The 144,179-nt window shown below is 38.9% G+C and overlaps 1 protein-coding gene across 1 annotated transcript; it reads right to left on the bottom strand.

The window, feature by feature from the left end:
- Positions 1–27,146: 27,146 nt before the first annotated feature.
- LOC136864059 (solute carrier family 25 member 35) lies at positions 27,147–128,115 on the bottom strand. The gene is made up of 4 exons (XM_068226147.1): positions 127,414–128,115; positions 57,012–57,230; positions 51,408–51,522; positions 27,147–28,651 (listed from the first exon to the last, which is right to left on the bottom strand). The coding sequence occupies exons 1-4, from the start codon at positions 127,789–127,791 to the stop codon at positions 28,428–28,430; spliced, it is 936 nt and encodes a 311-aa protein (XP_068082248.1). The 5' UTR covers positions 127,792–128,115; the 3' UTR covers positions 27,147–28,427.
- Between the last annotated feature and the right edge of the window lie 16,064 nt (positions 128,116–144,179).

The following is a 144,179-nucleotide window of genomic DNA, read 5'->3' as shown; positions in this document are numbered from 1 at the left end:
ACAACATTGTCAATGTCTTTTGTAGTCACTCACAATAATGTAATTTATTTTTACTGTATACAGTATAACATCATCTGAAAAAAGCCTTATCTCTGATTCCAATTCTTTACTCATATAATTTATATACATATATATATCTGAAAGTCTAATGATAATGACTTGAGGAATTCTCCTCTTAATGATTACAGGATCAGATAATGTAATGCTTTACCTACCCTAATTTTCGGAGTTCTACTTTCTAGAAATATAGCCACCCATTTGGTCACTCTTTTGTCTAGACCAATTGCACTGATATTTGCCAGAAGTCTCTCCATGATCTACCCTATCAAAGGCCTTAAGATAGGTCAAATATGAAACAGTCCATTGGACCTCCTGAAATTAAGGTATCTGCTATATCTTGCTGGAATCCTACAAGTTGAGCTTCAGTGGAATAACCTTTCCCAAACCCAAACTCTCTTCTATCGAACCAGCTATTAATTTCACAAGCATGTGTTATATAATTGACAGAATGCTTTCACAAATCTTTCAAGCAACATGTCAAACAGACTGGCCTGTAAATTTTGCTTTATATTTACCACCATTTCCTTTATACGCATGGGCTACTATAGCAACTCTCCATTTATTTGGTATAGCTCTTTCGTGCAAATTACAGCAGGTTTATCTCACTGGTTGGCCAGCAGGTGCGTCCAGCAGCTTATCTGCCTCCCATTGACTTATCACTCCTTGCTCCGCGGCATAACAACCAGGGCAGCACTTTCTTCACTTTATCCGTGCATGACGAGATAACAATTAAAATTAAGAAAGTAGGAATTAAGAAAATGACAAATTAAGAAAATACACTCCTACCTTATGACAGGAGATGTTGGAAATATTCTCCTCCTGCACCCACACGTTTCTGGCATCGTCTTAGGAAACTCGATTCACATGCATAAGTTCATCTTCCGTAATTGAGGCTATTTCTCTCTGGATATGTCCTTTCAGGTCGTCCATGTTAGGGCTTCTTGCATACACTTTATTTTTCTTGCATACACTTTATTTTTAAGCTCACCTATAAATAAAAGTCACAAACAGTTAAACATAGTATGGTTTCAATTTTAACATTCATGAAGCCCGAAGCTCTTCAGAACCGTGGCTTCTTATCCAAGTCGTCCAAGGGATTTTGACACGTATGTTCTAATCTTTCTGCAATTTCATTCACTTTTTTCCTCATTAAGTACATTTTTTTAACACTTCACTTCTTATCGAGTAAAGAACCAGTTCCTCTCAATTTGTTTAGATGTTTCCACACTGTCTCTCTATGTGGAGGGTGTACACCTGGAAACTGTGTTATAAATCACCCAACGACTTCCCTGCTAGACTCTGTTTTCACATAATTATTGTACATAAATACCCTTTCCTTTACAATGTACAAATGTGGAAGTATCATGAGAATTATATCCCGAAGTAACACTTTGCAACTTGAGAACATGAATACACATTTTAAACACGGACCTGAACTGTGAAGTGCGGGCATTCCCGTGCTGTCATTGCGCTGTGTAATGGGAAGTAATGAGTCAATGGGAGGCAGATAAGCTGGGCACGCCTGCCAGCCAACTAATGAGAGAAACTCACTGTATATCCCAACTATACCTTTAGTATATCCCCAGAAATCTTATCAATTATGGCTGCTTTTCTAATTTTCAAACTTTGTGTCTTATTGTAGATGTCTTTCTTATCATAGGTAAATTTCAATACTTCGTTAGTATGTCATCTCCTCTATCTTGACATTATCCTTGCAACCAACAATCTTTACATACTGTACTGCTGACTGAATTATTCTGCCTTCTGTAGATTTTCACATACACACTACACATGTTCATTAATGATTCTTGGAAGGCCCTCTTTGAACCTGTTTCTGCCTTAGAGAGGACTCGCTCTCTAGACACATACCTCAACAGAGGGGAGTCCTCTTCCTCGCATCAGGGCCAATAACAAGGAAACTGAACATTATTGAATTCTACAAATAACTTTACTGCTTCTGCCCATCTTGACTTGGAATCCTGAAGCATTCACTTTAAAATGCAATTTAAAGGAATGTCTATCACAGATCTTAAGGATCCTTTATCAAGAAATATTTTAAATTAAAGTTTTTTTATTCACATCAATGTTCATATTATGATTTTACGAATACAACTGTTCGTTTCCACGAACATCGTCATCAAGAATTTTAATGAACAATTCACATCTATTTTTTTTTTGTCTATATGACTTGAAACTTTAACAAAGTTTGCTAATAATTTATTTTAAGTATCCTTGTGTATAAAAGTGTTTTTAATTTGTCTTACCAATCTCGTAATGTAATTTTTGTATCTGATATATTGTGTGATATATTCTAGCTGACGATGTCCCATCGGGGAAGAAACATGTACTAGATTTAATAAATTTAATAGGCGGACCACTTAAATATAATATTTAAGTTATTCTTAAATATTCGCTTCTTGATTTTATAGTCAGTACAGCTTTTTATCAAAAATGAAGCTGTTAATGCTTGTTACATGTAATAATGTCTAAGTGAATTATTAAACACTTGTAGTACAAAAAGTGAAGTATCTGAATATCTTAGTATTCTGTTATTCACATCCTAATATTAAATTTTAAGTTGAGTTCACCTGGGAACTATTCTGTTTTCTAACACAAACGTAAATGTTAGTTATACAAGTCTTAGAAGTACACTCTTCAATGTTTATATGTTCCTCAACGAGGTTCAACTTACTAAAAGTTTACAAGTACCGTAATGCCAGAATTATTCAATGTTCCACAACTTGCACGTCACTTGGACATAATCTCGACCTACAGGCTGACTGCGTACCAAGCAGCGAACCAACATTGTCGTGTTGTCGGTGGGAACTGAAATAACAGGGTATGGAGCTATGGACTTTCATTCAAATCTAGCTTTGACGTACCGTTTTATATAATCTTCAATATCTCCGGAATCCCTCGATTGATTGTGGAGAAATTAGCAAGAGAAGATGTTCAAAATGTGTTCTATAAGGTGCCATTGTTTCTGAATTGATACCTCAACTGGTTTAGAAGATAGCAAATTTCTTGCATGCAAGTTTCCAGAGCATATGACGCAACCTGTCCTTGACTACGTGCTGGCTGTGCGATGGACAAGGTAGTATTGTGGCGGGTTGACTACTTGCTTCTGTGAGACTTTGTCTTAGCACTGAAAATATACTCACTAATATTTTATAAATTATTTATGACGTGTCTGATTTGAGCCTGACACAAGGAAGTGAAATTAATGCCAGACTAAGCTAGGGGAACTGTGGTCACCAACCCATGCTCCCAACTTCAGAACCTCCAGTCCTCCTTTTATTCAGAGGATACTGTGGATGTTATTCTACTGCCCCCACCCACAGGGGGAACAGTGAACTGGAAAAATTACAGTACATTAATTAAAAAATATATTCTATCCAATGCATTCCTTTTTCTAAGATGGAGAATAAAAGAAAAAAAGAACATTTAGAGGTAGAATATTTTATTTTTGGTTGTCCCTGGAATATTTGATTTACAAATCATTATAAAATAGAACAGTAACGTGCAAACAACTCTTGAATAACACACAATAATATCATTAAGTGGCATTCTAACAATATTCTTAATGAGCCTGTAGAAACAACTACAGGACAGTCTTATCAGGGAAAATCTTGATGTATCATATAATATACACAATCTTGAATTTTAAAGCCTTTCAGTCAAAGCTGTTATCTATAAATTCTACATAATGGATTTGGCAGGCACAACAAATACATCATAAAAAGCAACTAGACATCTATTATGAGCCACAATACAGTCAAAGCCATACAACAAAACAGATAGGCTACTCAGGTACTACAAAAAGCATTCTAAATATTACAAACAAATATTTTCATTCAGTCATCTAAATAACATTGTTGCAAGAGATATCTTATGGCTATGGAATAGTACCATTCTTTCAGCATTACAGCATTCCAGCACCTATTTATTACTAATGCCCACTAAGGGATTAAAATGAAGATCCATAATGACACTTTAGGTCAAGGAGAAAACTGGTAAAGTTGGCCTCATATGGGCACAAAATATTACCATACAATATAAATATTAAATTCATATGGGAATCACTTTAAACTAGTATCTATCATGATCATATATCCTGCATGCATTTCCTGTCTCATCAACCTCGCATCCATAAAACTCCACCCAATAAATAATTTTTATTTTAGACATGATAGTATTTTGGGTTAATGTCATGTGACATAATGCAAATGTTAAATCTAGAATTCCAGGCTGTGAAAGCATAAACCAAAATAAGAATGGTTTGAATCCCACTGTCAGTAGCCCTGAAGATGGTTTTCCATGGTTTCCCATTTTCACACCAGGCAAATGCTGAGGCTGTACCTTCAGTAAGGCCATGGCCACTTCCTTAACACTCCTAACCCTTTCCTATCTCATCGTCACCATAAGACCTATCTGTGTCGGTACGACGTAAAGCCACTAGCAAAAAAAAAGAAAAAATTAGAATCACACAGAAAAATTTGTATTGTACAGAACAGCATTGCCAAATATTCTGAGCACAAGTCAAATCTGCACATTCATTCTTGCTGACATGTTACTGTAACTTTCTATATCAAAAAAATTTTAAGTGTGTTACTTAATCATTAATAAGCAAAGAATCATGTTCATCATCAATCTGTCAGCTGGAATAAATATTTGCTATGAAAATATTCATTAATCTTTCTGAGATTCAGTATGGCTCACTAGTGTGTGTCGACATCAACAAGAACAGCATGCTTAGTTCTTAAACTGCAATATGATACTTCAAAATCAATCGGTAAATGTATCATACCCATATATGACCCTGTCCAGAAAATGGGCCCTTCATTTGAAAACAAAATCAATTTCCTGCTTCTTACTCTGATTAGGAACTAAATTTTGAACATTTAAAAAAATGTTCATTGTTTCATGTAATAAACTGATCATTTTATATCATTTAAAGTTAACATTACAAAACTGGTGGTTTTAGAGAAAGTAAGTTAAGCTGCATTAATCATTAAATATCTTACAAATTATTAGATTTTTGTTGGAGTTTTCAGTAAATTCAATTGATGCTACAAATTTTATACAAAACATATTTAGTACTTTCTAAAGATTTATCATTTAACAATAATAAAAACTGCCTGCTGTCATTTCTTGATGGATACAGTACTTTTGCATCCATCTCTTGGCACAGGCCAGAGTAAAGTTAGCTTCCACTGAAGTCCCAGTCAACATCCATGGCTGTGACAATATGGAAGTTGCTGGGGTATGGGTAGTGCTGAGTAATGACATTCAGAGCATGACTAGTGCATCTGAGTGTTATGAAAGGTGCTGCTCATAGGGTCATTCGTGCTGCAATAATACTTTCTGACCCAGTGAGGAAAGCAATGGCAAACTACCTCACTCCTCATCTTGCCTAGTACGCCTCATTTTGGTGCTGTCATTGGTTTTTGGGGTTTCCTTATAACCGCATAACCTTTGGTGGTGCTATTTGAGGATCCAACCAGCCTCTGGGCTGATGACCTAACAGACAGACAATAATAAAAATTAGTTCTTCACCACAATGAACTGATACTATCTCTTTCCCTTACAAATGTCTGTTGTCTTTTATTTCCTTTTGTTTTTTCTTGTTCTACAACTTGGCCCTGGAACATCTGGGTTGGCAATGCCAGATTCTGGTTCTTCATTGACCAGATATCTTGTTGTTTCCTTCTTTCCTGGCAGTTTCCTACAGTGATGAAAAGTTCACCCTGCTGATTATCAATCAGGTTGTGATGAGCAAGATTCTGGTAATTTCGAGTACGGGGACACAGAAGATCTTTGGCTTTGTCGGAGTAATATCGTCAAATATTTTCATACAAACACTTCTTCCACACTTCCGTAAAGCCTCCTGGTATGAGGCTTCTTAGCATAGCTTCAGGAATATGTCCATCATTACAAACTTTGATTCCAGGATGTTCCTTAGATGTTGAGAAATGGGAGTAATGGGCGACATGAGAATTTTTCTGCAATGGTTCTCTGTGAAATACATCTGCCAATTTCTGATATCTACCAGTGTATGTCCGTCCTCCCTCTGTGCCAGTCAGTATAGCATGATTTAAATGTGACTCTGATGTACTCACTTCAACTGTGCCTGCCAACCCTGCTAACGAAGAAGCAGCAGTCATACACAACTTCTTTTTGAACAGTCCAAAGGCCCAGTCACAAGAGAATATTGCGTGATAATTGGCAGAAAATATATTTTAATCTCCTGCTGAAAACATGACATCACTCTCTGGACCAGGTAGCACATTATCGCATTATTCTTATTCTGTGCAACACAGTTGTCAGCATAAAGATACAAGCGAGTTTCTCCATACCCACAGTTCTGCATATAGTAATGAAGCATACTTGTGCTGGCATTGTCTTTTTTTTTTTTTGTCATGATCATCTAGAATGAAGAAGTTATGCTGTCTGGGAGGAAAGTCGCACATAATTCCAAAAACTGCCACGCCATTTTAGCAATATTAAATCTCCATTGCCAATTGGCAGTCTTTTCTTAAATCATGCATTTCTTTATGAAAATAACATTTTCAATGTACAGCCAGTTGTTTCCACAGAGTTGCATTTTCCTTGGGTATTTAAAGTTTGATCCGATAGATGGAGCAAAGATCCAGAAATCGATACTTTTCACTCGGATTGAGTTTTTTTTGTTCTACTGTAAAAGTAAGAATTCCAAATTGGCATCATTTTTCCTGGCCGGGTCATATGTAATTCAAGAGGCAACATTTCTAAACGAATATACAGTATTAGACAAAAATAGTCAAATGTTTATTATAGCAAGAAATATGTTGATAACTCACCCTCATTTTAGGTCCACACCATATGCAAAAAGTTTGTAGCACAAATTAGAGTAGTGGCAGGTTTTTCCCAACCAACCTAGTAGCAAAGGGATAAAACTTTCTTTTTGCTAGTGATTTAATTTTGCACTAACCCATAGAAGGTATTCAGTGACATAAGGAGGGGAAAGGTAGTGGTCATGGCCTCAATTAAGGTACAGCCCCAGCATTTTCCTGGTGTGAAAGTAGGAAACCATGGAGAACCATCTCCATAGCTGTCAACAATGGAATTTGAACCCACCATTTCCCGAATATAAGCTCACAGCTACAATACCTTAACCATACAGCGAACTTGCTCGGTCATGGCTAAAACTGTCTAGTATGAGATTCTAACCATGCAATATACTGTTTATCAATCAATACTGATCTGTATTTAGGACAGTCACCCAGGTGGCAGATTCCCTATCTGTTGTTTTCCTAGCCTTTTCTTAAATGATTTCAAGGAAAATGGAAAGTTATTGAACATCTCCCTTGGTAAGTTATTCCAATCCCTAACTCCCCTTCCTATAAATGAATAATTGCCAAAATTTGTCCTCTTGATTTCTAACTTTATCTTCATATTGTGATCTTTCCTACTTTTAAAGACACCACTCAAACTTATTCGTCTACTAATGTCAATCCATGCCATCTCTCCACTGACAGCTCGGAACATACCACTTAGTCGAGCAGCTCATCTTCTTTCTCTCAGTTCTTCCCAGCCCAAACTTTGCAACATTTCTGTAACGCTACTCTTTTGTCGGAAATCACCCAGAACAAATCGAGCTGCTTTTCTTTGGACTTTTTCCAGTTCTGGAATCAGGTAATCCTGGTGATGGAACCATACTCTAGTTGGGGTCTTATCAGAGACTTATATACCCTCTCCTGTACATACTTACTACAACCCCTAAACACCCTCACAACCATGTGCAGAGATCTGTACCCTTTATTTACAATCCCATTTATGTAATTACCCCAATGAAGATCTTTCCTTATATTAACACCTACGTACTTACAATGATCCCCAAAAGGAACTTTCACCCTAGCAATGCAGTAATTAAAAGTGAGAGGACTTTTCTTATTTGTAAAACTTAAAACCTGACTTTTAGTCCCGTTTATCAACATACCATTGATGCTGTCCATCTCACAACATTATCAAGGTCACACTGCAGTTGCTCACAATCTTGTAACTTATTTATTACTCTATACAGAATAACATCTGCAAAAGGCCTTACCTCTGATTCCACTTCTTTACTCATATCATTCATATATATAAGAAAACATAAAGGTCCAATAATACTGCCTTGAGGAATTCCCTTCTTAATTATTACAGGGTCAGATAAAGCTTCACCTACTCTAATTCTCTGAGATCTATTTTCTAGAAATATAGCAACCCATTCAGTCACTCTTTTGTCTAGTCCAATTGCACTCATTTTTGCCAGTAGTCTCCCATGATCCACCCTATGCTTTAGACAGGTCAATCGTGATACAGTCCATTTGACCTCCTGCATACAAGATATCTGCTATATCTTGCTGGAATCCTACAAGTTGAGCTTCAGTGGAATAACCTTTCCTAAAACTGAATTGCCTTCTATCGAACCAGTTATTAATTTTGCAAACATGTCTAATATAATCAGAAAGAATGCCTTCCCAAAGCTTACATGCAACACATGTCAAACATACTGGCCTGTAATTTTTAGCTTTATGTCTATCACCCTTTCCTTTATACACAGGGGCTACTATAGCAACTCTCCATTCATTTGGTATAGCTCCTTCACCCAAACAATAATCAAATAAGTACTTCAAATATGGTACTATATCACAACCCATTGTCTTTAGTGTATCCCCAGAAATCTTATCAATTCCAGCCGCTTTTGGAGTTTTCAACTTTTGTATCTTATTGTAAATGTCATTGTTATCATATGTAAATTTTAATACTTCTTTAGCATTAGTCTCCTCCTATATCTGGACATTATCCTTGTAACCAACAATCTTTACATACTGCTGACTGAATATTTCTGCCTTTTGAAGATCCTCACATACACACTCCCCTTGTTCATTAATTATTCCTGGAATGTCCTTCTTGAAACCTGTTTCTGCCTTTAAATACCTACACATACCCTTTCATTTTTCACTAATATTTGTATGACTGCCAATTATGCTTGCCATCATGTTATCCTTAGCTGCCTTCTTTGCTAAATTCAATTTCCTAGTAAGTTCCTTTAATATCTCCTTACTTCCACAGCCATTTCTAACTCTATTTCTTTCCAATCTGCACTTCCTTCTTAGTCTCTATCACTGTATCATGATATCCATTAGTCAAAAGTCTGAGGAATACATCGAAAAATTACTTTCATACGAAATTAATATTAGGAATCAAATATGATTTATCTTTTAAGCTTGTATGTCAGAAAAGTTCCAACCTCACGATTTTCTGTTGTGCTTGTATGTCAGAAATGTACTGACATAATGTTTACTGCAAGAAAAACATGTTTTAATGGAAAAATTTAAGTAGCAAGCGATTCTTGGGAAATACCTAGACTTTAGAGAATCCATGGCCTTCTGAATATACCGTAATTCTTAAATGATGTGAACCCAAACGAAGATGACTGTCTTTCAGACTTTAATTCGGGAAACGAGTATCAAGGTGCTTGAGAAATACTTGGTGAATCTGAAATTGAAGAAGGCTCCATTTTGTTAGTAGATGATGACTGATCTGACTGGGTAACCTACAACCTACAAGTGAATACACAGAGGGACATTTGTAAATTCTGCATATTTGTTTTTGTAAGCATATCAAGACATTTATTCCTGCTTGAGTTTCAGAAAATAAATTGTTTTAGCCTTAAGAACAGATAGCAGTATAGTCATGCATTTCCAGAAAAATAAATATGAGTCGAGATATATAACCAGCTAAACAAATTTGAGTGCTAAGTGTTAAAAGTTAGTAACATCACAAGATCTTTATAAGATCAAGCAAACTGACTACATGGTACAGACTGTGGAGCTGTAAGCTTGGATTCACAAAATGGTGGATTAGACCTCGCTGTCAGGAGCCTTGAATATAGTTTTCAGTGATTTTCTATGTACTTTCATACTGGGAAAATCCTTAATGAACCTTAATTAAGGCTGCAGACCTTACTGTTTAACTAAAAAATAATTCCTTAGGGTAAGTGAATATTTGTTCTCATGAATCTGTATAAATTTTGGTTGTCATATCCTTTTATATTCTTCTTCACTCATTTCTTAAGTTTCCTTTAAGTTAAAACACAGGTGATTTTGTCAAGGACAGGCTGTTGAAAACAAATTTACATTCACAAATGTAAACAACAACAAATGTTACCATACTCATTGTTCCCTAACACTGTTTATTTGTACCTTGTTTCAAGCTTTGGTGTGAAAATAACCTACATAAACAACATGTTTTCTACATTTTTACTGGAATTACCAAATAAAGCTTGTAGCTGTGGAGAGAGTTTACAATTTTAAGTTAAACATTGTGCAACCATAATAAAAATTTAGATTATTTACCAAGTGAAAAGTATAAAATCATTGGGGAAAGAGAGTGAGAAAATGTTAGCCAAGTTTGAGTCATGTGAGCCTGTTGAAAGAAATATGGAACGATTATCAAAGATTGTTCATTTATTTCAGTTTGGCTGCAAATCTGTCATTAGGTCATTCTGCTAAAACACAGCTCCCATGGGATTTAAAAGATAAAATTAAAACAAAATAAATATCATCATACATTTTTTTAACTGTACAGTATGGGCAAAAAATTCCAGTACATCTACAATATACCTGTTATGCTATATTTATGAAATGGGAATAGATATATACCTGTTATACATCTAGGACATCAGTGTGAATTCAGTCATGATCTCTGCAGACACTAATACTTTTTTTTTGCTAGTTGCTTCACTAGCCTACACAAATAGGTCCTATGGCGACGATGGGACAGGAAGGGGCTAGGAGTGGGAAGGAAGTGACCATGGCCTTTATTAAGGTACAGCCCCAGCATTTGCCTGGTGTGAAAATGGGAAACCACGGAAAACCATCCTCAGGGCTGCCGACAGTGGGATTCGAACCCACTATCTCCCGAATACACACTAATACTATGACACCATGTTCTCTTGTTCATTTTAATGAGCATTTCCGGTCCCACTGTTTGGAAGGTGGACAGCAGCTTTTAAAATATTGTAAGAAACATATCAGTACTGTTGCACATTTCTCTTTAATGAAACGTGATGAAATCAGGATTGCATGTGGCCAATGCATCAGTGCAGGTGCCTGTTCATTTCCTCTTTCAATCAAATGATTTGGAAACATGTAGTCAAACCAGTCACGGACAACAGCAGTAAAGTGTGCCGCTGCACCACCTTGTTGGAACCAGATAGTCTTTATGATGGCTGTTACCTGCAGCTGCTGACATAACCAGGTATTTAACAAGCAAAGATATGACACATGATTTACGGATCCTTCAAAAAAATGAGGACCCAAGAGGATCTGCATCACATCCGCCCATATCATATGTGGTGGATTCTGTTGAATTTGACAGAAATGAGGATTCTCCTTAGCCCAGAAGATGATGTTCCAATTGCTCTAACTTCAATAAATGGCACATTCATCTGTAAAAAGGCTTTCTTCTGCCTCAAACGTATTGGAAATATTTGCAGGAACATAGCGCATGCAGTTTGGCTCTGGTGAAGATCCCACCTGTTAAATTTATCGACAGTTACAATGTGGAAAGATTTAATTCTCAAGCCTTTCTTCATGTGATCACACATGGCACTTGCAACTCGGTGACCTGCTTTCTTGTCGATTTGATAGGTCCTTGAGTCGCTAACATGGTGATAGCAGCACAAGTTTCTGCCTGAGAAGAGGGTCTTATAATTCTTGTTGCATTGTAGCCTTACTGAGATTTTTCGCCCATACGGTACAAGTAAATAACGGGTCAAGCATCAAAATACTGAAAATCAAGTTAATGGTAAAATAATGCTAAATGCATACAACATAATTATATTCTGGTCCAAGTGCCAGATGCAGGTGCATCAACCACCAAGCCCAATGGTGAAATAACGAGCCAAGCACCAGAACAATGGAATATACCCCTCCCATCCCACCAAAAGATTTGTATATTTCAGGGATTGGTTAGCCTGCTTAGGCTAAAAAGTTTGACTGTTGAAACAAGCGATTCTTTTTGTTAAAAGCATTCATAACATATTCTAGCTTGTGTAATTTGTAAACCAATAAATAAACCCAGGAGGAGAGGAGACGGTAGCACTGAAAGTAAAAGAAAGAGACTAAGAAGTGAAGGCAAAGAATATAGTCGAAAAGACAATATATTAGTTCCAGCAAAACAGCCACTAATTGCCAGGTAAACTAGGGTTTTCCCATACAGTATTAATCAGGTAGTTTAATGGTAGGTTAGCCTCTTAAATCTTTGTGGGCAGGGATTATTCATGGCTGTAGGCTGTGAACAAACTGAAAAATAAGAAATGCGTGCAAAAATTTGGAAAATTTACTAAAATTATGAAAATACACCCAAATTAACCTCATACCTTGTTTAAGAATGAAAACCCAACTTTGAAGTAGTCTGAAGACAAAATAAATATCATCTCATAACTTTTTCACGGGAAGAATGGCTCAAGGGACACTTCATGATATGATCTGACAATAGTTAACTTTAAGTACACATTAGTCCTCTGTATGTCTACCCGTGTCTTGTTTCCTGATATGGGGTGGGGAATGTTGTGAGATGAATTTATATGGCATGTTTGTACGGCCAGATGTCCTTCCCGACGTCAACCTCAGCTGAGGAGTTAGTGAAGATGAAATGAATGACTGTGAAGGAAAATGGGTAAGTAGGTGGAAGGAAATGGCTGTGGTCTCTGAATAGGAACTGTTCCAGTCTTTGCCCAAAAGTGAAAATGGGAAATCGCAGCAAACCATTCTCAGGACAGCCGACGGTGGGGATTGAACTTGCACATCTCCCGAATGCAGAGCTTGACTCCATTGCCGTAGCACGTCTACTCCACTCGGTACACATCAGTCCACTATTATGAAATATAAGTACTAAATGCTACTTTCAGTGATGTTTTGGTTTCATTTTATGACTTTGTTTGTCAGAAAGTGGAAACATTAGTTAACGTATAGTCAGAGCAGTTGAACCCATGCTCCACACAAATAACATAAATAAAAGTTCATATTCTACATGGTGTGTTTACCACAGTTTGATGGCAACATTGATCCTTGATCAATATCATGAATGGGAATAATAGTCGTAGTTCCAGGACTGTTATTACTTACGTCCCATCCACTATGTCGCTACCAGAGTCATTCGTGTGGTTGTTGCTCTCAGATGAGCTGGAGAAGGAATTTTCGTCTTCAGAGTCACATAAACTAAAATCCGACACTTCTTTGTCTGTATAATCCAATATTAACACTATATCAGCATCACTAATATGGTTTTGCAACACTATTTCACCCAAAAACCGTGAAGATACGTAATAAGTACGTGTACAGAGAAACTGTGTCACGCAACATGTGTATTACGCAGTGCCCACTATCAGGAGAAAAACCTTTACAAGATACTGAGGGGATTTTCCACATCAGTAGAATTACAGGAATAGCTTCTGCGATTTATGAGCATATTCGAGTACCTCCTCAGCTAGCAAAGCCACTGAATTTGAACAGAACATATATATATATATCTGAAGTTTGAAGTGATCCTGCTGACAAGGAGAAGAAAGGGAGACTTGAGCTGCACCGCTGAAAAGCACAGAAAGCCATGAACAGAATGAAATGCTGTAGGTCTTATGGCAACTATGGGATAGGAAAGGGCCAGGTGTGGGAAGGAATCGACCGTGGTCTTAGTTAAGGTACAGCCCCAGCATTTGCCTTGTGTGAAAATGGGACACCATAGAAAACCTTCTTCAGGGCTGTCGAGAGTGGGGTCCAAATCCACTATCTCCTGAATCCATATATATCCATCTATCCATATATGTTTCCACCTGGAGAGAAAGAAAAGTAGAGCATATATATATATTCTGACCGCGAAAAGTTAATAGACTGTTTTTCTCTTTCAGGTGTCCTGTAAATGTCAGTTTCAGTGCAAGCAGCTGACATATAAATAAAAGCTTGCTCTGTTTAATGACTTATCTCGGCTTAGATATATATTTATGGAAAATTCTTATACTTTGTCTTTAATACATGTCTGCTAGGTGTATAGACCAAAAGTGATTAAATGAGAGTAACAAAACTATTCAACTGGATTTGGTAGAAGATGATGATCCACAGGTGTTAAAAATGTTATACACTGCCTGATGTAGAGGGCAAAGTGCTACAGGTCTGAAAGGAAACCTTCTGCAAAAGCCCTTGGGTTAAAATATAGAAGAGTTCAGACATTGATGCAGTTCAAGAACTCTGGTTTAATCACCTATGAAAAAAAAAAGTCGAGGAAACAAGAAAAAGCATAGGAAATTTTCAGTAGAGAACAAAAATTTGGTTGTTGACCATATTAACACAATACCAAGGCAAGAAAGCCACTACTTCAGACAGAAATAATTAGAATGTGAATATTTATGTGAAGACCCGAGCGTTCACCGTCTGTTTAAAGAATTTTGAATCCTTCATGAAAATACTAAATTTTGGTATTGTTTTACGCTCAGGTGATCAGGCTGAGATTCCCCAAACTAAAATTCCACCATCTGAGGACTGACATGTGTTCATCTTGTGATCTTCTCAAATCTGAAATTTGAAGTGATCCTGCTGACAAGGAGAAGAAAGAGGGACTTGAGCTGCACCGCTGAAAAGCACAGAAAGCCATGAACAGAATGAAAAGCTTTAGGTCTTAAGGCAACTATGGGATAGGAAAGGGCTAGGTGTGGGAAGGAATCGACTGTGGCCTTAATTAAGGTACATCCCCAGCATTTGCCTTGTGTGAAAATGGGACACCATGGAAAACCTTCTTCAGGGCTGTCGAGAGTGGGGTCCAAATCCACTATCTCCTGAATCCAAAGAAATGAAAGAATTCACGATCAAGTTGCAAGAGCCAGAATCTGAAATCTGGATGGCAGCAATGGATTTGTAGAAAGTGATTTTCTCGTCTGTCTTTCAAACCTGGAGAAATGCACTATTTGCACCAACTATCTAACTTCAACTTCTGTATACATATCAGGGACAATCAAACCAGCTATATTTTTCTTTGAGATGGGGCATTAAGTGGTAGAGGTGGAAATGAAATTGCTTCATGTGTGTACAAAGCATTCACAGGTAAACTCACCAGAAAGAAGCAGCTTATAATGTCAAGTGACAGCAACTGCTGGCAAAACAAAAATAAGATGATCTTCCTGTTGGTTTACCTTATCGCAAAGGGTTATTTTTCTGAATCTGAATACAGGTTCTTAGTGAAAGGTCATTCATTCATTCATTCATTCATTATCATGTCATGTGACCACAATTTTGCCCTAATTGAGAAACAATGGTTCATGGTGTGGGTTACTGTAGTCACGTCCTAGTTCATGAACCATGGGCAACGGCTGAGTGGCCAAGTAAGTGGTCCTGAGAGTCAGGATACCAGTTGCTATGGAATGGGAATGGGCATCTCGGACATATTCTGAGCCATGGCCCTCCTTGTGTTCAGGCTGCTAGGACTATACAATCCACCGGTGGTCCATAACCCGTTAGAGGAGAGATCCTCACTTGGACTATGTGTAAGTAGGGTAGTATCCTGCTTAATGAATTTACCGAGCTCAGAACATTTTGAGCAAGCCTCAGACCTATGGGAGTAACAGAGTCCCACTCCCATTTGACAGGCGAGGGACTCCTTGGAAACAACTTGGCGAACGAAATGGAATTCGATGGGGAGCTATCAATACTAATGGGGCTTATGGAAGAAAGAAAGTAGAACTGGCTGAGTCAGCAAAGTGGATGCATCTGGCTGTGCTAGGAGTAAGTGATATACGGGTCAGGGGACATAACGAGGAAGAAATAGGAGATTATAAAGTGTACTTGACGGGTACCATTTATATTGGTATTATAAATTTACTCATTCGGGACAAATATTTCAGATTCCCTATGGGAATCAACATCTATATCATCTGATGGCCAAGCAGGCATCAATTTTTGGTAAAGAGACAAAGTCTCTCATAGTGCATTGGCACTGCCGGTGGCTTCAAGTAGCCTATGCAGTGGCCTCCACAGTATGCACTAGCCATGCGTCTTGGTAGGTGTGCTAGGTACCAACTGATGAGCCCAACCTAGCACACGGAGGTGAAACACTGGCAACCAGGAATGAGTTAGCTGGAAAATTTATAATGTCCAATAACGGACCATTTATATTGGTATTATAAATTTATTCATTCGTGACAAATATTTCAGATTCCCTATGGAAATCAACATCTATATCGACTAAATTGATGTCAGTAGGTAAGAAATTCAACAGAATTGAATGTCAGATTGGTGATACAAAGCTAGAACAGGTCAATAATTTCAAGTATTTAGGTTGTGTGTTCTCCCAGGATGGTAATATAGTAAGTGAGATTGAATCAAGGTGTAGTAAAGCTAATGCAGTGAGCTTGCAGTTACGATCAACAGTATTCTGTAAGAAGGAAGTCAGCTCCCAGACGAAACTATCTTTACATCGGTCTGTTTTCAGACCAACTCTGCTTTACAGGAGCGAAAGCTGGGTTGACTCAGGATATCTTATTCAGAAGCTAGAATGTTTGCTGGTACAAACAGGTGGGAGCAATGGCAGGAGGGTACTTGGAATGAAGAGATAAAAGCTAAGTTAGGAATGAACTCGATGGATGAAGCTGTACGCATAAACCGGCTTCGGTGGTGGGGTCATGTGAGGCGAATGGAGGAGGACAGGTTACCTGGGAGAATAATGGACTCTGTTATGGAGGGTAAGAGAAGTAGAGGGAGAACAACATGACTACTATGGTTAGACTCAGTTTCTAAGATTTAAAGATAAGAGGTATAGAACTAAATGAGGCCACAGCACTAGTTGCAAATAGAGGATTGTGGCGACATGTAGTAAATTCACAGAGGCTTGCAGACTGAACGCTGAAAGGCATAACAGTCTTTAATGACAATGAAAAACACAAAAAAGTAACAATGTGTGAAGTTCCAAATGATTTAATGCATCCCATTGTGGAAACCAAATAGTTGCACCCTTTTGTAGTGACTCTTAAGCAAGAAGAGGACGACTCAAATTTCAAATTAGTTCTGACAGATACATAGATACATCCAACACGCCTATTTTAAAAGCACAGTGCATCAGACCGACAGCTGAACATCCGGGAGTGCTGCAAGTTTGATCAACACTAAACAAAATGAAAGAGTTCAAAGAAATTTTGAAAAACAGAAGAAAAAGAGTGAAGCCTTCTGATCTTATACAACTGTCTAAAATTATGTCTTAGTTAACCCTAGAATTGGCAATGTTAAATCATGTGGTGGCAGCCATATTTGGCAACTTTTACTTGTCTAAATAAAATACAACATACAACATACAACATGAAATAAATCTATGAAGTTTTATATATCTACATAAAGTTAATATTTTGAGGATAGCAACTGCTTCGCATAGACAGCGACCTTTTGAGGTCCACAATGAACTGGGAACGTTGTTCTTGATAACACCTCAAAGGACTTAGTTGATCGTTTCCACCTCATTAGGATTGCTCCATTAAAGGGACACTGTAGTTTTTATTGAATTATTTCTACTACGATACTACGAGGAGTTTTAAAAAGTGTCAAAAATTAAGCACATAGTGTTTCAAGACTATTTTATTTTATAATTGGTTCTTTTTTAAATCCACTTTATATCATAAGTGAGCAAACCGGTTTGCATATGTTTTTATCAGTTTATGGCATAAGACTCACAAGTCTTTGACTTGTTGAAAATATGAACTTAGAGAGACAGTTCTTTTTAACACACACCGGGCGAGCTGGCCGTGCGCGTAGAGGCATGCGGCTGTGAGCTTGCATTCGGGAGATAGTAGGTTCGAATCCCACTATCGGCAGCCCTGAAGATGGTTTTCCGTGGTTTCCCATTTTCACAACAGGCAAATGCTGGGGCTGTACCTTAATTAAGGCCACGGCCGCTTCCTTCCAACTCCTAGGCCTTTCCTATCCCATCGTCGCCATAAGACCTATCTGTGTCGGTGCGACGTAAAGCCCCTAGCAAAAAAAAAAAAATTTTAACACAGTTTCATGTTGTTAATATGGTTTTAAATTGTGATGAATTTGACGTTGATTAACTTATATGATTGTCAATTTTTCTACAAAATGCTATCAGCTGATGATGACGCAGTGGGGCATCGAAACTAGTACTGATTGAAAAGTATGTGTTGTAATTACATCTATGCAACAATTTTTATGTACTGAACGAGGTGGACCCAAAATTATAATAAAAAGTTAATGAGGAATGCACTAACGAGGTTTCACTGTACATGCTTTTATTGATTTTATCTTTCTATTCTACTACTGCATTTATATTTCATTTAATTACACAACAAAAGTGTCTGGGCACTTCAATTAATACACTGTCTTAACTGCAAAGCTTAAGTTATTTGGAACTCAAGCCAGGCATCAGAGGAAAATATGAACCATAAATAACCTCTAACAATAATATTTCTTGAACAAGAGAACAACGCTGGAAATGGACATTCACTTACAGTGGCAACTCTTCATATTACAGAAGCACGACATAAAATCCCTCTTACAAACAAAACTCTTGCAAAAATAACACTACTTTCCAAGAAAAATTTTTTTTTTTTTTTTTTTTTTTTTGCATGATACCTAATATTTGTAACTAGCAAGATAGCTGTGCTTCGCTACGGTTTTAAACTAAAAATTATTAACCAAAGTTTTACATTTTGGAGAGTCCACTGTCAGCTAATCCCGTAAAATATGCTCTCAGTTCGTATGTCAAACATTTTTCGGGGAATGATTATTTATTTTCTGATCTAACACTCATTTGAACCCCATATGGAAGAATTTGAATGCTTGAACCCTATCTTATTTAAAATCTAGGATGTAAAAGTGAGCAACCTGTGAAATTTTGATTTTGTACGTCGAATAGTAATGGGGGAATGAATACTTTTTAAGGGGTGAATGTTTTTAAATATTTATTAACATCTACAGTATAGAAAACCAACCTTCATAAAACAAAATAAATAAATAAATAAATAAATAAATAAAAAATACGTTAGTGCCTGAAAGGGTTTTGGGAGAATGGATATTGTGTTTTTGAGGATCAACCACCATCTAAACCCCTTAGGGAATAAATATTTTGAAGTATACGATATTTTACACCCTTCTCATAAAATTACAACTTTGTACGTCAAACCATTTTGGAGGAAGGAATGAATATATTTGTTTTACAGACCTTAACCCCCATTTAACTCTCTGAGCAGTTAAATTTGTTTCAAATCTTCTGTTATTTAATGCCTAGGATATCATTTGAAATTTTAACTTCATAATTCAAACGGTTTCATATAAATGCATATTTTTGTCATCATTCCTCACCCCCCAGACAAAACCCCCTCAGGGGTGTATTGTTTTAAGTCCACTTCTTATTTGTAACCCCATAAACATAATTCAACTCCTTTTACACCCCCTTAAGTTGATTCCAAACCCCCTCCCCTGCCACAAAATGTGTCTCTTTATTTTTAAAGGAGATTCCAAATACCTATTTTCATGTCTGTAATATGTTCAGGTTTGGAGATACCACCATCCTAATAAAAATAATTCAACACTTTTTCAGTAATTTTACACACACACACACACACACACACACACACACACACACACACACACACACACACACCCTACCTTTAATTATTTTTCCAAAAACAAAAAATACGTGTTACTTTATTTTTAAAAGAGAAAAAAATACCAATTTTCATGTGTGTAATATATTTTAGAAATCCACCCCTTTAACACTTCCCCTTTAGTGGATTTTCAGAAAACAAATTATGCATGTTCCTTTACTTTTAAAGGAAATCCAAATACCAATTTTGACGTCTGTAACATCTTCAGTAGTTGACATATAAAAGTATCCTCATAAAAATAATCAACTTTTTTTTCAGTTCTTTTCACCCACCCCACCCCATAAGTGGATTTTCCAAAAACAAAAGAATACTTTTTTCTTTATTTTAAAAGAAGATTTCAAATACAAATTATCATGTCTGTAACATCTTCAATTTTGGAGATACCAGCATCCTAATCAAAATAATTCAACCACTTTTCAGTCATTTACCCCCACGCCCAAACACTTAAACAAAAAATACGTGTTACTTTATTTTTAAAAGAAATTAAAAATACTAATTTTCACTTCTGTAATATGTTACGTTTTTGAGATATACTGCAGATTGCTCACTTTAAAAATTCACCCCTTTAACACTTCCCCTTGAGCAGATTTTCAGAAAACAAATTATGCATGTTTCTTTACTTTTACAGGAGATTCCAAATACCAATTTTCACATCTGTAACATGTTACATTTTTGATACTCATTTTAAAAATTCACTCCCTGTGTGACTCCTGTTTACCCCCTATTAAGAAGATTTTCTGAAAACAAAAAAATACGTATTTATTTTTAAAGATTTCGAATACCAATTTTCAAGACTGTAACATCTTTAGTTTTTGATGTATAAGTATCCTCATAAAAGGTACTCAACCCCTTTTTCACCTTTTCACACCCCTTAAGAGGATTTTCTGAAAACAAAAAATACGTGTTTCCTTATTTTTAAAGAAGATTTTAAACACCAATTTTCACGTCTTTAAACTGTTAAGTTTTTGAGATATAGATACACTCATTTTAAAATTTCACCTACCAAGCTCGATATCTGCAGTCGCTTAATTGCGGCCAGTATCCAGTATTCGGGAGATAGTAGGTTCGAATCCCACTGTCGGCAGCCCTGAAGATGGTTTTCCGTGGTTTCCCATTTTCACACAAGGCAAATGCTCGGGCTGTTCCTTAATTAAGGCCACGGCCGCTTCCTTCCGACTCCTAGCCCTTTCCTGTCCCATTGTCGCCATAAGACCTATCTGAGTCGGTGCGACGTAAAGCCAATAGCAAAAAAAAAAAAAAAAAAAAAAAAATTACCCCCCTTTTCAACCCCTGAACGATGGTATATCGGAAAATCCTTCCTTAGCGAGCACCTACATTGTAAACTAAATGTATCCTCAAAATTTCATTTCTTTATGTTTGGTAGTTTTGGCTCGGCGATGATGAGTCAGTCAGTCAGTCAGTCAGTCCGTCAGTCAGTCAGTCAGGACATGTTATTTTACATATATACATAGATTTAGATGTAGCATTTGTTACATTTGTTCCCTACAACTCACCTATTAATACTACATTTACCCGTCCTATCAGCAGGAAATGCTTCACTGTGACTAGATTGAAATGGCAGTTTTGTTGTAATAGTGAACATATTGAAAGTAAAAGTTTCACTGCTTTGAAAAACCATGCTGCTATGAATATTAATACTACATCGAGATAACACCAGAAAAACATGCAAACAATAACGGCAACTTAAAGTACAGAGTGTACTAAAAAATTAAGCCAAATCTGATACGGCATTTTGCAAGTGTGAAATGTAATATGGGAAAAAAAAAAAGCAAAGTAAAAATTAAATTCAACACATAGGTACTGTAACTTAATTTCTACAACTGTTGAAATTCTATGTCAGTTTCAAGAATGTACTAACTGCTATAAAGGTCAAACATTAAAAATAAGCACTTTGGCACCTAAAAAATACTAAGCTTAAGTAACAGGAAACATTAACAGTTGATTCTTCTTCTTACTGAATAGAAAAATAGAACAAAGCATTTACACAAAGGGTACATATGGAATGTTCAATAGAGTTCATGAACATGAGTAACACAACTTTGTAATATATCCTCTAAATTAAAAATGTACAACATTTCAACAGTCAAAAACATTTCCTGACCAGACACTACATACATCAAAATATGAAAAATAGATAACATCCATAACTGTGTTTATGCACACTGGAATCTTATTAATACTAGTGAAACAATCGTATTTTCCTGCTTAGAACAATGATCTTTTCTAAGTTTCTGTCCAAATCTCACTAAATATATAGGGAGTTCCCAAACATGTGGAAAGTAATTGCAAGATGGATAGTACATCCCAAAACAACACAATAAGTGCCCATGAACAAGTACTGTACAGTCGATCATTTACAAGCTAAGCTCGTTTATGTTCTTAGCTAGAATGGGGAGACAGTTTTTTTTTAAATTTTGTTTGGCTATTTCTAGCCGAGTGCAGCCCTTGTAAGGCAGACCCTCCGATGAGGGTGGGCAGCATCTGCCATGTGTAGGTAACTGCGTGTTATTGTGGTGGAGGATAGTGTTATGTGTGGTGTGTGAGTTGCAGGGATGTTGGGGACAGCACAAACACCCAGCCCCCGGGCTATTGGAATTAACCAATTAAGGTTAAAATCCCCGACCTGGCAGGGAATCGAACCCGGGACCCTCTGAACCGAAGGCCAGTACGCTGACCATTCAGCCAACGAGTCGGACGGGAGACAGTTATTTAGTATTAAGTATGGAGCGAGGCATGCTGTTACAGACATTGCAGTACTTTGCCAGCATGTAGAAAGAGGTGACCATTGAATATGTGCAATGCCTGGAGTGTTCAGACGTGTCCATCAATCTATGTGGTGGCATGTTTAGGTGTGTATTCAGGTACATGCAGTATCCCACCTGGTACACCAACATGGTGACAGCTGCTCAACATGGGATGTGCCAGGTAAGGCCACTGCCAATACTTCCTGTACAAAGTTGGAAAGTCTATAACTGATAAATAGGGACCTGAAAAATATTGCATTTGCGATAAATGCAAATGTTTGAATCTTGTACTGAATCCAAGCCTACGGTAATTCTAATGTGGAATAAAATCATTTTTACACATAAATAGAAGTGCGACAAAATGCGAATTGTGACCCAAAATGTGAAAATAGTATGAATATACGATTTTGGTGCGAATGCAAAAATGTGCTATTTTGCTGGCAAAAACAACATATTTCGGCAAAATCGGCAAAAATACTCAAAATATGACGCATAAATCTTTCGACCGTTCCGATCGATGAAGAAAAGTAGCCGATCAATTGCTGCTTGCTGTCTTTAATTGATATTTACAATGGGAATAGCAAGGGGAATAAGATCTGTATCGATTATTATTGAAACGTAAATCGAGTGTCAGGGAAATAATGAGATAGATGCAGCGTTGTTTTCCTGTTGTTCAAAATTGAAACTAGTGAAGAGTAGAAAGTTGAGCAATCGTTTAGGTTATGGGGCGCACGACAAAAACTGCACACGAAAGGGCTCAGCAATATGCAAAGGATGGTTTATATGCTACAGATTCAGCGACAGTGTTTTGCAAGTATTGTAAATGCCGAGTTGGGTGGGGAAAAAGGATAGCATTGTGAAACATGTTAAATCTGAAAAACACGTGGGTAAGCAACGCGATAACGAAAGTTCAACCCCTGCTGCTAGTACGTCTCAAAGAAAGCAATCTTGTGTGCTTACACAGTTAGATCGTTGTAAACAAAGAAAAATTTCCAGAGATAACTTCTCAAAACGCACAGTTGAAGTATTTGCCAAAGCAAATATACCTCTGGAAAAGCTGGAAAGCAAAGAGCTAAGAGCTTTGATTACTGAGTTTTCAAATGAAGAGCTGCCATGTGTGAGAACTCTACATGAAGTATATTTACTGAGTAAGTTTCGATTTCGTTGATCGGTACGGTTTATGTATTACAACATCAAAACCACGCGCAGAATTGAAGGATACCGAATTTGAGTGCGATTTCCATATCGAACTATCTTACCCGTACTCAGTTGATCCAGTAATTTTAAATTATTTTGTTATAATTTGAGGTCTTTCTTCCTTTCTAGAAGTTGCATCTGACCACCAGAAAAGAACAGCAGAGACTCTAGTGGGGAAGAACATCAACATGCTCTGTGATGAAACTACAGATAGAATGGGCCGTTGTGTTTTTATCATCATATTCCAAGTCCCAGCCGGATCGAAAAGAGAGCTGCATGCTGTTTCTGTGAACTATCTTGATGCAGGAAATGCTACAAACTGTTCTCATGCTGTTTTAGATGCTCTGGGCAGTTATAGTGTACCATATGCTGCAGTTGAAGTGTTTGTTAGTGACAGTGCCCCGTACATGACCAAGTGTTATGAAACATTAAGTGTGGTCATAGGGGATCATTTAATGCATGTACAGTGCTGGGCACATAAGATCAGCTTGGTTGGCAATAACTGGGTTGCAGTAATGACAGATTTAAATCACGTGGTTGCAATGGTAAAGTCTGCATTTTTAAACACAAGAAAGCGAAAATATAATTATTTACAATTCTTAACATCAAAGTATAGTGCTTCAAGGGAAGCAAAGCTTTCTCCCGCACCTGTCATAACTCGATGGAATAGCTGGTTTCAGGCTGTCTTCTATTTGAGTGCTTACTTTACTGATGTTATATTTTTCAAGATGTCTGACATGAAAGACATCAACAACTGTGGTATTAAGTACCTGACTGATCTGAGTGACCAAGAAGTGAATAGGCTTCACTCCCACATGTTTTTTGTCACAGATCATGCAGCTGGATTGGTTGACCTCCTTACTGAACTTGAAGGGTCTCTGTATTCTAACTTTCATCTCCTTAACCCCGAACTGCATAACCTTGATGCCAGTTTTACCTTCATTTGTGAGGGGAATTTTTCTGTGGCAACTAATGATGCTTTGATTAAGCTCACTCCTCTACAGCAGGCTGCATGTAGAGACACATTTGTCAAAGCTGCTCATTCTTCACAGTGGAAGCTAGCCACATTGAAAGCTAAAGACTCCAACCATAAGCATTTTGTGTCAATTTCTCAAGCTTTGTATCCAAAAAATATAATTTTGAATAACACTGATAAATTAGATGAGCTTGAGAAATTGTTTGGAGTAACAGATCTCTTACGAAACGATATCTCGTCTGGTTATTGTTCTCTGAAACATGAGTAATTCAAACCCAGATGAAAGAAAGTGAAAAATGTGATGTCATGCTTGCATTAACTGCAGTTCAGAGTTCAGCATATTTACTAAATACTGTCTTGAGTTGTTGTGGACCCCAACGAACAATGTAGATAGCGAGCGCGTGTTGTCTCATTACAACACAGTGGTTACAGACAGACGGTACAATTTGAAAAAAAAAAAAAGCAATGCCGAAGTACTGACAATGCTTTCGTTTGAACAATGAATTTGTATTGTGTGTAAACCAAGGACAATAATTGCACTTCATAAACTTGGAATCGTTAAAATTAATACCATGCAATTATTTTAACTTTGTAAACAGATGCTAATTTTGGAAAAAAAGATGCTAATTTTGGAAAAAAATAGATGCTAATTTTGAAACAAATAGATGCTAATTTTTCTGGTCCCTACTAATAAACCATCTACCATAGGTGATCATAGGGACTATATGTGCTTTTCTGGGGTGTACAGTACTATCCACCTCCCAATTACCTCCTACGTGTTTAGGAACACCCTGCGTATTAATATACCATATTTACTTGTGTATTAGACCCCCCAGCATTTTGGGACAAAGAAAATTTTTTAAAAAATGTATCGCATACAAGACTCCCCAACGTAATACATCAGAGAAGAACAACGATTCCGCTTCGAAGTGAGCACAAGCCTTACTGCAGCTCTGATGACATCACACAAATTTTTGAATAGATTTGTCCGTACAACCATCGCAATGAAAATGCGTAAAAGTCATGCGGTACATCTGTGTTTCATAGGTAAGAAATGTCGCCTCCGTAGCGTAGGCCTACTGCAGCTCTGATGACGTCGTACAAATAGGTGAATAGTTTCGTGTCCGACCTACGCAATTAAAGTATGCATCAGTCATGCTATACGTCTGTTGTTTTTTTTTTTTGTAGTTAAGAATGTCCACCAGCATAATGGTTAGCACAGTTAGCTGCCATTCTCGGGGACCTGAGTTCGATTCCCGGTACCGTACTGCCAGAGATTTAAGAATGGCAGGAAAGTTGATGTGCGGTAAAAATGGTACATTCAGCTCCCCTCAACTGGGGGCTGCACCACCTCGGGATGAGGAAACGAGTTTACTTTAGTTAAGAAATATTCACGGTTGTTGCTATTAATACAGCAGGTGAGATCATTAACAAAGTGATCATTTAATATCTCGTAACTCGGGCCAATATAGCCTACGTAATCTTTGGAGAGAAGTAGGTTTAAAACGTGATAAAAACAATCCAATCATAACAATTGTTTTACTCGCCAATGTACCTAAATAATAATAATAATAATAATAATAATAATAATAATAAAACTATTGATTTTACGTCCCCACTAAGTACTTTTACGATTTTTGGAGATGCCAAACAGAACATACTATGAGTTTTTAAAAAATGGAGGCAAAATGAGGTGCGAAATTAAACTTTATGATGATAAAATTCATTACCACCATACCTGGAGATATGCATAAATGTGACAAGCTTTCCTGTTATTTATTTTTATTCTTTCCGTCGTGGAACTTCGACACAAGCCGGGCACTTAGTAGCATATCATACCTAAACAATGGGGTCTCTCTTACCTCAATTACAGCTATTTAGGTAAATCCTGATGTGACAAATGTAGAGAAAAAGCATGAAATATACTTAGAAATAAAGGTCTGGCTTTCAATAGCCGCAGTTATCCAAAGAATGCTTCCAGTCACTACGTATTACGTTCAGAATACAACTCGTAACATACGCTAGTTATCAGCTGGTGGATTGGCACGCTTTTTACAGCACGGCTTTATTCAGAAGGGGTGGCTTCTGCTACACATACACCAACTGGGAATAACAGAGACCATCACCAGAAACCATTTGCGAACAGATTCTCACTGTTTGGACTCTATATAGTCGGGAATGAAACTATTTTTTAAGTTGCCAAAAGACGGGATCTCGAATACCCGTGATTGCCGTGAAGACGACGTCATTTGGAATGATGGCATGCCGGTAGCAGAGAAGTTGGCGGCACAAGACGACGATTATTCAAATGAAAGCAATGATCAGGTTTACTGTGTGGTAGGCCTACTGCTTAACTGACAGACACAAATGACTGCCATTACGTTCTTTTGTATTAATATTGCATTTACGATACCCTTATCCCTTTTCTCTACGGGGTCGAGTATGAAGTGAGACGAATCTTTGTAGCAAGATTTTATGACCGTATGCCCTTTCCGACGTCAACCTCATCAGAGGAGTTAATGAGATGAAACGAATGACGTGATATAAGAGTAACTAAAACGGACTATATTTACTTTATATGTAGGCCTAAAAGTCATGTGTTCACCATTTATTCTTTCTAAAATTTAAAAATACTGCCTTCCAACAAAAATAGCCAGTGAAACTCAGAATACATTTGTAAGTTTATTAAAGAGTGTCGAATGTTAACATGTACAATTTATAGCTCTTTATAGCCTAGAAGTCATGTGTTCACTGCACAAAATTTGAGGTTATTGCATATTGGACCCCCTCCTTACTTTTCTTGGCTGTAAATGTGAAAGGAAAAAAAGGGGGGCTCTAATACACAAGTAAATACAGTAGCTCCTGTGACACTTGTTCTTTCCTGCTACCTACAATTAAATTTTATTGGAATTATTGTACAGGCATTTTCTTAGCCACTTTCTACTGCACAAGATACAATATTCAGAAATTCAGGCATACAATGCATCAATTTCATTCATAGCTTTAGATGGTGCATGAAATGGATGAAGTTCTATCTACCCCTGTTAGGTAGTGAACAATGAACATGCACTACCGAAAAGATATGGTTGCTTTGTGCACATGTCTATTTGCAAGTCCAATGCTTTCTAAGTGAGTCTGAAAAGTGTCAATACCATTCTGAACCAAACAAAGTGTGACAGAAAAAAAATTGTGAAAAATGATGCTCAAGAAATGGACTGTAATCCTAATGTGAAGTGTGTGAATACTGTATGAAATAGTGAATAATATCATATCAATGGCTACCATTTCCACCAAGTAAGAGCAGAGAAATAAAGTCCATGTAAAACCAAAGCAACTGGAAGAAATAAACTAGAGTGTTGTTATACCAAATAAAATAAAACCTGACTAAGAGTTCTCATGAATTAGAATAAAGTAGAAGGAAAGCAAATACTTCACAATGTTTTAAAAATGTGCTTGATATTTCAAGTATCCAATGTCAAAGCCCAGGAATCAGCTGAAGTATTTAAACAATTCTTACATTTGTTGGAATACTGTCCTGTTTATTAACTATTGTGCAGCAGATCTTACATCTACAGAATGCAGATGTCACATTATTCCAATAAAAATTTACAAATCACACAAAGCCACCAAAAAATTACCATCAGGATGCCCTATCACATGTAACATCTAATTTTTTATAGTCTCCCACAAAACTGTATTAACAAGAATCTACTAAATATATAAAACCTACTGTGCCAAACCATCAACTATCCTTTCTATTTTGTTTATTTCTTTTCTGATGGTAATCATGTTCAATACTTTTTAATGCATCCCAGAATACAAAACATAACACAGTATGTGGACCCAATCGAGCATAACTTGGGACAAATCCTTTGTAGAAACCATGCAAACCTTCTTTCTTCCATATTTTGATAAAACAATCTGGAACTCCTTTGTAGAGTAGACCTCTGCCTTCAGCATCAACTCCTAAAAAAATATATAAAATAAATAAATAAATAAATAAATAAATAAAATAATGTGCTGAAAGATCTTCAATGGAAGCAACAATGGTTCACAAATTTAACATAAGAACTCCAAAGAATGCCTATGTGGTTAACCAGTAGAACCAACAGAGACCTAACACTTAATCATATTAAAATTCAGTCTCTAAGTTTGCAGAATCTTAAGTGGTTAGGTTTAACACTTCCAAACAGAAGAAATACACTAAATGACAAAAATATTGAAGCACCCAAGAGAAATGGTTGGATATCAATGTAACTTCATACACATACACAACATTGGCGAGTATGTAAATGATTATAGAGTTGCAATTCTTTGTGACAGGTAGAAAGGCCACCAGAGAGCATTGGTGTTTTTTGTGTTTGGTGTTGTTACCAGGCCTGGTAGGGTACACAAGAGGTATGAACAGTGACAGATACTGAGTAATCATTCTGAAAGACATGGAGATACCGCGTACTCGTGTGAGACAGAATTATCAGTACCTGACAGAGTTTGAAAGGGGCCTCCTTGTGCGTCTCCATTTGGCCAGCTGGTCAAACTGTGCCATATCCAGATTTGTGGGGCATTCGGATATGACAGTTGCCTGATGTTGGAATGCATGGAAACATGAGGGCAAGCATACTTGCCGTCAAGGTTCTGGTTGACCACGTCTGACCAACACAAGGGAGGATCGCCGTTTTGTGCACCAAGTACATAGTAACTCCTTCACATCTACGCCTGCCATCCAAGAACAAGCAATGGACTCCCTGCAACATTCTGTGTCATCCCACACCATTGGTCACAGACTAGCAGCAGCCGGAGTAAGGAATTAGCGGTCCCATGCATAGGCTGCCATTAACGCCACAACACAAACAGCTGCATTTGGAGTGGTGCTGTGACAGGAAATATGGACTGCTGATGAATGGTGTCACAGTGTCTTCAGCGATGAATAGTGGTAATGCACTATCCGGGATGACCAATGTCTGCAAGTATGGCAGCGACCTGGGGGGAGGTCCTTTCTTCCAGTGTTTGGAGAGGCACAGCGGTGTTACTCCTGGCATCATGGTGAGGGGAGCCATCGGGTATTACTTCAGGTCACAGCTGGTAGTGATTGAGAGTATTATGACGGAAAGAGGGTACATCACGGACATCCTGCATCGTCATGTGTTACCTTTCATGTGACAGTATCGTGGTACCATTTTTCAACAGGACAATGCTCGTCCACACATGGCACGTGTCTCTATGAACTGTCTGCGTGATGCTGAGGTATTCCCCTGGCCAGCAAGATTCCCAGATCTGACTCTGATAGAACACATGTGGGACCAGCTCAGATGTCAACTCCATCCCAGTGCCAGCATCCAGGATATAAATGATCAGTTACAACTGTTGTGAGGCAACTTGCCTCAGGAGAGAATACAACAGATTTTTGACACCCTTCCCAACCAAATCAATGCATGCATTCAGGCCAGAAGGAGAGTAACATCATACTGATAAGTGGGCTCATACTGCCAAGTTCTTTGTAAATTTGACTCAATTTTGTAATCACTAACATTACATACCCTCCCAACCCATGAAGTTTCATTTTGTTTCCTCCTCCCCTTCTGGGTGTTTCCATTTTTTTGTCAGGCAGTTTAAGACACTGTACTCCCCAAATCATTCTGAACTAAAGCAAGTCATCATTTGAACAGAAGTAAGACATCATTAGTTTTCTGTCTGCCTCCGTAATGTAACGGTTAGTGTTATTAGTTGCCATCCTCGGGGGGTCTGGATTCGATTCGCAGTACTGCCAGAAATTCATGAATGGCAGGAGGGCTGGTATGTGGTTGAAATGGTACTTTCAGCTCACCTCCATTGGGGGTGTGCCTGAAAAGAGCTGCACCACCTCGGGATGAGGACATGAGTTTGGTCCGCCTCCATGGCTAAATGGTTATCATGCTGGCCTTCGGTCACAGGGGTCCCGGGTTCAATTTCTGACAGGGTCGGGAATTTTAACCATAATTGGTTAACTCCCCTGGGGCAGGGGTCTGGGTTTATGTGTCGTCTTCATCATCATTTCATCCTCATCACAACGCAGGTTGCCTACGGGAGTCAAATCAAAAGACCTGCACCTGGCCTCTCTGGAGGCCATACGCTATTATAATTATTAGTTTTCTACAAATGCTGTACGAGGTTTTCCCAGCATTCTGTAACTGCCATCATTTACATAACCATTTGGAAATGATACATACCACTGGCAATGACATAGAGGGTAATTACATAACTTGCACTGGATAGCTGAAAGTCTACATAGATCACATAGAAAAACATCAAACATCACAAGCCCAGTAGTGTTTACTGCAGTGTCAGTTTCTTAACAGTGTTAGTATATGTGTGTCAGCATGTATAACAGTAGTAGTTCCATTTCTGTATTTTATAACAGTTTTTGTTATTCACAAACAGTTTCTCGAAAGATGTGTGCATATGTATAATAAAATAGGTCATATTGCAGTTATAGCTGTATAGTTCATGAGGATCCCGCTGGGTAAAGGTGGCAGAATTATTCTTTTACACAAAGGGACATCCAGGAGCTTCATGCTGGACTGCTGCCTCCTCTTCAAGCCCAAGAAAACCAGTGATTACCATGAGGAAATGAACCATGAAATGTTTTTCAAATGGTTCACAGAGTCCCTTTTAAGATATCTACAGAAGCCATCCGTGATCGTTATGAATAATGCAAAATATAATTCCTTAACTTTAGACAAGGCTCCAACAGTGGCACCCCATAAAAGCAAAATTATAGATTGGTTCAATTGCACAGAAGTACAGGTAGCGGATGATCTGAAGAAAGTAGAAAAAATGGAACTCCAGCTTCCATCCTGCATAGCTGCAAAGAAAGGACATAAAATACTAAAGGTTGCCACCCAACCATTGTCATTTTGATCCTAACTGAGCTGATATGGACTTGAATAAAAGCCAAATTATAGGTTGGTTAAATTGCAGAAAACTACAGGTAGGAGAATATCTGAAGAAAATAGAAAAAATGGAACTTGATAAGAAACTCAAGCCTCAGCTTCCATTCCATGGAACAAATGATGTAGCTGCAGAAATGGACATAAGATATGAAAGGTTGCCACTCTACCATTGTCATTTTAACCCTATTAAGCTGATATGGGCTCAAGGGAAGGGTTATGTCCCTCCCACACAACAGACTTCACTGTGTTATTTATTTGTTATAAAGTTGACGGAAGAAGTACTGGGTATGTTAACGAGTGAGGAGCAGAAAGATCCTGTGCTTAACACAAAAAGAGTAAATGAATCTGCATGGGAGAATGAAGCTTTTGTGGAGGACAACATAGTGAATGAATAATGAATGCTAGGGGCTTTACGTCGCACCGACACAGATAGGTCTTATGGCGACGATGGGATAGGAAAGGCCTAGGAGTTGGAAGGAAGCGGCCGTGGCCTTAATTAAGGTACAGCCCCAGCATTTGCCTGGTGTGAAAATGGGAAACCACGGAAAACCATCTTCAGGGCTGCCGATAGTGGGATTCGAACGGACAACATAGCGAAACATTGTTTCTCTGCAGAGTTCCAGTAATTCTTCTGATGGTGACGGCAACAGTTCTGATACTGGAAGTGATAGTGACTTGCAGATGAATGGTGTATTCCCAGTATAGGATTATTATTTCAGATATGATATATTAAATACTGTAATTGTATTTGCATGAATCCTGTTTTGTGTGTGTGTGTTTTTGATTACTGTAAAGAAAAAGGCAATTGATGTACAGGAATTATATATGCTGCAAATACTAATCTTAAATGTGCATTACGTATGTATTTTTATATTTTACTTGGAATATCTGGCTGAATTCTATAAAATATTTCTCCTCTAATGTACACGGCCACAAGGAAGCCTTCACTGAGTAACACAGAAGTGGCAACACTGAGCATCTCTCTCTGTTAAAATGTCAATCCCATTCTAGTTTTGTGCAGACAATAGAAATTAATTGCATCTTCATAAGCAAGCAGTAAAACAAATAATGATACGAATAATAATAATATTTGTTTTATGCCCCACTAACTACTCTAACGGTTTCTGGAGATGCTGAGCTGTCAGAATTTTGTCACACAGGAGTCCTTTTATATTGAGAGAAATTTACTGACACGAGGTTGGCATATTTGAGCACCTTCAAATATCACTGGACTGAGCTATGATTGAACCCATCAATGCAGTAAGTCAAATAAACAGGTTTCAAACTTAGTCATAATTTTTATAGGAAGCAGCTTGTAGATATCAAAAATTAGCATCTTTTGCTTACCAATAATGATTTATAGAAAAGACATGAATATTTACTTTATTATATTAGTTATCCATTTATCTCAGTGAAGTGTGCTACGAGAGAAAGGGCATTAATGTGAAAATCATTGCATATTGTGCAAAGAATATGATGTTTGCTTTAGTGGCGCCACTCGTCGTCCCAGTCGACTGATGGCGGCTGGCCCGTATCTCCTTGCTCGTCGTCGTTGTGTAAAAAAATTATTGAGATGTTGCTCAATGTTGTGCCGTCCCATGAGGAGGTCCTGGATGGCTTGAACAAGCTGCTCGACGTTAGTCTCCGACATCCCTTGGGCTGGATCGATGGCAGATAAGTCAAAGAAGTTAAGTTAGTCTAGGCGCTTTGTGAACCACGTGAGAGATAGCTGACAGGAGTGATAGCAGTAGCCTTATCCTGAGTAGACTTAGCTGCAGCGCAACTCTATTTGGAACTGCGAGTGCGTGGAGTAGTAGCTCTACTCAAAGGTATACGTCACTCGGGCGGGTCTGCTGTGATATACTCCGATGCCAGGTGTGTGTCGGGGGGTACGTTCCCAGGTCCCGACTGACTATATTATTGCTGACTCCTCCTTTGACTAACAGACGCCCCCTCCCCCCTTCCACCTCACTGACTCCTTCTGCGGCTAGTGCCTGTGCTGCCATCCCGGTATACGCAGTACCGCCTGCCTATAAAACGCTGGCTGGGAGGCAGCTCGGGGTCTGTTAGTCACAGGAGGAGCCAGCAATATCCCACGGTGCCGAGCGTACACGTAGGTCTTGGATAGGGCAGATGCTGGTCACATCCGGAGCCTGTTCCCAGTCAGCGGTGTGTTCTGGATTACAAGAGGCCCAATATTCTCGTAGAGTTGCCCCGAGGGTAGGGGCGGGTGTGTAGGCGACGAACTGCCTGGTCGGAGATGAGTAAGACCGCTCGTTCAGATGCTGCACTGGTCCCCCCTCCGACCAGGGGACCGTACGCATCTAATGGTGTCGCCAAGGCATGGTCTAGCTGTCCATACAATTATTGTGGCCACCCGTGGCCACCGCAGCTTGCAGACTGACAGACCATCTCGGGGCTAGCCTCCTTATATAGTATTGAGGCTCGCGTGTATGGAAACATGGCAAGTAGGTGCAGAAAAATTCTCTCTCTTTCTTCTTTTGTCCTACAACCTTTATTATGCTTTTTGGTTCTGTAGTGACTTGAACATACATATTGGTCCCATCAAGCAGTAGAATAATGATGCATCCATCCTGGGCCCAGAATGTACTGTAGTTGGACTAAAGTGATCCGTAGAAACATTGAAAATTGTTTTCAGAGTCTTTTTAAGTGACTTGGTAATTAGGAATTTCGTGGCTTTCAGGATTCACTATGCCTTGCACACACAATCTCACTCATAGCAGAGGTGGAATGTGTAAGTAATGAACTTCATTGTTAGGCCCGTATGGATGGATATGACTTACTTTTCTTACTCAAAGCCTTTATTTAACCACCTAATAAATACACAATTTCTCACTGAATAGTATTTGTTTCGGCTGATATGATAGCCATCCTCACCTATTCACAAAAAGACATTGTAAGGACGTAATAACATTCCAAATATCTTAATGAAATAAGTCGAATGGGGTTAAATCCAAGAAGCTAGGACCATAGATTATTGCAAAATATATTCAAAATGTTAATTTCAGTCTGTATCTAATACTTAACACTTCATCAGATAAAATGACAGTCTAATGGAGTTGGATCCCAATAAGTTAGGAACTAAAAATGATCATAAAAAAACACACTCATAACTTATATAAACAGCTCTTAAAAATATACTTATGTGTTTTTGCAATAATCTATGGTCCTAGCTTCTTGGGATTTAACCCCGTTTGACTTGTCTTATTAAGATATTTGGAATGTTACTATGTCCTTATCTAAATATTGTACCCGCTCAAAGCCTGAGTCCCAACCAGCATTTATCTCAGGGGGTGTTACGGTCCGAATCTATCGCAACTACTAAACAAAAATTTTTTTTTATGAAGATATAAGATCTCCAATTAAATGTATGGGCGCCATCTAATCAGTACTACGGGGCTGAACGGGCCACTCTAATCATTAACTTTAAGGCTCATCATCAAAACACACAAAAATATATTAAATCAGATAAAGGGAAAAATTGGAAAGCTCCGTCCTAGGAACGGGGACGGATATTTTTTAAATGGTCACCAAGGGTTTACTATTCTACAAGAACAAGAACCTGGAACCGTTTCCTTGCAAATGCTAAAGGAGCATTTTATTTAAGATAAAAATTTAACACACAACAAAATTCGTTGACCCTTATTTTGCCGGTAATTTGGCAAATCATTCCTGAAAATTTCACATAATATTTTAAACTTTTGACCACCCATCCACTTGGGTGGTGGAACCGTTGATTTCTGAGGGTTGCAATCCGACCCTCGTAAACACTATGACCAATTACCTGACCAATCGCATGAATCATGTCATCGCCTCCACTTTTTTTGAGATGAGACCAACCCAGGATAATACAAAACTCTCCCCAGGTTCCTAACCAAGATATGCTATCGTTAACTGAAGGAAACGACAAAGGGACTCTAACCTAATGGTCCAGATGTAGATATTTGCCATCACATTACAAATAACAAATTTAACTCATTATTTAAAACAACTTGACATTATTACGTTATTTTGCCAGCTGACTTCCCTAGTATCAGTCAACATCATCATCCAAAATAATAAAAAAATATTTTAAACTTTATTATTATTATTATTATTATTATTATTATTATTATTATTATTATTATTATTATTATTATTATTATCAGTGGAGATCATGATTACTGAAACATGTAATCAACATTGATTTAATATTTCAATTTCATTTTTCACCATTATTATTATTCTCAGAGATAATATAATAAATTCTTCTTCTTATACTTCAAATAATTTTTATTATAAATTAATTTCATGTGTTACATGGCAGTTAACTATTATTATGTTTAATGCATAACCCTTTAAAATTGCGGTCTAGTTTGGCACTAATCAATCAATTAAGACACGATTTACTTGGATTATTATTATTATTATTATTATTATTATTATTATTATTATTATTATTATTATTATTATTATTTTGAAATTTTATATTTTAATTTCCAATCTTTAGAATTTAGTCACATACGTTAAATCGCAATATGAACCATCAAGCTCCGAATTCACATCGGTCGGGACATAATAATGGTATTCAAACCCGCAACCTTATTTTCGTACTGCCGTTAATTTATGGGAACACCATGTCCTCCCAAGACAAATCTCAAATCCCATAGCACCTCGCAGTTGGGCAAATACATCCAATCCCTGCAAGTGCTAAATTATTCCTTCCTTTTCGTTTTAAGTCCATTTATTCCACTAGAACTCTTCAAAACATTTAATTCACTAATTAATCCTCGGTGCATGGACTCTCCTGCCACTCATGACACTGGAATCGGCATATTATATCAACGTAGGCCCCAAGATCCATCTATTTCTTAATCAACATCAGTACAATTCAATTTCATCTCATGCCGTATTTTTGTCCCACACAAATTCCAACATCAAAATTTGGCTCAAATCACTCTGGGCTTTCAACATAGCGTGACCTACATTTACAAGTGCCCCTATCATTTTTAAACAAATATTTATGATTATTATGGAGTCCAAAACCGTTAAATCAACCATTAATGTTAAATTCAAATTTACTGCCCAAATTAAAGTCTTCCATGCCACATGTTATCTCCACATTTAAATTACTTTAACTTGCAATCATTCTATCAAACTAAGCCTGTGCCATTATTCACAAAGCATTATTTTTTAATACGCATTTACACATTACCCATGTTCATTTATCACTTCAATACTTCTACTGATTATTATATTTCTGTCCACTGGAGAAACTTCGCGGCACAAATAATCATTGATATTTACAGACAACTCAATGGACTTCATTCCGTCCCACAACAATTAAATTCACTTGGCAACCCTCTACCTCTGGATAATCTTACAACATGCCTTAATATCTATAAAGTTTCTGATAACTGAAAAAAAAAAAAAAATTTGAGCACTTCTAAAATGAATATTAATCTTATCTTTATGTGAAACGTGCTCCTGTATAATTACTAACACTTCAAGCACTTGAACAAACAAATCAACCTAATTTACTCTATTAAATAATCAAAATTATGATGAGTGCTTGATCTAATTATGTAGATATTAATTTGTCCCTTTGTCTACGTATCTCTGAATTTACATGAGCCCGGAGGTGGCTCGTTTCATAATCAAGTTACCATAACGAAAGAATATGATTTCCTCCCGCTAACGTTAGCAATCTACAAATTTATATTAATGGGTACTCATCTCAGCCTTGTACTTTGCTAAACTGGATGAGGAGCATTGGCCCCATCCAGTTTTAGCACAGCATCCTACTGGTATTCATGCCAGATTGAAGAAGTAATCCTTGACACTTTTTAACATTACACATTTTTAAATCTAAGAAAAACAAATAACCTTTTACACTTGGAATAATTTTCCACTCTAAATTTAACACATAAATTTTACACTCTTGGCTTATTATCTAGCCCACTTAATGTAAATATACATTCTTCATTCCTTCCCCGGACACTAGGAACATGGGATACATTGGTATCACCTTCAACGGCCCGACGCGCACTCGAAATTCCAACCCAGCACTTCTGTGTCTGTTCGCGTTTCACCCATGTCACGTTCGCGTGGCTGACTAGGTATCAGTAACTGACCGTTCACTTGGTAAAATTACGTTGAACACCCGTGACCATTCTCACGTAACATTAATCCTATTTTTGATATAGAATCTCACACTCCTATCCCTAGGTTTTGATTTAATGAGTTCCGTAAATGTTTGAACTCCTGCTAGTAGACTGTTCAAATCTGTAACACGTACTAAATCACATCCTGGCTCACTGTGCTATGTAACATAATAATACCTCAAACAATCCTCCATGAGTGAATACACACACGTACTTGCGTAGTAACGGCTCCGACAATTCTCCACGAGTAAGTACACACCCTGGTGTAGTGACGGCTCGAACAATTCTTCACAAGTCAGTTACTTCCATCGCCACAACCATGTATTTATATTCATCTTACCCCTCCTCCGAGTTCACGAGAGGTCACCTTAGGACGCGCAGTTCCAATATCCTCATACGACTATTTGCGGCCCTGCCAGTGGCTTAAAGTTGGGATCCACTGATGTAATTATGTTATTATAGCCTCTATGCCAATTCTCAAATAATATCGCTCGCTGGTAATTAATATAATCATGAATTTAGCTCCCGTATCCCGGGCGGGGGATTTCGTGCAATTTGTAGCGTCTCTTGCCTGCAGCCAATCATCGAATAGCGTCCATGAATTCTCAGAATTATGCCAGTGCCCATGAATTCTCAGAATTACACCAGTCAATCTCCCTCAATTAATAACTTTTAATAATTTTTATTATATGGTTAGGCTTCTAAATTTCACCATATCTTGAATTTATAATCCATTTCCTTCTATAAATTTAATCCATGGAGTTTCCTTTTTTAGTGCTTCTTACAATACGAAGTTGTTGTGACTGCGTCTCCCTGGCGAATTTTACGATTGGTCCAAGCTTACGCGGGACTGAGAAGTTTCATATTTTTTTCTTTAAGTACCAACTGTGCGCCCAGTCCTCGGCTGGTACACTGGAGTTACCCTGACGTCATTTCTAGGAATTCTGCTCTCGGCTCGTACGTTGTTCCAACTATAACATCGCCCGCGGCCGTGAAACTTTCCACTGACTCGGAAATAACTCTGCCTTTCTCCTTTCCCCCTCGTCACAATTTCTGAGAAAACTAATTCTGCTGGCCATTGTATTACTTAATCTTAGAGGAGACATCAGTCTGTGGTAGGTTTCACCTTACCATTCGAACTGGCCCATACTTACAATATATAAAGTAAGATATTCTTGCTTCTGAAAATGAAATATATATTCCTCAATAATTAATTGCAATTGAATGACTCCTCTAGCACCCCCACCAGGGTGCAATATGTCCTCTTGTGAATAGCTAAGAATGGCTGTCATATCGGCCGAAACTAGTACTATTCAACAAAAAACTGTTTTTTTTTTTTTTTTTGCTAGGGGCTTTACGTCGCACCGACACAGATAGGTCTTATGGCGACGATGGGATAGGAAAGGCCTAGGAGTTGGAAGGAAGCGGCCGTGGCCTTAATTAAGGTACAGCCCCAGCATTTGCCTGGTGTGAAAATGGGAAACCACGGAAAACCATTTTCAGGGCTGCCGATAGTGGGATTCGAACAAAACTGTTTATTGATAAAGTGGTTAAATAAAGGCTTTTAGTAAGAAAAGTAAGTGGTGGAATGTAACAATTATTACTGTCATTTCCGAGACGTAACGGCATCAGCTGCTGTTCTCTGTGACTACCCATTTCAGTGACAGTGGTTGAAACTCCTTACCACAAAAAGTAACAGTCCCTAAATACAAGTACAATTGAAAGGAGGGAGCACATTTTCATGGAGATTTATGGGCTAGTTATTGTTTTCACTAGCATTTTAATGTCACACCAACTCAGGTCTTTTGGCAACGACGGGATAAGAAAGTGCTAGGACCAGGAAGGAAGCATCCATAGTCTTGATTGAGGTATAGCCCCAGCATTTGCTTGGTGTGAAAATGGAAAACCATGAAAAACCATCTTCAGGGCTGCCAATGGTGGGGTTTAGACCCACTATCTCTCAAAATCACAGCTACTTGACCCAAACAGCTTAGCCAACTCACACAGTATATTGGCTAGTTAAAACAGAGGTGAATCTACTTTTTGCCAATACAAGAGTGGACTTTTATGCTAGAACAAGTTTAGATGATAACATTTGCAAGAAATTGCCCTAAATGTTGCTAGTCATGCTCAAAACAACATAAAACTTCACAGGTTTATTATACTGGACAACTGTGCCTATACTGAAGAGTGACAAGAAATATTTTATTACAAAAACATACAAAGGTAGATGCAGATTTTTCTGTACAAGAATGGCTCAGTTCTCGTATCAGGAACTGCACAGCAGATCAAAATTAAAATTCTTCTTACAAGTGTCCATGACTTTACTGTACACATCATTGTTGAGGTCCACAAAGATTCCACACATTAGGAGGCAGTTTTTACAGCTATATTGCTCCACTTGACCTAGTATATCATATGCTGATGAAGCCACCATTCTAACCTGAAGATTCTTCCTCAATATGCTTCATATTCTGAATTGCAGGTAATCTCTGCTGAGAGTGTCTACAGACATAATGGTTGGGTTGACAGAACTAGAAAGCAATAGTGACTAAGTTTGAAATTTGTTCTTCATTGCCTTAAATGCATTTGTTCTTCGATATGGAAGGTCATGTGGCCCAGTGGATATGGCAGTAAGAATCAAGATGAAGTAATAAGTGTTGATTTTTCACTTCTTTTTTTTTTTTTGCCATAGGAACCAGCTGATAATAGGAAAGAAATGGCTTCAGGAAGAAATGTAGTCATAAAATTACCAGGTACGAAAAGAGAGGTGTAACAACTAAAATCTTCATCAACTACCATATTTACCCGCATAATTTTTGCACTTTTTTGACCAAATTTTTTGTTCTAAAATCAAGCTGCGTAAATTATACCAGACTTTTTCTCGAAGAGATGAAGGTACACTAAAATTTAAAATAAAATCAATTAAATCACTAAGAAGCAGTGAAAATACCATTTTGTATCAACTACGAAAACTTACTTACAGATTAGATAAACATTAATAAAATCATTTTTATCGCGACATTGCGTGCCATTTGTACATATTTACGGTAGGCTCTCCATTTTCCATTGCTGCAATATTATACCATATGCAAGGGAAATATCAACAAGCAAGTTCTCAAATTTATATGACTTTAGTTTAGAGGCAGGTCTACAGCTTTTTAACACCTGCTTCAAGTAGGTGACCAGGTGAAAAAATTAGCGTAGTTTGCTTCACACTATTGTACGCTGAAACGGAACGGCCTACAAATCTGTAATGATAATGTAGGTAATATGGTAGTACATGCATTAGCGTTAACGTTACAAAATGCAAGTCATATGCTGGTAATAAAAAGAGCGCTGATCAAACTTACTGGTAAACTTCGACAATTCATCTTTGCTGTCAGCTAATGAGGAGTTGTCACATACAGAGTAGTGTGATTCTCTGTTGTTCCATAAGTCGTCATCTTTGAGACCATCCAGCGAGTTGGATATTCTCATTTTCCTGAAGCTTTTTGTAACCATTTCACATGGAATTAAATTCCAGCTTCCTATTATCCACTGGCACATTAATTCTAAAGAAGGACGCCGAATCTCACATGGAGTGAATGTGTACCTGCCTGCTGCCATCCATTCTGTATGAAAATACCAGGTATGATACTTAAAAGATTTGTTAATTGACACATCTAGAGGTTATAGAATGGATGTCAGTCCACCCAGAATTACTACTATGTCTTCTAACTTCAAGAAGAGTGTCCTTGACTTCTTGCCTGAGATGTCTCCTAAAGCTGTCAACTACTAACATGGATGGTAGGTGAAGTAGAGTACCAGGGCAGCTTTTCCAGGCAGTTTTTACCCAGTCTTTCATTAGACCGCTGTCCATCCAGCCCTTTTCTTGCACATGTACATGTATCCCATGTGGAAAATTATATTTTGGCATTGTCTTTTTCTTAAAGACAACATATGGTGGAAGTATTCTTCCATCTGCGGTCATTGCAAGCATGACAGTGCAGTGTTGTTTTTCCATGCTTGATGTCTTTATTAATACACTTCTCTTGCAATGTTATATTCCTTAGCATTCTAAAAAACATCAGCTTTTGGTCTGCAATGCCAGTTTGTGACAATAAATACAAATTGTGTTCCTGCAGTCTAATTAAATAGCGATGAAATTCAGTCATTTTTCCCATGTGAGCACTAGGCAGCTTTCGACACAGAGATGTTCTTCTTCATAGTACAATATTATTTCGCCTCATCCATCTGTGTAGCCAGCCATGACTTGCTTTGAAATCCACTCTGGGTATATTTCTCTGTGCTGCAATTTCACGTGCATGAAATTGAAGCAGTTCATTCGCTACCCCAATTCAATTATTTCTTAATTCTTCGAAGTACATTAAGAGCTCACTATCTATCTCAGGATATTTTCCATGATTTGGACCTCTGAAGGATCACGTACTGTTCTTAGCATTACGTAGAGCCTCCTCCTTCTTTCTCCAGTAGCGAACATGTGCCTCCGAGATGGAAAATTTTCGCTCTGCAGCATGGTTGCTATTCTCCTCGGCATATTTTATTACTTTTAGTTTAAATTCGGCTGTATAGTTGTTATATTACCCCATGTTAACTGATGAGCTGTAACACCGGCACTTAACACACTAAAAAAGACACTTTCCTGTCTGCTACCTACTTATGGAAACTTGTGATGCTGTTTTTTAACACACTACTACACAGAATAAATTACAGCATGTATCTGCGGTAGCTACCCGCAAGCCTTTCACAAGCTTAATGTACTCTAAAAACAGAACTACTTATCACAAAGCGCAGGCTAAGGTATAACTCCAGGCACAGGGATTGGAACACAGTTTCACTCAAGGTCAGACTAGAGTACAGCAGGCGGTGACATCAAACGGTAACTTCATTGCCTTCAGCGCTCGAGCTAAGATGCAGAGTAGTCTACGGTTTGCGACAACAAAAATAATGTGGGCAAAATTAAAATCCTAATCATCATTCATCAAAACTGGAGGTGCAAAAACTATGCGAACGCAAAATTACGTGGGTAAATATGATATACATTGATACAAAAAATCAAATTTCAAAGAACTTATGAATGTTACAAGCAAGTATTTTTTCAGTAGCATTTATAGCATAATACCAATGCTAAAAAAAGAAGAAGACTGATTAGCCTTACAGATCCGAGATCTGTCCCAGGTCATATTCAATAAATCCAAGACAGACATAAATTGCAACACTCATCCTTAGATAGTAATCAAACTGCTAAGAGAAGCAAATCAAATATGGTAACCAGGTCAACATAATTTCCACAACGATTAATCCTAATACAGTGTGTTGCATATTGATAAGACCACAATTTTTTTGTGTTGTACTGGTGTAGTAAACCATCCTAGCATGAAACTGGTTATACAATGTAAACAGGAACACACAACATTTATAAGACATGTCACATTATTTGTTAAACTCCAATAACAGAATATATTTACATAAAACAAAAAAATTGTAAAATACTGTGTCTTATGACAAACCCAGTGAGGGTCATTTTCCTAAATAAAGGATTATATATATGCCAACAACTGCAGCAACATGGTAGGATCATCTTAATGTCCTATAAATGATGGTGTGTTTTTTTTTTTTTTCCCCCACAGCTCCAGTGAAACTCGGTTAAGAAGTTCCCGCATAAGAAGTTTTCCCGCCTAAGAAGTGTGATATTCTTGGTCCCTTGATCAGTTGCATTAAGATATATGTATATTTTTCCCTTTTAAAGTGTTCTGTTGTAAATATATTTCCCGGTTAAACAGTTCAGATTTTAGAGCCCCTCGAGATAGAAAATGTCCGCTCAAAGCAGCCCATGGTTAGAACCCTCCAGTCTCCGCGCAAGTTGCACCCTGTGTTAGACCGTTCGCGCACTCGCGGTATGTGTCTGGTGTCATGGAACATGTGCGGGTCTGCCAAGGCCATATGATGTCATACTATGACAACACAGACAGCAGATGCTCACTCTCTTGCTCTCACCTTGTGGAATCGAATCGAACCCTTCAGTCGAAATTTCCACTCCACCGTTCCATCTAGCGGAATAGAATCGAACGGGATTCTACATGGGAAACATAAAGCATGCAATGGATGGTTTGATAAAACTAATGCAGTAATTTGCAGGCCGCAACAGGGTGAAGTAATTAATCGAGGTGGCCTAAACATTAATTAAAAACGGTAAAGTGTATTTGTCCACAACATTACTGTTAATCTACCACAAAATTGAATATTCTAACCTGTTTGATTTTTCATTCCCTTGCTTATTTCCTTCCAGGCATTCTCTCTTACACTGTTGTTGCAATAATACTTATGGGTCTTGCTGTAGAGGAAATTATGTTTTTGAACTAAACTGATAAGATTTTCTGTGTCCATTATTAGTGAGGTGAATAAAAACAACTTCCCGACTCTACGCAGGAAACAGCCTACTTGCCAGCAGCCAGCTGATACACATGCCGCCACAGCCAGCCGAAAGATCCCAATCGTTTACGAAGTTGATAGCCAACTGAGTGTTGGTGGGAGGCACACAGAGGCATTGCAATACCACATGTTGGTATAAAATTGAAAATTATTTTTAATTTTACCTTTATACGAGCTAAACATTGTATTATCGTGTCACTTGTAATTATTACATCGCATTATTAGAACGTAGTACAAGGATGAGGAGACATGAAATAAAATTCTCTCAGGGAAAGAAACTGTTTAAGTTTAGATGTGCTAGCGTTGGTACTGCGCCTTTATCGCTCCCACGTAATATCCCAGATACTTTTCCATGCACTCATTTCTGCAACTTCGAACCTGTGTTTCTTTTTTTCATTACCTATAGCATGAAGAGGATTGAAGCGGGAAAATAAACTCAATACTGGCTTGGCCATGCGGTACTTGTGAAACAGCCAGAAACTACGCCCATTGCCGTGACAACCAGTAGGAATGCAGGGGCGATTTAGGCCTAGGTTCTAAGAATCTCTAAGAATAAGTTGCTAGATTTCCCATTTGCTGCCGTTATCCTTGAAGCAGGTGTCAGGGGTGTGAGGAAGATAGAAAGCACATGCTAACAAACTGCAGTACACGTCTTGTCTTTGCGTCTTGTAAGCCTAAGCTACGGATTGCCAAGCATAGTGTAGCATCGTAATTAGTATGAATAGGAGTCGGTGAAGTTAGTTATACTTGTAATATCAACGTACAAACGTTTTAAGTGAAAATGAGCGGAACTCAGAGGAAAGAGATCAAGCGAAAGGCACTAACAATAAAAGACAAAGTGGAGATTATAAGTAAAGTGGAGTCATCTACACTTTCCCGTGTTGCTTTGGCAAAGGAGCTGGGGATGCCGCCGTCTACTTTGAACGGTATTATAGTGAAGAAAGAAGAGATCTCTGCTTCTGCTGGGAATACTTCAGCAAATTGTAAGGAAGTTAAATCTGAAAAGTACGATGAAATAGAACAAGCTCTGCTAATATGGTTTAAAGAGCAGCGAAGTTTAAACATACCTTTCAGTGGGATTATTGTGCAGGAGAAAGCCGCATGCAAATTAAGGGTACCTTTTACCGCGTCGAACAGGTGGCTGGACCACTTTAAAAATCGAGCCGGCATCGTTTACAAAACAATTTGTTGCAAAGCAGAGAGTGTAAGTGCGGAAGAAAGGGAAGCGTGGAAGGAAATGGTTCTGCCTGCTAAAATAAGCAAACCTTGCAATGTTTTTATATAACTTAATATGTTCCCTTCTTTTATCAAATATATTTATAATAGGGTATGTTCAATTATTTTACTTTATCTATAAAAATATTGTCATGATAATTGAATTTTTATATTGTGGCTTTCTGTTAGCAGCTCTTATATATCGGCCTATATCGGTATTGTTCACAAACAAGGAAATCTGTTGGCTGTGCGTTTCACATGTTTTTCAAAGTACAGAATAAGTTTTTGGGCATTACCCCTTTTAAGAAGTTTCCTGCTTAAGAAGTTTTTATTTTTTTTTGCCGTCCCTTGAAAAACTTCTTAACAGAGTTTCACTATTTGAAACACATGGTCAGTCATACCCTCCACAATGTTCTGTAACACAGCAATGTTAATCTTTCTTCATGCAGAAATTACAGATGTCTTCAGTTCTTTTACATTATCATAGTGCTTCCCTCCTTTATATACAGTCCTGCAAAGGATTCCCTACATGTTTTCAATAGGGTTAAAGCTTGGAGAAATGACAAACCACACCATTACATTAACACCTTTGCACTGAAATAATTTCTTGGAGAACTTGACATCAAGGATTGATGCTTTGTTCTTGTAGGATTACCAAGGACTCTGTGCCAATATCATCTGTATCTTGCAAAAGATAGCCTTCAAGCAGTTTCTGATAGTCTGTGGCTTTCATCCAGACTGAGGGGAAGAAAGATTTGATTTTCCTTGATAATCGAAACCACTCTATACCATTAGAGATCCCCCCCCCCAATTGTCGTCCCTTAGAAAATATCTGCTCTTCTTTCTTAAGGTCACGCCAGTAGTATGACCAACCATCAGGACTATCAAAACTGAATTTCTTTTCCTCACAAAAGATCACCCAGTTCCATTCTTTCTTCCAAGTCACATGCTCTCTAGCCAACTTATCTCTGTTCTCCTTACTTTTTACCAGTGGCGGCGCGTGACTTTCACCACTGGGGGTTCAAAAGAAGAAAAAATTGCCCCCCCACAACCTCTCTTCTCCTCCTCTCTCCCAGCACCTCATCCATCGTGGGCCGTAACCTCCTAAAATAAGATGACAGAAGTTTTAGAAATGTGATCAAATACAAGAGAAGCAGACAATACGGTAGGCCTACATGCCGAAATTTACCACATGCAAAATAAGAAATGTTTCACAATCAGCTTACCCTACACAGACAGCTTATACAAAATATCCATCCTGCGCTCCTCGAAAGACGCAAATTTATCTATAACTGCTTCATTGAAGTCCTCAGAGTCTAGAACAAAGTCCTTTTCAATTGACAACATATCAATAGCATTAAGTCTATCCTCGGTCATTGTGCTGCGCTAGAAAGTCTTTATTCTCTTCAGGGTAGAGAAGCACCTTTCTGCTTCCGATGTCGCCATGGGAATAGTAATAATTATATTAACAAGTTTTCATTGGTATAACCTTGCCGCTATTCTTTGCCTCAATGATTTTTAAGTTATGTTTCTCTCCAAAAAGTAATTATTCCAAAGAAGGCAAATGAATAGATGTTTAGTAAGTATTGATATACCCTGACTGACAGAGCAAATGCAACACCAAGAAGGAGTGGTCAGAACTTTATGCCAATTGCAGGGTAGACTGACGTCACTGAGGTATGCGCATGATGTGAAATGCGCCGCTGTGCTGCGCGCGTAGCGAACGATAAATGGGACACGGCGTTGGCGAATGGCCCACTTCGTACCGTGATTTCTCAGCCGACAGTCATTGTAGAACGTGTTGTCGTGTGCCACAGGACACGTGTATAGCTAAGAATGCCAGGCCGCCGTCAACGGAGGCATTTCCAGCAGACAGACGACTTTACGAGGGGTATGGTGATCGGGCTGAGAAGGGCAGGTTGGTCGCTTCGTCAAATCGCAGCCGATACCCATAGGGATGTGTCCACGGTGCAGCGCCTGTGGCGAAGATGGTTGGCGCAGGGACATGTGGCACGTGCGAGGGGTCCAGGCGCAGCCCGAGTGACGTCAGCACGCGAGGATCGGCGCATCCGCTGCCAAGCGGTGGCAGCCCCGCACGCCACGTCAACCACCATTCTTCAGCATGTGCAAGACACCCTGGCTGTTCCAATATCGACCAGAACAATTTCCCGTCGATTGGTTGAAGGAGGCCTGCACTCCCGGTGTCCACTCAGAAGACTACCATTGACTCCACAGCATAGACGTGCACGCCTGGCATGGTGCCGGGCTAGAGCGACTTGGATGAGGGAATGGCGGAACGTCGTGTTCTCCGATGAGTCACGCTTCTGTTCTGTCAGTGATAGTCACCGCAGACGAGTGTGGCGTCGGCGTGGAGAAAGGTCAAATCCGGCAGTAACTGTGGAGCGCCCTACCGCTAGACAACGCGGCATCATGGTTTGGGGCGCTATTGCGTATGATTCCACGTCACCTCTAGTGCGTATTCAAGGCACGTTAAGTGCCCACCGCTATGTGCAGCATGTGCTGCGGCCGGTGGCACTCCCGTACCTTCAGGGGCTGCCCAATGCTCTGTTTCAGCAGGATAATGCCCGCCCACACACTGCTTGCATCTCCCAACAGGCTCTACGAGGTGTACAGATGCTTCCGTGGCCAGCGTACTCTCCGGATCTCTCACCAATCGAACACGTGTGGGATCTCATTGGACGCCGTTTGCAAACTCTGCCCCAGCCTCGTACGGACGACCAACTGTGGCAAATGGTTGACAGAGAATGGAGAACCATCCCTCAGGACACCATCCGCACTCTTATTGACTCTGTACCTTGACGTGTTTCTGCGTGCATCGCCGCTCGCGGTGGTCCTACATCCTACTGAGTCGATGCCGTGCGCATTGTGTAACCTGCATATCGGTTTGAAATAAACATCAATTATTCGTCCGTGCCGTCTCTGTTTTTTCCCCAACTTTCATCCCTTTCGAACCACTCCTCCTTGGTGTTGCATTTGCTCTGTCAGTCAGTGTATTTGGGACAAGCTATCAATTGGAATTTGGCAGTTTAATGTGACTTTTGGTAGTAATGATGCTTTTCAACACTAGCACTAGTTACGTGAACTATTCTCTGTTGCCTAGTTAAATTCTCGTGAGGGCAACAGATAGCAGGCACACAACCCAACAAAACGACTTGCGAGACACTTGAAAGAGTGGCATATTGCGCATGCATAAAGTACAGATATCCGTTTCTGCGATATCCTGGTCTTGCCTTAGTGCTGGCCGATATCCCCCCCACACTTCGCCACTCGCTTCGCCTAAGTACGGACGGAGAGATCGCCTCTCAAGGGAGTTCATTCCAGACGAGTATCCAGCCACATACCTTGCGCAGCTCACATGCATTAAAAGCCAGTAAGAGTATATTACGGATAGAGCTTCGAGATTGACAAGGGAGTTATGAAAATTACGTAGTGGAGTACCGCCACTGCTTTTTAGTCATACGAGACTGCTTTTTTCTCCTTGTATTTCAAAAGGTTGCTAATGTAGACTTGTGTAAACCAACAGTGGGACCTTGCAAGAGTCTTCCCAGTGTTGTTCCACCAACATTAAGCTTCCTAATAACTTTGTTATTTTTTTTTTGTCAGATTTTGTGGTCTTCTAAGTGACCTCTGTTTTCCCCATCCTTTTCCTTAACTTCAGGAAACTGTTTAACACAGTAGGTGATTTCACACTTCTCCTCGCTATTTCCTGGCAAGATAAACTCTCTTCTTTATAACTTGTACTGAGTCCTTTCACAAAGGAGAACAACTGTGACTTCCAACTCGCTTAACTTTTGCTTATAACTTCCACACAAAAATTGCACTAGGTTCTTCATGCTGTAACTGTAGCCAACACGGAAATGAAATAGAAACAGTATTCCTAAGAAGGAAAGGGGGTGATCCCATAATTTTTCAACAGTAGTTGGCAATGTAAGTACATTATTTTGTTACTGAAGTTTATCAATAACAAATAATGAAGCAATACTATGTGTCAGCAGTGTACAGACTCCAGTGGAAAGACTGAATGGTTTAGAGATGAAACTGGACTAAGACAGGGGAGTGTGCTGTCAATTATTTTGTTTCTAACAGTTACGGACAAAATTAAAAGGAGATAAAGCAAATATATGGGAATAGGGAGATAAAGTTATCACTATTTTTGCAGAAGATATTGTGGTTTGGGGAATGAACAGCAAAGAAGAAGGAGAAGAACTTGATGTGATGAATGAGAAAATTTAAAAGTATGGAATGAAAATCAGCGCAGAGAAAAGAAAGACCTTGGTGATATCAAGAGGAGAAAGACCAGGGAAAATTGGTGGTCAAAGCCTTGCAATTGTTGAGAGTCCCGAATACCTACGGAGTGAATTAATGCAGAATACAAGGCTGGACATGGAGATTAGCAAGAGGGTGCAACAGGGTAATACAGTCTACCAGTGTGTTAGAAACTCTGTATGGAAAAAGGAAGTACCAAGGAAATGTAAAGTGATAATGAACAAAAGGTATTATGCACCCATCTTGACTAACACAACTGAGACCTGGAAAATGACAAGTAGGAAGGAGAGTAGAATTCAAGCCAGCGAAATGAATTATTACCTAAGAAGTATGATAGGAAAGACAAGGAAAGAGACAGAGAATGAAGATGTGAGAAAGAAGTTCGGAATGAAAAGCTTAAATGAGAGAATTGACAGGAGCAAACGAAGATGGTTTGGACATTTGAAGAGAAGGGAGGAGAAATGAATACCAAAACAAATGATGGGGATGAAGTTTGAGGGAAAGAGAGGGAGAGGGATACCCAGAACAAGGTGGATCGATTCATTAGAGTGCAACAATGAGTGACTGAATGGGTGGTTATATAAAAATGATACCAGTAAAGAAGTAGAATCAGAGGTTAGGCTTTTTGTGGATGATGTTATTCTGTATAGAGTAATAAATAAGTTACAAGATTGTGAGCAACTGCAACGTGACCTTGATAATGTTGTGAGATGGACAGTAGGCAATGGTATGATAATAAACGGGGTTGAAAATCAGGTTGCGAGTTTCACAAATAGGAAAAACCCTCTCAGTTTTAATTACTGCATTGATGGGGTGAAAGTTCCTTTTGGGATCATTGTAAGTATCTAGGTGTTAATATAAGGAAAGATCTTCATTGGGGAAATCACATAAATGGGATAGTAAATAAAGGGTACAGATCTCTGCACATGGTTATGAGGATGTTCAGGGGTTGTAGTAAGGATGTAAAGGAGAGGGCATATAAGTCTCTGGTAAGACCCCAACTAGAGTATGGTTCCAGTGTATGGGACTCTCACCAGGATTACCTGATTCAAGAACTGGAAAAAATCCAAAGAAAAGCAGCTCGATTTGTTCTGGGTGATTTCCGACAAAAGAGTAGTGTTATAAAAATGTTGCAAAGTTTGGGCTGGGAAGAACTGGGAGAAAGAAGATGAGCTGCTCGACTAAGTGGTATGTTTAGAGCTGTCAGCAGAGAGATTGCATGGAATGACATTAGTAGACGAATAAGTTTGAGTGGTGTCTTTAAAAGTAGGAAAGATCACAATATGAAGATAAAGTTGGAATTCAAATATTAATTTATAGGAAGGGGAGTTATGGATTGGAATAACTTACCAATGGAGATGTTCAATAAATTTCCAACTTCCTTGAAATCATTTAAGAAAAGGCTAGGTAGGAAAACAACAGATAGGGAATCTGCCACCTGGGCGACTGCCCTAAATGCAGATCAGGACTGACTGACTGATTGACTGGCTAGCTGACCGACTGACTGACTGACTGAAACCTGGACTTGGACAAAATGATGGAAGAGGAATCACGGAAGGAGAGAGGAAGGTGGAGAAGTGCCATTAATGCCCAACCCAGCAGGAGCTGGATAAGGGGAAAGGAGGATGATGATATTGCTAATATATGGTAATGTAAATCTAGAGAAAATACTATGAAATAATTTCATCATACCTTGGTTATAGAGTCTAGTCATGACAACATCAAATGGTGTCATACATACTGATATGACTATGCCTCCTACCATGCTGGACACAAATGTATTCAACAAAGGTTTCTCTTGAAAGACCTGAAAAACATGAAGAAATGGAGTGAGTTTCTTGTTAAATAGGAAATACATTCAAGAAATATTTCTTACAATAAGATACTGCAAAAATACCTGTAAAGTAAATGATCAATGAGATGCAAAAGGTATCCACTAATGAGAAACACTGTTAAATAAATAATTCTGCCTTGTCAATACTATTAAAATTTGTTTATTTACATCACTAAATGCCGTACATGTTTCAAGGACCTTAATCGTTCTCTTCTTCAGCGGCCAATCAAACCACCAAACACTTATGGGACTTGATATATCACTACTGGTACCTCGAGCTGCATCAAACCAGTCTATGGACTGATGACTCAAACAACACAACAACCTCAAAATATTTATTATTGAATTTTTAAAAAATAATCTATATAAAATATTTGAAAATTCCTTATACTAATTAATTTAAAATGAAAATATTAGATTTGCCAAACAAATAAATTATAAATATTCAATCTTCTACATAAACTACAATTAAAATATCAGATTTGTCAAACAACTAAAACACTTAAAATTATTTAAAAACCAAATTATCATAAAATAAGCATCTCTTTAAAACACCAATAATATCACTAACGCTAAAGTCTGCATCTACAATATAAATAAAGCCAAAGGAGTTTTTGCACAGTTACGAACAATATGGAGATCCCCTCACATTCACATAATAATGAAGCTAAGAATAATCAATTCAAATGTTAAATTTGTTTTAATGCATGGAAGTGAGACCTGGAAAATGACCAGAGTCATTACCACAAGGTTACAGAATTTTATAAATTGTTGCTTGAGGTACAATATGAGAATATGGTAGCCAAGGACCATCTCAAACAAAGACCTTTGGGAGGCCACAAGTCGAAGTCCCATATAGCAATAGATAATGAGAAGAAAATGGAGGTGGATTTGGCTGCACTCTGAGAAGACCACAAGACTGTACCACAAGGCAGACATTAAGCTGGAATCTGCAAGGTAGTCACAGGTAAGGCAGACCGAGGATTATCTGGAAGAAAACCATCGACAGGGAGATAGCTGGAGTCAAAAAGACATACAGAGAGGTGAAAGCATTGGCAGTAGATAGAACAAGCTGGAGAAATTTCATCGAGGCCCTATGTTCCATCTAGGAATTAAAGGAAATAAGTCAAATAAGTCAAGTCCTTGAGGCTGAAGAAATTTATGTAATGAAAATTACATTTTTTATCTATGTTCTCTTCTTCCTATACTGAATGCCTGGAAGGCATTTCCTACTGTTAGAGGTCACAAGCGTTTAAATTTACATTCTTACTACTTCTGTTTCTACCACTTCTAATTGCATCGCACAGGTGGATTTGGCCCTGTTTTATGGCCAGAAGCCCTTCCCTTCCTGATGCCAACCCTATATGGAGGGATATAATCACTACTGCGTGTTTCTGTGGTGGTCAGTAGTGTGTTATGTTTTCTGAATATGGAGAGGAGAATGTTGGGATATACACAAACATCCAATCCCCAAGTGAGAAGAATTAATCAGAAGCGATTAAAACCTCCAACCCGGCCGGGAATCGAACCTGGAACCCTCTGAACCGAAGGGCAGTATGCTGACCATTCAGCCAAGGAGTCAGACATTTATATTTACATTCATAATATAGCCTAATGAAAACATATCAAGCCACAATCAGAAAGCACTTTCACAAAATTAACCACCAATCGCTGGATATTACAGGCTGAAAGTACACGTGAGTGGTTAAGTGTAAGAGAGAACTGTGAGCCCTAACTTCGAAATAAATAAATAAATAAATAAATTAATTAATTAATTAATTAATTAATTAATTAATAATTCTTATGTATAACTGACTTAACATGATAAAAGTACCAATAATTTCTTTAGTATCGTAACTTCATAACTCACGCAATCTATAAAGACATTTGAGTGACAAGATACCAAATAACTCACATAACTTCCAGCAAAGTAAACTAGGAAGTTCACATCACTGTAGGTACAGTGTGGCCGGATTTTCTATTGCACTACAATTCAAAGAAGCAAGAAATATCACTACATCAAAAATCTAATCAACAAAGACACAGGAAATTCCAGTTCCAAATGTACTTGCCAAATAAATGTGTATGTTAAGTATTCAGCCTGAATGACGGTGCATATTAAATTGCTCCTGATCTAAAAGTATTTATTCAGATATGTATTTAATAATAAAGCAAAACCAGTTCTTAAAAAACATATAAAACATAACTCTAAAATAAAACCTTCTGAAGTGACTGTAATGCTGTCTTGGTCTCCCTCTACTTCTCTTACCCTCCATAACACAGTCCATTATTCTCCTAGGTAAACTACCCTCCTCCATTTGCCTCAAATAACCGCATCAACAAAGCCAGTTTATGTGTTCAGCTTCATCCATCGAGTTCATTCCTAACTTATCCTTTATCTCCTCATTCTGAGTACCCTCCTGTCATTGTTCCCACCTGTTTGTACCAGCAAACATTTGTGCTACTTTCATGTCTGTTACTTCTAACTTATGAATATCACCCAGCTTTCGCTCCCGTAAAGCAAAGTTGGCCTGAAACAAGCCGATGTAAAGATAATTTCATCCGGAAGCTGACTTCCTTCTTACAGAATATTGTTGATCAGGACTGTGAGCTCACTGCATTAGCTTTACTGCACCTTGATTCAATCTCTCTTACTATATTGCCATCCTGGGAGAACACACACCCTAAGCACTTAAAATTATCTACCTGTTCCAGCTTTGTATCACCAATCTGACATTCAGTTCTGTTGGATTTATTACCTACTGACATCAATTTAGTCTTCGAAAGGCTAATTTTCATATCATACTCATTGCAACCATTTTCAAGTTCCAAGACGGCATTACAGTCACTTCAGACTGCAGGCTTTTGGCACAATATGCCATTAAGACCAAGTCGTCAGCATAGACCAGACTGCTTACTACATTTCCATCTAACTGAATCCCTCCCTGCCACTTTATACCTTTCAGCAGATAATTCATGTAAACTACGAACAACAACGGTGAAAGATTATAGCCTTGTCTAACTCCTGTAAGTACCCTGAACCAAGAACTCATTCCAACATCAATTCTCACTGCAGCCAATTGTCAACATAAATGCCTTTGATTAATTTTAGCAATCTACCCTTGATCCCATAGTCCCCCAGTATGGTGAACATCTTTTCCCTCGGTACGCTGTAATATGCGTTCTCTCTATAAAACATTCCTCTCGTAGCATTTTCCAATTACCTGGCGCATACTGAAAATCTGATCCTGACAGCCCCTCTGTGGTCTGAAACCACACTGGATTTCATCTTCCTCTCAACCACTGATCGCACCCTCCCTTCCAAGATGCCAGTGAATACTTTGCCTGGTATACTAATCAATGAGACACCTCGATAGTTGTTGCAATCCCTCCTGTTCCCTTGCTTATAGATAGGTGCAATTACTGCTTTTGTCCAATCTAAAGGTACCTTACCAACACTTCATGCTAATCTTACTACTCTATGAAGCCATTTCATCCCTGCCTTCACGCTATACTTCAACATTTCAGGTCTATTTTCATCTATTCCTGCTGCTTTATGACAACGGAGCTTATTTACCATCCTTCCACAAAAAAAAAAAAATCCGTAATCAGTAAAAAAAATCTTGGCATAGCCAGTTTGCTGGGCAACCTCACTCGTACAAGAAGGACAAGTAAACAGCAAATTATTACTTATGATGGAGAAGTTGGCAGCACTGTCAAATCCATGTGTCCCCCATGAGGCTCCTTACAATTCTATCGAATTTTACATATCTACATCATACAAAACTTCAGCTGTCAGGTTTAATTCATCCATGAAAAATCATGTATTTATTGTTCACGTGAAGATTTTGTCACTCCTAAAACCTGCTACCCAGGGTGCTGGCACCCTAACCCCCTCGAGCTGGCCCTGTGTTAAATGAAAATCATAGTTTAGTGGAATATCAACCATGAGGAAATTACATGTATATATGTTTGGGAGATGAAACATACCTGCGCTTGATTTTGAAGAGCAGAACCTGGTGATGACTATGCAAAAATTGAAGAATCTATATTTTATCATTCTGCCACTTTTGCAAATAATATTAACTCTTTCGCTACTGGGAGCTTTTTACTGAAAATTGGAGTAAAATATAAGTAACACAGTCTGTGGTATTTCACCGTAGTATAACCATAAGTTCTTCATATAAGATAAAAGTATCTAAGCTAAAGTTTCATCAAGGTGCCCAGGACTCTGAAGAAAGTAAGAGTAGTAGGCCTACATAAAAGACACAATCACAATAACATGGTTTGTTAAATAAACTGCAGGTACATAAGAAATCTGCTGGCAGCGCGACCTAGACGTAGTGTGCCTGCCTCTTATCCAGAGGCTCTGGGTTTGATTCCTGGCCAGATCAGCGGTTTTGCCCGGATCTGAGGGCTGGTTCAAAGTGCATTCAGAATACGTGAGAGTAATTGAGGAGCTATCTGATGGTGTGATAGCGGCCCCAGTCTAGAAAGCCTAGAATAACAGCAAAGGGGATTTGTCACGCTGACTCCATGTTACCCCGTAACCTGCAGGCTTTCGGGCTGAGTAGCGGCTGCTTGATAGGCCATGGCCCACCATGGCTGTAGCACAATGTGGTTTGGATTTTACATAAGAATCAATCACAAACTTGCAGACCAACAACGATGTCTATGAAGCTACAACTGTGTTATGGTTTTAAGGATCCACCTGTCAATTAGAAGTCTATCCTCTCAGAATAGTATTATATGTATAAAATTGTACCATAATATAATTTAACTCAGGAATATACCAATCAAAATGTAAAAAGAGATTTACATTCATTCTTAAATAAAAAACAATGTATGAGTCAATATTATAAACAAAGGAAATCCTAAATTAAAATGTACTTCTAAAACCATTCTGAAACAACGGCTATAATTAGTTAGCATAAGATAGTATACATATAAAACTGAGGATACTTTTGATCAAGGTAATGTATATCTTATATTTGACATCCAAAATATAGGTACCAGGAGATTGAATTATTAAAATTGTTGAAAATCCAAATTTCAATTAATTCTGTTGCAAAGAAAAGTAATATTTATAGTTGACTTTACCACACCAGGACACCAGAACTCCCTAAAATAAAGGTATGACAAGCGGTGAACTGCCATTACTAATCCATAAACACAAGACAAATAGGAGACCAGCTTGATGGCTACTACAGAAAGCAGTGAACACAAGCGAGTACTAAAGCCTGTAAGTACCAAGCAGTAGTCTCTTCCATTCCATGCTACCAGTATAATGAGTTTGATCATTTGTTCAATTTCCATCCTCACTTTTCCTCAGGGGGCTGACAATTTTTTATTCTAATATTTTACAGCATCCATGACTCTATACAAAACTTTTGCATTAAATCAAATAGCTGTCAACAAAACTGATTTTAAAATTTACATTTGAAAACACTTTCTTAAATTACCTTGTACTGTACGAGATATTCTTTACAAGTTGAGAAGCTGATTAGTTGGGTGGCAGAACCAATTGCTGCTCGTGGCATTGCACCCAGAACTCCCCGCCAAAGTCCTAAAACGCCATGCTGGCGGTAAATACTTATCAATCCTTTGGTCATGCTTGTGTGACCATGTTGGTGACCCACAGCGACGCCGGTGGCAGCTTGCGACTGGAGATGTGTTTTAACCTAAAAATTATAATGAAAACAATATAGTGAATATACACCCATCAAAAAAAGAAGCATATACCAGATTCTGCTGTATTGAGCTGGAACCAATACAACATTATTTAATGTGAATCTCAAAATAGCAAACACAAAAAAATTTAAACTTCTTGGTATCTTTGGACACGATATGAAAAGAAAATGCTCAGTATACGACTAAACCAAAAAAATTAAGAAACATCCTCAGTTAGAACATCACAAATTAAAGCTAGCTTGCAATGCAGTCACAGTAGTTGTTTTACGTCACACCGACACAGATAAGTCTTAAGGCATCGATGGGACAGGAAAGGGCCAGGAGTGGGAAGGAAGCAGCCATGGCCTTAACTAAGGTACAGCCCCAACATTTGCCTGGTGTGAAAATGGTAAACCATGGAAAATCATATTCAGGGCTACTGACAGAGGGGTTCAAATCCACTAACGTATCTCCTGAATACTGAATACTCACCGCACTTAAGCGATTGCAGCTATCCAGCTCAGTGCAATGCAGTCACATGAGTCAATAACATACTGGTCGCCCACGAACCCTGAGACACTCTTGAATACCAAATCAGTGAGCATTTTTTGAAGCAAACAGTCCCACTCTTCATTATCAGCATCTTTTAGGGCCTGAATCATTAGTGGTGTAACCTCCAATCTGTTGGTGATGTTCTACTGAGAATTATTTATTGTAGCATTCTCCTCTTGCCCTCCATATGCAGCATATGGAGTTGTCTTCATGGTAAACCAATTTGCACTTCACCAGTGAACAACATTCTGGTCCTCTTATTTCGTGTCCAAGTCTGATGAGCTCCACCCCTTCGAACGTGAACCACCCAGTGATGCCATTGAAATGAAGGAGTTTTGAGGGTTCTTCTTGAACCAAAGTGATTATTTTGATGTAATATGCCATAGGCACCATACAACAAAGCATTTTAGGGCACAGTGCATAAAAGCAAGGCACACTGACAAACTTGCTTGGACGTCACCTTAGCTGATTTGTTTACCAGTTGTGAGTCAAATGCCCCTAGCTGTGAGGAAGGAAGGGTTGACATGATTTAAACAATGCACATATTATCTAACTATAAACGAAACAAATATTAAACATTGGTGGGTGAACTGCACATACGCTCATCTTTTTGGATGAGTGTATCATACACAATTGTGCAGTTCCTGAAAGAAGGGTATAAATGAATTTTACATAAATTCATAAAGATAATGGGAGGTATAAATGAGATATATGATTTTTAATGTGAAGAGACAGAATGGGAAGTAGATGATGGGGTCCCTACAAATATAGCAGAATGATTGATAGGAATGTATGTGTTAATCATTTTTTATCACAGGCACCAGTAAACTGATGGATACAAAATAAACCATTAAAAAAAAATATGGAGCAAGTGGCCACACTGTTTGGGTCTTGTAGCAATCAGCTTGCATTCGGAAGATAGCGGGTTCAGCCCTGAATATGGTTTTCTGTGGCTTCCCATTTTCATACCAGGCAAAAGCAGGGCTGCACCTTAATAAACGCAACGGCCGCCTCCTTCCCACTCCTAACTCCTTCCCCTACCATTGTCATCATAAGACCTATCCATGTCGGTGCGACGTAAAGCAGATTTAATGTCAAAAATTTCATTTTTGGTCCATATTGAATCGAGATTTTCATTAAGAACAGCCATGGGTTCACCAGCATTCGGCATTTTAGCTAATATATACTTAGATTTCCTAGAATACACAAAAATAGAGAAAGACAAGAAATTGAACAATATACTCCTATGAGGCAGATTAAAAAACAACTAAAACAGATATTCAAAAACACAACCTTTTTGCTAACTGAGAGTGAAAAAAAAAAAAAAGCTTATCAATATGAACCCAGGACTACAGACCGTCAAAGCGCAACCCAAAATCCATAAAGATGGAGTTCCTATACATCCTACAGTAAATTTTAGATGGAGCCCCCTCTATAAAACAGCGCAATTCATCCAACAATTCCTTACTAAACACTACACTTTTCAAGCAAACCAATCCGTTAAAAATACCTTAGAATGAATTAAACAATTAGACAACTTTAAACTGTAACCACATCATGCAATGCATTCATTCAATATTACCGATATGTATACAAATATTAAACCAGAAAAAGTTTTACCAATCATTCTAAAAAAACCTATGTACTCATAGCCAACTTAGCCAACTTGAAATAGCTGACTTCATGACCCTTCTGAAACTTCTAACCAACAGTAACTACTTTAGGTTCGACAAGGTAACATACAAACAAGACAGCCTAGCTATGGGTTCACCAGCATCTGTCATTTTAGCTAATATACACTTAGATTTCCTAGAATATACAAAATTAGAGAAAGACAAGAAATTTAACAATATTTTCCTATGGGCCAGATTTGTAGATGATTTATTATTATGGACCAACGTACTACTGGCGCATCTACTACCCTAGCACACCTTAATAATATCGATCCAGACATCAAGTTCACAATAAAATCTGAGGTTAATAAGGCCCTTAATTTTTTAGATTTTTAGATTTATTGTGTTTTGTATTACTTTTGTATTACTTCCTGTGCTTACTTGTAATATATCCTGTGTATATATCTGTACATATTTTTCTACTTATACTCCACTGAACTTTCTTTTTACTGTGTTTTGTCTATACTTCTCTACTGTTATGTAAAATGGTATTTCCGTTAATAAAGTATTACTACTACTACTAGACTTCCGTTTTCTTTTAAATACAAAATTTATAGAAAACCAACACACACTGCTATTGCCATTAAACAAGACTCCGTACACCCCCCTAACCATAAGCATGCTACCTATAATAGTTTGATAGACCGTGCCTTTAACATTCCCATGTCAAAATCAGATTTAAATAAAGAACTTAACACTATACGCACCATTGCACTCCACAACGGCTACAACCATAGTTTTATTATACATAGGCCTATAATATATAAGTTTAAGCACCGACTGAAATCCAATTTACAAAAAGAAACAACTAGATCAAAAATTTATTCAACCTTTACATTTAATCCTGACATTTACAGAATAACAAACATATTTAAGAAGAAAAATATCAATATCTCCTTTAGAACCAATAATATAAATCTTGACATATTTCATAACTCTAGCCTAGTTAATGTTTCTAACCCCTTCGATAAATCAGGTGTCTACATATTTCACTGTAACAACTGTGTCAGCACATATATTGGACAAACAGGAAGATCCTTTATGATCGGATACAATGAGCATGTCAATGCTATTAAATACAGGAGATTTTCGGCGATAGGGCAGCATATAAATGACTACAAACATAGCTTTCATGATGTTAATCACGATATAGATATCATCGAAATAATAAACAAAGGCCCTTTACTTGACTTAATGGAGCAATGTTTCATTTTACTAGATCAATATATTAACCCTAACTACAATCTTAACGACTTGTCCGAAAAACCTACAATTTTATTTGATACACTTATTTCTGTAATTAATAATCTAAAAGTACCAAAAGATCAATCAGTATACAAAATAATACGTAACACACTAGCCTACTACCCCCACCATAATCCACGTCCTCCTGACCAATGCCCTCCAGCTAACGCCACCACCCCTTCCCCTACATAACATGCTCCGCCTCTCTGCTAGGGCATGTGGTCTGTTGTCTGTCATTTCGCAAGGCAGTTCCTCTTCAACTTTAGTTTCGTCAACTTGGTGCTCGAGGTGAGTCTCTATTTACAAAAGGATTTCCTCCTTGTCTCCGCTTCCGTCATGCTAATACACAGTTTATTTTCTTCTTTTAGGTCCGTCTTGGTTCGAGATCTTTCTAGATCCACAAAAAATTCTTCTGAACATATTGTTTTTTCAAGAAATCTCGGCCATCAATCTACAATTCTCAAATTTATGCACATTTATGGATACAGCTATCAAAATATAAGATCAATATTATGTGACACATATACTAATATAATTTAATTTACAGTATCCACACAAGATATTAGTCACTGTACTCTAGATACTATCAAGGCAAACTCGAACATTCTACACAGGTCACTAACATATATTCTATGAGGAATTGTTTTTATCAAAAAATTGGTGTGGTAATCTGATTTTCCCTCATGTATAATGACTTTTAATATTCTAATCAGCCAATTTTACTGTGTGTTAAATATAATATAAAATGTTTATAATTTGATAAGGCCTATTGAATGCCTTTAATGTCCAATTAAGATATATTTTAGCAAGAATTTTTTGCAAAAACTCAAAACTGTGATCAACCTTTATTACATCTACAAGAAATTTGACACCATTTATTATTTTTATACTCAAAAGATTGGATAATATTTATGACTTGTATTGTATCTCATAAGAATTATTCTAGTCTTTGTATTTGAAACTAGCAAGATACCCGTGCTTCGCTACGGTATTATACTGAAATTTATAATTGAATGCTTATTGTTTTATATATAATCAGCTGAAATTCGCGATTTGACTGGTTTTCTGAGAGAATCCGCCAAATTTCGCGATCTGACTCTTTTTCTAATAGATTACGGCAAGTTTCCTCCCATTTTTCAATCTTTCTTTCCAGGAATCGATTTCGTACTTCCTGGGCTAGGTCCAGGTATTCCACCCGGTCAGTTGGGTCCCTAAATCTTTGCCATCTTTTCCTATAAGCATTTTTAATATGGATCAAATCCTTGAGGAGATCCTTAAAAGTAATAAACTTCATTGTTAGGTTCCGTATTGAGTTGAGACTATGCTTAAAGTAAATACAAAATTTTTTTATATTCCACATTTGATGTTTTTACAAAAACATTACAATGATATTAAAAGGTACTGTTTCGGTCCACTGTGGACCATCATCAGCCTAGCCAAATTACAACAGTAAAAGACATAGTGATAAAAATAGTGTGGAGAAATGAGAGAGGATCTAGAAGGATGGGATGGTGGTGGAATGACAGATAAGAGTGAAAAAAACGTATTTGCGAATAATGATAAAAGTAACAGAAGTGTTCACAATGACAAGTAAAATCTTGTGAAGTCATGTAAAAACTCTTGATGAGATAGTCTTTGGTTAGCAGTTACTCCTGTGTTGCACGATTGACATATATAACTACGTATATGCTTCTAGAAAGTTGTAGATGTAAGTTCCACTTTTGCGTACAGATTTTACTTGTCATTGTGAACACTTCTGTTACTTTTATCATTATTCGCAAATACGGTTTTTTCACTTTTATCTGTCATTCCACCACCATCCCATCCTTCTAGATCCTCTCTCATTTCTCCACACTATTTTTATCACTATGTCTTTTACTGTTGTAATTTGGCTAGGCTGATGATGGTCCACAGTGGACCGAAACTAGTACCTTTTAATATCATTGTAATGTTTTTGTAAAAACATCAAATGATTTTTTAGTATTGAGAAGGTGGAATATTAAAAAAAAGTTTGTATTTACTTTAAGCATTGAGGAGATCCGGCGTGGTTTCGTCTTGGGTGCCTTGGCGGTACTGAACCCGCAGCCGGACTGCATTCTTAATCATTACCCATCCAGGACCCGTTACCAGCGCGGTCCGCACATTTGGCGACGGTCCAGAACATTATTATTATTTTTATTATTATTATTATTATTATTATTATTATTATTATTATTATTATAGATGTTCTGGACCCCATAGCAAGATGCAAGACCGCTACTTGGCAGTAAGTTACATCTGCTGCCATTGTCATTGTTGACATTGTGACCAGCACCATTGTCGCGCGTAGGCAAGTGTGCGGGATTTCCGGCAATACGAATGACACACTTCCATGTATTATTGACCTTATTATAGAGGTGAACAATTGGATGGTCAATCTCATTCCTATTGTTTATTTCAAAGGTGTTTAAATTTTTATTTATATGCCAGGAGAATCTACTGTAATCTAAGAACGTTCTCCGAAGAAAAAGATGGCTCTTGAAAACGAACCCAGGAAACCGGGCTTTACATTAAAATGGGTGTATTGAGACCACTTTTTAGAACTGTGTACAAATATGGTATCAGATTTCCTGTAACACCCACAGTTTTTATGTAATTACGTAATTTTCCTTTTTTTTAAATTTGCGCATAACAATGTGCACTGATCGATAAAATATGTACATTAGAGTAATTGAAAACGATCAATTGCGGTAAAATCGATAGTCTGATGTCTATGTTTACAGAGAAACACTGCAACTGGTTTAGTTTTGTTTGGAAACATGCTCTAAATACCTATTTAATACATATTACAAGTGCAAATCAGTCTACAAATGGCGAGGACCTCAAGACGACAGTGTGTAAACAATCCCAACTCCTTTTGTTTCATTTGCAGCTCACTGACTTTGAAATCAAGAAGAGAGAACATAACCTCATTTGTAAAGAAAGCTTACCTGGCATATTTCGGTGTCAAGTTAGGCGACCAAGATAAAAGGTTTGCGCCGCACAGTGTGTGTCATACATGTGTTACGAGATTAAGAAAATGGACTCAGGGGAAGCAGAAGTCGTTACCTTTTGGAATTCCAATGGTGTGGAGAGAGCAAACAAATCACACCGATGATTGTTATTTTTGTATGGTAAAAGTTGAAGGCCATAACAAGAAAAGTATTAAAAGCATTGCATATCCAAACCTGAAATCAGCAATCAGACCTGTACCACATGGACCTGACATTTCTGTGCGTAACCCACCAGCAACCCTGCAATCATCATCGTCATCATCATCATCATCGTCTGGTTCTAGTGACAGCGATGAAATCTTGATAACCACAGAAGAGCTACAACCAGAGTTGTTTACTCAATGTGAACTAAACGACTTGGTAAGAGATCTGGGTCTCTCAAAGGAGTTGTCACAAATGCTGGGTTCTCGTTTAAAGGGGAAAAGACTGCTAGCTCCAGGTACAACATTTTCCTGGTACCGAACAAGAGAAGAAGAATTTCGTGAGTACTTCACTGAAGAGGGTCCTCTTGTTTGCTGTAAGAACATTGAGGGAGTAGTATCAAAATACGGAATTACATACAACAAGAATGAATGGAGGTTATTTATCGATGGAACCGTAAACAATATCAAAGCTGTACTCTTACACATCACCAATAAGTATGGTTCGATACCTGTAGCGTATTCTTACGTCTTGAAGGAAAACTATGAAACCCTTGCAATTTTATTAACAGCAATTAAGTATTCAGAGCACGAATGGATTGTGCGTGGTGATCTAAAAGTTATAGGAATGCTTCTTGGACAACAGTCAGGTTACACAAAGTATCCATGTTTCCTCTGCCTGTGGGGCAGCCATACACGTGATGCACACTGGGCTAGACAGGAATGGCCATCTAGAACAACAATGGATCCAGGAGACAAGAATATAATAAGATCATGTTTGGTGAAACGAGAAAAAATCATTCTGCTACCTCTCCACATTGAACTAGGGATCATGAAACAGTTCGTAAAGGGATTGAATAAAGATAGTGACTGTTTTAAGTACATCTGTCAGAAATTCTCCTTCCTGTCTGATGCGAAACTAAAAGAAGGAATCTTTGTATGACCACAGATACGGAGCCTTACGGCAGATGAACAATTTGAGATGTTGATGACCTTTGAGGAAAGATTGCCTTGGATAGGTTTCAAGAATGTGATAAACGTTTTTTTGGGGAACAGGAAGCACCCGGATTACAAGAAAATAGTACAAGATATGTTGATGGCTATGAAAAATTTAGGTTGTAATATGAGTATCAAACTACATTTCCTTCATAGTCACCTCGACTTTTTCCCTGAACACTTAGGAGATTTTAGTGAAGAACATGGGGAGCGGTTCCACCAGGACATGAAAGAGATAGAAACACGTTATCAGGGCAGGTGGAATGCTGTGATGTTAGCTGACTATTGCTGGTCTATGAAGAGGGACAATCCGGAGTTGCAACACGTCAGGCGATCACAAAGATCACACTTCCGCAGCAAAAGGAAGAGAGTTTAAGTCATGAAAATTGTATCCTGGACTTGCCATTTGTAGAATTTAATTTTATATGTTCACAAACAACGTAAATAATAAATTGTTTTCTGGATTATTTTTATTTTAAGTTATAGTTACTTTACTGGTGTTTAATTCCCAAACTTTGCTGTAAGTGATATTATAGATTAAGTAAATACTTAATTTTAAATTCTGTAAAATCCTTACGTGATTCATAAAATTTGATTTCAGATTCATAAACAGCAGGCAAAACTACATTACAATCACCCATCAAAACTAAAAGCCTTGAAAAAAAATTTCATTTTGTAACTCAGTGTTACAGGCAAGTCAGTTTGACATGTATTGCATGTAAGCTTTAGGAAAGCATTCTTTCTGATTACTTTAGATATATTTGCAAAATCACAACCTGGTTTGATAGAAGACAAAATTCAGTGAAAAAAGCTTAATACAAAACACAATTAAATCTAAAAGATGTGTTAAACCTAAGAAGAAAAGAAATGAAAAAACAAATGATACAGATGGAAACGAACAATAAGTGCATATAGCGAGGTTGAGGACCTCTTAGTCCATTTTTTTTCAGTTTTATAACAATTTAAAGCAGGATGAAATCACTGTGTCGAAAATTCAGGCCTACAGTCTGCCTTTGTAGAAACACCACCACCATGAATGGCTATGAAGGGAGCGAAAAATTTTGAGAAATCAAGCCTGAGAGGAGACAACGTGCAGGCGAAATGCATGCAACAAGTGATGGGAAATGCTGATGAAATTTAAAACTTTAGAACAGCACCATTCTCAATTTCTTTTCAATGTAGCGGTTCCGTTCTCATCGATTATTGTTTCACAGTATTGGCTGGTTTGTTTGCCTTATTTTAAAAAGGGTTGGGATGGCCGCAGTAAAAATTGAGAAGCTGAGTTAGAGAAGATGACAGGTGCATGGTAAACTGTAAGTGACCATAGTGGAAATTCTCATTGCAGGCCTCGACCTGTTAGGGGGAAATATATATTTTCATATCCTGGAAAGATGCTCTGCAGGGGTACTTGAAGGAATATCAGTGTTTAATTTTAAAAACATCCCCAGTAGTGGTGGATATTGTGTTTTGTGATGTTCTGAAAATATTGGATAGGTAAGAAAGTATCTCATCCAGCACCAGTGAAGCTACTGGTTCTGCTGAAGCAGATCTGGAAAAGTTAACTTAATCATCACTTAACTTTTTCCTGTTTCCACTCCCATGTGATGTAGCTTATACTGACAACTAGAATGTAATGATTACAATTTTATTTCAAGAAGTAATTTATGAGTAAAAATTACATTTTATAACAAGTAACAATTACAGGTAAAAATTACTAAAAGTGTATTTATTACAAGTAATTTGATTACTTTTACTCGCTTACTTCCCAACTCTGATTACCAGGTATGGCTAGATAGACAGAAAAATTAAAAGAATAAATTAATCTGCAATCAATACATTACAAACAGAATTTATTATTCTCCATTTCCATTTTTCTAGAAAAAGTAAACTTCGATTACATGGCAGATGTAGAGAAGTTTTTTTCCCTTCTTCTTACAATTTGCGTTATGTCTCACCAATACAGATAGGTCTACAGATAGCTGCTACAATTTCCTACTTGGGTTTTCCCTTGTTTACACCATTTTCTTAACGGATATTCTTCTGATTTCTCATGTTAGACTGTTTAGTTCTTGTACATCACTCTTGCCCTTCATGTAGGGTACAAAATCTCAGTAGGGGGGTTCCCCCACCGACGATTTTGTATCAAAGGTTCCTTCCCACTAAAATTGCCGAGGAGGTGAGGTAGGGGGCTTTTTTCATTATATAATAATGATGAAAATGTAGAAAATGCAGAAATTAATGCTTTTTACTGTGCGTATTTTCATAAAAACATCAGCAATAATCCACATAATGTAGAAATAATAAGACGACTGCAAGATCTTGAACAATAAAGCAACTCCACACCAGCAGCCTATTATTTATGTTTCACTCTGGCAAGTCCATCTGAAACCCGGGCAAAAATATAAATATAACTTACTTGAAGCTCTTGAAGAACAGAAGTAACTTGAGCTTACACCACTCCTGTACTTCTTGGAGAGGGTGAGTTTCCAATAGGTAGCCAATAGAACAATATTCACTTAAGGCATGTACAAACTGACAAATTTGTTCAGTCACCACTTAGCCCCAGCAGAGGAAGGTTCCACTAATAAATCAATAAATCAGGACAAATCACACCTCATCTGGCCCTTCTTAAGAAAGGGACAGTCTGTCACAGACTTCTGAGCCAATTTTCTTTCTCCTTCGCAGCATCGATTTTGCTCTTACTCTGTAGAGTAGCCCTCTCGTCTGGATTTTAAACAAACTTGTTAGACATTACCACTACCAAGCCCGCCAGTGGTGCCAGTCTGCAACCTGCAAGCTTGTATATGGTAATGAACAGACAAGGTCGAGCATCTAGAAATGAAATGCTCACTAAAAGGTAAGAATACTTTAATTACTAACTTCTTTAAAACTGGTTATGGTAATATACAGTCACTACCAGTCCTATGCAAGATCAATCAGTGATATATGAAGATGATGTGCAGTAAAAATCCAATAATAAGCCCTAAAGATGATTAAGTGTTATGGCGTCTCCGAAAACCGTAAAATTAGTTAGTGGGACATTAAACAAATATTATTATTATTATTATTATTATTATTATTATTATTATTATTATTATTATTATTATTATTATTATTATTATTATTATTATATACACTGACTGACAGAGCAAATGCAACACCACGAAGGAGTGGTCAGAACTTTATGCCAATTGCAGGGTAGACTGACGTCACTGAGGTATGCTCATGATGTGAAATGCGCCGCTGTGCTGCGCACGTAGCGAACGATAAATGGGACACGGCGTTGGCGAATGGCCCACTTCGTACCGTGATTTCTCAGCCGACAGTCATTGTAGAACGTGTTGTCGTGTGCCACAGGACACGTGTATAGCTAAGAATGCCAGGCCGCCGTCAACGGAGGCATTTCCAGCAGACAGACGACTTTACGAGGGGTATGGTGATCGGGCTGAGAAGGGCAGGTTGGTCGCTTCGTCAAATCGCAGCCGATACCCATAGGGATGTGTCCACGGTGCAGCGCCTGTGGCGAAGATGGTTGGCGCAGGGACATGTGGCACGTGCGAGGGGTCCAGGCGCAGCCCGAGTGACGTCAGCACGCGAGGATCGGCGCATCCGCCGCCAAGCGGTGGCAGCCCCGCACGCCACGTCAACCGCCATTCTTCAGCATGTGCAAGACATCCTGGCTGTTCCAATATCGACCAGAACAATTTCCCGTCGATTGGTTGAAGGAGGCCTGCAATCCCGGCGTCCGCTCAGAAGACTACCATTGGCTCCACAGCATAGACGTGCACGCCTGGCATGGTGCCGGGCTAGAGCGACTTGGATGAGGGAATGGCGGAACGTCGTGTTCTCCGATGAGTCACGCTTCTGTTCTGTCAGTGATAGTCACCGCAGACGAGTGTGGCGTCGGCGTGGAGAAAGGTCAAATCCGGCAGTAACTGTGGAGCGCCCTACCGCTAGACAACGCGGCATCATGGTTTGAGGCGCTATTGCGTATGATTCCACGTCACCTCTAGTGCGTATTCAAGGCACGTTAAATGCCCACCGCTACGTGCAGCATGTGCTGCGGCCGGTGGCACTCCCGTACATTCAGGGGCTGCCCAATGCTCTGTTTCAGCAGGATAATGCCTGCCCACACACTGCTCGCATCTCCCAACAGGCTCTACGAGGTGTACAGATGCTACCATGGCCAGCGTACTCTCCGGATCTCTCACCAATCGAACACGTGTGGGATCTCATTGGACGCTGTTTGCAAACTCTGCCCCAGCCTCGTACGGACGACCAACTGTGGCAAATGGTTGACAGAGAATGGAGAACCATCCCTCAGGACACCATCCGCACTCTTATTGACTCTGTACCTCGACGTGTTTCTGCGTGCATCGCCGCTCGCGGTGGTCCTACATCCTACTGAGTCGATGCCGTGCGCATTGTGTAACCTGCATATCGGTTTGAAATAAACATCAATTATTCGTCCGTGCCGTCTCTGTTTTTTCCCCAACTTTCATCCCTTTCGAACCACTCCTTCTTGGTGTTGCATTTGCTCTGTCAGTCGGTGTATAATTCGCTTGGGCCATCAAGGACCACGTTAAGTCTTGTTGCATTTGACACTGAACTTGGCCTTCTTTAGAGCCCAAATTTCCCTCATTCTTTGTGAGTGGGCCTGCTTACGCTCCTCTGTCCAAGGGGCACCGTGTCTTCTCTTCGGTTTCTCGTCTCGGTTTAGCCCGTTCATCAATATTTTCTTGCGGAAGAGATCTCTGTTAAGGGCGTCTTCAGCTGAGATATGTAGCATTTGCAGGTCTTCTTTGGTATTTCTAAACCAGGGAATTGTGGTTTTGGGGTTTGAATCAAAAAAGTGAAAGATTTCTTTAGTTAACTTTCTTCCATCCATTCTTTTCAGATGACCGTAAAATCGTGCCCATCTTTTTCTGATTGTGTCGGTAATTTTCCCTATATTGCTGTAGACTTCCTTGTTGGATCTCTTTTGATGGATTCCATTTCTGTACTTTGATCCCAAGATTCCGCTCACAATTTTGCGTTCTTTTTTCTCCAGTTCTTCAAGGAGTCCTTTGTTGGCATTTAGAGACAGGGTTTCGGCTGCATATAGAACTACTGGCTTCAGAACTGTTTCATAGTGACGTATCTTGGTGTTTTGGGAAAGGCATTTTTTGTTGTAGATTGTGCGGGATGTTTAGTAGGCTATTTCCAGTTTGCGTACTTGCTCCTGAAGTGCTTCTTTGTCCAGTCCATTTTTCATGATGATCTCACCCAGGTATTTGAATTTGTCTACTCGGGTGATGTCCCCGTATTTTGTATGGAGTTTTGGAGGAGCCTCTTTGATGTTAGTCATTACTTCTGTTTTCTCAAACGATATCTGCAAACCAGTTTGTTCGGCAATTTCCTTTAAAATTTCAACTTGAGCTCTAGCGGTTTCTATGTCTTTTGAGAGAACAGCAATATCATCGGCAAATGCTAAGCAGTCTGTTGCGATCCCCTTGGATTTGGTTCCTATTCTCAATGGACTATAGTTGGTTTCCTGTAATCTCATCCGCCAGGTTCTGATGATCTTTTCAAGAACACAGTTGAAGAGTATCGGGGATAGCCCATCACCTTGTCGGACTCCTGTTTTGATGTCAAAGGAATGCGAGAGACATCCGTGGAACTTCACCTTCGATTTTGTATCGGTCAGGGTGGCTCTAATTAATGCCAGCAGTTTCAAATCAACTCCGAATTCATTTAAGATGTTTAGCAGGACTTCCCTGTCAATGGAGTCGTACGCTTTCTTAAAGTCCACAAAGACAGACACATACTGCTTGGACCTTAGTGTACAATATCTGATGATCGTTTTGAGATTTTGGATCTGCTCGGCTGTTGAGCGACCTTTTCTGAACCCTCCTTGGTATTCACCTATTTGATGTTCGACTTGTGCTTCCAAACGCTCCAGGATGGCAAGTGATAGAATTTTGTAAGTCACGGGTAGCAAAGATATTCCTCTGTAGTTGTTGATGTTCTTCATGCTGCCTTTTTTGTGTAATGGATGGATCAAAGGTATTTTCCAATCTTCGGGTAGGGTCTCCTTGTTCCAAATTTCTTCTATTTGCTTTTGCAAGATATCAAGTGATTCCTCTGCAGCATATTTCCATAGTTCTGCTACTACTTAGTCTTCCCCCGGCGCTTTGTTATTTTTGAGACGGGCAATGTGGCGCTTGATTTCATCTCTGTCGGGTGGTCTGAAATCTGGGTACCTGAGTAAGGGTTCCTTGGTCTCAATGGGGCTTTGCGGTTTAGAGCAATTAAGTAAATTCTTGAAGTAGTCTGCCAGAATGCTGCAATTTTCTTCATTTGACGTCGCCAGTGTGCCGTCCTTTTGCTCAAAGCATAGAGATGGTGGTTTATAGCCAGTGAGTTTGCGTTTGAAGGCTCTGTAGTACTCTCTGCTTTCATTCTTCCTAAAGTTTTGTTCTACCTTTTCAATGAGAGATTTTTTGTATTTACGTTTCTCAGTTCTGAACACCCTAGCTGCTTGGGCACGTTGGGTTTTGTAGGTTTCCCAATCATTTTCTGATTTCGTAGAGTAGTACTGTTTCCATGCATTGAGTCTTTCTTGGAAGACTGATTCGCAGGTACCATTCCACCAGGCATGCTTTTTGCTTCTCTTGATTTCTGCGACGTCTTTGGCGGCCTCAACCAGCAGACTTTTGGCGTTGTTAAAGTCACAGTCATTTGGTCTAGCCTTCTCCTGGAACTCCTCGACCCTTTGCCGAAGTTTATCATTGTCGAAGAGTGTGATTTGTTTGGTTGTCTTCCTTGTGTTTGCGGGAATTGGTTTGAATTTGATAAGAGACATATAGTGATCTGAGGCCACATTGATGCCTTTCTTTACCTTGACATTCATAATCTCTGGGCTGTTTCTCCTGGAGATTGCAACATGATCTATTTGGAACTCTCCGAGAGTTTGGACTGGAGAACGCCAAGTCATTTGCTTTCTGGGTAGATGGCGAAAGTGGGTCGACATGACCTGCAGGTTGTGATTTTCACAAATGGACACCAGTCTTTTGCCATTGGGATTGGTTCTTTTGTGAGCAGGGTAATTTCCTATAACTTTCTTGTACTTCTGTTCACGACCTAGTTGGGCATTGAAGTCACCCAAAAGAAGCTTGACATGGTGTTTGGGGATTTTGTTTAATTTTTCATCCAGTAGGTCCCAGAAATTATCAACTTCGTCTGGATCAGACTTGTTCTTATCGTTTGTAGGAGCATGTGCGTTAACTAGAGCGTACGTTTTGTTCGCGCATTTAATTGTGAGTATAGACAATCTGTCATTCACAGGTTCGAAATTTGCAACCGATTTAAGGATCTTGGTTCTAACAGCAAACGCAGTTCCAAGCATCATAGCTCCATTGAGGATTCCTCTTTGCGCTTTGCTCTTGAAAAATCGGTAGCCTTCGGATTCAAAAATCTCTTCATCTGGGTATCTTGTTTCCTGTAGGGCCATTATGGATATCTGATTTTCATGAAGAGCTTTGGTGAGGGTTTTCAGCTTGCCAGTTTGTGTAAGTGAATTTATGTTGAAAGTTGCTAAAAAGGTTTTAGATTTTGGCCTGAGTTTTTGACACTTCGGGGTACACCGAGACGCTCCGACTCGTCTCTTGCATGATGTCGAGTCTCTCCCAGAAACCAAATGAGACTCGTGCGCCGTGGCGTTCACGACGAGGGATTTATCCGAAGATTTACCCCCTGGGATATGTTTCTTGAAATGTTGTGCCATCATGCTTTTTGACTTGACTTTGCTTTGGACGGGTACCCATCCTTTTACAACTAGGGTTGTTAGCCCTAGAGGTTGCCTCAAGATGTTTTCTGGCTTCTGGTCATTTACCAGTCTTCGCCGTAACCCTGGCAAGGGACCAATTCTTTTCTCACGGTGGTATTTTATTTCTCTACTACCCTCTGACTCTGCTGGCGGCAGAGCCAGCGAGCTTCCCCAATTCCAATGGGACGCGCCCGATGGAGGTAACTGATAAATCCCCACACGGGTATTATTATTATTATTATTATTATTATTATTATTATTATTATTATTATTATTATTATTATTATTATTATTATTATTATTATTACGTCAGATGACTGCAGAATGTCCTTTATATAGTGAGCTCAATGTTGTATGCAGCAATGAAGATAATCCAGGATCATCAATGCTGGCAGTAACCGAGAAGTTTTAGATGTTTGGCAAAAATATTGAGCCTGGTTGCTGTTTACTTCCAATGGGATAGACTGCCAAGTAATGTTGTGTAGTGTGTGTGTTGTTCATGAAAAATCAACAGGAAAAGTTAGATACAACTGTTAAAGTGTAAGGTCGGTTTATGTGGAACTGAAAAGAGAGTAGAGTTTCCGTGATCACCTAGAGCTTAAAAATCTACAGATTACAAATGGCTTAGACATGGGGACACATATTAATACAGACAAGACTGTGGTGGCAATGACCAGTTTTATTGCAGTACAATTACATTTAAAATGAGTGAACTTCATCAAAGTGACCAACTGTTTTTCAATTTCTGTGGATGAATCTACAGATAGGTATTCTGAAAAACATTTGATTTCGTATCTTACATATGTTGACGAACAGAATGATGCTTGCTGCTGTTTCTATAAGCTAGTACCTGTTCAAAATGCTGATGTTGAGTTGCTGGAAGAGAAAATTGTCCAAGCCTTTTCAGAAGATGTCAAACATGTAGAAATGAAGATAAACTTGTAGGGTTTGCTTCAGACAGCACTACAGTGTTTACTGGCTGAAATGAAGGTGTTGCTGCTAGAAACAGGAGGAACATATCTCTGAACTTGATCAGCGTGCAATGTATAGCTCATAGAATGGACCTTGTTTTAGAACAAGTTTTTAGTGTTGTGAATGTTGTTCATTCTGCTGCTGCTGAACTGAGATATATTGCGGCAGTCACAGGTGTTTCAGAGTTCTTGAAAGTCAAAAATTCTTCCATGCTCATTGGATTTCAAGTGATTCTATTGTTAGGTTTTCTGTTAGGTGTATCATGTGTACTGTCCTTCATAAGTACAACAATGCAAAAGGAATCATTTCTTACGATGAAATCGAAAACAAGCTTATTTCTGCAATACAGACCCTTAAAGAAATGCACGTGAAAGACTACGTTTATTTGACACCTTCCAAGGAAAAGTTTTTAACATATTGCAAATGCCATTCTGAGGAAGATGAAACTAGATAGTTTGACAAAATAAGAGAACAAATAATTCATGGTTTAGTAGATGAAGTAGAAGGAAGATTTCCTTCAAGTGAAATATTGATGTAATTTTCAGTGTTTGAAGAAGAAACAAGTAGTGATATGAGTGGTTTGTATAGCAATTCTGTTGTATAGAAAGCAGATGAGTTGTTTGGTTTGGATAGTGATACCATGGTATCGTAAAGGAAGGAGAAGATAGACTCTAAAACCTAAGTGATTTGGTTCATTTGAAACAATTAATAAGAAAAATTTGTTAAGTGCCTATGTCAACTGCAGCTTGTGAACAAGGTTTCAGCATTGCTCATAGCATCAAAACAACCAAAAGGAATTGCTTGTTGATAAACACTTTGCAGTCTCTGATGGCTATCAAACTCAATGGACCTCTTTTGAAATTGTGGGAAGCAGTTATCAACGCTGATGAATGGGTCACCTCTGGACATCACTTGGCAGATCAACACTACTCATTGAAGAACCACAGCGAGGAGAAATACAAACTCAGAATTTTTCTTTGAGGTGAGTTTAGTTTTATTTTATTTCTTATCTTGCAACCATTTCCTTTTGTTTAATATGGATCTAGATTTTCATTTTAAAAATGAATAATTACTTAAGATTTTCCAGGATGCTTCCGTGATGCAGCTGGTAAAATGTCAGCCTTCCACCACTGCTCTGATGGTTGAAATACTGATCACTCCATGCAAGATTAATGCTGGACAAAGTGAAGGTGGAACACGTTTATTCTGGTTTCAGCTGTCATCTTTCATCCCAGCAACACTTTCCACAATCTCTTCATTTTTCATTCATTAATCATTGTCCAGAGGAGTGCAATAGGCCTCACCAGCTGGAATATTATCTTTCCTCGGCATTAGTTATGCGCTTCATTCATTCATTCACTTCTTTTTTTTACTTTTGCTTTTCCAAATTAGTGTACTGGTAGTTAGGGGGGTTTCTTTCAGAAAAGATCTTCTGGGGGCACATTTTGCGGACAGGGTAAAAAGATAAAGACAAAAATTATGGAATTTACAATATTTAATACACACTATGTTTATAAATTTTATCTATTAATTAGTTTATTAAGTTAGATTTTGTTTACAGCTCTACAGTTATTACTCAACATTGCAACTCATAAATAGGGTACGGATTCTTATGTAATTACATATTCCATTCCTTTAACAGAAGACAACTGAAAATGTTCGCGAAATGTGGTACTGATATGGTTATGCCTGTGCTTTATTTTACATAATTTTACATATTCTCAGTAATAATATGTATTTTCACATACTATGTGAAGAATGTAACATTTCTGTACATATCTAGGCAGAGATACAAATTTTAAAACTTGTGTCAGTTCGTTTAATTTTCAGACTATAGTAAAATAATTGGCAAACTTCATCTCATATAAAATAAGCTCACCGGACAAAAAACTAGTCACCCTTGTGCGCACAAACAGATGGATCGTTAAACCTGTACAGATGGTGCAGCGAACAAGTCCTCAAGTGCTCAACTGCACCCGAACTGCCTCTACATAAGCATAAAGTAGTAGCAATCAGTGAGACACTGATGTTTCAAGAGGACAATGTACGTGAACATGGGTGGATGTAAGTATGTGACAGAGTGGATAAAAGGGGTATTCGTGTTTGGCCGTGCCCATGGCCATACAGTGCGTGAAGTTGCTGGATTTGTTGGTGATTCAGAGCAGAGTGTTCAACACGTCTACAAGCAGTGGTGTACTACTCATTGCCACAAAACACGTCAGAATTGTGGTCGGAAAAAGATCCTGACTGAGAGGGACTGGAGATAAGTTTCATGGCTTGTGAATCAAAATCACTTCCAAACCCGACAGGAATTGCTGCAGTCAGTGAATGAAAGTCCATCCCAACCTGTTAACAAGAGAACATTGTGACAGGAACTGCATGCAATGAACATTTGGAGTCGGTCACCACACAAGAGGCTATTGCTCACACCAGGTCATAAAGCTGCGCGTCTTCAGTGGGGTAGAAATCATTGAACCATGGACAGTAGCTGACTGGCGGAACATAATGAGGTCTAATGAATCACACTTTTGCCTATATTCCAATGATGTACCGTCGTCGAGTGCACCAAAAGCCAAATGAAACATTTCATCCTGGATATGTACAAGGTCAGGTTCAAGCCAGAGGTGGGTCTGTGGTGTTTTGGGGGTGTTTTTCGTATCATGGATTGGGCCCACTCACAGAGGTGACCACTAACATGAATTAGCATGTTTACCTAAACACTCTGGATGATCAGGTGTTGAAATGAAATGGCGTATGGCTTTTTTAGTGTCCGAGTGTCCGAGGACAAGTTCGGCTCACCAGGTGCAGGTCTTTTTATATATATTTAATTTGACTCCCGTAGGCGACCTGCGCGTCGTGATGAGGATGAAATGATGATGAAGACGACACATACACCCAGCCCCCGTGCCAGCGAAATTAACCAGTGATGGTTAAAATTCCCGACCCTGCCGGGACCCCTGTGACCAAAGGCCAGCACGCTAACCATTTAGCCATGGAACCGGACATCAGGTGTTGCCTTTTAGTCAACATCTGCATGATGAGTATGCTATTGATACCCCAATTTTTCAAGATGACAAAGTTCACCGGACTGGGTGCATATGTGACTGGTTTTATGAACACTCCCCCACACTATTACATCTCAATTGGCCTCCAAAATCACCTGACTTGAACCCCATTGAAAATCTGTGGGATATGTCGGAACAGCGGGTAAAACGCTGACATCAGCACCCCCACAATTTGGTGGAAGTGCACGATGAAATCCTTAGCGAGTGTCTTAATCTGGATGCGACATACCCACACAACCTTGTGGACTCACTTTATAACCGAATCCAGGTGGTTATCAAGTCCAGAGGTGGAGTTACACAGTATTAAACGGATGATTTCTCCAGGGGTGACTAATTTTTTGTCTGGGGAGTTTATTTTTAAATTTCTAAAATTGGCTTTAAAATTCCTTTAAAATTGGAATTTCTAACTCTTTTTCTGCAAAATATAGTAGGTCTGTGTCCCTTAACTGCATAAAACAGCACAAATCCTTTCTTAGAATCTGAGAGTTCAGAGTTTCTATCAAACTGCTTGCAAGAAGAGCACCTTGAAGATATTTCATCCAGCTAGTTTTATCATTCAAAATATGCACCAGTGACTTCCTGTGATGCTGAACGGTCTTTCTCAGTCTACAAGGGAATTTTATTGGATCAGTGCCAAAACATCACAATAGAAAAAATAGTACTTGGTGACATAATGCGCATCATAATCAAATAGTTACCATATTATTTGTGTTACTCAATAGGGGTTTAAAGACAGATTCTATATTAACTTTATTTAGTAACATTTATTTGTCGCCAGGCTGAGTGGCTCAGATGGTTGAGGAGCTGGCCTTCTGACCCCAACTTGGCAGGTTTTGATCCTGGCTCAGTCCGGTGGTATTTGAAGGTGCTCAAATACATCAGCCTCGTGTCGGTAGATTTACTGGCACGTAAAAGAACTCTTGCGGGTCTAAATTCTGGCACCTCAGCGTCCTCGAAAAACGTGAAAGTAAAGCCAATAACACCACTACATTTATTTGTATCATTTTCAGGGCATGAGAGCAACATGAAATTAGCTACAACAATACATTGTGTAATATACACTGCGATTTACAGTGCATAACAATACACCTTGAAGTCTTTTGAATATGCCTTTAATTTGATTATCTAATATTGTCAAAATTAGAAAACAGTAGACTATATAAATCATCTAAAGCAACAATGATGACTTTTTTCATAAAATATGGAGGTACTGAAAAGAATTTTATTGTCTCACATCATAACCATAAGTCATAATAAAAGGAATATACAAACATTTTTTTAAATTTGGTGCATTAATACCATTACATATTTTATGAATATTATATATGTTATTTCATTACATATTTTACTGATATTTACTACATCTGTATGTAAATATTTCGCACTCTGATATTACATAAATATCCGAGCCCTACTGATAAAGTCGTGCTCAAGGGGAGGGGAGAGCGGGGGGGGGGGGGGGGGGGGGAGAGAAAGATGAGTGCCTACACTTCTGAGATTCGCATGACTTTTTCCATCAAATACACCAAGGGATTCAGTGAAATTATGCCTAGTTCAAAGTGCCTGCTAGTTACCAATATTTTTATTGAACTGTGTAGTGATTAACGGAAAAAATATGATTGCCTACAAGGAATAAGCTAGTTGCTCAGTCATGTACAGTAAATTCCGATTGCTACTTTCTTCTTAATAAATTTGTGTGTTTTTAAATTTTATTCTAGATATTTAGATTTATATATTTTTAGATATTTAGGTTCTTCCTAATATGTGTTATTTTTAATATTTAATGTATATTGGCAAAACTACCTGTATTTTGAGAAACATCCCTGTTGGTGGAATGGAATAAATATAAATAACTTCCAATGTTTATCATTCTTGCTATAACAACAGAATTCAAACAAAAGTTTTAAAATATACATTTTTTCTGGAGGGAGCAGATATATAATTTCCCCATAAGTAAATCACCCCCTCCTTGAAATAAACACTAGTAGTTAATTCTTGCGATCCTTCTCCCCACCATTTCTTTCTCATCTCGCATCTTGCTTTCCTGCCAAGAGGTTTTGCAGCAAATAGATATCGGTTGTGTTTCCTTGGTATGTATTTTGATGCCTTTTTCAGCCAATGAATATAATAATTTCATTTCCCTTCAATCTAATATTGGAGTGAATGCACTAGAATACAACAGTTTTTCCAAATGCCCTTAGATGTTCAAGAGCCCTTTTTACGTGTCTTTATTGTCTGAGGCTGGCTAACTGAGGACACTGCCTGTATTGCTACTTTATAGTCAACCAACCTGACAACCTTCTCAGAAAACCTGATGTCTGCAGAGGAGCTGATGCAGGCCAAGGGAAATTTCTTCTATTTCACCATCAAAGTGGTTTTTTTTTTTTTTTTTTTTTTTTTTTTTCTCTCCATAGGAGGATAATGACTAAAAAACTTGCAGTAAACTCCTGCTTCTGCTGCACTTGCTTCTACTATTCTGTTAAGATTCTTGATCACTCCTCCTTAGAGTAATACACATAAATTGTTTCAAAAGTTGAATGTAAAAAAAAATGCTGAGTGTGTGCCTGATTTATGAAAGTCTTCTGTAAGTTATAAGAGGGGCAAGGGATTTCATGGACCCAGATGTTTAATGGATTGATTGCACAGGGAGAGACTTCCAAAAGTTACCGCACTTTGGCTGGTGCTGCCATGCAGGTGGACTGGTGAAATGCTTGCTTTGTTCCCTCGTGGCAGGGAAAGTGTGCACAGTCAGGTAACACAGCAAGGATGGTAAGCAGTAAGCATATGGAATGAATGTTTAGTTTAGAGGTGGCCAGGAATGTTGCACCTGTGCAGCACACTGATATGCTGTGCAATGAGCTGGCCTCATGCTTGCACATTAAGATTACCATCCCTCCGAAACTGCTCCTCCAAGCGTGACCAACTCGACGAGCCCTTCAGGAGGGAAATACTGCTCTCCCTCCCAACCAATTAACAACAGTATGACACCTTAGCCATCTAGTTGTAGCAGTCATCCTTTCTGAGTCCGAAAATTTCACACTGCACAATATTTGATTATTATTTTATTTTATTGTGGTTTATACGTCATATACAATAAACAAATACAAATACATACGATATGTCCTTGTTCAAGTAAACCTGTGACAATATATAACAAGATATCTCATACGAAATGGTACTGTATCTTATCAACACTTTGTCAAAGTAATGATGAAACCAATGTCCGGCACCAACGTACAGCACACAGACAAACGCAACCATGGCTTGTAAAGTTTCATTACAGAGAAAACCTCTCACAAACATATGCTGAACCAAATATTGAGAGAGCTTTAGCAGCCTCATATTGGAGGTGTACAAGATCTACTCGCAGGAAATGATCGTAAAATTCTTTCGTACTTTTTGACAAGGAAGAACTTATTTCAAAGGTGTGCGGTAGATTGGAGATCGATAAGTTCTATCAGCAAGTGAACAGGAGCATCGTCGACTGAAACAGTGTATGGTCTTGCAAATGTTTGTAGAAGAGGATATAGAATAGCACATTCACGAACAGAGTCCCACATTAGAAAATGAGCTACATTCCAGCACTTGAGCTGGCTTTCCCAAAGTACAAGTTTTCTATTGAACACTTCCACTTTCTCGACCATATCAGATATTACATTGTTTTCACCTTGCATAGCAATGTTGAGAGCATTCATATGATTGGTAATATCAACTAAGAGAGCAAGGATCTTCTAATTTTGACTTGTTAACTTCTTAAATGAGAAAAACAAACTATCGCGAATCGCTGTTTAAAATCTTACCGGATCTAAGCCAATGGACATCACTGCGGTACATAACGTCATCATACTCTTCGTCTCCATCTCTCAGAAATTTCAACAACTTCCATGATATCTCCTAACTTGGCTGACTTTGCACAAAGCGTTCGTGGTGCAAAACGAAATGAACGCCAGGCGACGTAGTCTCATTGTGCCCAAGTTTACTTCATAACAGGCAATAAATCCCCTTTTGTTGCCTCGCATTGCTAGTGCACCAATCTGTCATAACCGATACCTATTTATTCCAATCCAAACTGACTGCATCGATGATGTCTTCTACGGCTCTAAGGTGGTGTTGTTAACGGACACCATATCTGAAAGATCCTCTGTAACGTGGAGGTTACTGCCCACTCCTCGGAAAGAAACAACTGTGCAGTATCCGATATATCTGTGGACTCATCCAAGGTGATTGAAAAGGCGATGAAATCCTTCACTGCATTAATTAATTGTTGACATACGTCAGTAGCCATGGCACAGATGCAACGTGTCACTGTTTGGCAGGAAGGATGGACATTTTCAAACTTGATGGCTTCTGTGGGGCAGAGAAATTTTGCTGTGACAACCAAGCACTCTTTCACCATTTTGCTAATCTCACTATTTTTAGTGCTATGTTGTAACTAGCTCGTAATGCCAGCATGTCGAGATCATCTTCCTGAAAGTAGGAGGGAAGGACACTACTGAACATACTGCGGTTGTGAGCCACAGAAGATTGGATCTTAAAATATGTTTTCAAATGCTTAACTTATGTCAGAATCTATCTGTTGACTGCGTTCACATGTTTCCAGATCCCTAAGCCTTGCTTCGTGTTCTTCGCCTACTAACGTGTCATATTCTCCTTTGTGGAGAGCGCCATAGTGACGCTCAACAGTGACTTTCTGGTGTCCGCCAATAGTTTGATGGCATAATAAGCATTTAGAACTATTTCCATCAGACGCGAAAATGAACTGCAATTCCCAATCCGTTTTAAAGGAATGCAAAATTTTGCCAGCTCCTCTCTTTTTTGATTTGCATTCCATAATGCAATGCGTTTGCAACAGCACTTCCAATGAACCGCCGTCCTGAACCCTGTATGTTATGTTCCCTGGCCAACTCTACGGTCAGTGCTCCTCACCACGTAACGCCTGTCTCTCCCCGAAAGCGGACATGCCTACCAAGCTCTTCATGTGTGCGAAGTCAGTGTGCGGTAACTGTACACACTGTGAACTGTGCAGCATTTGGGCACCGCTAGTTTAGTTTATGAGTGGAGTTCTTGCTAAGCGCATGTTATTAGTGTTGCATTCCTACACATTATGTTAAATTTTTAAAATTTATTATTTGCTTTACATCGCACCGACACAGATAGGTCTTACGGCGATGATGGATAGGAGAGGTCTAGGAGTGGGAATGAAGTGGCCGTGGCTTTAATTAAGGTACAGCCCCAGCATTTGCCTGTGTGAAAATGGAAAACCACTGAAAACCATCTTCAGGGCTGCCGACAGTGGGGTTCTAACCCACTATCTTCCGGATGCAAGCTCAGAGCTGTGCGCCCCTAACTGCACGTCCAACTCACCATGAGTTATCTATCAGTATGGTTACGTACAGTATTGGACAAGCGATATTTATGGTCGACACATTTCTCCTAAAGAAGTTGTACGACAGAACCGTTCGCAAATTTCTACGCCGTTCCCGTGGCACTGTAATGCCTTTAAGGCAATACAGAACCAAGTTATTCAAGAAATGGCGAGAAACAGGGTCTGTTTTGAATCTTAAAAAGTGTCAGTGGTTTATCAGTAATGCCACAGATTCCAGCAGCCCACGCTAATTTCTCTTGGTGGATCCTGCAAACCACCATGATCATTTCGTCATTCTTCTCTTTAATTATGACTGACGAAGCTTATTTCCATTTAAGAGGGTATGTGAATTCTCAGAATTCAAGGTATTGGTACAGTGACAATCATCCATAGAGGACGAAATTCCTCTTCATGATCAGAAAGTCAGTGCTTAGTGTGGCATTAAAGCAATCAATCAATCATCACTGAACTGCATTTAGGGCTGTGAATCAGGTGGCAGATTCCCTATCAATGTTTACCTAGACTTTTCTTAAACAACTTCAAAGAACTTGGAAATTTATAAATATTTTCCTTGATAAATGATACCACTTCCTAATCCCTCTTCCTATAAACGAATACTTGCCCCAATTTGTCTTCTTGAATTCCAACTTTATCATCATATTAAGAACTTTTCTACCTTTAGAGAGCTCCACTCAAGCTTATTCATCTATTAATATCATTCCAGACCATCTCTCCACTGATAGCTCAGAAGATACCATTTAGTCGAGCACCTCATCTCCTTACTCTGAAGTCTTCCCAGCCCAAAGTTTGCAACATTTAATGTAATCTTTTATCAAAAACCACCCATAACAAATCACGTTGGTTTCCTTAGGATCTTTTCCAATTCTTGTATCAAGTAAAGTATCCCTACTTCCAGCAGGATAATGCTACTGCCCATACAGTTCATCAGTTAAAGCATATATTAGAACAGGCGAATGATGAGTGAATAATCAGTCGCAGTCTTCGTCCCCCTCATTTCCCCAATTTAAGTGTCTGTGATTTTTATTTGTGGAGAACCTTAAAACAGAAAGTTTACAAGAATAATCCACATACTCTTGAAGCCCTGAAGGATAAAATCAAGATGACTGATACGTGAAATTTCAGAGACGGAGATATGAGTGTTTCAGAAGTTTTTACAAAGAGGGAATATCCTTTTTTTTTTTTTTTTTTTTTTTTTTTTTTTTTTTTTTTTTTTTTTTTTTTTTTACAATCGGGTTCACATCGCACCAACACAGATAGGTATTATGGTGATGACATGATAGGAAAGTGCTAGGAGTGGGAAGGAAGTGACCGTGGCCTTAATTAATGTACAGCCCCAGAATTTGCCTGGTGTGAAAATGGGGATCCATGGAAAACCATCTTCAGGGCTTCCGACAGTGGGGTTCGAACCCACTATCTCCTGAATGCAAGCTCGCAGCTGTGCGCCCCTTACCGCATGGCCAACTCGCCCAGTAATGGAACATTACATGGACATCATTTCCAATTGTGGCTGCTTAGATGAACAGTAGATTAAGACCTATATTAGTTTTCAACTTCATTTTTAACTCTTAGCTAATAATTTTGGCCCTCCATGATGAAACTGAAAGCCCAGTCATGCTGCTACAGCTTATCGGAGAGTCTAGCAATGGAATGCCGGCAATCTGTTTCCCACATCCCCTGCATAGTGCAGTAACTTTCTCTACCTTATTGGAACCCCAATGTTTAAGAAATTCCAGCTAAAAGCAAGCCCATATTTAGCCTAATATTTCATAACATGTCTCTTGGAATCTATTTTATAACTCTATGATTGATTGCATTCATTTTTGACAATTTAAATTCAGCCAACTGCCTGATCACCTGTTTTGGTTTTGTCATTCTGTTTCTGAGTAAAGGTAGTGTCCGACTTAGTTTGCAGCATAAATATGATAGCTGAATACTTCAGTACTTTACTCACTTTGAAGAATGCAGAACCAGATCGTTACCGATTTATCTGAAAGATTTCAGCAAAAGACTAAAAGATGAACTAAAACACTTCAAATATATTTTTAATACTACATTTCCAACCTTGTTAATAAATCTGGACTGAGCTCGATGGCTGCAGTCGCTTAAGTGCGGCCAGTATCTAGTATTCGGGAGACAGTAGGTTCGAACCCCACTACCGGCAGCCCTGAAAATGGTTTTCCATGGTTTCCCATTTTCACACCAGGCAAATGCTGGGGCTGTACCTTAATATTAAGGCCATGACCGCTTCCTTCCCACTCCTAGTCCTTCCCTATCCCATCGTCGCCGTAAAACCTATCTGTAATACCAATACAAGAATAATCCACATACTCTTGAAGCCCTGAAGAATAAAATCAAGATGACTGATACGTGAAATTTCAGAGACGGAGATATGAGTGTTTCAGAAGTTTTTACAAAGAGGGAATATCCTTTTTTTTTTTTTTTTACAATCGGGTTCACATCGCACCAACACAGATAGGTATTATGGTGATGACTTGATGACATGGGAATCAACATCTATATCAAACCTATCTGTGTCGGTGCGACGTAAAGCAACTAGCAATGGCATCTTAAAAAGTCAATCTTCAGTCTGTATTTCCAGAACTGTGTATTGCTAAAATCTAACAACATTTTTTTCTAGTTGCTTTACGTCGCACCGACACAGATAGGTCTTATGGCAACGATGGGACGGGAAAGGGCTAGGAGTTGGAAGGAAGCGGCCGTGGCCGTAATTAAGGTACAGCCCCAGCATATGCCTGGTGTGAAAATGGGAAACCACGGAAAACCATTTTCAGGGCTGCCGACAGTGGGGTTCGAACCTACTATCTCCCGAATACTGGATACTGGCCGCACTTAAGCGACTGCAGCTATCGAGCTCGGTACAACAATTTTTAATTGTATTAATCTGTATTTTTTCTAGTGACAAAACTTTGACAAAATGTGGTGATTGATTCATATTAGTCAGTATTAGTTACCGTATTAATAATAATGTCACTAACACACTTGCATAAAATGCCTTAATTTATTATCTTATTCTTTTATGTCCTCCATCTTGAATAGTCAAATACAGTTCCAAACCCGGCAGAGTCCTACCTACAGAACCAAACACCGTTAACCACCCAGATTTTGATCTATTATACCTTGCTCCCTGAGGACCTAGTTCCACCCAGGTTTGGTACAGATGATCTGACTTATAAACAATATACGGGGCTACTTGGGACAGTTTGAACCCATATTTTGGGAGCTCTTTGCCGACACTTGCTTCAGTGTGTATGCACCAAAATACGACAGACGAGTGAACCACAATTCACGATACCAGTGATGAACTGGATTTCGACAGTTTTCGTGCAGAAATGGTGCATCTGATGAATCTAGTGACACAGAGTATTGGGAACACAAGATAAATGGTGATGATGTGAGTTACGAGGAACCCTCTGGACGCACCCAGGCAAGTGTTAATGATTTTGTGATCATTAAACTCGTGTATGACGAAGGCACTACGAAACAGAAGTAAAAGTTGTTTGTACGGCAAGTTCTTTCAATAGAAAGAGATGGAACCCACCAGTGCAAATTCCTGCGAAGCTATGAAGGAAAGAAAAACGAAATATTTGTGTTTCCTACTGTTGATAACATTGACAATGTCAAGAAAAAGCAAATCTTGAGGGTTATTGTGCCAGTTAAGGTAATGAGTAGAGGTAGATATGTTTTCAATGTACCTAACCTTCTTTGAATCAACTAGGCTATGGTACCTATAAATGTATTAAGAAATTATGTAATAATTAGAAGATAAATGCATTTATTTTGACAATTAATTAATTATTTCCCTTTTACTTTATCACTGTAGTGTCCCACATAACCTAGATATTGTTTAACATGGGACAGAGACCTCAAAACAGAAGAGTATTATGAAGATTAATTTACTGTCCCAAGTTACACCATCTCGAGGGTAACTTGGGACAGTAACAAAATTGTACTTTTTGGGTAAAATCAAAAGCTGTACATTATTTAATTGATGAAAATGGACATTAACATACAGTCAGTGGGGTTTATGTAAAATGAAAAAAAATGTGACATTTAATTTCCAGGTTGTAGAGGCATTTGAAAAATAAAACTGTCCCAAGTAACCCCATTTGACGTTACTATGATTCTTCATGAAAGACATGCAAAGTGAATAAAACAAACATTATATTAATTACTAATAACACATAAGGATGACACGATTCTTTCTGTCTTTGTAATGATAAATTTTAAAGGGTCCTAAAATTCTCCTCCTTCTTCTTAAGGAATATTGGAGAACAAGGAGAGAAAATATACGGATCATTGAGTTTCATTTGTCACTTATATGTTTACCATTGTTTCATCATCGGGAATCGGGAGATAGTGGGTTCGAACCCCACTGTCGCCAGATGGTTTTGCTTGGTTTCCCATGTTCACACCATGCAAATGCTGGGGTGGCAATTTAATTAAGGCAACGGCTACTTCCTTCCCGCACCTAGGCCTTTCTTATCTCTATCCCTTTAAGTCTGTGTGATGTGAAGCAAACTGTAAAATTGTTCATCATCGAGATCTGGCAGTTCTCCTAGATCAGATTCTTCTTCTGGTGTTCAACACCTGTTCATTGTTGCATTTATTTCTTGTAGAACAAAAGATCCTCGCAACTCTCCCATGCAGGCCCACAGTGATTATTCATGAGGGTTATCGCATCTTTCACTTTCTTTTTTACATTTTTTTAATTTCTGTGAGCTGATTTTCTAAGAATTGCGCTTCCCTCTTCTGCAGAGTTTTTTTCCTTTTTTGCTTTGCTCACCTTGAACAGTTACAGAGCCTGTAGTACTTTTCTTCTGGATAATTATCCTTTTAGAAGGCTTGAGCTGAAAATGCCAAGATGAAAGTGATTTTGCTGTATCTTTGATAGCCATTCTCCAGTCAGAAACCTGTACGTATGTTCCAAGTTTTAATAACTTAAAAGGGTGCATAAAACAATGATAGAAAATATTTAAATGGACAGAATTTAATGCTTCACAAAATATGTGAACAAGACATTCTTTGTAACTGTATGGTCAATACAGCACTTCTCTTTACAGGACTTAACAAGTTTTGCACCTGTATTCACTTTTGGACAAAACGTTCTCAGGCCCAGCAACAGTCAAGGACTTAACGGGTTCTGAAACTGTAGCCGATATTCAGTCACGAATTTGGATGGCAAATAAAGTCCACTGTACTACCAAAAATGGCTTACAACCTGTAACACAGAGCCTCCATTGGATGATTTACAAAAATAAAAACTGTTAAAAAGGAAGCCATTACTTTCCAGTGTCGACTCAGTTAAATGTAACTTAAAAGCTTTTCAGTCTGTCGAACACACAAGTTCAATATAAATATTACACACTACAAAATACCTGCAAAAAGAAAACACACTATTAAACTCTTTATCCTTTGTTTAATAGTGGGTTTTTTTTTTTTTTACAAGAATGATATAGTGTAATATTTATACTGAACTTGTGTGTTCAACAGACTGAAAAGCATTTAAGTTACATAAAAATAAAACTTCTGTAGACTTACCAGGTTTTGGAAATGGGCAACTCATATAATACCACATCAATATACCATTGAATGTGAATTCTCTTTTCAAAATCTGCAATGGCACAAGGAAAATATTTAGGATACTCAGACTTGTACAGTTATTCATCCTCATCATCAATTCCTCTCATCCAGCTCCTACCTAGTTGGGATGTTATGGCAACTTTCCACCTTCCTCTATACAACCACCATTGTTCCTCCTTAACTGTGTTCCATTCCAAGTTTCTTCTAATTATACTACTCTTGATCATTTTCAACCAACTTATTCTGGGCTCCCTCTTGCCTGCCTTCCTTCTATTAGGGTCTCTGTCATTTGCTTTGGCATCCTTCCTTCTTCCATCCTCTTAACCTGTCCAAATCAACTATCTTTTATTTTTATCATTTTTGTGATAAAGCTTTTCCACTCAGATTTCATTCCTGACATCCTAATTCCTCACTCTCTCCTTTTTTGTCTTTCCTATTATCATAAAAATTTCATTTCATCCTCCTGCCTTTTTGTCTTTTTGTCAGAGTCCAGGGTCTCTCCTGCATATGTCAGTATTGGGCAGTAGTACATCTTATATATACTTCACCTCTTTACATTTCATTGAAGGAATAATAAATAAAGTCAGACATCGACTTTTCACTACTCTCACTAAAGAACAAAAACTAACAAAACCTTATTTTCCACTTTCACTTTTAATAATCCACATATACACCAGATTTTAAACATTTTCAAATAAAAACATGATATAAAAATATCTTTTAAAACAGACAATAATAATGCATCAATTTTACACAACACAAACTCAATTAATAACAATAATAAAAAATTCTATATGCTCAAATGTAGTACCATAGCTGTCCTTCCACCTATATTGGTAAAACAGGTAGAAACTTTAACACGAGGTACTTAGAACATGTAAATTCATGTAAATTTAATAGATTTTCAGCTATGGGAAAACATATGATGGACTCAAACAATAAATTCACAAATATTGATCAGGATCTAGAAATCTTAAAATTAGTTAATAAGGGCACTCTGCTCAATATCTTTGAGAATCGTTTCATCCACCTGGATCAATTCTTTAATCCCAATTTCAACCTTAATGAAATATCTGGAAAAAAAACAACCCTTTATTTGATCTATTAATTCCTATTTTCAATAAAAAAGAAATCAAGTACTCTAAACCCCCTTCTTTCCCTCCAGCAATCAACCCACCATTCCACATCCCTCAGCCCCACCTCAGGCATTTTTTAATTTTTATTTTACATATTTTTAATATTTTTATTTTTGTGGTTTTTATTATTATTTTATTTTTTCTCCATGTTTATTTCCGCCATGTTGGAAACAAATGAACATCTCAAGTCTTCCCCATCAACATCATTCTGTTCATACTTGTTTCAGCTGAGCTGAGTTCTAGAAGATTCTTCAAGTGCTGGTATTTTAAGGGCTTCTTCAATGATCCATATTGGAAACAAATGAACATCTCAACATTTTCCCATCAACATCATTTTGTTCACACTTGTTTCAGTTGAGCTCAATTCTAGAAGATTCCTCTACTGCTGATATTTTAGTGTTTCACCTGGTCTTCTGTGAGGTGCAGTCTTCCAATTGGAGGAAAGCTGAGAGCTTGCTTAGAACATGTGATTGTGATGAGTGTTTTAAAAATCTTTACTTGTCTTGAATTTCATGCTTGCTTCATATTTTCTAGCAATTCCCGCAGCTTCGCTCGCGTGGATATTGTAATTTGATCTAAGTAATCATTCCTCGGCATTGTACTAAGATATTATCTGAAAATTCCTAAAGTATAAAAACTCACCCAAAAATTGAGCTTCATTTACCCCAGAAATTCTTTGTAAACCATGTTTGTAGTGTTACCTTTTGGAGCTAAGACGACCATGTGACAAAGAACTGTGCATGTGAGAAACAGTCTTCCCAAAAGTCGAAAAAATAAATACATGTTTCTTTATTTTTAAAGGAGATTCCAAATACCTATTCCCACATCTGTGACATCTTCAGTTTTTGAGATATACATAAGTATCCCCATAAAACGAATTCAACCCCACCCCCACCCACATCTATGTGTATTTTCTGAAAACAAAACTACATATTTCTCTATTTTAAAAAGGAGATTCCAAATACCAATTTTCACGTCTGTTACATCTTCAGTATTTAACATATAAGTATCCTCATAAAAAATAATTCAACTACTTTTCACTTCCTTTCATCCCCGATAAGTGCCTTCTCCGAAAACAAAAAGGTACATGTTCCTGTAATTTTAAAGGACATTCCAAATACCAAGTTTCTTGTCTCCAACATGTTAAGTTTTTGATATATAAATGTAGATATACCGGTACTCATTTTAAAAATTCACCCACTTTTCAAACTCTTCAGTTTTTTAGATAAATGTATACTCATGAGAATAATTCAACTTCTTCTTCTTACTTCTTTCCAACCCTCTCCTCCCTTAAGTGGACTTTCCGAAAACAAAAAATACGTGTTTCTTTATTTTGAAAGGAAATTCAAAATACCAACCTTCAGGTCTGTAACAGCTTCGGTTTTTAAGATTAAGTATCCTCATAAACATATTTCAACTCCTTATTTACTTATTTCAAGTCCCCTCCCCTTACATCAATTTTCCGAATAAAAACATATGTATTGTCCCCTTCAAATTTGGCCTATAATAAGCATTTATTATATTTGCCTGTGTAAGACTTTAATTCATCATAGTGGACGATATTCCCCAGCCTTGTTTAACAGAGACAGCTCCCAGCAGGTCGAGAACCGGTATTTCCAAGGGGGAAATGTATTGATTTTTTTCCCCTCGGGTGATCAGCTGTCCACGTGACACAGTGAAGGAGTGTGCCAAGGTCACCAAGACACATGCGGCCTGTATATGTGAATCTCCAGCGGAAGTAATTTCTAGAAATGAACATCAGACGTCAACCAATTACGGACGATTATAGTGACACACCCCTTTCCCTGGACATGTATAAAAACCCGTGTTTCCGAAAAAAACGCTCTCTATGCTCTAATCTCTATGCTGCTAATCTCTACGCTGCTCTACTCTGCTCTGCGCTACTCTGCTGCGTGCTGGAACTTCGAAGGGATTTCTTCTGTCCACTTCAAGATGCTTATTTATTAAATCACTAGTAATTGAATCTACGAGCTTAGCAGATCTCCTTCGTTACAAGTTACGTATTTTTCATAATTAATTTCATCGCGTGTGTGTCTGGGACATATTCTAAAACCATTTGTTAGTTTCAGCCTCTACTCAACGTGAAGAGAGAAGACACCGCTACGTGCTGGAACGAGTACATCAAGATGCTGTCGTGTTATGAAGAAGAAGCCTGCAATAACTTCATTTAGAATATTGGTGCTACGATGATCTACTAAAAATGTAGGCGTCTTCCCCGTGGGGAGATAGCGACCCCGGGGCAGAGAGCCCGGTAAGAAGGGGGGAGGTAAAGATTTGGCGGCCAACTTTAGGGGCCCGATATTGGCTTTTCCAATACAAGGAGTCGATCTTGTAGTGTTTATTTCGGACAGGACCAAGATGCGGCGACAAATTAAATTTTTCACAGGTTAATTTCATAACATTTATTCGCCCAAATTTTTGTGGCTAACAACACATGTGTTAAGGTTAGAATAGGGCCGTACTGCATTGTTCAAAAAATCTTGATAAAGAATAGGGAAATTTATTTTAGGCGATATTGTGCTAAAATTAATATTTAGATAGTCAGGTATTATTTTATTGAATTCAAATCTTCTCCTAAATTTGTGAACCGTGTCCACACATATTGATGAACTGGATCTTTGGAAATCTACTCGTGCTCGTTAGCTCCCCATTGTCGAAACTGCCGTTTATATTACTTAATAATGATGGAAGATTTGCGAAGTCTATTGTTGGACATGGAACGCCGGAGCCAGGAGGCAATGGCTAATCTGAAAGACAGTCTAAAGCAGGAACTTAAGGGAACCCAGGACAGTTTAAAACAGGAACTGAAGGAAACCCAGGATAGTTTAGAAGCGAAATTGAGTGAAAATCAGGCTCAATTAAAACAAGACATGAGTGTTGCATTAAGTGAAAATCAGGCTAAGTTAGAGGCAAAATTCAGTGAAAATTAAACTCAATTAGGACAGGACATGAATGAAAATTAGGCTAAGCTGAAACAGGACCTTTAACTCGCGTTAGAAGAAATTCAGACTAGGGCTGATGAAAACATAGGGAAGCTACACATGGACGTTAAATTATTCAGCGGAAAACTAGCATCTGTTCAGAGTGAGTTAGTATCCGTTCAACGGAAATTCTCTAACCTGAAAGGCGAAATTCAAGCAGGCATTACAAAATCCATGTCGACGATGTCTAATGAATTTAGTGAGAGGCTAGATACCGTACAGACCGGTATTCTACAAGGACTCGACAAATACAAGGATGAGGTAAAGAAGAATTTCCTCAGCATCGAGGAGAAAATTGAGGATAACACAGCGGACCTCGCGGCTACTAAATCCGTTTGGGGTAAAAAGTTTACTGGTATTTACGAAACCATCGAACAGATAGAAAAAGGAGTAATCGCTGAAATTAAGGTGTTGCAGGTCACTACTTCTGAGCGGTTGGAGTATTTTTACGGAACCATAGAAGAAACTCAGAATGACGTTAAGGCCGTAAAAACTACCCTGACTCAAGAAATAGAAAAGGTCAGGGCGGACTCCGATGCGTATAAACAAGAACTCAGAGGAGGAATTCAGGACCTCGCTCAAGAGTTAAAATTATTAAAGCTCCAGGGTGAAAGCAATAACGGTGTCACCGCTACCCTGCTCGATAGACAAGGACAGCTGGAGAAGCAAGTGTCCAGGGAAATCTCATCTTCCACTCCCAAGCCAGACGTCAATATAAATACCGCTAACCCAGTTAACGTCACAAATCCATTTCCGGTCCCCGAGGACAGCGGGTCGAACCCAGTAAACACTAGGGTCAGACATAAGTAGTGAATAAAATAAGGCTTCACGAGGATCAACCAAAAAATTTAATAATGTGAAGGGAGTTACTCCTAAGAGCTTCATCAATGAGCTTCAGGATTACTTCAGAGACGCGAAGATTCCACCAGAGCGCCAGTTACGTGTAACGGAGCGATATTTGGAGAACTCTGTTTTAACATGGTTTACCGCCTTCAGATACGCTTTCGACGATTTCAAAGGGTTTAAACGAGCTTTCCTCGAAAAGTACTGGAATTCAGATTTCCAAAATAATTTAAAAACTGAATTATACGCTAAGCGGTACGCTTCATCCACTCCGACAAGGTTCTCTGAATTTTTCTCTAGCCAATTAAGGAAGTTCAGAGAGTTAGATACACCTCCATCAGAACCCGAACTGGTTAAGGTAATTGTGATTCAGTTACCGGCTGAAATTCAGGGAATTATGATTGCCTCAAATGTCCACTCGGCAATCCAAGCCGAGGCTATCTTAAAACAGTTGGATATGACTTCGAGAGAGCAACCCAGGCGTAACAGTAGTCCCGAACAGCAAGTTTTTCAGGCGACTGTAACCAGATCGGAGGAGAGAGCCCAAACCAACCAAGGGAGAAATTGGAACAGAGCTCCAAAAGAGAGATCACCGCGGGATCGTTCTCCAAGGCCTAGGTTCGGAAACCGAGGTAGCTGGGATCACTCTAATAGGAATTACAGACGAAGACCCTATGAAAACGAGAACGGAAGATGGAGAAGAGAAAATAACAGTCGCCGAACTGAAGGGAGGAAGCGAGATTGGCAAAGCGAAGAAACAGAAAAATGTCTTCGTGAACTGCAAAAATACGCGCAAGAGAAAAGTAAATGGCGGCGCGCGATTCAGGATCAGGACATCAACCCAGATATTGTTGGAGCCGAGAGTCTGGAATATCAAAAGGCCAAGCAGAGAGAAGGGAGAGATGACTCAGAGAATGAAGGGTACGATAAAGGTGCCATCAAAAAAACAATAGATAAGTCATATGGAGATAGCCTGAATTCTAGTCCTTTGAGAAAACCCATAGACCAGGAATGGATAGTTGTGCAGATCGATTCATGGATGACGAAGTCTGAAGATCTACTAGAAGAAAACCCAAATTTGAACAGGAATTCTATTAAAACACTACCTGTAATTTTAGCAAGAATCTGCGACTTCAAAGTCAAATGCTTGATAGATACTGGATCTACTATCAGTGTGATATCAACTTCTTTTCCGAATGACCTTAAGGATAGACATGATGTTCCTATTATTCCGGTATCTCATGTCAAAATTAAAGGAATTATTCCAGATAAAACAGTAACATGTAGACAACAGACATTTCTTGGCGTAGAGGTTGGAAACACTAAATTCTCCCAAGTATTTCTGGCTATGAATAACATAAAATTTAATATCATCTTTGGAGCTGATTTTCTGTCATCTTACCACGCTAATATTGATTTGGACTCGAACCGGATACTGTTTAGAATGGATAACTCATCTGAGATAGCTGTAGTTAATTTATCTGATGTATATGACCCATGTACTTTTCATATTAACAACGCCTCGACATCGTGGGAATCCGAAGACCAGGAGGCCATAGAAGAGATTCAGCAGGCCATGGATAATATTTTAGAAGAGGGCGAAACATCTGTACATCCATTTGACCTCATCAATTCAAAAGTTAAACAAGCTCTAGGGTCAGAACAAGAAAGAAACCAACTCCGGAATCTATTATTAAAATACAAGGATCTTTTTGATGATAAACCAGGTCAAATTCCAAATTTTAAGTACTCTCTTGTGGCAACAGAATGGATACCTTCTAAAAGAAAACCATATCCTATTCCGGAAAAATTTCATTCTCGGGTTGGAAAAATAATAGAGGAAATGGAGCGAGATGGTATCATCATGAAGGCTAGCACACCATTTATCAGTTCGCTGGTAGTAGTGAATAAACCAGACGATTCCCTCAGGGTATGTTTGGATGCGCGTGATATCAACCGGAAGCTAATTCCAGAGAGAGATCAGGCACCTGCTATCAAAGATATTTTAAGAAAATTCAGGGGGATGAAACTCTTTTCTTCAGTCGATTTTTCTTCATCATACTATCACATCCTTCTTGAGGATAAATCTAGACTACTTACTGGATTTATGTACGACCAGCAGACATATATTTTCTGCAGATTGCCCATTGGCGTGTGTAATGCAGGAGCTGCGCTCATCCGTGCACTTGAGAGATGCCTGACAGAAGAGGTAAAGAGCTTCACTACTCGATACATTGATGATCTGCTTCTAGCGAGCGAAACCCTTGAAGAGCACATGGTCAAGCTCGAGAAACTGCTCGATAACCTCTCACGAGCAGGATTTCACGTTAACTTAGCAAAATCGCGCTTCTGCCAACCCGAAATTTTATTTCTGGGACACGTTATTGATGGTACTGGGATAAGGCCTAATCCAGTCAAAATTGAGGCTATAAGCAAATTTCCGAAGCCCATTCGGGTTAAACAAGTTCGACAATTTCTTGGAATGGCTAACTTTTTCTCTAACCACTGCCCACAGTTTACGCAGACCGTCGTGCCACTTCAAGAGTTGTTAAAGAAAGGAAATCAGTGGAAATGGAATGATGAAAGTGATCGAGCATTTGTGAAGACTAAGGAAATGCTTCTGAACAACATAAAACTAGGATATCCTGATTTTGAAAAACCATTTATTCTGCAGACGGATGCATCTAGTATTGGCATAGGGGCCGTACTATTTCAAGAGGATACTGAGAATCCTGAGAAGAAGGTTTACCTTGCTTTTGTTAGCCAAAAGCTTCGTAATCTCGAGAAACATTACTCAGTTACGGAATTAGAGCCATCGTTTACGCCCTGAAATACTGGCAGAAAATAATCTATGGATTTCCTATTATCGTGAGAACCGATCATAGAGCCGTGACATTTATGATGAAGGTGACCATGGCTTCAGAACGGGTGTTTAGATGGACCATGTTTGTACAGCAGTTCAACGTACAACTCGAGCACTGTACAGGGAAGAGCTATCTACTAGCAGACTGTCTAAGCCGAAATCCAAACGTTGAGACTCTGGAGGTCAATCAATTAGAATTAATTCCAGACCACGAATTTCTTCGCAAGCTCAGCTACATTAGACAAGCTCAGAAACGTGATTCAAAATTGAGGCCTATCGTAAATTTCTTAGAAAATAAACTTAAACCTGGAGAACCTGGATACAGGAAAATTAAAAGGAAAGCCTCACGATATCAATATTTAGACAACATATTATTCAAGTTTACAGACACTGCTAGAACTAATTTGAAAGTTGTTGTTCCATTAAAATTACAGGAGCCACTTATTTGGCATGCCCACAGAATCACAGGTCATGGCAGCATTGATAAAACCTTGGCCACGATACAGGAAAAGTTCACCTGGGAAGGACTCAGATTTCTGGTCCGAAATGTAATTCGAACCTGTGATACTTGCCACAGGGTGAAACCTAGCTCTCATTTACAACAGCATAATCCGATACCAATCCTACCTTCAGGTCCCAAACAGCTGTATGCAATGGATCTATTCGGACCTGTCCCGACGTCTAAAAGGGGCAACCGTCATGTCATTGTCACGATTGACGTATTTTACAAATATGTTACCTTATACCCCATTCAGAAGGCAAATCCCAAGTCGGTAATATGCCGGATTATACGTAACATTATTCCTCACATGTTCAAGCCTAAAGCTTTACTCACTGACCATGGATCACAGTTTAACTCAGTGGAATTTCAACAGGCCATGGAACAGTTGGAAATTAAACATATTCTAAATTCTATCCGTCACCCGTCCTGTAATCCAGCTGAGAGGGTCATGCAAGAGCTCGCTAAGTTTTGCCGTATATTTTGTGGAGAAACTCAATGGTTATGGATAGACGTTCTGCCTATTCTGATGAATTGCTTGAATAACACCATTCATGAAGCTACGTCTCAGATTCCTTCTGTCCTCAATTTCGACAGATATCCTCATAGAGCTTGGGATAATATCATTCAATGTCCAGGTACTCTTAGACCTACATTAGATGAAAACATCGAGAAGGCTACCACATCTTGACGACTACAGGCTGAAAGAAGACAGAGGAGAGTTAAAGACAAGAAGTTCCACAAACCACTGAAGCTACATGAATACGTATTATTGAGAAAACCTGCTACGTCCGAGCCTACCAGCAAGTTGTACGCAAAGTTTGCGCCACTCTTTGTTGGACCGTACAAAATAATTAAAGTCTTTGGGAATAACGCGCACAGGATTCAGAGTTTAGACAAGACTTATGAAGGCACCCACAATGCAGCGAATTTACGAAGTTACTATTTCCCTAAACAGACAACAGCTGACCAAGTTAATATAATCACAGAAGATTCTACGTGGGATGAAAATGAGGATCCAGCGCACCACCACGCATCAACACAAGTGAATATGCCAGAGTAAATGTGTAAAGAATGTCAAGATCTACAGACAACCATACTGGATCACCTTCGTTTATTAGGTGCAGCTCTGGAAGTTGATAATAGGAGGTTACGTGCCGAGATACACTGCAAAATCAAACAGGAACAGTATAGCTCAGGACTGTGAGATCACAAATTTTCAGGGAACATTCTAACGTTATATTTTTGTGTATTAATGATTTAATTTATCAACTAAATCATTTCCAACCAAGGGAGATGATGTCCCCTTCAAACTTGGCCTATAATAAGCATTTATTATATTTGCCTGTGTAAGACTTTAATTCATCAGAGTGGACGATATTCCCCAGCCTTGTTTAACAGAGACAGCTCCCAGCAGGTCGAGAAACGGTATTTCCAAGGGGGAAAGTATTGATTTTTTCCCCTCGGGCGATCAGCTGTCCACGTGACACAGTGAAGGAGTGTGCCAAAGTCACCAATACACATGCGGCCTGTATATATGAATATCCAGCGGAAGTAATTTCTAGAAATGAACATCAGACGTCAACCAATTACGGACGATTATAGTGACACAACCCTTTCCCTGGATATGTATAAAAACCCGTGTATCCGGAAAAAACGCTCTCTATGCTGCTAATCTCTACGCTGCTCTACTCTTCTCTGCGCTACTCTGCTGCGTGCTGGAACTTCGAAGGGATTTCTTCTGTCCACTTCAAGATGCTTATTTATTAAATCATTAGTAATTGAATCTACGAGCTTAACGGATCTCCTTCGTTACAAGTTACGTATTTTTCATAATTAATTTCACCGCGTGTGTGTCTGGGACATATTCTAAAACCATTTGTTAGTTTCAGCCTCCACTCAACGTGAAGAGAGAAGACACCGCTACGTGCTGGAACGAGTACATCAAGATGCTGTCGTGTTATGAAGAAGAAGCCTCCAATAACTTAATTTGGAATATTGGTGCTACGATGATCTACTAAAAAATGTAGGCGTCTTCGCCATGGGGACATAGCGACTTCTAGTCTTGCTGTAGATTTGAATATTTTCACTCTTCTTTCCGATGGGAGATGGTAGTTTTTGTCATTTATGTGTGTGTAATTTTTTATTCCTATAAGTTTAGCTAGAACGTGTGAATGTCTTCTACGATTATTCTAGCTGTCCCATTTAATAGTCTAGAGTGTTTAAAAATCATTGTCCTCACCGATAATTAACAATTTAATTTTTTAAAAATATTTTTCTTTTGAAGTCGTGTGGGACAGACTTCCGGTATGTTGTGTTACGCCGGATTTCTATGTTAAATTTTCTTCATGTGTGATTTTAGGCGCGTTAGTGTCGTCTGACATTTTGTCGAATCCCTATTTCACGAGTTTAGATCTCGCACTTCTAATAATAATAATAATAATAATGAATTTTCATCTCGGGTTAAATAAATAATTAACGATCATGAGTTTAAATATTGCTTGATTATATGTATATAGTGTTAATGTGTGCTCAATTAGGGTAAATATGAGCCTGGAATATGGCAGATTCTCGTCGGATCATTTATTATAGTTTGACTTGTGGATGGATTATTACTGTGTGTTGTGACTTGTGAATCCATTTGTTGAGTCTTATCTGGAGAATACGTTTGTGGAACGTAATTTCTTCATGTGGAGCACGAACCATTAAGGCGAATGCTTGTATTTGACCTGTTCTACGTGCATTTTTGTAGTCGACAATTTCTTCAGGTATCAACCGGCGATATTACAATGAACAACGTTGTTAATTTCATTTCTTTGTTGAAGTGATTGCCTAGACTTCATCGCATTTCAGAGGGACGTAAAATAATTTTTCCTTTGTCCGACACCGTCATCGAGAGATTTCCAATAACTAGGAGTAAAAATCAGAAATGAATATTCAAAGGCTAGAATTCGCTGTAAACATTGTAAATAATTCTCGTGTGCCCTAGTGTGAATGCTATATGTGTGAATGGTATTATTTCTTTGACCATGATTGTGGCCAGACCACGTGTTCGCTACGTTGAACCTTGATTATCAGCGTCGTTCTTTATGATGGCATAATATTTTTGAATTTAAACCTTTAAGGAATTTTATTGGTTATTTAAGTAGAACAAAGTTTAGAGTATCACACGGTAATGAATAAGGAAGGATCATTTCCGTGGACTCGGTTCACCATTTAAATTTGTAAAGCCGAAGTTGTTAAAAATTTATCAGAAAATGTCAAGTAATAAAAAGTAACTTTTCATTTTTCAGATGAAATAATAAAAAAGTAACTTTTTATTTGTCAGATAAAATATTAAAAAAATATTTTTTTCTGTTGGTTAGACGAAATATTTGAGGAAGGTTGAGGAAAAATAATTGTTATACAAGCACAATAGTGCAATATAATTTAAGTCCAAGGGATCCATATTTTTGAATAATATTTTGATAACATTGATTTAATTAATTTTCAATTTTAATTGAAATGACACCTTAATTGACATCCTAAGGAAGGAATAATTTAGTTAAACAAATATTGAGATGAATGAATATGATTATTTAATATTCAAGATAAAGGATATCAGATTAATTTCATTTTCATTTAATTTGTTAAAAATAATTAATTATTGAAAGGAGGTCCTCCTACAAAATCATTTTCATTTTGTTATAATTTCGTTAAGCCAGAAGTAGGCTAATCCAGGTGTATATTTTTACAGAATAATGTCCGCCAACATTAAGGGAGATTTGGTGCAGACAGAAATAGGAAAAAACTGGCAGAGAAGAATTAATTTTATTTTATCAAGATTATTAGTCAATTTTGTTATTGTTAAATGTGTTAGTTCACATTAAATGTCAAAACCTGTTGTTTTATATTTGTGTGTTGTTGTCGCTAGTCCTTGTATCTTTCCCTGCCTTCAAAATTAAGTAAAACCAGAAAACGAACGGTCCACCCTCGGGACTCTCGTTCTCCGGCTGAGCTATGCCCGGTAAAAAGGGGGCAGTATGCTTCTTTATTTTTAAGGAGGATTCGAAATACAAATTTTCATGTCTTTAACATCCTTCGTTTTGGAGATACAAGTATCCTCGTACAATGAATTCAACTAATTTTTCCGAAGACAAAAGAACAAGTGTTTCTTTACTTCGAAAGAAAATTCCAAATACAAATGTCCATGCCTCTAACATCTTTAGTTTTTGAGATATAAGTATCTTCATAAAAAGAATTCAACTCCTTTTTCACCCCAGCCCGTTAAGTTGATTCCAAAAAATGCGTGTTTCTTTATTTTTAAAGGAGATTCCAAATACAAATTTTCACGTGTGTAACCTTAAGTTTTTGAGATCTAAGTTTCTCCATAAAAGGAATTAAATTTTTTCACATACTTTCACCCTCCCCCCTTAAGTGAATTTCCCGAAAACCAAAAAATATTTATTTTTATTTCATAAGGAGCTTCCAAATGCCAATTATCACGACTAAAACATCTTCAGTTTTGAGATAACGGTATATGTGTCCTAATAAAAAGGAATTAAACTCAGTTTTCAAAGCCCCGCCCCAAAGTTAATTTCCCCCAGAAAATGCGCGTTTCTTTATTTTTAAAGGAGGTTCCAAATACTAATTTTCACGTCTCTGACATCTTTAGTTTTTGAGATATAAGTATCCTCATACAAAGAATTCAAATAATTTTTGAATTAATTCAACCCCCCCTTAAGTGGATTTTCCAAAGACCACGTTCCTGTACTTTGAAGGAAAAATCCAAATGCAAATTCTTGTCTGTAACATCCTCAGTTTTTGAGATATACCTATCCTCATGAAAAGAATTCAATTCCTTTTTCACTCCATCTCCACACGTTAAGTTGGTTTCCCCCCCATCCAAAGAATGCGTGTTTTTTTTATTTCCGAAGGAGATTCCACATACCAATTTCCATGTCTGTAACCTTCAGTTTTGAGATATAATATTCTCCAGAAAAAGAATACAAATTTTTAACTTCCTTTCACACTCCCCACTCAAGTGAATTTTCTATAAACAGACAGTACCCGTTTCTTTAAATGAGCTCCCACATACCAATTATCATGACTGTAACATCTTCAGTTTTTGAGAAACATCTATCCTCGTAAAAGGAATTCATCTCCGTTTTCATCCCCCCTTACCAAGTTGATCCCCCCCAAATGCGTGTTCCTTTATTTTTAAAGGAGATTCCAAACACCAGTTTTCACGTTTGTAACATCCTTAGATACTTTGGTATATATACATACATTCTCATATAAATAATTCAACTAATTTTTCAATTATTTCAACCCCCCCACTTGTTAAGGGTTTTTTTTTTTCGAAAACCAAAGAATACGTGTTTCCTTATTTTTAAAGGAGATTTCAAATACCATTTTTCACGTCTGCAATGTGTTAAACGTTTGATATATACTGTAGATAGGTTCATTTTCAAAATTCACCCCTTTTTCAGTTCATCTTAAGTGGATTTTCCGAAAAAAATTATGTTTCTTTAATTTTACAGGAAATTCCAAATACCAGTTTTCAAATCTGTAATATGTTAACGTGTCGGAGACAATTGGCAGATATAGTCTTTTTTAAATTTCACCCCGTTTGTCACTCCTGTTCACCCCCTATTCATTGGATTATCCAAAGGCACAAAAATACTTATTTCTTTATTTTCAAAGGAGATTCCAAATACCAATTTTCATGTCTGTAACATCTTCAGTTTTTGAGATAAGTCTCATAATAAGTGTTCAACCCATTTTCCCCCTTTTTTCATCCCCCCTAGTGAGATTTTTCGAAAACAAAAAATATGTGTATTTATTTTTAAAGGAGATTTCAAATACCAATTTTTACGTCTGTAAACTTTTAAGTTTTTGAGATATAGATAATCTCATTTTAAAACTTCACCCCCCGTTTCACCCCCTTAACGACGGAATATCCAAGAATCCTCCCTTAGTGAGCACCTACACTCTAATATAAATGTATCCCCAAAATTTCATTTCTTTATGTCCAGTAGTTTTGGCTCGGCGATGATGAATCAGTCATAAAGGAATGAAATTTTGGGGATACATTCATATTAACATGTAAGTGCTCGCTAAGAGAGGATTTTTTGATATTCCTTCCCTAAGGGGGTGAAAAGGGGGGTGAAATTTTAAAATGAGTGTATCTATATCTCAAAACTTTTAAAGTTTACAGATGTAAAAATTGGTATTTATAATCTCCTTTACAAATAAAGGAACACGTATATTTTTGTTTTTGGAAAATCCAAATAATGGGGCGTGATAAAGGGGGTTAATTTTTAAAATGTGTGTGTCTATATTTCAAAACTTTAAAAGTTTACAGATGTAAAAATTAGTTTTTAGAATCTCCTTTAAAAATAAAGAAATGCATATTTTTTGTTTTCGGTAAATCCCAATAGGACGAGTGAAAAGGTGTGGAAAAGTGGTTGAATACCTTTAGTGAGGATACTTATATCTCAGAAACTGAAGATATACAGACCTGAAAAATTTTAGTTGGGTTCTCCTTTAAAAATAAAGAGATGTGTATTTTTTGTTTTTGGAAAATCCAAATAGTAGGGGGTGAAATTTTAAAATGAGTGTATCTATATCTCAAAACATTAAAAGTTTACAGATGTAAAAATTGATATTTAGAATCTCTGTTAAAAATAAAGAAACACGTACTTTTTGTTTTCTGAAAATCCCAATAGGAGGGGTGAAAAAGGGTTGAATTGGGTTGAATGCCTTCAATGGGGATACTTATATCTCATAAACTGAAGATATTACAAACCTGAAAATTGGTATATGGGATCTCCTTTAAAAATAAATAAACACATATTTTTTGTTTTTGAAAAATCCAATTAATGGGGGTTCAACAGGAGTGACAATTTGGGGTTAATTTTTCGAATGACTTACAGTATATCTCAGAAACGTAAAATGTTACAGACGTAAAAATTGGTGTTTGGAATCTCCTGTGAAAGTAAAGAAACATAGGTCATTTGTTTTTGGAAACTCCACTCAAGGGGAACTAAAAAGGGGAGTGAAATTTTAAAATGAGAATTTCTACAGTATGGCTATATCTAAAAAACTTAACATGTTACATAAGTGAGAAATGGTATATTTTGTCTCTATTACAAATGTATTTTTAGTTTTCGGAAGAACCACTTGGGTTTGGGCAGGGGTAAAAGTGACTGATAATTGGCTTGAATTCTTCTAATTAGGATACTCATATCTGAAAACTGAAGATCTTACAGACGTGAAAATTGGTATTTGGAATCGCCTTTAAACATAAAGAAACACGCCTTCTTTTTTTGGGGGGGGGGGGAGGTAAATCAACTTGAGGGCGGTCGGGTGAAAAAGGAGGTGATGCCAATTGATTTTCCTGTTCATAATGCACTTATAAGGAGCCTCCATGGCTCAGACGGCAGCGCACCGGCCTCTCACCGGTGGATTACCTGGTTCAAATCCCGGTCACTCCATGCGAGATTTGTGCTGGACAAAGCAGAGGCGGGACGGGTTTTTCTCCGGGTACTGTGGTTTTCCCTGTCATCATTCATTCCAGCAACACTCTCCAATATCATTTAATTTCATTTGTCATTCATTAATCATTGCCCCAGGGGAGTGCAACAGGCTTCGGCAGCCGGCACAATTCCTATCCTCGCCGCTAGATGGAGGCTTTATTCATTCCATTCCTGACCCGGTCGAGTGACTGGAAGCAGGCTGTGGATTTTTAGTGTACTTATTCTGATCATAAACCGCTCATTTTTAACCTTTCCTGGGTTCGTTTCCAAGAGCCACTTTTCCTTTGGAGAACTTTCTTAGATTACAGTAGATTTTCCTGGCATATAAATACAAATTTAAACACATTTGAAATAAACGATAGGAATGATATTTACCGTGCAGTTGTTCACCTCTATAGTAAGGTCAATAATGCACGGAAGTATGTCATTCGTATCGCCAGAAACCTCGCGCACTTGCCTACCCGACAATGGCATCAGATGTAATTTACCGCCAAGTAGATGTCTTCCATCTTGCTGTGGGGTCCAGAACAATAATAATAATAATAATAATAATAATAATAATAATAATAATAATAATAGAACTAAGAATGTTTTGGACCGTCATCAAAATGTGCGGACTGCGCTGGAAACGTGTCCTGGACGGGTAATGACTACGAATGCAGTCCGGCTGCGGGTTCAGTACCGCTAAGGCACCCAAGAAGACACCACGCCGGATCTCCTCAAGGATTTGATCCATATTAAAAATGCTTATAGGAAAAGATGGCAAAGATTCAGGAACCCAACTAACTGGGTGGAGTACCTGGACCTAGCCCGGGAAGTACGAAATCGATTGCTGGAGAGAAAGACTGAAAAATAGGAGGAGTCTTGTCATAATCTCTCACAAAACGAGGCACATCGCGAATTTTGGTGGAGTCTCTCAGAAAACGAGTCAGATCACGAATTTCGGCGGATTATATATAAAAAGTTAAGCATTCAATTATAAATTTCAGTATAATACCGTAGCGAAGCACGGGTATCTTGCTAGTTATATATATATATACATATAGATTTATGTCTTGCCTTTACTTTCATTTTGACTGATGATGGTCTCTGGTAAGATCGAAATTAGTTTCAACAAATATATGTAACTTTTTTTAAGGTTACAACAAACAGTACTGAACAGGTGGAAACCTTGAGCTTTTGTCTTACACTATGAAATTTCACGTGTCAAGAGAGTTTATGTTATTTCAGCGATTACAAAATCGAGTCAAATTTACAAAGAACTTGGCAGTACGAGCATACTTATCAGTCCTGGATGCATGCACTGATTCAGTTGGGAAGCGTGTCATAAAGTCGTTGTATCTTCTCCTGACGCAAGTTTGCCCTTAGCTGTTGTAACTGGTTCTTGAAATCCTGGATAATGGCACCGGGACTGAGTTGACGTCCGAGCTGATCCCACATCACATGTGTTCTGTTGGGAACAGGTCTGGGGATCTTGCTGGCCACGGGATTAGCTCAACATCTCGCAGACAGTTCAAAGATGCGTGCTGTGTGTGGAAGAGCATTGTCCTGTTGAAAAATGGCACCACAATACTGTCATTTGAGAGGTAACACATGATCATGCAGGATGTCCGTGATGTACGCTTTTGCCATCAGAGTTCCTACAATCACTACCAGTAGTGACCTGAAGTCATATCCGAAGACTCCGTACACCATGATCCCAGGAGTAACCCTGCTGTGCCTCTCCAAAACATTGGAAGAATGAGACCTCTCCCCAGGTCAACGGCATACTTGTAGACGATGGTCATTCAGGTTAGAGCAGAACCGTGGTTCATCCCTGAACAAAATGTGGCGCCATTTATCAGCAGTCCACGCTTCCTGGTCATGGCACCACTACCAACGCAGTCGTTTGAGTTGTGGTGTTAACGGCTGCCTACCAATGGGACAGTAATTCCCTAGTCCGGCTTCTGTTAGTCTCCAACCAATGGTGTGGAATGTTGCAGGGAGTTCACTACTTGTTATCAGGTGGCAGGCGCAGACATGAAGAGGCTACGATTTTCTTGGTGCACAATACGGCAATCCTCCCTTGTGGTGGTCGGAAGTTGACCACCGGAATGTTGACGAGTATGCTTGCTCCGATATTCCCATGCAGTTCAATGTCGGACCACTGTCACATCTGAATGCCCCACAAATCTGGATATTGCAAAATGCATCCAGCTCGCCAACGGTAAATAAAGCCTAAATGAACAAAATTTAAGGTAAATTGGGGCAACAGCAGAGCGTTGAATTCATAAAAAGGTCAAAAATGACCCCTGTGTCTTTCACTAATAAGATTTGCCCATTTTAAATCTTTGTTAAATATCACCCCCAAGTACTTTGTGTTATTGCTCTTCTCTATCAACGTACCTATAATTGTTAGGTTTAAATAAATCCAATGTTCGTATTTTAAACTATATTTCAAAATTTATACTCGTCACAGTACTAATCAAAACTGACAAAACATAACATACCACCATCCATGATATATCACATGAGAAAAAATCTGAGCAACATTAACTACTGATACTCAAATTCGCAGTCAAAATTTTACAAGAGTTTTAAACAAAATGTCCCTTTCTTGGTGTCCACTACACATCTTCAATCTTCAAACTGAAGTCTGTATTATCATATTGTATAGAGAAGAATTGAATCAGTTTCTGATTTACGATTTTCATGTTATTCTCATCAGCTCATAAATTCAGTCTCTAGGATTTCTTGTTTCTGATTACTTTTAGCTCATACCCAGATCAAAACATAATCAGCAAATATGCTCCACTTTAATTCTGTCAGTCTTCTCGAGATATTCTGAGATCATTAACGTACAATATATTAATGTAATGATTATTTATTGAAGGATGAATGACAACAGATCCCTGCATGAGGAAGCATTTGAAGACAGCAGAGATGAATGGAAAGAAAGAAGAGTATGGAGAATAGAGTGTGGTCGTTAGGAGGTTCTGCAAGAATTTACAGAGGAGCTAAAACTAACATCAAAGACGGAGGTTGGGAAAGTAGAAAAGGGATTTCCTTTTCATGTTAAAAGAGTAAACTTGCTGGCATTGCAAAAAATGTACATAGTAAAAAATCAGTCTTATGCATAAGAAAATTACATTGTTATCAGGAAAAAAAAAAAACAGACAGCAACTGAAAGAGCTACAAATGATTAAGTAAAGGAAGCTGTCCTCTAAGAACTGTAGCATGGGCTCAAATTATTCAAAGGAAAGAGCAGGGGGGAAAAAACTTCTTGCAGTTTTCACAAATTTCATCAGTATGAAGAAACCTTTCCTGAACAAATGAAAAGCAATAATATCTTGATAAAATACTGAAGACATTGTCCACTTGATTATCTTGAAAGTAATATTGAAACATTATTGGATGATTTGAGTTCTCAGTAACGTAAATTCCTTTGAACTTGATAAGCATCAAATATGAAGTTCCTATAAAAAATAGAAAGTCAAAGAAGTTGTTGTCTTAAGGTTAAGTCAATATCAGTAATTTGATATTTTAAAAGCTTTAGTTTGATTTGATAAAGTTATCATAATCTTGGCATGCTTAGCACTTCACATTTGAAAAATAAGGCAAGTCAATAAGTAACTGCAATTTTGCTCTAATTGTTTTTAGGTTGGCTCTATGGCGTTGTGTGCTCACTAGCAGCTAGATGGCACCATTGTCTACGTCTGTGGCAGGTTTCAGCGTTATCAGATCAGTACAGCTTGCGCTGTTGCAACGTAAAGATGGCTTCACCACACCCTGTTTGCACCACGGAAGAACAGCATTCCGTAATCGGTTTTTTGTGGTCTGAGGGTGTACCAGAAGCGGAAATTCATAGAAGACCTTCAGCAATAATATGGGGGCAATTTTTTGCCACTGTGAAGTGTTTACCAGTGGAGTGAACAGTTCGAAAGGGGTCGCATGAGCGTGAAGGACGAGGAAAGATCCAGGCGTCCATATGCAGCTGTAACTGATGCCAATATTGAACAAGTGCATGATAAGATCCTGAATAACAGCCGAGTGACTACTGATAACGTGGTAAACTATATTCACATTAGCCATGGTTCTCAGACATGTTATTTTCATACCTCTTAATTTTAAATCAGTAGAAACTGAGTGTAATCATCGCCACCTTTGTCTCCCTCTATTACACTCCATGACCGAGTCCATTATTTTCCTAGGTAATCTGCCCTCCTCCGTTCACCTTATATAACCCACCACCAAAGCTGGTTTATGTGTACAGCTTCATTCACTGAGTTTACTTCTACATTAGCATTTATTTCCTCATTCCAAGTATCCTTCTGCCATTGTTCTCATCTGCTTTTATCAGCAATAATTCCCACTACTGTCATATCTGATACATCTAAATTATGAATAAGATATCACAAGTCCATGAGCTTTCACTCTCGTAACATAAATTTGGTCTGAAAACAGACAGTGTAAAGATAGTTTTGTCCAGGAGCTGACTTCTTTCTTACAGAATACCGCTGATCATAAATGCAAGCTCACTGCATTAGCTTTGCTACACCTAGATTCAATATCACTTACACTACTACCATCCTGGGAGAATCATCATCATTTCATTTCCTGTTGTCCAGCACCTGCCAGGTCGGGACCATCCTGGGAGAATACACGTCCTAAATACATGAAATAATCTACCTGTTCCGGTTTTGTATCTGCAAACTGATCTGCAATTATCTCAAGTTCCTTCGCTAATGACATTTCTGGAGTATTGGAAATGCTCATTTTCACATCATACTCACTACACCTATTTTCAAGTCAGGAGATTTTCAGAAACATGCCATTAAGGCCAAGTTGTCGGCATAGGCCGAACTGCTTACTACATTTCCACCTAATTGTATCCCTCCCTGCCACTTTATAACTTGCGGCACAGGATCCATCTAAACTATGAAGATCAAATGTGAAAGATTACAGCTTTGTCTTATCTCTGTAATTACCTAAAACCAAGAACTCATTCTACCATGAACTCTCACCAACATAAATCCCTTTGATTGCTCATGATGAAATGGCAATTGACTTTCAGTGCCGGGAGTGTCCGAGGACATGTTCGGCTCGCCAGATGCAGGTCTTTTGATTTGACTCTTGTAGGCGACCTGCGCGTAGTGATGAAGATGAAATTATGATGAAGACAACACATACACCCAGTCCCCGTGCCGGCGAAATTAACCAATGATGGTTAAATTCCCGACCATGCCGGGAATCGAACCCGGAACCCCTATGACTAAAGGCCAGCACGCTAACCATTTAGCCATGGAGCCGAACATTGCTTATGATGATCTAATCTTAATCACATAATCTCTCAATACAGGTAAAACTCTGTACTCATCACATGACATCTCTAGATCTATGAAACATAAACATAACTGTCTATTCGTGTGGGAGCACTTTTCAATTACCTGGTGCATAATGAAAATCTGATCCTGACAGCCCCTCTGTGGTCTGAAATTACACTGGTTTTCATTCAACTTTCTCTCAACCATTAATCGCACCCTCCCTTCCCAAACATCAGTGAACACCTTACGTGGTATACTGATCAGAATACCTCAATAGTTTACGCAATCCTTCCTGTTCCCTTGCTTACAGAACTATGCAATTACTGCTTTCATCCAATCAGAAGGTACAGTACATTACTAACATTCCATGGTAATATTATTCCTCTGTGAAATCATTCCATCCCTTCCTTAGCTGCCTCTGTGGATTAGTGGTAGAGTGTCGGCCTCTGGATCCAAAGATAGCAAATTCAAACCCAGCAAAGGTAGTCAGATTTTTGAAGGGCGGAAAAAAGTTCATTCGACACTCTATGTTGTAGGATGTCGGCATGTAAAAGATCTCTAGTGACACATTTGGTGTTTGCCCAACAAAATTCATTAAATCTCAGCCATAGACGCCCAAGAGAGTTTCAGTTTACTTGGTCTGCCACCTAGTAGGTTTAGAGTAAAACAGAACGTCGAAATTGACGAGCAGACAGCCAGATGGCACCAAATTGAAATGTCTGCACATGGTAGCTGAGGCCATTATTATTATATATATAATTCGCTGGGGCCATCAAGGACCACGTTAAGTCTTGTTGCATTTGACACTGAACTTGGCCTTCTTTAGAGCCCAAATTTCCCTCATTCTTTGTGAGTGAGCCTGCTTACGCTCTTCTGTACAAGGGGCACCGTATCTTCTCTTCGGTTGCTCGCCTCGGTTTAGCCCGTTCGTCAATATTTTCTTGCGGAAGAGATCCCTGTTAAGGGCGTTTTCAGCTGAGATATGTAGCATTTGCAGGTCTTCTTTGGTATTTCTAAACCAGGGAATTGTGGTTTTGAATCAAAAAAGTGAAAGATTTCTTTAGTTAACTTTCTTCCGTCCATTCTTTTCAGATGACCGTAAAATCGTGCCCGTCTTTTTCTGATTGTGTCGGTAATTTTCTCTATTTTACTGTAGACTTCCTTGTTGGATCTCTTTTGATGGATTCCATTTCTGTACTTTGATCCCAAGATTCCTCTCACAATTTTGCGTTCTCTTTTCTCCAGTTCTTCAAGGAGTCCTTTGTTGGCGTTTAGAGACAGGGTTTCGGCTACATATAGAACTACTGGCTTCAGAACTGTTTCGTAGTGACATATCTTGGTGTTTTGGGAAAGGCATTTTTTGTTGTAGATTGTGCAGGGTGTTTGGTAGGCTATTTCCAGTTTGCGTACTCGCTCCTGAAGTGCTTCTTTGTCCAGCCCATTTTTCATGATGATCTCACCCAGGTATTTGAATTTGTCTACTCGGGTGATGCCCCCGTATTTTGTATGGAGTTTTGGTGGAGCCTCTTTGATGTTAGTCATTACTTCTGTTTTCTCAAACGATATCTGCAAACCAGTTTGTTCGGCAATTTCCTTCAAAATTTCAACTTGAGCTCTAGCGGTTTCTATGTCGTTTGAGAGAATAGCAATATCATCGGCAAATGCTAAGCAGTCTGTTGCGATCCCCTTGGATTTGGTTCCTATTCTCAATGGACTGTAGCAAATACTTTAATACACCAATACCGGACAGCTCTATCTCAACAGCATTGAGTGGAGTGCGAACAGCGACGGTGGTGACATCTAGCGTGTTGGTGTGAACTGCAGACTTGTGTATGCTACAGTCAAGACCAACGGGAGAGGAATGCACTACACTCATTGGAAATATTTTTGTTAAAATAATTGAATAATAATAATACTAATAATAATGAAATTTTAATATATGAAATGCCTCCTTCATAAACCTCCAAACGAGCATTATGTTAGCCGCGCTTTTCGCTGTCTTAGAAATTATAAAGCAGAATTTGTTTGAGGATCCACCCAGCCTCTTGGGGAAATATTTAACAACTACTCTCTTCTCTTCTTTTTAGCCTTTTCTCAATTACCTAGCGCAGGATTTTGTATGGACTTAGCCTAGTTTTCCGGCCGGATGTCTTTCCTAACAGCAATCATATGTGGAGGGATATATACCATACTCACTATCGCGTGTTTTTGTGGTTATTTTCTGTATGATGTGTTGTATATACTTGAAGATGCGTATGAATACGAATACAAATCCGTAGCCCTCGATCTACAGGAATTAACAGACGCGATTAAAATCTCCGACTCAGCCGAGAATTGTACCAGCGCCCTCTGAACCGAAGGCCAGTACGCTGACCATTCCGTGGTGATGATTATTTTAAGAGGAAGTACAACTGGCCAGCCATCCTCTATTAACACTAATCAGAAGGGAAATGGAAGAGGTCCAACACAGAATTCCTGCAGGACTATATTCCGGCACCTCGGCGTCTCCGTAAAAGTACCGTAAAAGTACTTAGTGGGACGTAAAAAATATATTATTATTTTCCTACAGTAAAAAAAGGTGACTGGATTCGAAACTCATGTCCTTTAATTTTCAATTTCAAGACTACCATTACGCTACAGGCCCACAAGTTTCCGATTGTGAAATTTATGGTACTGTTTAACAATGTGGACCCTCAAGTATACTAGAGTTCCATATTTGTTAATATTATTGGTTTTAGGTCCCACTAACATTTCAGTAGAGTATTTGATTGATTTTCTTAATATAAGGAGCATAGAATGTAACCTCAACACAGATGCGAGGTCATTACCTTTTTTTAATACTTGCAGTCCTTATCAGTTCCCATGCCCATTATCTTGCTGGGTAATTTGTTCAGCGCATAACACTTTTCTTGGAATATAACTGCAATGTAAGATTATTTAGTGACAGACACTGATACATTATAAATAACACGGCAGTGCGCCTAGAATCATACAGATAGCAATATGTTATTGAAGAGTTGGTCACACCAAGCTGTGTAGGTAGCAGCACTATCGACTTTCTCGCTGAAAACAGCAAGCTGTCCCGTACTGTCATATTAAAGTATTTGACTGTAGTTGGTTTCCTGTAATCTCACCCGCCAGGTTCTGATGATCTTTTCAAGAACACAGTTGAAGAGTATCGGGGATAGCCCATCACCTTGTCGGACTCCTGTTTTGATATCAAAGGAATGCGAGAGACATCCATGGAACTTCACCTTGGATTTTGTATCGGTCAGGGTGGCTCTAATTAATGCCAGCAGTTTTAAATCAACTCCAAATTCATTTAAGATGTTTAGCAGGACTTCCCGGTCAATGGAGTCGTACGCTTTCTTAAAGTCCACAAAGACAGACACATACTGCTTGGACCTTAGTGTACAATATCTGATGATCGTTTTGAGATTTTGGATCTGTTCAGCTGTTGAGCGACCTTTTCTGAACCCTCCTTGGTATTCACCTATTTGATGTTCAACTTGTGCTTCCAAACGCTCCAGGATGGCAAGTGATAGAATTTTGTAAGTCACGGGTAGCAAAGATATTCCTCTGTAGTTGTTGATGTTCTTCATGCTGCCTTTTTTGTGTAATGGATGGATCAAAGCTATTTTCCAATCTTCGGGTAGGGTCTCCTTGTTCCAAATTTCTTCTATTTGCTTTTGCAAGACATCAAGTGATTCCTCTGGGGCATATTTCCCTAGTTCTACTACTACCGAGTCCTCCCCCGGCGCTTCCTTATTTTTGAGACGGGCAATGTGGCGCTTGATTTCATCTCTGTCGGGTGGTCTGGAATCTGGGTACCTGAGTAAGGGTTCCTTGGTCTCAACGGCGCTTTGTGGTTTAGAGCAATTAAGTAAATTCTTGAAGTAATCTGCCAGAATGCTGCAATTTTCTTCATTTGACGTCGCCAGTGTGCCGTCCTTTTGCTCAAAGCATAGAGATGGTGGTTTATAGCCAGCGAGTTTGCATTTGAAGGCTCTGTAGTACTCTCTGCTTTCATTCTTCCTAATGTTTTGTTCTATCTTTTCAATGAGAGATTTTTCGTATTTACGTTTCTCAGTTCTGAACACCCTAGCTGCTTGGGCACGTTGGGCAGGTTTCCCAATCATTTTCTGATTTCGTAGAGTAGTACTGTTTCCATGCATTGATTCTTTCTTGGAGGACTGATTCACAGGTACCATTCCACAAGGCATGCTTTTTGCTTCTCTTGATTTCTGCAACGTCTTTGACGGCCTCAACAAGGAGACTTTTGGCGTTGTTAAAGTCACAGTCATTTGGTCTAGCCTTCTCCTGGAACTCCTCGACCCTGTGCCGAAGTTTATCATTGTCGAAGCGTGTGATCTGTTTGGTTGTCTTCCTTGTGTTTGCAGGAATTGGTTTGAATTTGATAAGAGACATATAATGATCTGTGGCCACATTGATGCCTTTCTTTACCTTGACATTCATAATCTCAGGGCTGTTTCTCCTGGAGATTGCAACATGATCAATTTGGAACTCTCCGAGAGCTTGGACGGGAGAACGCCAAGTCATTTGCTTTCTGGGTAGATGGCGAAAGTGGGTCGACATGACATGAAGGTTGTGATTTTCGCAAATGGACACCAGTCTTTTGCCGTTGGGATTGGTTCTTTTGTGAGCAGGGTAATTTCCTATAACTTTCTTGTACTTCTGTTCACGACCTAGTTGGGCACTGAAGTCACCCAAAAGAAGCTTGACATGATGCTTGGGGATTTTGTTTAATTTTTCATCCAGTAGGTCCCAGAAATTATCAACTTCGTCTGGATCAGACTTGTTCTTATCGTTTGTAGGAGCATGTGCGTTAACTAGAGCGTATGTTTTGTTCGCGCATTTAATTGTGAGTATAGACAATCTGTCATTCACAGGTTCGAAATTTGCAACTGATTTAAGGATCTTGGTTCTAACAGCAAACGCAGTTCCAAGCATCACAGCTCCATTGAGGATTCCTCTTTGCGCTTTGCTCTTGAAAAATCGGTAGCCTTCGGATTCAAAAATCTCTTCATCTGGGTACCTTGTTTCCTGTAGGGCCATTAGGGATATCTGATTTTCGTGAAGAGCTTTGGTGAGGGTTTTCAGCTTGCCAGTTTGTGTAAGTGAATTTATGTTGAAAGTTGCTAGGAAGGTTTTAGATTTTGGCGTGAGTTTTTGACTCTTCAGGGTACACCGAGACACTCCCACTCGTCTCTTGCATGATGTCGAGTCTCCCCCAGAATCCGAACGAGACTCGTGCGCCGTGGCATTCACGACGATGGATTTATCCGAAAATTTACCCCCTGAGGTATGTTTCTTGAAATGTTGTGCCATCATGCTTTTTGACTTGACTTTGCTTTGGACGGGCACCCATCCTTTTACAACTAGGGTTGTTAGTCCTAAAGGTTGCCTCAAGATGCTTTCTGGCTTCTGGTCATTTACCAGTCTTCGCCGTAACCCTGGCAAGGGACCGGTATTTTTCTTCACGGTGGTATTTTATTTCCCTACTATCCTCTGACTCTGCTGGCGGCAGAGCCAGCGAGCTTCCCCAATTCCAATGGGACGCGCCCGATGGAGGTAACCGGTAAATCCCCACACGGGCATTATTATTATTATTATTATTATTATTATTATTATCCCTACTTCACCCCTATATTTCACCATTTCAGATCTCATTTGTTTTGCTCCATTTCTTTCATATCCATACAATTCCCTTACTGCATCAATCTTTGCTTGGAGCCATTTCTGATACGCTTTCTTTTTACGTTTACAAACTGCCCTCACTTCATCACTTTACACATAGTTGTTCCTCAACATTCCCTTGCTGTTTCAACTACAACTTTCCTGTATGCCACCCTTTCTCTTTCCATATATCCTGAACCTGCTTACAGTCTATTCTTTGGAACATTTCACTAATCATATCCACATACTTCTAATTTTCTCGCCCTGGAGATTCTCTACACTTAATCGTCTACAGACACATTTCATTTCCTCTATCCTAGGCCTAGAGACAATTAGTTTACTACAGATCAAAGTGGTCTGTATCATCGACAAACACCTGGAATACCTGCACACAATAACAGATTTTCTGAATTCAAAAAAATAAAAATAAAAAGAGTTAATATATAGTCTATTATGGAGTTGTCGTCCCAACCCTCCCACAAGTCGTGCTGAATAGCCTTATGCTTTAAGAATGTATTCGGTGCTGCTAATCCCTTAACAGCACAGAAACTGGGTGAGTTGGCCATGTGGTTAGGGGTGCGCAACTGGGAGCTTGCATCCGGGAGATAGTGGGAGCGGCTTCCATCCCATTCCTAGGCCTCTCCTATCCCATCGTCACCATAAAGACCTATCTGCGTAGGTGCGACGTAAAAAAAAAATAAACAGCACTGTAATCCAGTAAACCTTTCCTGTTCCTATTAGCCTTCATATCTGCTCCAAATTTACCCATCACCTTGTCATATCCTTCAGTTACATTTCCAACACTTGCATTGAAATCGTTCATTACCACTATCCTATCTCTGGTGTTGACCCTTATCACAATGTCACTCAGTGCATCATAAAACTTGTCATCTTCCTCATCTGCACCCTCAGATGGTGAACAGACTGAGACAATTCTCCTCCTTATTCCTCCAACTACTAAATCTAACCACATCATTCACTCATTTAAATGCATAACAAAAACTGTGCTGTATGCAATAGTATTCCTTATAATTAGACCTACTCCACTCCACCTTTTCAACACCTATTGAGAACACTTAGTAATTGTCTATCACTTCCTCCCCCTTACCTGAATATCACCTACTCCCAACACAACCACACACATCCTCTCTGCTGACTCGGCCAGTTATACTTTCTTTCTCTCCATCTTACTTACATAAGCCCCATTAATATTGATAGCTACCCATCGAATTCCATTTTGTTTGCCAAGTTATTTCCAAGGAGTCCCTCACCTGTTAAATGGAAGTGGGCCTCTGTTACTCCCATAAGTCCAAGGCTTGCTTAAAATATTTTGAGCTCAGTCAATTTTGTGAGCCAGCATGCTATCCTACTTACACATAGTACCTGTGGGAATATCTCCTCAAATGGGTTAGGGACCCGGTGAATTGTATAGTCCCAGCCGCCTGAACACGAGGGCCATCATCAGAATATGTATGAAATGCCCACTTCATTCCATAGCAATGGGTATCCTGACTCTGAGGATCACTTACTAGGCAACTCCATTGTTGCCAATGGTTTATGAACTAGGACATGACTATAGTAATCCACACCCTGAAAGTTTTGTAATATTTTAATGTTATATTACCATTCAGGTAGTCAATAACAGGGTCAGGCCTCCTGGTTTTATGTCCCATTAAGAATTTTTTATAGTTTGCAGTGATGCCAAGTGCAGGAATTTTATCCCATATGAGATCTATTATATGCTGGTAGATCTACTGACACGAGGCTAATTTATTTCAGCACCATTAGATTCCAACAGTAGCCTCCATGGCTCAGGTGGCAGCGCGCCAGCCTCTCACCGCTGGATACCGTGGTTCAAACCCGGTCACTCCATGTGCGATTTGTGCTGGACAAAGCGGAGGCAAGACAGGTTTTTCTCCGGGCACTCTGGTTTTCCCTGTCATCTTTCATTCCAGCAACACTCTCCATTATCATTTCATTTCATCTGTCAGTCATTTATCATTGCCCCAGAGGAGTGCAACAGGCTTCATCAGCCGGCACATTTCCTATCCTCGGCGCTAGATGGGGGCTTCATTCATTCCATCCCTGACCTGGTTGAATGACTGGAAACAGACTGTGGATTATCATTAGATTCCAACAGGCTGAGCCAAGATCAAATCCACCAATTTTCACTAGCGTCTGAGCTACTCAGCCAGGGTTCAGGTAGTGAAGTCAATCCCTACAACTATGATCACTGAATTTTCATAAACTGCTGAAGAAAACAATTTCAAGATTTACTGAACCGATTGAGTTAGCAGTGTAATTTGAGCCACACACCTGTGAGATTGGATTTGAAAGATGATGATGTTTGTTGTTTAAAGAGGCCTAACAGCTAGGTCATTGGCCCCTAATGGTACGAAGTGCAACGAATGAAACGATAATTAAAACTTCAAAATGTATCCACTTACTAAAATATGAAACAAATTATGATGAAAAAATGACCATGAATCCAATTCACAATGTCTTATTTTCTGAAATGATGTTTACTGTCAAAAGGGGTCCAAAATCCAGGTCACTGGCTCCTCATAATAGTACTAATCAATGGAAAAGCAGAACCATGGTGTTCCTCCTATACTGGTATTAATCACAGGTAACATAGTCTCATGGTGTTCCTTGCATGGTGGCCGGTGCTTAATGTAAGCAAACGGTACCGAGTTTTGGAGCATAATAACATGCCCCAGTGGAACTAGACTCTTGCTTCCCTGTTTGTTTTTATTAAACACTCCGGCATGCTATTGTGCTCCAAACATCAACACCGTTTGCATACATTAAGCTTCATACATACATACATACATACATACATTATCATTATAGACTGTTATGCCTTTCAGCGTTCAGTCTGCAAGCCTCTGAGAATTTACTAAACGTCGCCACAATCCTCGATTTGCAACTAGTGTTGTGGCCTCATTTAGTTCTATACCTCTTATCTTTAAATCATTAGAAACCGAGTCAAACCATCGTCGTCTTGGTCTCCCTCTACTTCTCTTACCTTCCATAACAGATTCCATTATTCTCCTAGGTAACCTATCCTCCTCCATTCGCCTCACATGACCCCACCACCGAAGCCTGTTTATCCGTACAGCATCATCCATCGAGTTCAATCCTAAATTAGCCTTTATCTCCTCATTCTGAGTACCCTCCTGCCATTGTTCCCACCTGTTTGTACCAGCAATCATTCTTGCTACCTTCATGTCTGTTACTTCTAACTTATTCATAAGATATCCTGAGTCCACCCAGCTTTCGCTCCCGTAAAGCAAAGTTGGTCTGAAAACAGACCGATGAAAAGATAGTTTCGTCTGGGAGCTGACTTCCTTCTTACAGAATACTGCTGATCGCAACTGCGAGCTCACTGCATTAGCTTTACTACACCTTGATTCAATCTCACTTACTATATTACCATCCTGGGAGAACACACAACCTAAATACTTGAAATTATCGACCTGTTCTAGTTTTGTATCACCAATCTGACATTCAATTCTGTTGAATTTCGTACCTACTGACATCAATTTAGTCTTCGAGAGGCTAATTTTCATACCATACTCATTGCACCTATTTTCAAGTTCCAAGATATTAGACTGCAGGCTTTCGGCACAGTCTGCCATTAAGACCAAGTCGTCAGCATAGGCCAAACTGCTCACTACATTTCCACCTAACTGAATCCCTCCCTGCCATTTTATACCTTTCAGCAGATGATCCATGTAAACTACGAACAGCAAAGGTGAAAGATTACAGCCTTGTCTAACTCCTGTAAGTACCCTGAACCAAGAACTCATTCTACCATCAATAGGGAACATGCATGATCCGGGGTTTTAATTAAAAATATGCTAATCTGATTCAAAATTTCGTGCAGAATTCAAAAATGTGATCAGAATGTACAAATAATAACTCCAAACATGATAAAAATCTACGAAAATGTCACGTCACGCAAGTACGCGATCTCATTGGTCTGACGTCATCGTACAGGTTGACTGAATTAGCAGACGAAATAACACATAGTGCGCTGTGAGAAGCAGGATACACTTTGCGTATTTCTACTTTACGTTAGTGTCTAGTATGATTAAATTCGAGGTCTATACATCGGATAATAATCTGAGTGGTATATTTTAGACTTAAAATGAATCCTGCGCAGACAGTGAGGCAGAAAACTTATAAATGGTGTAGCGTTCCGATGTGCAATAGCACATCGCATACCATACCAAACAAATTGTTTATACATGTTCCAAAGACGCTAAAACTAGGGAGAAATGGATTTTGGCGAGCCGGAAAAATGCTGGTGATATATCGGAAAAGTCTACAGTTTATTTTTTTTTGAAGATTTTAACGTAAGATGAATTTGTTTGAATTTTCAAATCATTTTTCCATGTCAGCTGTTCTAGTGGTAAAACTTTAAATTTTAATGTATGATGCTTTATTTAAATGCTTCAATTACATCTTGGAATATGAAAGTAATAAACAGTGCATTAAATAATGCTGATTATTAAAGTATTCTCCAAACCTAACCTATGTTTTGGGTGATCCATGTCAAGATAATAAATCAAAGGGGTTATGAACCATTTTGACAGCTCTAATTCTACCAATATATCTTGGCATGGGACAGTTATGTATGTCTTTATTGAAGAGCTTAATTGGTAAAGAACCGGGCGAGTTGGCCGTGAGCGTAGAGACGCGCGGCTGTGAGCTTGCATCCGGGAAATAGTAGGTTCGAATCCCACTATCGGCAGCCCTGAAGATGGTTTTCCGTGGTTTCCCATTTTCACACCAGGCAAATGCTGGGGCTGTACCTTAATTAAGGCCACGGCCGCTTCCTTCCAACTCCTAGGCCTTTCCTATCCCATCGTCGCCATAAGACCTATCTGGGTCGGTGCGACGTAAAGCCCCTAGCAAAAAAAAAAAAAAATTGGTAAAGAAATTTAGGCTATATCTAAATAGTCTATAATGTAACAAAGAATAGGCGTGTACATCATGAAAGGAAACAACGTGAATTTAACAAATGTATAACTCTACACAAAACCAATGCTTGTTTGTTGGGGTCTTATAAGTTAACAATGCTCAATTATAATAATTATCATAATATTAATGAAATAAATAACATAATTGCACACAGGTGAAAATAGTGATGTAGGTCTGAACCACTCAGCCCAACTTGTGAAAACTAGATGAAGTCATATTTATCTTTATCATGTTTAACTTTTTCCCTCCACAAAGATATTTAATTCTCTTTCATGGGCCCCGGAAGTGGGTAGGCCAGTTGCCCCAACCATAAATATATATTTTTTTAGAAATGATAGGTTATAGACCTATAGTACTATGATCTTTCTTTCTTTCTTTCTTTCTTAATCAGTTTATCCTTCAGGGCTGGTTTTCTCTCGGACTCAGCGAGGGATTTCACCTCTACCACTTCAAGGGCAGTGTCCTGGAACGTGAGACTTTGAGTATGGTGATGAAACTGGTGAGGAGGGCCATTACCTCGCCCAGGCGGCCTCACCTGTTATGCTCAACAGGGGCCTTGTTGGAGGATGGGAGGATCGCAAGGGATAGACAAGGAAGAGGGAAGGAAACGGCCGTGGCCTTAGGTGCCTGGAGGAGAAGTAGGAAAATACGAAAAACCACTTCGAGGATGGCTGAGGTGGGATTCGAAACCCTTCTACTCAGTTGACCTCCCGAGGCTGAGTAGACCCCGTTCCAGCCCTCGTACTATTTGTTTTCAACTTTCATGGCAGAGCCGGGAATCGAAACCGGGCCTCCGGAAGTGGCACACATTAACCACTACACCACAGAAGCGGACTAGTACTATAATGCTACCTATATGTTTATGTTAGTGCTGAAATCCGATTTCTTACTTTACTAATGCTGAAAGCCCGAAAATGTAATGTTATTCTTTAATAGGGGAATCAGTCCAGAAGGAAATATTGAAAGTGATGTGATATCTATCCAGGTTCGTTGTTATCCTAATACTATGGGTTACAGTACATTGCACATATATAAAAGACGCCACTTACAAACTTGCTTGTTATCCGCTAATTTCTGCGGCCACAAAAGTCACATTTTTCAAGAATGATGACATCTACACATGGTAGATTGTCTGACTGTGCTGTTTTGAACCTTTCTTCTGTCATTTCGAAGTTATTTGCGATCATGAATAATAAACGATCGGCTTTTAGCAACGGCTGATGCACAACGGCTGGTAGAGCTCTATGCGGTACTGGATCGTGACGTCACAGCGCGCCGCTTACGTCAGAGGCCGTTTCACTCGCCTTGCGGAAAGGCACTATTAAATATTTTTTTAATGGTAGAAAACAAGGCAACATACAACAATGTAATACGTTTACGTACTATTTCATTGGTGTACTTTTCAAAAAAAATATTTTTGAAAATGATGCATGTTCCCAATTCTCACTGAAGCCCAATTGTCAACATAAATGCCTTTGATTGATTTTAATAATCTACAGTACCTTTAATTCCATAGTCCGCCAGTATGGCGAACATCTTTTCCCTCGGTACCCTGTCATATGCTTTCTCTAGATCTACGAAACATAAACACAACTGCCTATTCCTCTCGTAGCATTTTTCAATTACCTGGCGCATACTGAAAATCTGATCCTGACAGCCTCTCTGTGGTCTGAAACCACACTGGTTTTCATCCAACTTCCTCTCAACGACTGATCGCACCCTCCCTTCCAAGATGCCAGTGAATACTTTGCCTGGTATACTAATCAATGAGATACCTCGATAGTTGTTGCAATCCTTCCTGTTCCCTTGCTTATAGACAGGTGCAATTACTGCTTTTGTCCAATCTGAAGGTACCTTACCAACACTCCACGCTAATTTTACTACTCTATGAAGCCATTTCATCCCTGCCTTCCCACTATACTTCACCATTTAAGGTCTAATTTCATCTATTCCTGCTGCCTTATGACAATGGAGTTTATTTAACATCCTTTCTACTTCCTCAAGCATAATTTCATCAACATTATTTTCCCCCTCCCCACGAGCTTGGCTGTTTGCAACACTACCAGGATGATTTCCTTTTACATTGAGATGATGTTCGAAATATTCCCTCCACCTCTCCAGTGATTCCCTGGGATCTATTATGAGTTCACCTGAATTACTCAAAACACTGTTCCTTTCCTTTTTCCCTCCCTTCCTAAGATTCTTTATTACTGTCCAGAAAGGTTTCCCTGCTGCTTGACCTAACCTTTCCAGGTTATTACCAAAATCTTCCCATGACTTCTTTTTGGATTCAACAACTATTTGTTTCGCTCTGTTTCTTTCATCTACGTACATAATAGGAATAAATCTTTAACAGCGATCCGTTTTAGAAAGCAAAAATATATCACTTGACACTATTTCTACACAAGAATGTCCCCATTTGAACGTTACATGGTTCTGTTTCATATTTGATCAAACACAACCTTATTCTGCTAGACCTTAAGATGAACCATCCAGGTGCTGCTATTTTAACCTTTTAATTTAAGCCTTCAAGAAACAACTTTTACCAAAAATGTGATGAACATTTTGCTGCATTTTAATAACCTAGCCATGCACTAGGATTTACTAATTGTTATATGAATCTGTATCACATGTTCTGGAATGTCTTTTTATATATACATTTTTTAACCTAACCTTTATTTAAATTCTGACAATACACTCTAATATTGTTAATTTTAGCCTTGTACACACCAGTTTTGTCATGACTTGTCTTAATAACAATTTTCGACTGAAGATGGTCTCTGGAGACCGAAACTAATACCAAATAATTGTAACTTTTATATATAATATAAAAAAAATATTGAATAGGAGGAACCTTTACAGCATTTGCTTCCCTGTTTGTAATTGCTTTTCAATATGGATCAGCATGAGATTCATTGCTCATGACGGTGGTACTAGCTGCAAGTAACGTCGACCAATGGTGTTCCTCAGGCAAAAGTTCAGTTACTGCAGTACATTTTCAGCGCAGACGTCTACGTGTGATTACACTGTCATTTGTTTCTTTCTCGCTAACTTCTCGCTGTGGACGTGATCGAGCGGTGCACAAGGCTGCCAACGTTTGAACTTACGAAATTGTGACGGCCAAGCAAAACGGCTGTTAGGCCTCTAGCATTCCGTTTGGTGTGAGTAGCGCATTCAAAAGGCTAAAGTACGAAGGCCTTGCTGTATACCTCTGACAGACCTCTAAATGCTTACATGCTTACAAATATAAACGGGATTTTTGTTCCTGAACATCAACAGTTGGTAGGACTGGCCCTGCACTTCTGCCATGCTTAGATGAGACCGTTAGGAGTGGGAAGTGTGTGCTGTTAGATATTTCCTGCCGTTTCGTCTGTAACGCTCATGATGCCAGAGCAACAGGTGCACTCCTCCACTGCGCAACGCATAATTTTAAATTTCTTGCTCGTGAAGGAGTTACAATGGCAGAAATTTGCCTGAGATTGACTGCACAGTTCGGTGATTAAACATTGTCAAGGACACGTGTGTTTGCCTGGCATACAAAGTTCAAGGAAGGACAAGAATGTGTGGAAAATCAGTAACATGATCTCCGTCCTTGGACCAGCATTCCAGACGAAAACATTCATGTGGTTAAAGACATTATTGACAGCGATCGACAGGCGACAGTATCAGAAATTGCAGAACAAGTCGGAATCAGTTATGGGAGCTGTCAAACAATCATCACAAACGACCTAGAGTTCCATAGTGTGTGTTCCAGAAGGGTCCGTCATCTTTTGACCGAAAATCTGAAGTTGAGACGTTTGGAGGTCTGTCAGAGGCTTACAGCAAGGTTTGCAGAAGAAGGTGACGCATCTTTGAGTCAGATCATCACCTGCAATGAAACACTGGTCCACCACTACACTGCCGAATCCAAACAATCCAATAAGGAGTGGCAGAAGAAAGGGAAGACAGCACCAGTGAAAGCCAAGACTCGACTGTCAGCTGGCAAGGTTCTTGCAACCATTTTTTTCGATTGGCGAGGCATTTTGCATGAGCGACGCACAATCAATGCTGCTTACTACCACGAGCTGTTGAACAAGGCGAGGGTTGCATATCGCCGCAAAAGACAAGACCAACCGATTCGACAGGTCATCCTCCTTCACGACAATGTGTGGCCCTATACTACAGCTCTAACTGTCTCCAAGCTACAGGAAATGCACTGGACTATACTTGATCATCCTCCTTACAGCCGGAACTTATCACCCTGTGATTTCTATTTGTTCGGACCGCCTGAAGCAGCTCTAGGAGGACAACGATTTGAAGATGACAAGAGTGTGAAAGACTTTGTGAGCAACTGGCTGGTGACGCGACCCTGTTCCATTTACAATGAGAGCATCAAAAGCTGCCCATACGCTGGGACAGTTGCATTTCCAAAGCAGGAAACTATGTGGAAAAATAAATTGTAATTGCCTTGTGTTTTTCAATAAACAAATTTAAATAAGAAATAAAATCCTGTTTATATTTTATCCCCCCTCATAGTTTACCATGCCTGCTAGTCACAAAAATATTGGTCTGTATTGTACATTGTTTTGTTACAGATTGCATTTAGTTGTGTTTTTATTGCACACGGGTTGTTAACGGAATGCATTTCACTTGATTGCTGGGAATGATGTCATATCCGATTGCATCTCAGCCAATGGAAATGCTACAGCACGCTTGAGCAATGTAATGGCATGTGATAAATTATATTAGGTTATTAAAGTAAATGTACTTCTTGGGGATGGTGGGTGGGTCCCTGGCTGTCACAGTAAGCACATCTCTTCTCTACAAGGTATTCCACATAAGATTTGTAACATTTCAAATCCCTTATGATGCTATAAAACTTATGCCGCACATACTGAATTTCTACCATTCCTCACGTAATGGTACCAACCACAAGTAGTCTCATGGTTCTAAATCAATCATCCCTTGGTCGCCCCTTTCCGCCGCCCCCTACAACAGGCAGGGGATACCATGGACATATTCTTTGTCTGCGTTCCCCCACCCACAGGGGGTCGGAAAATGACAAGTTTGAATTCCCACTGTCGGCAGCCCTAGAGATGGTTGGTCTTCATGCTGGAGGGGTACCTCCTTCTCTGCGGTGTAGGTGCAGTGTGCCTGCCTCTTACCCGGATGTCCTAGGTTAGATTTCTGGCCAGATCAGGGATTCCTACCAGGATCTGTTGGCTGGTTCAAGGTCCACTTAGCCTATGTGGTTACAATTGAGGAGCTATCCAATTGTGAGGTAGCAGCCCCAGGTTAGAGCGCCAAGAAACACAGCCGACAGGATTCAATGTGCCAACCACACAACATCTCCTATCTCCAGGCCTTTGGACTCAGCAGAGATCGCTTGGTAAACCACGGTCCTTCAGGGCTGTTGTGCGATGGAGTTTGAGGGGTACCTTAATTAAGGCCACAATTGCTTCCTTCCTAATCTCAGTCTTGTCCCATTGTATGGTCGCCATAAGACCTGTCTGAATCAGTGCAGTATAAAACCAATAGCAAATAATAGTTTAATGTTTTGAAAAATCACTGCAAATCAGGTAGTTTTCTGATCTTTCTGATTATAGCCTGTACGAAGTAGGACTGTATAACTTAATTCATGTTAAATTACAAAAATGTACATGTTAACCATTTCACTCCAGCAAAACAAGAGCAGGCGCAAGGCTTCTGGGACATGTGGATATGGCAGTTGGCCATGCATGCTGTACGGAATATTTCAGTTTTCATTTTCTTCTAAATCATTACCCGATACGATTCATCTGCGGTATACACTTTTTCATGTTTTATGAAATATAGTACCACAATGTATTGAAGTTACATATAGAATTGCTAACAAGTTGGCAGTGAACAGCAATTATTACGCAGCAAGTGATGAGAATAAAGGTCACTCAAACCCTAAACCTTCTCAATGCTTGCCCCGACATCTGGTGACTACGAGTAACTATAGACTCACAAGCCACCCACTAGATACCATGAAGGTTCAATTTCTCCAGCAGTTTACAGTAGCAAAGCAGAGAAAAGCCGAACAACACTCGACTGCTGCAGCAGTACACAGGGTGTGTGGCACAGCTTCTGCAGGACTGCTACAGCAGTCCACCAGCTACCCACCACAGCTCTCTCCTAACTGCTACAGCAGTCCACTGGAGCATAAAGTTTAATAGGTTTTCAAAGATGCACATTATTTTAAGTTTTTTTAAAATTTTTCGTTAATCAGTAACATTCATTGTTTGAAAAACTGATCTTGCGATTCTTTATTTTTAAAATACGAAAATAAATTCTGAACAATTGAGCTGCAAGATCACTTCATTTAACAGATATTTCAGTCACTACAGTGTCCAGTTTTATTTGTGTACGTCAGCATTCAAAGTCCTGTAAAAATATTTGCTAGCTTCTAGAATAAGTTTACTAGCACACAATCAGAGCAGGTCCTCCTCCTCTGTAGCAACTATGAGCAATAGATGTCCCCATCTTCCTCACTAGTTTGGTACACATCGAGAAACACTTCTTAACCTTCTTGATCATATTTGATTAACAGCTTGGTTGGATTTTCATTCTGAATATAAAAATGCCCCCTGCCTTAAAGTGAAGTCTATTCATGAGTGGTCTGTAGGCAATAAGGTTCCAGAAATGGACTAGACAGCCCAGAGCACCATACCTCAATCCTATCGAACTTCTGAGATGAACTAGGACAGCAAATTTGCTCCAGATCATAATGACCCACATCAGTAACTATGCTTGCTACAGTGTTAACCGGCCATTCCCCTTGGGACATTTCAACACTTGCTAGACAATATCCCCTGCAGAGTTCAAGCTGCATAAAAGACCGCAAGATGTTAATGTCCAATACTGGGCAGTGTATGAGAGGAACACTTAGAGGGCAGTTTCGAGTAGGTATCTGGATACTTTTGATTAGATAGTGTACATAATTTACCTGACTGCCAATAGATAAGATTTTCTTTTGACGCCATAAATGTCACTGTTGTCCAGTTAAAAATCAAAACAATAATTCTGGCTTTTCAGTCAGTCAACATGTGATAACACCCTGAAATCATTCGGACACGTGGTCAAATTAAATCATAGCCAAAATACTCAATATAAAAGAATAAATAAATCCAATACTGTAATCTTTATCTTCATACCCAAACGGAAACTAAAAGTTGGCATACCATAGTGTGTGCGGGGGTGGGGATGGGGGACCCAAAAATGGTAAGCACCAAGAAGAGGAAAGTCATGTTAATCTTCATGCCCAGTCATTTTTTCTCTTACAAGGCAACAATTTCATGGAGCAAAAATACTTGGTTCCGTAAAATTAAGTTAGACACCTATATTTAAAAGGAAAACATCTGCTGTTCTTTCATTTTCTTGCACCTCCCTTTAGATTGACCTGAATGCTTGATCTAAAAGCAAAATTAATTATGATGATTTTGTGTGGCTATTTCTTATAACGCAGACCCTCTGACGAGGGTGGGCGGCATCTACAAGTGTAGGTAACTGCGTGTTATTGTGGTGGAGGGTAGTGTTACGTGTGGTGTGAGAGTTGCAGGGATTTGGGGACAGCACAAACACCCAGCCCCCGAGCCACTGGAATTAACCAATGAAGGTTAAAATCCCCGACCCGGCCGGGAATCGAACCCGGGACCCTGTGATCCGAAGGCCAGTACGCTGACCATTCAGCCAACGAGTCGGACACCAAAATGGTTTAGAAGATAACTATACTAAGCGTGAAATTACTTCCTAAAGGTGCGTCCTTATATTGTCACATACTGGCAATTTCGCCGTAGGTACATTCCACTGTCTTGGAAGAATACCACGATCGCAAATGAGATGAAATAATCTCACAGAGTTCGGCACTCACCAGGTAAAATGGGCTGCCCGTGAAAGCGCCTGCACAACCTGCAACAGCACCTACAACTATACACTTGCTGGCAGATGTCGACCCATCTTTATTCACTGTCCAGTTCCTTTTCTCTGCGAACTGATACGTTCCTAACCTCACTCCGTTCAAGAATAGCTGATACCATAGCGCCGGAACAAGTCCTTTCTGAAGTGCCAGAATCCCATCCGCTTTAGCAACTGCATAAAACGCATGAAAAAAGTTCTTATAATGAACAGCATACATCCCTCGGCTCTGTAACTCGCCCTGAAGCTGAAACCTGGTTTTAACAACCTCCAAAGGATTGGTAAAAAATCCAGCTGCTATAGCTGCAGTGCCGCCGATTAGGAACTCCATCATGCACGAAACATATCACTGCTAGGCCAGTTACTATGTGCAGATTATTTTTTTCTTCCACGCGTTTATATAACGCTTGCATTAAGGAGTCCATATATCTATCACCATGTGACATCTCCATATCACATGACATCATAACCCATAATTCGGGTCGTTCTCCTTCCGTCGGTACATACAAAAAATATAAATTTAAAAAATTGATTTTACCATACGTATGAAATAAAGCTAGACGCATGAAACAATACGTTCTTTTCCTATCAATCTGAACCTCGTTATAATTACAAAGTCAAGTCGAAAGCAGAGTTGGGATTGGGAGCGGAGCGCGTAATACCGTTGCTACGAGCACGGCCGACTGGATACCTCGCTGCGCTCCTTATACCGGCCTTGACAATCGCTTGTGAAGCCCAGCATAAAGCTGTAATTGGAAAGTTTCACCATAATGCCGCTGGAGCACTGGCCTACTACCCACTGACAGGAAGCAGTATACCGCAAATTGCCGCATTTCCAGTTTAATTTTTTGATTTTTCTATCGTAAATGTTGGCAATGTGTTCGCAAATGAGGTGCTTTTTGGCTTGATAATGAAACCTGATAGTTATGCGCTAGTGAGTTTATTTTTCATTGTGTAGTGTGGTGATTATATTTTTTAAATTATGTTTACAAATCTTGGAATTTGAGACATTCTTGTGCACCTTTTCGTACTTCGAGCAGAAATTTTATGGAAACAAGAACAAAGTGATTTCTCGCTGTAACTTCGTCCTGAACAAGGATTTTAATTTATGTGCTAATTCGTTTTTTAATGGTGTGTTGATCTGCTTTTCTTTAACTGTGTTAGGAAATATTCGAATATATATTTCTGTGGGCCTTTTTTGTATTCCGAACAGGAAAAAAAGCAAAGGGACACTATCATTTCACGAATTCTCTGTAGACCAGGACAAAACTACGGAGTGGCTAAAAGCAGGTAACACTCTCGTCTTAGTTTTCCGTTTCTATGTCGGGTATTTACCTTCGTTCCTTCTTTCTCTTTTCTTACTCTGTTTACCCCTCCAGCGTTGGCTTTTCTCTCGGACTCAGTGAGGGATCCCACCTCTACCACCTCAAGGGTAGATTCCTGGAGCGTGAGACTGCGGGTCGGGGGATACAACTGGCAAGGATGACCAGTACCTCGCCCAGGCGGCCGCAACTTCTATGCTGAAGAGGGGCCTTGTGTCGGGGATGGGAAGATTGGAAGGCATATCCAAGGAAGAGGGAAGGAAGCAGCCATGGCCTTAAGTTAGTTACCATCCCGGCATGTGCTTGGAGGAGAAGTGGGAAACTGTGGAAAACCACTTCGAGGATGTCTGAGGTGGGAATCGATACCACCCTCTACACAGTTGACCTCCCAAGGCTGAGTGGACCCCGTTCCAGCCTTCGTACTGTACCACTTTTGAAATTTCGTTCCAGGGCCAGGAATCGAAACCGGGCCTCCGTGAGTGGCCGCTAATCACGCTAATCAGGTATTTTTACCCATGAATTTTCTTTCATAGAATAATCCTTTAGGCGATGTATTTGCCATATGACATCAATACAACACATTTTTGTTCAAGATAATCTGAACTTTAACATTTAAACATTGACAAGTAAGAATCACTACTGCTATGACGGTAAGGCCAGCGTATGAAGTGTTGTTACCTGAGCAATGGGGCCGATGACCTAGATGTTAGGCCCCTTTAGACAACAAGCATCATCATCATTTTATTTACTCAAAATACTTTTCTCTCACTGAATTTTTATTTAAAATTCTTCTTCTTCTTTCGCTATTTGTTTTACGTCGCACCGACACAGATAGGTCTTATGACGCCGGTGGAATAGGAAAGGGCTAGCAGTGTGAAGGAATCAGCCGTGGCTTTAATTGAGGTACAGCCTGATGTGAAAATGGGAAACCACGGAAAACCATCTCCAGAGCTGCCGACAGTGGGGTTCGAACCCACTATCTCCCAGATGCAAGCTCACAGCTCTACGCAGCGCGGCCAACTTGTTCCACCCTACTGCATTTCAAGTAAAATTTATTTTCTGAATTTAGCATGGCCAGCTTGCCCGGTATTTAATATTCTAGTGAAAGGTATGAATGAAATGTAATCTAAAACGATATATATTGAAATTAACATTTAAACATGTTTGAGTCAAAATATCTAGGTTCTGCATACAACGAATTTGGAAAAAGTAAGACTCTTATATTTTGTCCAGCCCCCTTCTTGAGAGCAGCGCTTGAAGAATTTTAAAACTCTAATTGAACAATGACTCTTAATCTCAATATTAACATCAGAAGACAAAAGCATTGTGGTAAGTTCTGCTATGTATCTAAATGCCATGATAATAAAAACGATTACTATTATTCCTCACAATTAATTAACGTCAGTTGGACTACTCCATCCTCCGCAGTTTCACTTCACGACGTTGTTTTGGCACATATAAATGAAAGTAGCCTTTAGGATTAATCATTTTAACAATATTAGTCAATGTAACATACTATTTTATTCCCCAAATTAAGATACATCGGCAATCAGAGTCAATATCAGAACGTCGGCTGGACTAAGTCATCTCCCCCCAGTTTCATTTCACATCATTTTGGCAAATATCAACGAAAGTAACCTTTAAGATTAATCATTTTAACAGTATTAACCCATGTAATATTCTCCATAGCTCTAAATTACGATAAATCGGCAACCAAATTCAATATATTTTCCATAAAGAAGTATGCATTTCTACCGCAAATAGGTCGGCCGCCAGCGCCACGTGTCGAGTTGTGTAACTACTCCGATTACAGTGCGTGGACCCGATTGTCAAGGCCGGTAAGCAGTCCAACGCCTTAACCACTCGGCCACCTCGTCTAAGGCCGGTAAGGAGCTAGTTAGAGCGACGCATCAAGTCGGCCGTGCTACGAGATACACAAGGCCGGGAAATACAGCACACTATACTCGTTCTCGAGATACTTCCGGCAAGTGCCGCTAGAGTTCTCGTTACTGTTCTGTCTCGCCCGCTAATGGCAACACGTTCGAATATGAAGAACTATAAAGATTCATTAAAACTAGCAATTTCAGGAGGCAGCAAACAGATATGAGATCAAAGATAGACCAAGAGCAATTGTTTGACTTATTTTCTACAAGGTATTTCTTACAATATGCTTAAACGAGAGAAGTAATTCCCGAAAGAAGCAGAGAAATCTGATAGCGAGTTTGTCACTTCTTACCGATCCCTTTAATTGTGCCTCAGAGTAGCCGATAAGCGGATCGATATTGCGGTCATAAATAACGTTGGGTTTAATCGCCCTTTCACCATTTATCACCGATCCAATCTTTTCCTCCGCACATCTGATATGTTGACATTCGTATTGAATCCGCTGTTTGGTGAGCGATGTTATGCCCGTTACGCAAATATTTAGCGGCGTTTCACCGTATTTCTCTTTTTTCTTCCCGTAACATTAAATTTGTGTTCTCCTCTGTGGTGTAGTGGTCAGTGTGATTAGCTCTCACTCCCGGAGGTCCGGGTCCGATTCCCGGCCCTGCCACGAAATTTGAAAAGTGGTACGAGGGCTGGAACGGGGTCCACTCAGGCTCCGGAGGTCAACTGAGTAGAGGTGGGTTCGATTCCCAGCTCAGCCATCCTGGAAGTGGTTTTCCGTGGTTTCCCACTTCTCCTCCAGACAAATGCCGGGATAGTACATAACTTAAGACCACAGCCGCTTCCTTCCCTCTTCCCTGCCTCTCCTTTCCAATATTCCCATCCCTCCACAAGGCCCCTGTTAAGCATAGCAATTGAGGCTGCCTGGGCGAGGTACTGGTCATCCTCCCCAACTGTATCCCCCGACCCAAAGTCTGGTGCTCCAGGACACTATCCTTGAGGCGGTAGAGGTGGTATCCCTCGCTGAGTCCGAGGAAAACCGACCCTGGAAGGTAAACGGATGAAGAAAGAAGAAGAAAATTAAATTCGTTCTAACAGGAATAAAGCTCCTAAATGACCAATTTTATCATGCTTTTCAATCTGGTTTTCTTTTTTTTGTCAAGTTCAGATACCGTAAAAGTTTTTTTTCTGATTTCATTACCCGTATCCTACTCCTCAATTTACAGATTGCTTTTCTGTAATTTGGTATTTAATTTTCTCATCCGTATATATATTTTTTTAGATTTAACAGAGATACTCGTAGACTTTCCTTGATATAGAAACGAGACTTGTACTTCTTTTTTCGTTTGTGGCTGACGTATGGAGATATGATATGTTCATCGTTATCTGAATCGGAACTTTTACTAAATTTTGATGGACTGGGCGAGTTGGCAATTTCTGCATTCATTATATTATTTCTCAGGCATGATTCAACTCCTATGACAATATCTGGTAAATATATATCTATTAATTACTTAATTCTATTCCTTTCTTTACAATACTTCTACAGTTCAACACTAACAATTTTATGTCATCCCCACTTGATTTCCAGTTCCCTGTTCCCTTATCACCGCTCCCTAGGCCACCCTGTTTCCCTGAATATACCTCCCTTGTGCACAGTGAAGTGATGTTTAAGTTGTATTTTAACAAAACGATAACAGCAATCGTCATAATTGTTTTTGTAAAGGACTATATTATAACTCAACAATTTTTTCATGTCACGCAAATGTGTGACTATATAATAGGAATCAATTGAGAGATGTTCCACCATTCAACACTTCATATAATATATAACATTCATTAAATGAAAACCAGTTCCGATTCCCTTGGAATCATCATTAGTTATAAGTTACAAATTATGAATATGTGAATAACCCGAACTTGTTTTGTAATGTTTGCGGGGAATTTACCCTGAGGTCACAGAGAAATACTATTACTCCTATAGTAAAGAAAGCATCTGAGTTGTATTTTGGATGTAAAGAAGATGAGGGAAAAAGCTGGGCAACAGATAAAATTAGTTGTCATTACTTGCAAACTTTATGTGGTTGACTTAATAGCACTCACAAATCAATGGCCTTCAGAAACCCTGTAATATGGACAGAACAGAAAGATCATCCTACGGATTGTTACTTCTTTTTAACAAACATAGTGGGATATAGTTCTAAATCAAAACATTCTATATTATATCCTGATGTTCCTTCAGCCAAGAAACCTATGAGTCATGATTTTATACCAATTCCTAAGCCTCCTAAAGAATGGACAATGGATGAAAAGAGAACCAAGCAGTGGTTTTCCAGATGACAAAATTGGGCCCCATATTCAAACACCGATCCAAATTTCCCTGATCCAAATATACCTCACTTTATTTCCCAGTCTGAACTAAATAACCTAATCAGACACCTCAACATTTCTTAAGTTCAAGCGGAATTATTAGATTCTCGCCTTTAAGGGTGGAATTCATTACAAGATGGAGTTGATGTGTCATACCGGAAATGCCAATAATCACCGACACCTTTTTTTTCTTCTGTTAGTAATAAGTTAACTTGCTGCAATGATGTATAAGGCCTTCTGCAAGAACTTGGAAGAAGTCACAACCCAAAGGAGTGGAGACTATTTTTAGATTCATCAAAGAATTGTTTAAAAGTAGTATTGTTGCATAATGGGAATATATACTCATCAGTACCCTTTGCCTATCCTTTGACCATTAAGGAAACACATGAAAATAAGGATAATATATTAAAAGTGATAAATTATGAAAAAATATGGTTGGCAGATATGCAGAGACCTCAAAATGATTGGTATACTGTTAGGAATGCAGTCTGGGTTTACCAAATTTAGTTGCATTCTTCACAAATGGGATGGCCAGGCAAAAGATAAACATTACAAAATTGTGGACTGGCTCATACAAAAAAAGCTTAATTCCTGGAGAGAAGAGTGTTAAGAATCACCCTCTACTTGGGATAGACAAGATTTTGTTACCACCATTGAATATAAAGTTAGGGCAGATGAAAAATTTTGTTAAGACATTGGATAAACACAGTGAGGGTTTAGATTACTTGAGAACAAAAACAATTCCTAAACTCAGTGATAGTGAATTAAAAGAAAGTATGTCTATTAGGCTGCAAATCCGTGAGATCATTCATGTTGAAAACTTTGTGGAATTGCTAACAGAAAAAGAGAAATGCACATAGTTAGTTTTCAGGGAAGTATGCTATAACTTTCTTGGAAATGTGAAAGCTGACAACTACAAGGAACTTATTAAGAACCTGTTGACGTGTTATCAGCGCATGGGATGCAATATGTCCTTGAAAATTCACTTCTAACATTCGTATTTGGACTTCCCCCGCTAACTTACGTGCGGTTAGTGACGAATGCGGCGAGAGATTTCACCAGGATATTTCTGTCACGGAGATATGACATGCAGGAAAATCAGTACAGAACATGTTAGCAGACTGACTGTTGGAACTTTGAGGAAGAGGTGGCAGTTACAAATAGAAGAGTTCAAGAAAGAAATTTTGAAAATGTGAGAAAAAATGTACTTTCTTCCCCTGATTTTGGAATTAAAATTCTTCACTGAACAGTCAAAATTGGTCCTATATATATTTGAATATTTCATAGTTATTCTCTTCAATATTTAAATATTATTTCATGAGCAAACAAATGAAAATCCAGGGAAAATGATAGGTGATAGAGCATTTCTACTTTCAGATTTGGATTCACCAGGGTCAAATTATAAATAATCACCTATTTTCATTCAAGGGAGCAGAAAAAGGTTTGAATTTGTTTATCGGTGTAATGTAAATCACTCATTATAAAGATTCTACGTTCCCACATGGTTGGTATGCAGTACCAAGATTTATGTTTCACATTAATGTTGAATATAATTTTCTGTTAATGATGTATTATTAGATTCTTAAGTGTACAAATAGATATAGCATTTTTTCTTATCCCATTTAAGAGGAAGTAGACCTACTGTACTTATACATGGTGTTTTACCAATAAACTGGTTCGGTAAAATTTACCCAGTGCGCACTCATACACCAGAAATCTGAGCACACGTTCTAACGGGTTAAAATATCCCGCTTGTGGACCTTAAAATAGTTATTACTACGGCTCGGATGTTTAAGACCTAAAAATAACCCAAATAAGCAAGCAAATATTACCTCAAAAGTGATGAAATATGACGTAAAAATTACAAAATATGACCCGAAAATAATTAATCAAAATATGGCCATTTTAAAATAAGGTATAAATCGAAACGGCAATTCAAGAATTCCTTATTATTCTTATTTTATTAACCTCCTGAGGCCGGAATATGAAATGCATATCACACCAATGTAAATTAAATTCCAATGAATATAACACCAACTTTTCGGCATACTCAATATTATGTTTAGTTTATTGTTTAAAATATTTTTTGCGGGATTTTTGATTCTATTTTTAAACAGTCCTCTTAAAAGAACACTAGGCCACAGGAGGTTATGTAAGTTATTAAGTTGATGATTGATAGCTGTTTCTGTTCCCAAAACTATATTTTTCAAAAGTTTTTTGGGCGGTGGTTGTTATTAATAACAATAACATGCGTTATCATACTTATTTATGTCACGTTATGGCCTTTTGGTTGAAATAAATTCTTAATTAATTTATTCAATTCAGTTGATGTAATATATTATTTCTGATATGCCACTATCGTTTTGATGGTATTGAATTTAGCAGTAAAAATATAAACTGTTGACAGTGCTCTTAATTATTTTCTTCTATTTCTTTTTATTCCTTAGACCATGCATGGAAAGTGCCAAATTTATGGGATATACACCAATAGCGAAGAGTTCCGATAGCAGGGAAACTTATCTTATTTCACCATTTTCCTGTTCCTAGACGTGATATTTGCAAAGAGTGGCTGGACATTGTGGCCATTTACAGGCAAGGCAAACCTATGGTGTTCCTCACCTAGGTGTACTAATCACAGGGACTCGTACTATCCAGTGGTGTTAATTTTTCGTCATTTCTGTCACGAGAAAATGGCTGAACAGAATTCATTGAAAATTGGTATTTTATGTCGGGGAATATGCCACTACAATGCAGGCTATAAAAAATTTTAATCACCCTGGAGGATTGGTCCTATCGAAGAGAACTACATAACAAAAGTTATAAAGAATGCAATTTTCGATCATTTGTGTCTTATTCAGTTTTATCGCACCGACTACGATAAGAGTGGTGGTGGTGGTGATTATTATTTCAAGGGGAAGTACAACTAGGCAACCATCCTCTATACATTAGTAATCGGAGAGAAGAAATCGAAGGGGGCCGACACTACGAAAAAATGGAGGTATTGGCCTAAGAAAGACCAGGGCGATGATGGGGCGTGTAAACAAGACTCTCTAGGCTTCCATACGTAATCCAGTCGGGGTCAGAAAAAACAGGTGGTGACCGAGTTAGATGGGATTTTGATAGATGAAAGTGAGGAGCCTGGCGTAAGTAAGTGGAAGCAATGCCAGGATTCACCTAAGGGCTCTACGGACGCCTACCCAAGTTCGGAGCCCCCTTGGGACCCTTAAAGTTGCCTCTTACATCAGGCAGGGGATGCCGTGGGTGTTATTCTACTGTCCCCAATCACAGGGGAACAACTATGATAAGGAAAGTTTGTACAATTGTTACCATCACATCAAATGAGTTACCAACATCACAAAATTCACAATTACTAATTTAGTTACTCGGACACTGAAGACATACCACTACATATTTCTGTAGAGGAAGATGTGCGTACAAACTGCAAATAAGAGAGGAGAGAGCATAACATATTTCCTGTGTTCTGATGAGAAATTATTTCCAAAATACAAAATTTTCAGTGAAAATACCTTTGGTAGAAATGGATGCTTAAACCAAAACTAAGACTTCTTTACAAAATTCGTCCAGACAATATCACATGACACTTTGGTACCTTTGGTAGAAATGGATGCTTAAACCAAAACTAAGACTTCTTTACAAAATTCGTCCAGACAATATCACATGACACTTTCACTTCAGTATTTGATCATTATCACACAATTCTACAGAAATTATGAGCTCATATAAAGGAACAGGCTATGAGGACAGTAAACCACATGTTTGAAACGTTCATTGTTCCGAAAAATAACGCCATAGGTTTTCACTTACCATTCAGCAGATATGCTTAATGCTCCTTATAATATTAATAGTAATAATTGTTCCGAGGTTTTGGTGGATCAGCAGAGATGAAAGAAGGTGCGGGCTGGAATGGGTCTAACTACAAGTCCGAAAGATGAATTTTAAAATTTAAATAAAGGTTATATTTTCAACTGATAACAAGATTTAACAATTTTCACTAGGTGAAATAACAAAGAAAAATCAGGTACAATGCAACTTTACAAACGAAAGCACAAGTTAAGAGTATATTACAAATTCTGGGTTACGAGCACCAAAGTCTGAGCTCTCAGCTCACAACCACAAATTACCAAAGGGAAGAAAACCCCTCATTACATAGCGCACTTGCTCCCAACTTCACATCTCAAGCCTCTCTAAGGTACTTTTACCACTACACCATAAAGAGCTGATCCGCTCTCGATCTTTCGAGCCTATAAAGGCAATAACAGACCATTACACTGAACTGCCATCAAGGCACAACTTATAAAGAAACAGGGGTATCTCGTACCCAATCTACTGGGCCTTAGTGGGCAAATACTAGGTTAATTTAAATGGTCCAAAACGCAAAACGGATGGAGGCGTGAATTAGCACTCCTAAATACACATTTTAAAACCTAAGTGGCGCTAGGCCGATTACACAGGGGCTAATCCGAAGCTAGGGAGGTGACTCGTATGAGAAAACTTTAATACATTAAGGAAGAGAAGAAACGGTTATGGAAACGTAGTCACCTCAACTTCAAAATGAAGGGGAATTCGAGAGATTAAAGCACTCTCTATCCCCGCTTTACAGTTCAAGAGATTTGTAGTTTTTACATAGACTGAAATGGGATTTATATTTTTAAAAGGTTGGTTACATATTAAAGGTTTCGACCCTTCCCCGAGAGTTAAACTGCTGAGCTAGCAAGAAAATATGTTAAATGGTCATTACCTTGTTGAAGATCTGTTGCCCGAAGAAAGAGGCGCTTCCCGCCCCCTGCTATATATCCACACGCGAAGCTAGATGTTATTGAAGTCGCCCGGAAACAAGAAAATCAGCAGTTTTTATACCCTCGCGGAAAATTCGAGACCTCCCATGAATGATTAAGACCCGCCCACAAAAGTTTATTGGCTAACAGCAAAAGTTACACACAAATCGAAGAAACACCTTATTGATGGGAAATTAATTACAGAAATTTAGGATTGGTTAAATTCAAAACAGGCGGAAAGAAAGCTTAATATTGCCAACCCTCAAATGAAAGAACAAAATTTAATAAAGACAAAACTTATGAATACAAAATTTCTCCAAGAAAGTTCATTCCTTCGCACCAGAGTGCATTATCATAGTTTTTTAGTAGAGACATCTGTTAGAGAATGTCTACACTTCTTGATCAACAAAAGCAATTCAAACACACCCAGTGACATCTTCTGATAAACAGTTGAGTTGATTCCGTTTTTAAAGTTCAGAGTTTCTCGTGTAGAGGAGTTTCAATTGGCGCAAGATTTGAACTTGCGTCGTAGAGGTGTACCGCCCGGTACAATAATAATAATACTGATAATAATAATAATAAATGTCCCATGATGTTTAAATAAATTGTTCGATTATAAAACAACTCTACGACAGGAATTTATAAGTCATTATGAATGCAATCAAGACAAATCGAGTCTGAAACATGCAGATGTTTGGCATATTTTAAATTAGAACACTGAACATGAACATACTTGTTTTCCACCTTTATGAACAATTATAATCATGTTATGCGCTTCATAAGAATGTCTCATTGTTTTGGCTATGAGTTTTATATAGCACCGATTCATGGCAACGATGGAATGGGTCTCAGAAGTAAGCAACTGTGCCCTTATTTAAGGTACGGCTTAGTATATCTGCCTGCCTATTGCGAAGAAGGGAAACCATCTTCAATGTTGCCGTCAGTGGGACTCGAACACACCACTGCCCAAGCGCAATCTCACAGATATGTGACCAAACTGTGTAGCCTACATGCTGGGTGTTTTGTAATGCAAAATTAAAAACTTTAATATCCAATCATTAGGATTTTGCAAATAGAAATTGTTTAATTGTAAGTCTTCAACAATATTTAACCCATACACAGTGTTCTTCCTAGGACCTTTCACTGATCGCCCGGCTATCATAACCTAGATATCTGCTAGTTAGATAATATTTCAAGTTGCTTTACATCGCACCGACACAGATATGTCTCATGGCGATGATGGGATAGGAAAGTGCTAGAAGTGGAAAGAAAGCGGCCATGGCCATTAACCCTTATTGCATACTGTTGCCCTCAGGCAACATATAACTATTTTTACCTGTATAATTGGATGCAGATTGTGGACAGAGGTGGTTTTACGGCACACCTTCAACTGTACAGTCAATTAAAGACATATACCAGTGATGCCTTGTTTTCTTACATAACCTACGACAAAACAGCCCTACAACCAAAGGAACTCCTTACACCCCGTCAACATCCACGCGTACCAACCATCACTTTACCACAGGCTTCAGGAGTACCTCTGGCTCAACCTCAATGACATTACCGACCTATGGTCGTGCAAGTTGTACTTGCGCCTTGTAGTACGTACCCATGGCCAGTAGGCAGTAATGTTCGGTCTTTGAATGTTAAAAGCTTAGCATGAAATCGTGACAAATCATATATATATATCCCGTTACGGCAATCCACACCACATACGAGTGTTAAGCTATCAGCCCCAGTTAAGAATTGCTGGTAAATCTAAAACACTGAACGCAAGTTGAACATTGAAGCTTGAAATTTTCTTCACCAAACGAAAACGAAAAATAATTCATGCAGTAAATGGTTCATTGAAGTAGAGCCCCAGCATTTACCTGGTGTGAAAATGGGAAACTACAGAAGCCATCTTCACTGCTGCCGACAGTGGGGTTCCTTTTTTGCTAGTTGCTTTACGTCGCACCGACCCAGATAGGTCTTATGTCGACGATGGGTGCACATGGATATGAGGGTGTTTAAGGGTTGTAGTAAGGATGTAAAGGGGAGGGCATATAAGTCTCTGGTAAGACCCCAGCTAGAGTATGGTTTCAGTGTATGGGACCCTCACCAGGATTACCTGATTCAAGAACTTGAAAAAATCCAAAGAAAATCAGCTCGATTTGTTCTGGGTGATTTCCGACAAAAGAGTAGCGTTGCAAAAATGTTGCAATGTTTGGGTTGGGAAGAACTGAAAGAAGAAGAGCTGCTCGACAAAGTTGTATGTTCCGAGCTGTCAGCGGAGAGATGGCGTGGAATGTCATTAGTAGACGAATAGGTTTGAATGGCGTTTATAAAAGTAGGAAAGATCACGATATGAAGATAAAGTTGGAATTCAAGAGGACAAACTGGGGCAAATATTCATTTATATGGAGGGGAGTTAGGGATTGGAATAACTTACCAAGGGAGATGTTCAATAAATTTCTAATTTCTTTGAAATCATTTAGGAAAAGGCTAGGAAAGCAACAGATAGGGAATCTGCCACCTGGGCGACTGCCCTAAATGCAGATCAATATTGATTGGTTGATTGAGGAAAGGCCTAGGTGTTGGAGGGATGCGGCCGTGGCCTTAATCAAGGTACAGCCCCAGCATTAGCCTGGTGAGAAAATGGGAAACCACGGAAAAACATCCTCAGGGCTGCCGACAGTCAGATTTGGGATGCAAGCTCACAGCCACGTGGCCTTGACCACACGGCCAACTCGCCCGGTATAGTGGGGTTCGAACCCACTATTTCCCGAATAAAGCTCACAGCTGGGTGCTCCTAACTCACTTGCTTTACATAATATTAATACATATTTCAGTCATTGAAAACCTACAACATGTTTCCTGTCAGTGACCGGGTCAGGGATGGAATGAATGAGGCCCCATCTTGCAGCGAGGATAGGAATTGTGTCGGCTGTCAAAGCCTGTCGCACTCCTCTGGGGAAATTATTAATGACTGACAGATTAAATGATAGTGGAGAGTGTTGCTGGAATGAATGATGACAGGGAAAACCAGAGTACCCGCAGAAAAACCTATCCCCTCTCCGCTTTGTCCAGCACAAATCTACCATGGAGTGACCGGGATTTGAACCATGGAACCCAGCGGTGATAGGCCGCCGCGCTGCCATCTAAGCTACAGAGGCTACACATATTTCAGTCATTATGAGTTCCAAATTAAAATGTAATCACTGTAAAACTGTTCATTTAAATGAAAAATCTTCATTATTGTCAGCATAATTGCGCGAGTTACATCGGTAGTGTCGTGCGCGAGCAGTGTCTGGATTAGTGAGGAATAGCATGCAAGCAGTCAATTCCGCGGGATGTAACAAACCTGTCTGGCTCTTCACAGCAACCGAGTGATTGCGAACGAGCAGTAGAACACAAGAACTTCAAACTACTTTGTTACGTCTTCTTCGTGATAAAACTAAAATAGTTCATTTTTGCATTTAATGTTTACCTGTTTAATATTATTTTTAGTAGCCTGAGGGGAATAAATTGAAATTTTGCCATGTTTATTTTTTTACATAGTATCCCCTGGCTACACATTCCTGCTATTTGTGGGACCCTGGTAGCAACACAATTGCCACAATTTCCAAGTCAGTTTTCTGCAAAGCACAAATGACATCCTTTATCAAAACTTTCAAGTTTCTCAGTGGGTACAGTGGCTCTGCAGAAAAGTAAGCAACAGGTTGCTTCCATTTTCTGATTAGACCTCTAACCATGATCACCAAGGCATGATCAGCGTTTTGCTAGTTGCTTTACGTTGCACCAACACAGATAGGTCTTATGGCGACGATGGGACAGGAGAAGCCTAGGAATGGGAAGGAAGCGGCCGTGATCTTAATTAAAGTACAGCTCCATCATTTGCCTGGTGTGAAAATGGGAAACCACGGAAAACCATCTTCAGGGCTTCCGATAATGGGATTCGAATCCACTATCTCCCGGATGCGAGCTCATAGCTGCGCGCTCCTAACCGCACGGCCAACTCGCCCGGTGGCATGACAGCAAATCTGTTGGTACATCCTAGGTGTCCATAGTCTATGTACCCACCAATTTAATCCAAAGTCACCTTGTAAAGAAGTCTAGCAGACAAGGAAACTTCATTAAAAATGAGGGACCAAACTTTTTGATCACTAGCCTACCCACAGTCCTGACTCGAGATTTTAACACTTTGAAGAAAGCCGTGCCAATGCCTGTAGGACATGAAAAGGAATTAATCATTTTGGTAAGGGTTCAACAGTATCACTATTGGCTGTAGTAGTAGAAACAGTAATACTACAAGTGATAGTAACTGTGGTAGAAGTAGCAGCAGTACCGGTAAGAGGAGGAGTGGAGGCAGTGGGAGCAGCAGCAGCAGAACTCGTAGCAGCTGAAGGACCTGACCGACGTCCAGACTTAATACAAGACTTATGTCGAGGCACATCTATATGGAGAAAAAAAGTCACTAAGATATGAATTTTTTTCTCCCCTATTACAGTGAATGCAATAAGCATTCATTTATAAATATCTATAGTTATTATGGTCCTCCTACAGTTCTTTACGTTGGAATAACAGGATAAAACTATATTGAGCACGTTGTCCACCTAAATTCGTTAAACACTTGACTGTATTACTTACTTACTTACTTACTTACTTACTGGTCGGCGCTACAGTCCTTGTAGGCCCTTGGCCTCCTTTATCACCTGCCTCCATTCATCTCGGTCCTCAGCTTTTCTTCTCCAACGTTTAACTCCTAACTTTCTAAGGTCATCTTCAACATCATCAAACCATCTTTTTCTGGGTCTTCCTCTCCTCCTCCTTCTATCAAGTTTTCCTATAAACACCTTTTTAAATGTGCAGGTTTCTGCCATTCTCTGAACATGACCGGCCCACCTAATTCTTCCCTGCTTAATTTTAGTAACAATGTCTGGCTGGCCAAACAGTCCTTGCAGCTCTACATTTGTCCTCATTCACCACCCATCCTGATCTCTTACTGCACCAAATATCTTTCTCACTATCTTCCTTTCCCACCGTAACAGCCACTGTTCTTCTCTGGAGGTCATCACCCAGCATTCTGATCCATACATAACTTTTGGTCTTAGTACTGTTGTGTATATTTTAATTTTTGTTTTCCTGCTGACATTCCTGGATTTAAACATATTTTGCAAGGCGTAAAAGCATCGGTTTCCACTTGTTATCCTCTCCTGTATTTCCACGGAGGTTTTATTGTGCTCTGTTATTATAGAGCCTAGATATTTGAAAGATGTGACTCACTGATACTCCTTCCCATTTAATCTTACTGTGGTCCTTCCTTTTACTCCCTCTGTATCTCCCATCTTCATATATTTTGTTTTGTTTGTATTCACTTCTAGTCCTAGGCCCGTGCTTTCTCTTCTAATACTGAGTAGCTCTCTTCAAGAGCTCTTTCATTTCTTGCAATTATTGCTACATCATCAGCATATGCTATCACTTGTACTAATCTGTTCAAAATGGTTCCCCCTGGGTTGATGGGCAATTGGCGGATTACTTTTTCCAATGCTAGGTTGGAAAGCAGTATGGAAAGTACATCTCCCTGTCTTAGTCCTCTCTCCACTAAAAACTCCTCTGACAGATCTTGCTCCACTCTCACCTTGCATACTGTTGTTTTCAAAGTCATTTCTGTTAATCTAATAAATTTCCCCGGGATTCCAAATTCTTTCATAATCTTGTAAATTTTACCCCTATCTAGACTGTCATATGCCTGTTTAAAATCAACATACAGCTGATGTAGCTGTTTGTCATATTCATAAAACTTCTCTAGCACTTGTCGTAATATAAATATCTGATCCAGAGTGGAGCGATGTTTTCTAAAGCCTGCTTGGTAATCCCCTAGTATTCTTTCCATCCATAATTCCAATCTTAAGGCTAGTACCTTACCAAAAACCTTGTACGTTCCATCCAGCAAGGTGATCCCTCAATAATTTACACATACTGCCTTATCTCCCTTTTTATGTATTGGATAAATAATACCCAATGTCCAATCCTTGGGTATTTCCTCCTTTGTCCAAACCTCCTTAATCAATTCATAAACAGCCTTTTCTATTCCCTCTCCCCCATATCTCAACAGCTCTGACTCCATTCCATCTTCGCCTGGGGCTCTATTATTCTTTAATGCATTAAATGCAGCTTTGACCTCTTCTAAGTCCGGCTGTTTTACTGATTCCTCTTCCAATTCTCTTTCCTCCCCATCAACATTTATATTTTCCTCCTGTGTATCATCTTCATTATTTCCATTGAGCAACTCGTAAAAATACTCCTGCCATCTTCCAAGCACTTTGCTTTTATCACCTTGAAGAAAACAGCTCTTGGTTGAAAAA

Source organism: Anabrus simplex, chromosome 2, assembly GCF_040414725.1.
Source record: "Anabrus simplex isolate iqAnaSimp1 chromosome 2, ASM4041472v1, whole genome shotgun sequence".
Taxonomy (NCBI): domain Eukaryota; kingdom Metazoa; phylum Arthropoda; class Insecta; order Orthoptera; family Tettigoniidae; genus Anabrus; species Anabrus simplex.
The sequence above is the reverse complement of the archived record's forward strand: the minus strand, read 5'-3'. Positions and strand labels throughout refer to the sequence as shown.

What these genes read in the sequence shown, in the direction of transcription:
- LOC136864059 (XM_068226147.1), bottom strand. Translation starts at nt 127,791, where the DNA reads ATGATGGAGTTCCTAATCGGCGGCACTGCAGCTATAGCAGCTGGATTT. An exon ending in AATATCTCGTACAGTACAAG is followed by an intron (nt 51,523 to 57,011) that starts GTAATTTAAGAA and finishes CATGTTTTTCAG; the next exon opens with GTCTTTCAAGAGAAACCTTT. An exon ending in GACTAGACTCTATAACCAAG is followed by an intron (nt 28,652 to 51,407) that starts GTATGATGAAAT and finishes ATATTTTTTTAG; the next exon opens with GAGTTGATGCTGAAGGCAGA.